Genomic DNA, 121,896 nt, shown 5'->3' on the forward strand with positions numbered 1-121,896 from the left:
TTCATCCTGCTTAGGCTTGCAGTTCACACTCACCACAGCACAACTCCTATGAGATGAGCTTTGCTTGTTTGTACTCAATACAATTAGAATTTAATTTCAAAAGTATTTCTGTGACTTCAAATACAGTATAACTTATGTATTGTGTCCAAGTGTAAATCATATGTAGTCTTTTCATATTCAAAGGGGTAATCCAGTCTTCGGTCTTGCAGAATTTCTGCTACAATTGATTTTTTCTAGCTCTTCTTTGCCTCTCCTCAGCTGTTGTTCACAGACTTTTGCAAAATTGTTTTACTTCTTACAAATATTATGGATTTGCCCAAAGGCTGCTTTGGTCTATATTTTATTTCAATCCTTTGTGCAATCTTCTATGTGACTTCTTGCAAATCTAGTCTGATTGTATTTCGTGGACTTCCCTATAGAGCCTTCAGTTTTGTTTTGCAATTGCATCTCTTTATGGATTTACAGTTTAATACATATAAAGCATCACACATCTCCTTTTTGATTTCTTAGAGGAAACTGATTCCTCTGCAGCTTTACCTTTCTGTAACTGAAGAATAGTCTTCATTTATTTGTGCTGTGTAACAGCTGTCTTGCTCTTTCTCATCTGCACATAGGCTATTTGTCTAATCTGGTGCATCTGAGCAGCAGCAATTTTTAGGCCACTTTTTAATCCTGTCAGGAATAGAAAAAAAATGTTGTTCTGCTTTGCTCAGTTCTCTAGGCTTTTTCTGAAAAGTTAGATGCATAATGCAGTTTTTACTGGTTTCTCTAAGATATCCTTTACTCACTATCTTTTCTTCTGCTTGTGTGTCTATTCCATTGCTGGTACTGCATTGTCTTCTGAGGGGACAGTGAAACAGAGCTCCAAATCAGGACTCAGAAGTACAATAAATCATTACCATAACTAAAGAGAAACTAATGCTGGGGAAAGATCCACGTGTTTTACTCCATCAGGTGCTCAGCACTGAGTGCAGCAAAAGCTAATTCAGACCAAAATTCTTCTTAAAGTGCCTTTTACTGTGAGTGTTGTTTAATGCTCAGAGTTGTTACGTACTTAAGACTGTCTCTGAAGTTAAATGAGGAAGGAATGAAATGGTATATTTATGCACCAAATTTAAAAGACCAAGGTTAAAAATTGGTTTGTAATGCCTTACTATTTAGAAGTTCTTACATCCAGTTAAGTTATTCAATATTGTTTTTTATGGAGATATTCCAGAAAACTGCTTTCAGTTCTGGAATGACTGATCTCTTTCTAATTGAGTGAAACTTGGCAAGCCTCAGATCTACAAGAAACATAAAGAATGCAGGTACAATACTTTTCTATAAAAAGATTTAATTAAATACTGTATTTCTAAAATCGTAATAGCTGAGAAACCACCATTTTGTTTCACTTACTGTGAAAAGGCAAAATGTAACCAGAAAACAGTAAGATCCAATTTGTTTATTCCTCAGCTACAAAATCTTCTTTCCAAAATAAATCTTTATGCTGCTTCTTTCTCCTTCTAACAAATGTTTTGGTGTCTTACTGGCAAAAATGAAAACAGAAAGAAAGACAATAGTTTGTGAAGAGCTTTTTCACTTGGGAAATACTACTTTATAGTAACTGTAGTATAATCTGTCATAATTCCAAATATAACAGACCAGTTATACTTAGTTATATTTAGTTATATAACAAAAAGAGAGCAACAATGGTAAGTGCCTCCCTGGGTGTTTCATGGTAGTTACAGCTCTCTGACTGAGAGAGCTGATGGCTAAAGGCAATTTAAATATTTAAACTGACCAGTCTGATTCCTTTCCTTTTAGGTTAAGATCACTCTATTAACAGGCATGTAGATTGATGGCATATCCAAGATTTTCAGGAGTGGGGTGCAGTTTCAGGAGACAGCCTTCAAAAATATGGGTAAAAGAGTCAAAGAATCAATGACACAATAACTGAGGCATATTTAAATGATAGCTAGGAGAGTATCATAGCCACCATTTTACAGCTTACTTTGACTGCCATTGTTATTTTGTATAGTCCTTAATATGGAGGAGATGGTGTGTCTGCACATGGTGTTGTCCTGTACATACTATTGCTAAATATTCCCTGAATACTGTTTTCCATAAGGCAAATATGTTTTTTAATGTAAATTAACAGGTTATTTTCTTCAATAGTGAGCCATGGAGCTACAACAGCAGTAGCTTTCTGATTGCAACAGTATTTAACATTTTCTTTAAAGACACACAGAAATTCCAGCTCAGGAGGGACCCATTGCTGCACTTGTGCCTCTTTCCAGATCACTTTTGTTTTCAATATTCCTGTACTTTAAAATTACTGCAGAGATGATGGGATTTTGGCACAGCAGGAAGTACTGTAGTTATGGAGGTACTTCATTTTGGTGAATTTTAGTCCTGTGCCCCGTGGGAACAGGAAAACCAGTGTGGAGAGTGGGGGCAGAGTTTGCTAGTGGGCCTGAACACGGCACACAGCTGTGGCAAGTTCACTTGCTTGTAATTGCAGAAAAGCCTAGGTTACATTTTTTAGTTACTCCTGGGAAACTAGAAAACAATCAGATATATACCCAAAGGGTAAGTAAAAATTATTCAAAATCAAAACAGAGATAAAAAAATCCCACAGTTAATCTTTTTAAACAGAAAACCTAATTATTTTTTACCTTTTGTGTTTCAATGTACTGCATTCTTCAATGTCAAGTTTCAGAAAAACACAAGGACAGATTTCTTCCTTTTCCTGCTGGGAGCTACAGCATCCAGAGGGCTCTTCATCGCCTCTGTCAGGTCTTCAGAGGGCAGATGGTCACAGATGCATCTCCTGCTCCACTGACATGTTCTGGCTTGTTTTCCAAGTTCAGAGTACTTGATCCATTCTCAGCTGGATCTGCTGACAGAATAGGCTGAGTTTGCCCCAAAGTCCTTTAAAGGAAAAGGTAACTTGTTAAAGGAAAGTTGGGTGGGAATGTATGAATTTTGGCTAGAACTTGTCCATTACAACTAGCTTTTGGAAAGTTACCTAATACTTGTTTCCAAGTTGCATGGTCTAAATCAGTTTTTTTCTCCTGCAAAAGTCAGCAGGAGCGGGTGTTGGCACATAACAGGAGGGAGCAAGAGGAGCCCCAGCTCTGGGTGTCGCTCTGCAGGTGTATGTGCCAACAGAGGACAGATATGCTCAGGTCCTTTCTCCATAGCTGAGGCTGAAGCTGGCATGGATGCTGGAGCAGAGGCTGGGGCAGCAGCTGGGGAACTCAGAGAGTCTGGGGTGAATGGGAGTGGGGTGGAGAGGAGGCTGTACAAAGCAGTGGGAAGCGGCTGCGTGGCTGCAGGGAGCTGCTGGTGGTCGCTAAGGTTGAAGGACAGGCAGAATGGCAATTCCTGTGCTCTCAGGAGCTCCCTGCAGACAAACCACACACTCCAGGGAAGGGCAAGTGCCATGCCTTTCCTTAACCAGGACTGACAGACATCCCTTGGAACACAGAGCATCCAGCATAAAAGTTCTGCATCTTCTATGATGGTCATGGACAATCAGCCCCAGCCCAGCAGCTCAGTTTACTCTTCACCTGCCATGTGTTTGATTCGCTGTGCCTGCGCCAGAGTGTGCACATGCACTGCCGTCAGCTGGGACCCTCCTGGCTTTACACCGACCATCTCCAGCCCTGGGTTTGAGAGGATTGCAGTTACCGATGGCTGGTGGCACATAAATGATCTGTCACTGACATGAGAGTTGTGGGAGGGCAGCCTGCAACCAGCAGGAGGTACTGAGGGGAGAATACCCTCTGCCCTTTCCTCTAACGTGCTGCAAGAATAAATCACCTACTCAGTTTAAGCGGTGCTTAAGTGATGTAATGGAGCCCTTGGCTGGCCTGTAGACAGAGGTAACAGCACTTTGATCTAGCACTGATTAAAATTCTGCTAGTCGGGTGTTTGTTTACTGTTTTAAAAAAATATTTAGCAACAAAAGCAAAGATGAAAAATACAATTTGGCTATAAAAGTAAATCTGGGATAAATGGAATAAGGACAAGTGGGCTGTTCTTTGACATTAATATTTGTATTCAAGGATATCCTAAAGGCACACAAGGGACATAAAATTCCTTTATATCTGCAGGATATAAGAGAGTTTTGAAGCTTGCATTATGGGTCAAAAAAGAAGAGTATTTGTTTGGCCTCTGCAACACAAGGGAAACAAATTCTTGGATCTGTAATTTGACTAACCGCTTCTATTAGCACAGCTATTAAGGATGGGTTCTTTTCCCAGTTTTCATAGACAGTTTTGATGTTGGGAGGGTTGCCATACTATTGACAAGCTACTAAATAGGTTTTTTTTTTGTCTTGTAACTTTTTGATACTTTGTGTTGAAGGTATGACTCATTAGTACTACTTACATAAAAGCGGATCCAGATAATCCCAATGTGTATGTTCCTACTCCGCGCTCTGCAAGCCACATCCTCAGCCTGCCAGTGACCAATAATATGTACCAGGAGCATCCACTAAGTGATTTCTTCCTGTACGTGCCACATGGGGGAGAAGTCAATATTTATACCTCTCACTTGATAGAATTCATTAAATATATTTTGTTAAATAACACTATATTACATATCCCTTGTCTAATATTTGCACACAGAAGAAGTATTTGTTATGTGAGTTGAATGCCTAGTTAAGAACTAAATGAGTACAACATATTTAATATTTATTTGGTAGCACAATACAGTAGATACAGGGGAGATGAGAGAGAATACAAATAGAGGAGGAAGAAAAAGTGATTAAAGAACATGAAATACTTCTATGTGACTGCAGTGATTCTGAAAAAAAGTAAGCAGCAAGAGAAGTTATGTAGGTTTTAGAATTTAAAAGCCAAAAGTTTAAAAAAAAATGTTTAAGGAGGTTGTAAATGACTATTAACAGCATTCATGCTTTGTCTAAAAATGCATTACTTCAAGCGAACTGCAGAAATGAGCCACTTCTCATAAGATCTGGACCATTTGGGTTCTCCATGGTTAGGGCACCTTTTATCTTCAATGACAGGTTCTTAGTATGAGAAATCTTTATTTTTAGTTTTCTATTGTTTTAGTCTATGATGTAGTGAGTAAAACCCATACCACAACAAAACCTAGTCACAACAACAACAAAATCCCCATGCTGTTGAGAGCTGTTAAAGCTCTGTTAAAGACTATTTACTAGAGAGATTGTATTCACTAATGGGATTTTGTGAGAAATTACATTGCAGAATTTTGGCAAAGAAAGTGCTTTGGACAGTAATCTGTTTTTCTGATAATAATGTTTTGCAATAAAACTAACATGTCCTGCTTTATTTTCTGAAATATATTCCTTGAGAGCAAATGGAAGTCACAACTGTGCAGGCAGAGGAAGGATTTTGGCCATTTACGTGATTTGAAGAGATCTCAAATATAATCCACCAGCAGCAAGATGCTGTGACATGTTTAACACTGAACTTTTAATTTAATAAAAGCAAGTAAATCAAGAAGTAAATATATCTCTACTTGACATGATAGAAATGTAAGAAAAGCTATATCAGACATTATAATGCTTATTTTAGCAGATATGTGTTTGCATTTGTAGATGTGGGTAAGATTTCAAAGTGCCTGTTGGTAAATATAACCTTGGAATAATCAAACCTCATTTCTTTATATTGGTTTCTACCTATGTACTTTTTCTGCTGTGTAGCTGTGATTATCCAGTCCAGACTGGTCTTCCTAGGAATTTCTTTTTCATATCTGTATAGACAGGAAATTTGTGGATGAGAATTCAATGGATTTTTTTTTTCCAGTCACAATTAAGTGCACTGTTAAATTTAAAATGGAATTTGTAGAATTTTTATAGGCTTTTCTCAGAAAGACACTTCCACACATACATCATATTAATGGTCTTCCTATATTTCTGTATTTAATTAGTTCTGCCTGGTTTTGCACTGTATAATCAGAGTATGACTACTTTGTTAATGCAATCCTGAAATGCGAAAACTAATTAACTTGAAATTTAACTGTATTTTATAAAGAAAATATTTTGAACATCCTGAGCAAATTTCAAAGTATTATCCTCAATTTTGAACAGGACAGCAATTTACCACCTAAAAAAAATCTGTGATACGAAAACAGCAGTGTTGAGTAAATAGCGTATTCTGTGTTCATCCATCATAGCTTTCAGTTTCCTCTCTGAATGGACTCAATCATTTTATTGAAAAGATATCCCACAAACGAAATGCTGTTCATGATTAATTCCTACATATGTTTGCTGTAACAGGCTCTTCTGTTATACTGTTGGCATGTTGTGCTGCTGGTTGCACAGTCTCTCTATGAATGGTCATACTTATATACACTAGTTTGTATTATGGTGATGTATTTTTGGTTTTGGATTTGTCTGATTCTTTTTCTTTTCTCCAATATTTTATGGTGCTAATTCCTTTCTCAGGAGGGTGCCTTAGCAAATGTCACTAACATACATACCTACCACATTAACAAATGGGAAATGAGTATTATGTCCTGACAAATGGAATTGTATGATCTTTATAGAAAATTCCCGGGTGATATTTAAAGGTTCTTTCCATTTGCAAAATAAAATTCTATTTTTAGTTATTCCTCCTAACATCAGCTCCTCTCTGGCAAAGCAACAAATAGAAGGAGGGACCAAGAAGAAACAAAACAGCACAGACAGCATTGAGCAAGGAATCAAAATCAGCTGAAAAAGAATGATTCTATGATTTGGTGATAAGTGTTATGATACTGGTTACAATACCGAGTTACTATTGTTACCCGGTTTAATGCCTAGATGGTTCTCATTTTTTTCTGCACAAGACACAGCACAGCATGTTCCTGACAGAGGCACAGAACAACCATGTGCACAGAGGACCAAAGCAGAGTTCATGTCACAGCCATCTTGTACCACCTCTTCTGGTCCTCCAGTTTGCTCTCTCTCCCAACAATTGTGTTAACTTTAGAGCAGTCAAAGTTGGCAAAAAAGGTAAAGATGTCTCTCTGATGTATTTTTAGGTCTACACACCTTTTGTTTTTAATCACATCTGCAATTACTGTGAAGTAGAAAAGGACCTTGGAAGTGTCATGCATCTATGCAACTGATATAAAATGTTCCCTCCGGAGAAATAGTTCTTTGCCCCCTGGTGGTGAATTAATTTTGAAAAATATTACAAAACACTTTAAGGAAAATTTACTTGAAATGAAAAAGAAATGCTAATTGCTTCATTGAATACAAGTAATAATAAACTGCTAAGCAACACTTAATGTGTCAAACATAATTAGGAAAAATCCTATTATGAGCAAGCTCCATCAATCTTCGATAGTCACTGCAGAATAGATTAAAAATAGTTTGAAAACTGCATGAAACCTTCAATATTTCAAAATCATGTTTCTTACTTTGTTTTTTTGGGAGGTTAACAGAAATGTCTTGAGAATGTAGTGTAGTCTTGAGAATCCCTGATTTCCAGCATTCTTACTGGAAATGAACTATGGAAATTATCATCTGAACAGCATCTTTAGATCTGCCCTTCTCTGTATGTTGTCCATACATTGAGAGCTCTCATTCTGGGCCCCTAGAATAACATTCCCTGGATGGAAATTTTAAAATAGCTGCACATATTTCTAAAAGTTTTCGAGAGGTTTTCAGCTTGCATATGCTGAGCATCTCCATATGTGAGAAGAAAAACAAAATTGACACTGGAAGTCACCCACTTGAAATTTTAGCCACAGATCATTTTGAAAGGTGTCAAGAATACATTGCTTAAAAATACGGCATTAGGCTTCTAATCTAATTTGTTTTGTCTTTTAATTATTGTGCCTCCAAAACTTCTTCCTGAGAGTGCTTCCCCATGTTGATGTTCTTCTTCAGAAAAATATATATTAAAATGTAATGACAAACTATTGTCGTATCATGCAGCAAAACATTACACATTTATGCTGGAAAAAGGCCATTTATAATGATCAGGGCTTTCAGATGTTGCCTTTATACTATCAGGATATGGCTGATATTCTGAAGATGATCTCCCTTTTCCTATTGCACGCTCTGAGCATATTACCATATCTTGTATGATGGTAATGTGGCTTCAGGTAGTTTTTGAGTTTGGAAAACAGCATCAAAGGTATGGCATGCTCAGCAGGCACTACTGGGTTTTGGCACTAATGATGTTACATGAAGAAAAAGGAAAAAAAAGAGCAGTGTAGCTAAAAGAGACAACTGAGCTGCCCAGACCAGGCACAAATGAGCTATTTCCTAAATAATACTCTTTCATGTCTGATGGACTGCAATAGCTTTCTGGCTTTAGCTCTGTTGCTTTTTCTTCTCTTTCCATTCCCACATTTCTTTCTCATTACTTTGACTTATGTCTGGCCTAAGGTAACAGCTGGTGTACACAAATGGCATATTCCTTACAAATCTTCCAGTGGGCAGGGTTGCTATAAAGTGGTCCTATCCGCCCTTCTTTTCCCACCGCCACACTGGATGTCACCTTCTCTCGGTCTCCACTCCACTCGCCCGTTCGCCTGGCTAAACGCTAAACTGCATTTGCAAAATGATCGGACTTTAGAAAAAAAACCCTTAAAAAGGCAATACCCGGGCCACTAGCCCATCGGGATGGAGCACTGCAGCACTCCTCGGAGCGGGGCTCCTGCTGCCTCGCCGCTTCGGCAGGAGACCCTTCTCTTCCGGTGCGAGTCCTCCAGCGCTCCTGCCAGCTGTGAGACAATTCCTGCCTCCGCTCTGCTCGGCCCCGCTGCTCGGGCAACAGCTGCCTCCAGCTCTCCGCCTCTAGTCATACAGCGGAGCTTTTTCCGGTGGGAAAGCCAGTTTAAGTCGGGCTGTTTCCTGCCTGCTCTGCCCTCTTGTTCTTGCTTCCTCATCGGGGCTCCTTGTCGCCGGGATTGTGCGAGTGCAGCTGTTTGCTTGTTGAGTTGTAGATCGGATCACTAAAACGTCTGAGTTTTTCTGTGCGTGTGTGCGTATGTGTGCGCGAGTAGCTGGTTTGGTTTTGTTTTTTGGGGTTTTTTTTGGTTTTGTTTTTGTTTTTGTTTTTGGTTTTTTTTTTTGGTTTTTTTTTTTTTTTTTTTGAAGCTGGATCATCTTAGTCATTTGATTTATAATGTGGCCCACAAAGAGTTGAATTAGCACAGCTGAGGAGGCAGCAAACAGTGGCGCAGAGGTGGGAACAAGCGCCTGGGCTGGGGGGAGGGCGCAGGAAACTCTTAAACCAGCTTTGTTGGCAGTGAGAAGTACACTGTGACTGTACAAAACCATGCCGAGCACCTACACTAACCAGCCAGAAGAGAGAACTGCAATAGACTGCAGAGCAGTCGGGCTCTTCAATTGCTGGAGATAAGGCTTTATCTTTAGGAAGAAAAGGGGTGGTTCCTTAATAAGCTCTTTCCCCTAGACGTCTGCTATTCACTTGAGGCACCGAAATCGCAGGCTGTTTAGCTATTCAGAATATGATCGTGTGAATCCTACTGGGTTTATGAAGCATGTTGGTCTTTCAGTGCTGTTAAAAACGCTAATAATAACTGGTTCATGCCTCGGGTCGTGGGTGCTACTGTCAATTAGTGTCAGAACAGAGATTTATTTAAACAAATTATTTCTGTATATAGTTCTTTCCCTTACACTTTGTAAAGTAGAGCTTCATGACCAAGTGGACCTGTTTCAGTGATGCCTGTCTGCGTATGCAGGCAAACTTGGGCACAGAAAGAAAATGCCATCCTTGCCTTCAGAGCTCTCTATATTCTTAAGTTAAAGGAGCTGCTCAGCTGCCGAGACTACATACAGGATTAAAATCCGTTCTCTGATCCTCTAGCAATTTAAATGTCACGGCTGAGTCACAGGAAAAAACACTAATACCTCCCAGCAGGAGTAATTTTAGACAATAATGAAAAAGCCATGTGTAATCCTCTACCTTCCCCTCTACCTTTGTGTCAGAGTTTGCAGGAGTGAGATTTAAGTTGTCATCACCAGCCTCCCAACTCACCAGCCCGTGATGTCTCACGTATAGTTGCAGGCTCATAGCGAGGCCAAGCATTGCTGAATTTGATTATATTTGTTTTATATTTTAAGTATTTCTCTGAAACCAAGAGAGAGAACTGACTTGTAATTTAACTGATTTATTTTATATTGGGGAAGCCTAACGTGACTTGGATTAATTGAAGTGCTGGAGAAGGGGGAAGTACTCTTCATGACTCAACCTCATGACTTTAAAGAAGAAAGCAGAAGAATGAGGAGCCATCATTATTGTAGAGGTGCTTATAGCATTTTAATAGCATTTTCAGCATTTTCTTCCCAAAATGTCAGTATTTATGCTTGGAGTACAGAACAATTTTAATGGAAACATTTAAACTAATCTCATAGTCTAGAATTTTTAAAAAATCCCTTTTGGAAATGTTCCATGCAGTATTAGGCCTTCTGTTCCAGTGGTTTAAGGAGCAGAGTAAAAATGGTTTCGAATTTCTCACATTGTTAAAACCAATTGGAATAATTTAACTATGCAGACTTAAGAGATCTCTTAAATATGTATTTTAGATAATCATAATCCCATTAACATTAGTGCATTTTTTTCTCCTATTATTCTTTCCAAATTCACATTCCTCTTGACTAAAGGAAGCCATAATTCATCTGAAGAATTCTGAGGCATTTCTTTCAAAATAGCTGTGTTCTCAGAAGGATTGGTGCCACAAGCCACCTGCAATTTGTGATCAGTGTTAGGACAGGTTTCCCTGGTCTCAGTAGACTGGAGTAAATGACCTGTTTTTATCAGGTTTTTTTGAAGCCTTTTTTAACAGATTCAGCAAGAGCAGCCAGAGGTGGGTTTTGAAAGGAGTAATTTTTCATAACAAATTCCAAATGGTGAAAAATAAGATCAAAATAACAAATGCTTCTCTTCAAGGTTGATCATTACACTAGATCAGCTTGACTAAGGAGGCTTAGAAGCTGATGAGGCAAGAGGAAGTAGATACAGAAAATGCAGAATGAGTCAGAAGGAGAGGAGAATTTGGAAGTATTTATTAAGGGGAATGAAAGATCACTAATCTCACATTTTAAAAAATCTTCCACCTGGTTTAAAAATAATGCTACCCTATTGAGCTCTTTATTTGAGCCTGGTTTCTGAGTATACTTTGCATCTTTAAACTTTGTTCTACAACCTTATGAGTAGGTAACATTTTGAATCCAAAGCTGGTATTTTTGTGTAAAAAAGCTTGAGACTTGAAAGGAAGGACAATGTAAATATACCAGGCAATAAATTTATACTATGGGTACTGGCAGGCAAAACAGAACAGATCAACAAAGTAAGGATGCGGGAAGAAACTGATCCATACCAGGTTCAGTTACTCCAGCCAAACAAAGCAGCTGATAAATTAACTAGCCCATGACTTTCTCTTTACTTTGTCATTCTCTAGAAAAGGATTTTTTTTTTTTGGCTTTGTGATCAAGTGGGAGAAAGCTTTTTTAAGATGATCAGAATGAACAGTTAAGTGTACCTTTTTGTGAAGGGTAAATTAAAAGGGTCTACATAAGACACTGTTGGCTAAATTATAATTTCCTGGCAAATGGGTTTAGGAGTCTTTTCAGAAAGCAGAGCCGGAGGCAGAATTGTGATCCTAAAAGCCCAGTGGGCATGCATATGGGATATGGAAACATGAGTTTAAATATCAATCTAATTAATATTTAAATAGTTTATACAAAAGGGAACAGTTTCAATAGTAGAGAATACCTAAGACTACTCTATACTTTATGAGTTGGAAAATTGATAATGGTTATGTTGGTTCAAGCCCTTACTCTGAATTAAGCAGAGTGTATTTTAAAGCCACATCTTGCTATTCCCGTGGAGTATCCAAGGAAGCACTCTACTGTACAGCGATTCTGTAAATGGTGCCTAGCTCCTCTTAGGTGAATTCAGGTGCAGATAAGATTGGCATTTGGGATTTTTTTTTTCTTAAATTGCAAACCCTATTATTAAAAATTTAGTTCATGGATATTTTTTGGATGAGTGAATCTGTCTTTTCTCAAAAAGATTCTCATAGTGAGTTATTAACCAGGCCTAGTTTCGAGAGACACGAAACAGATGGGGTGTGCAGAGGAGTCTGCCCGTGCCAGAGAAAAGTGATTTAATACTGATAATTTGTATTGTTCAGCCATTAAGTTTCCATCTAATTTCTCATCTAGCGTCCCACGTGAAACATTTCACATTTATTTAAGCAAGGAAAGAATGAAAGGTCCGGGGAAAACACCTTAAAAATCGGGTTGATACTGACAACAGGGTGGAATGATTTTAGGGGAAAGCGGGTTACAGGAATCAAACCCACCCTTAAGGAGTTAATAAAGACAGAAAATCAAAAGACGATTTAGCGGGCGGGGGCCCCGAGGGCACCGCTGGCCCCGCAGCCACCGGGCTCCACGGCCCCCGGGGAAGCCGCGAGGGAGCCGGAACCCTGTGTCCCTGTGTCCCTGCGTCCCTGTGTCCCTGCATCCCTGTGTCCCTGTGTCCCTGTGTCCCTGTGTCCCAGCGTCCCTGTGTCCCAGCGTCCCTGTGTCCCAGCGCCACGGCGGCGGCGCTCCCGGCGTTCCCGTCGGGAAGGGCGCGGGACGGGGGGAGGGGCGGGGCGGGGCGTCCGCGCGCACAGAGCTCGCGCCAAGAGCCGCTCGCGCCCTTCCCCCCCCCGGCCTCTGCACTGCGCGAGCGCCGGCGGTTGCCGGGGCGTGTGACGTCACGACCCGCGGAGGCGGCCATTGGCCGGGCGGGGAGCGCCCCCCCTCACCCCTCCCCCGCCGTGGGACCGCTGCTGCCGGGGCCGGGCCGGGCCTCGCGCGTCTCTCAGTGTGGAGCGGCCGCCGCGGCGAGCGCGGCCTCCGCGGAGCCTCCCCGGCGCGTTCCTTCTCCGCCACCGCTCCGGTGCCGCCAGCGCAGGCGGGGGTCATGGCCCGCCCGCGGCCCGCGCCGCGCCCTCGGCTGCTGCCGCTCCTGGCGCTGCTGGCGCTGCTTGCGCCCCGCACCCGCGCCTGGGACAGCGAAGACCTGGAGCTCTTCGACCTGGTGGAGGAGGTGCCGCGGAACTTCTACGACTTCCTGGGCGTGCAGCAGGTGAGCGAGGGACCGAGCCTGCCCTCCGCCGTCCCCTGCCCCGGCCCGTTCCCGCGGGCCCCGCCGGTCACCGCCGCCCTTGACCCCCAGCACACCTGCCCGGCTCCCCCCGCCGGCCCCTCGCCCGCTCGCCTGGCGCTGTCACCCTCCTCCTGCCCTGGCCCCCCGGGCCCCGGTTCCCGAGGCTCGGGGCAACGCGTCTGTCCCTTTCCAGCCTCTCGCCTCCCGCCGCGAGGCCTCTGCTCTGCTCCAGGTACTGCTCTGTTGCTTCTCCTTCCTGCCTCACCATAAATCCTTCTCCCACTGTACCTTTGTGTGTTCCTATTGCCTGTTGCTCTTCTGAATATATCTCATTTTCTCCAAATGCATCTACAGCCAGACAAAAGTAGCTTATGGGATTTTCACACTTCCTATTCGTATCGTCGGTATGGCAGTTTCTCACCTTTCCCTCATTCTGCATAGCTGCTGGTTCCTTATCTTCTTAAGACTGTGCATCGCCATGTGTTGCCGCTCCTGTTTTTTCTCACTCATGCCATGTGGTAGACTGTGACCCTTTGCTATGTAAATGGCTTGTAGATTGTTATATTTGTTTGCTTTCCATGCATCTTGGTTACTGTGCGTGGTTTTCACCTATCCTTGATAAGTAACACTTAAGATTATCTTAAAGAGTTTATTATGCACCTTCGGTTAGTTTTTCATGCCAGCGTAGTCAAGACGGGAACTCCTGTTAGGAACACTTTTATCCCGCGGTTCTTGTGTACATCTTAGAGGTGTCTGCTGGTTTTGCTGCCACTTGGCATCTTCAGCTTGTATCACTTGTCCGGGCTCCTGTGTGATGCCCTTCCTTATCTCTAGATGCTCTGCTCTATGTGTGACCTTGCTCAATGTCTCTTCATGCATCTTAACAGTCTTTTTGACTTTCTTCCAGTCGGTGTTCTTCTTCTCAATAATGAAATACACAGTTGCTTATAATCTGTTACTTCACCCAGAGCCCCCAAAAGACATTTTGCTCTTTGTCTGTCTCCTAGTACATTCCATATCCCTAGTACCTTGTCTCCAGTGGTATATTCTGGTGAGTGATCCTATTTAAATGGCTTCCCTGCCAACCTTGAAGTATATTCTGATGTAGTTCTTGTAGATTTTGAGAATAATGACTGTATTTTCAGGTGTATTTCATTAAGGCCGTGTCTAAAAAGAGAGGGAAGATGTCTGCAATATCTAAGGGTCCAGTTTTGGAAACTACTGGCTGTGATTGTTCTGACTCTGTTTCACCTCTTTCTTTCCTTCAGTCCTTCTTAAGCATCAAGTGTTAAATGTTATGGAATACCATCATCTACACAACACAGCAAGCACTGCTATTCATGTTTCATTTTCAAGACTCTAAAAATCTAGGTGTTAATTTTCAAAGACAATTTTAGTGTCAGATTATTTAGGAAGGTAAAACTTTGTTTCTGTTAGTGATGTTCAGGTCTGGTATGCAACTCTTTGTTAACATCTTCCACAATCCTTTTTTTCTAGGGCTGAATCTGTACCTTGCCCTATATGTTTAGCAAAATGTTAATTTTAGCAAGCAAATATTCTGCTAGTTCACATTTCTACTCCTAATCATAACAAAAACTTTCATCACTTGCAGTGTGGGAGCAGGGAAAAAGTTGGTGGAAGTGCAACACAAATGCAACCAAGTTTTTTTTTTGTTTAAAGTGTACTTTTGTTTAAAGTGGTTACTCATCATGTCATTATAGCCAAGATTGGAAGAGTCCACAGTGTTAGATACTTTACACATGCAGCAGAATAGACCTGTGAGTGCACTAATAGAGTATGCAGTGTTGGAAATTGAGCTTCAGTAGGAATTTGTAAGATTGGAAAATGCTGTATGGATTTACAGGGTCTTTCACTAGGGTTTCCTTCTCTGTGTTCAGGTGATTTTCTTGTCAACAAGAGTTGACAGTGTGTGTGACAATGGCTTTTTATGGCCACACCTTTGAACTGTTTAGTTATCTTTCATTCATCAAAGCTTGCTTTTCCCCCCACCCATTCCTATTTCATTGCCTTGTATCACGTCCTGATAATCCCTTCTTCCTTCATGTACTTCAGGGAGAGGGAGTACTTCTCCATTATGCAGGTTGTAACTTCTACATCTGAGACACGGAGGCTCAACTGTGTTTGTTAACAGTAGTGTATCAGGGCTGCCAGATTTCTTCTAAACATGTCATCTTGTGTTTTGAAAAAATGTAGGGAATGACTCCAATGCTTCCTTAAGGCATTAAAGCAGCTTAGGTTTTGATGGGAGAATTGTGGCACTGATGGTTGAACTCATACACGATGTCAGAAACTGATGTTGACCTCAACTGACAAGGTGCAGAAGGCATTGTGGGAAGTGCTGTAGCTCTCAAACATGCTTTGGTGAAGCCTCTGGCATGTGGATTTTTTCATTCAAGTTGGGTAGAAATGATTGGGGTTTTGTTTTGTTGCTTCTCTGTGCTTGCAGGAGTATGGATTTTTTGTTTTGTCATTTTGAGGGCCTTGTGGAAGCCTCCTGGCATTGTCAGATAACTCATCCAGCTCTGGTAAGGTGATAGGTTTGAGCTGCTGTGGTGTTTTCTAATATCAATGGCAGAGATTGAGGATGATCTAAGGGAAGTGATTTTTGTTGTGGTTTTGAATGTGGAATGACAGAGTAAGATTGTGACTGTCTTGGCTGTTAAATAACTGACCTTTGTTCCTGACTTCAAAGGGGGATTGGCTGAGCAATCTACAAATGCTCATGGAATGGTTGAGGTTGGAAGGTCCCTTCTTGTCCAACCCCCAAGTGTAAGGGTTGAGCACCTAGATTAAGAAGTATCTGACTTTTACACAAGGACACAATCTATCTAATTGTTTTTTTTATCAGATCTAATAGTAGCATCACATAAGAGGAAGTCTTGCATTGTTATGTTGTTACTGTTGCTGTTCTGACCATTGTGGGAATTGCTGTACTTTCCCTTTCTTTGGGGGTTCTTAAACTGATGATGTGATGAACTTAAATGGCTCATTTAAAGCATAGCTGTTCTCAAGAAGTTTGACCTAGCAGAATAGGGGCATAACCTTTAGCTTGAGAAGAGGTTGCATTTCCCTGTCCCCCAAGTGGTTACTGAAGAAAATAGAATCATAAACTCTTGACAGATCTGATATAATAATCATTTCAGTAATCACTTCAATACAGCCAGTTTCAAAGTGACGAGGGAATCAGGACCAAATAGTATTCATATAAAAGCTCAAATGAAGCAGCAGAATTAAACCAGAAGCTATGGAGACTCAGTAACATGACCTGTTATCTGAGAATGAGAACAGGGAAATGTGATGTTAACTTTCTGGAAAAATTCCAGGAAGATCTGAGGACCTACAAGCTTGTATGATGGACAAATGAATGGGTCAAGTTAATGTTACCATCTCTTACAGTTTTTAATAGTTGATACCTGCCTGAATTTGATACACTTTTAAAGAATCAAGTAGGCATCAGTTGAACCTGTGGATCTCCTTCCCAAAATATGCTTTTGATTGTAACTTGTTAATATGGCCTCAAGGGAATTATCTGTTCCTCCACTTTTTTTGGCTTGCATCCAGGAAGGCACTACAAGCCTCTGAGTGTCTTTTGAAACTTTGTGATATGGTTCTTGGATACAAAGGATCTGATCAACAAATTTTTAGGTAATGTTGTTTGTGAAGATGTGTTAGAATGCATGAGCTGTATTGCTGGAATTGAGCTGTGTGGAGCCATGTGTCATGTGTCACTTAGGACCATGGAAGGTCTGCATGAGGCTTTGGCTTCCACTGGTAATCAGATAAGGGAAAGGGTTGGTGTTGAAAGGTCTGCTAGGCCTGTGCAGTATAGGGAAACAAACACAGTTCTCTGAGCACTCTGAGAAGAGGAAGAGGCCCTGGGAGCTCAGGTTCCCTGAGGGAAAGTTAACACAAGTAGGACTTGCTGGCCAACATGGGGGATAAATATATAACCTGAAAAATGTTGAGAGGGATGTTTTCTTCAGTATTGGCTTATGCCTTTCTTATGGCACATGAGATTTATATTATTAGAACTAGGCTCTAATCTGTTGTGTGGCTTTACTGTGGAGAACTAAGAGCATTATATCTGTTGCAAGATGATGGGTTTGCTAGATGATGCTGCAGCATGAAGTCAGAACTGCATGTACAGAACCTGATTTTGGTCTGACAGCCTGTGAGACATTGGTATGTTAACAACTCCAAGAAAGTGCAAGACACAAAAACCAAGAAGGTGGCTTTCTATAGCTGTGGGAAACCACAACCTGTCCAGATGAGCTGGATATGTTGGGTTAATAGGCTTCTTTCAGAATGCTGGAACAGATGAGCTGTTGTGTCAAGTAGCAGGATCTGACAGGGTTATGTCTGTAGAATGCAATGTTTGGTGCTGTGGAATTATGTCCATACTGTTTGCATTTCAGGTTTGTTTTTTTTTTTTTCTTGTTGAGCTAATTCCAGGCTGGTTGCATGGACTCAATACTTGTTTGTGTTGAAACATGCTGTTTGCCCTCTTGGTTTCACATCTTAGGGTTCAATTCTCTCTAAAAGGAATCCTGTTCATCCACTCCAGGACTGCTTCAAGGTATGCAGTCAGTAGGTACAGTAAAGAAGCTTGCTTTACACACGCACTCCTGGTCTGCACTAAAAATATGAGGTAGCTGCACCTTTAAGACTATGGTATCTAGTAAATGACTGATACTGAATTTTACCTCTTGGCATTGCTCTGTAAGAGCAGGAATGAATACCACAACAAACTGTGTGGCTTTTATGGTATTATCAAGTGTTACTAGAGACGGAAGAAAATTCTCAGTAAGATGTTTCTACATGGTCTGTTTTATTCAAGTGCATTGACTTGATGGCATGCAATGCACACATCTCCACAGTTCAAAAATTATGAATTTGTATGTTATATAAGTAAAGTTCTTGGACGTAGATTTAGTAACCTATTTTTCAGAAATAATGGCAATCTTGGAAGTTGTCAGTGTTGTTTTGTCCAGCACTGCCGTAGTTCTGGCTTTGAATGGGTTATTGTCCAGAAAAAAATCTAGATGAAACTGTTTTTTATATAGGACTTCTGGGGAACTTTGAGTACATAGATTGGTCCCCTCAAGTTGGAATAAACAGCTCTCCTTCATGTGTATCTGTCCAAGGAATTCTCTTAAGTCCTCATCAAGGACAGCCTACCGATACCCATGCAGTTCTGTCTTTCCTGGCAGGCAAGGTGCACATAACTAAAGCAAGGAAGGTGGGAAATAAGAAGGGGTAGCTCAGAAACTCAGCAGTTAGTTTGTTCTTCCCAACGACAAGCTGGATTGCACTCTGTAGGCATATTTTGGTTGCTCTTCTGACACTTCAGACTGTTCTCCCTGATGCTTTTTAAGGTTAATATATGTGGGTGCAGTGTTGCTAAAATCATGGAGCGTGCATCATCTGCAAAAGTTTTAGTGAAAATCTAGGATGGTGATAGTGCTTCAGTCTTCCAAGCTTTGGAAGTGTTTGATCAAGTGAGACAAAACTTCACTCGCATGCAATTATAACATGACTTTTTCAGATGATTGTGTCAAAACTGCGAGCTGTAAGCTATTCTTGCTTTGTTTTGTAAGATTATTTTGTCTTGCGTGACAAATAAGATATTTGCTATGACCTTCAAAGGTGGTGTGCTGTGAAATGACATGGAGCCATGTAGCACCTTGGTGTCCACTCATTTCTGACAAAGCAAAGTTGTTCAGCTAGTGATTAAACTTCATGTCTAATGGTCTCAGCCTGTTTTGAGATTGCTTTCTACTTCTTGTTCAAAGTATATGTTATGGAGATTTAAATTGAAGGCATTAGATTTCAGTGCACTGTCAATTGCAACATCAGGGTTCTCAGTCAGAAAGATGAAATTTTTCAATTTTTTTGCTCCAAGCTTTCAAAAATAATTAACTTTCATAATACAGAACTGGGTGATAGTAGTAGCACACCTTTTTTGGACACTGAGGGATTTTAGTAACTCCTGAAACAGTATTTTTTTTAAGCCCATGAATATGCTGTCAGCATTGAGGCAGTAATAGTCCATTACGCAGGTTCAAACAAAAATAGCATTAGAAAATCTAGTTTTGTTTCTGGTGGCTTTAGCTGTAATGTCAGTTCATTCCATAAAAGTAATGGTGTGTTTTTTCTCAGTATGTTACTGTGACACAATTGTGCATCCCTTCATGATTTAAAACTTCCTCTCTAAATCTGTTTCTTTTAAGTTATACATGGAACTGAGATTTTCAGCAGTTCTGGAAACTGTGCTTTTCCCAAAAGATGTAAATTATTAAGGTTGTGTGAAGTCATCGTTGACACTATCCACTTGGATCCTACAGAACAAAGTTGTTCAATTTTGAGTAGTTTGATTGCTTGTATGAGTCACCACAGGGAAGTGCTAATGATAACTGCAGCATTTGTAACTGGGGATGGTGCAGGGTATAGGTTTCTGTGTGTTTTGGGATTTTTAAAAAATTGCTGAACTTACAGGTGAACTGCTGATAGATAACATATTCTATTCTGTAAGTGTCTTGTCCATAACTTTTTGTTCACTATTGTTGCATATGAAAATGATTGAGACATCTAGACATATAAAGCTTGTATTTTCCATAAAAATGGGTTTTCTGTATTGTTGCCTATTAAATTTCTGCTTGGATGTAGTCCAAGATTTTTTTTTCTTTCATTTTTGTCTCCTTTTTTCAAGACACAAAAGTGCTTTGGAATCTACCAATTTAAGTAGTTATAAAGACACTTACTCTTAACTTTCCCTGACAATTCATTCATATAGTAGTTTCCTGATTTCTTTCAGGTTATCTTTTTCTTCTTTCTCACTGTGTAGAAGGACATACAGCAATAAGAAACTACTATGTTTGGGAACCCAAGGGAGCTAACAGTATGCAAAGTGCAGTAAAAAGGATGAAACAAGCAGTCTTGAATTGGTTTGGTTTTGGTTTTTTTTTCTGTCTGCAGCAGCAATAATGTTTCAGCTCTTTCTCTCTATACTTCTTGCTTCACTAATCCTTTAAGGATTTATCCATAATAGCTTGATCTTCAAATTGCAGAAATAAAAAATGGGCTATTTTTTTTCCCCAAGTAGTTCTGTGTTTGACCTGTAATTCATTGAAGGGGTTCACCAATTTCTTAGTGAAGAAGGGTAGGTAACCTGTGCTGGTGGCCTTTGGTGCTCACAAAAGGCTCTATGTTTTATGCTTGTTGAAAATTCATCTCCTTTGCTGAAGTTCTAAGTATGTACCTGTGTTGGTATCTGAAGCAACTATGTAATTGATCTAACATGGAATTTTGTAAACAACTTCCCAACTTCCCATTTACTACTTGACTGCTGTGGATTGTAGTCATCATTTTTGTCTGTAAAGCTGTGTAGAAAAAAAGTAATCTTAGAGGCAGCCTTTATTTCATTCTGTGGAATGATAAAGCTTTTATGCTCCATCTAGAGTCATTTTATGATTAAGATTAATGTGGTTTTCAAAACAGATCTAGAGAAAACTGTAGCTTTAAGGGAGGTATTTGGAGGTATCTATGGTGCTATTTTAATTTTAAGTATGTGGTAAAATTTAAAAAATAAAATGAAAATTCAGCATATAAGATGTTCCTTAATTGGTTTGGCGCTTCTTGTGCTCTCAGCAGAGCTGGTAACAAAGAGTTTGTGGTGCTGTTGTGCAGCTGAGCCGGTAAGAATGAGAGTGTAAGTGATAACAAAGGGGGTTTTTTGTCTCTAAGAATGGGTCTGATATCCATTAATTTCCTCTTTTTATTCATGTTAATATCTGAAATGTTTTGGTTTTCCACAGAATCCTAGTGGGCTAACAAAATCCATGCAGCATATGAAATCCTTCAGTTTTGCTTTTGATTTGCTTCTTAGTCTTTGTGCTTTTGCTTAGCTAGATGCTGTGCAGGTTAAAAGTTTGCTTCTCTTCCCACCCCCCATGCCCCCCCCTTACAGTGTAAGATTGTTGGGTTTCCCTAAACTACTAAATTATGAGGAGATTTGGGGTTTCTGGATTTCTTTTGCTTATTGTTTGTATGTCAGTCTTGTTTGGTTGTTACTAGCTCTGTATAAAAGTGATTTGTAAACAGGTTCACGTATGTGGCAATGTGTTGTACACATGGTGTATGTTACAGTTAAGCAAACAGTAACAGTTTAAAGCAGGATTGTGTATTCCTGGGCTCTCATCTGAGGGTTTGCTTAAGTGCAGATTTCTTAAATGACCTGGTTTCAGGCCTTGCAAACTGTTCTTACTGGTGTCAAATGACAAGTGGGATGAGAAGTGAAGAAAGTTCTTATGCAATCTCTCTGATAGATCTGAAATTCATCCTTATCAGTGTTAATCTGGAAAATTTGTGGAGGAAACCAGATGATGCATAGGAGCTGTTGAAATAAAATCACACTGCAATCCTTTTATGACTGAAGAGAGAAAGAACTAGAGGGGTCTTGCCACATGGGCTGTAATTATGAAATGCTGCTGTCTCCAACACTGTAAAGTACTTTCATTTGTTGAAGGAAGCATTTAGTGCTGATGAGGACATGAGACAGCTGTGAAATAGCCTTATTGTACTGATTTGGGGTGAATAGCTTCTCCTTTAAGGGACAGTGATTGTTTTTACCTACCCCTAAAAATATTGCAAATGATTTTTTAGTGTGATCAATGCTTTATTAAATGTTATTTATTTTTTTAGCCTAAATTGGTTTTATCAAATTGATCAGTTTTAATTCAGTTTTATCAAACTGATTTAGGCTGGCTTTCATATTTAGTAATCACCATTTCATACTCAGTGATTTCTCTAGTGTTCTTCTATGGGATATAAATGCTGGGATGGGAGACTAAAAGAGTTTGTATGCCATTTAACTTTGTGACAGTCTAAGTCATATTTTGAATTGCTTTACTGGATGTTGTGTCTAACTGTGGCTGCTAAAATGTTACAGTACAAAAAAGTCTGTAAAATTTAATCCTATAGGGAAGCCTCTTCCCATTTCCTATTAAAATTTATTAAACATCTTACTCAATTCATGAATGTCTTTCAGTTGATTAAAAACTTGAAATAAATGTGTTTTCTAGCCTGAGTCTACCTATTTATTGAATAAAAAGTATTTTTTCTGTATTGTTGTAACCTGTGTGGCTTATAGCTTCTGTTCTACTTCAGAATTTTCTATTTCTACTTCGGTACCTTTTCCACACTCCAAGCTAAGCCAGCAACATTCAAAACAAAGCAATTAATTTGAACGTTGGAGTGTGTCTGGTGAGAACAGAGTTTCCATATTTGAAATACAGATTGAGGGTATCAGCCAGTCAGTTGTTTTTTGCAGCTTACAATGATGAAAGAATAAACCTCTTCTGCACATAAGTTGTGTGCTGTATTTGAAAATTAATTGTAGCTGACTTACATTCATTCTCACTTACACAGTACAGAGTTCCCATGCTGGAGTGCACCAGTACTCCATTTAGTAAATATTTTTGGTCTTTGTTTCCTGGTTGAGTAATACTAAGTGCTTAATTAGAAAGCAGTTGTGTGGGTTTTTTGTTTTGTTTTAAAGGAAATAAAAATGAAACTAATTGTCTACTGGAGAGATAGGTTAAGTCTCTGTCAATGAGTTACTGACTTAAGAATTTCATCAATCATGATGAGTTTGGCCTTCCATACACTTATACTTACTTTTCTTACCTAAAACCAGATACGATTTGTAGACACCTTAATTTTCTGAAGGCGGTGCAGACCTCTGTTTAGTGAACTCAGATTTTAGGACAATAGCTGTTGTATCAGTTAAAAAATAATGTGATTTTTAATGGTATTTGCATATGAGAGTACTAAACATGCTTGCCTTGTCTGGGTTGCAGATGTTTAATAATAGACTGGTATTGTCTTGAGCAATGCATCCTGATGTCTGTGAGGGCCTGTTTCCATTCTGTAGTCTTCCTGGTCTCCAGTTAGGGCACCCCTCCATGTCATCCATAAGCTCCTTGGATATCTTCAAGGAATGCTGAATGCTGTCAATGTGCTCTGTCTGGTTTCTACTTGTTTCTTATTATTTATGCACTTCTGTATTATCCTTGCACTTCTTTCTTTAATAAAAGCAATAAAGCCAGTGGCAATAGATGGTGTCACTGGGGAGCACATGTGAACCTAACCGTGTTTTGCAGTCTATTTGCCCCCTGTACCTTTCAGCTGCCACAGTTTTTGATTAACAATGTTCAAAGGTACATTCCTGATGGTACCTTTCAGTCTGGTGCTGTACAGTGGATTTGTAGAACTGTCAGTGGTGTGTCTTGGATCACTTAGTGATTTATAATTGCCAGCTGCAAGCTCTGCTCTGTGTAGGAAAGGCACAGTTTAAAGCAACAGTCTTATCTACACTGAATCCTATTTCTCACTTTTTTTGCTAGGTCACTTGATTTAGTATTCCCTTGCTTGTGTCTGGTAGCTACCCAGAACATTTAGTGCCACTGCATGCTTGGCTCTTCAGGTTGTCTTTAAAAATGCTGAATGAATCCAGTCCCAGCACCAATCCCTCAGCAGGAGACCTTTCAGCTGCTTCTTCTCTACCCTGAAAACTGGCCATTAGACTTTGCTTTTTGTATCCTGTCCATTAATTTTCTATTCATAAGACTTTTTCCTGCCATCCTGTGTTGTTAGTCTCTTTAATAGCCTTTGGTATGGAGCCTTGTCAAGAGCTTTTTTAAAATTGCCAGGTCCCTGGTGGCATTTTCTTTGCAGTGCTGGCTTACCTTCCTCACCTGCAGGTGTGCAGCTTTGTATATAAATCTTGTTCAGCAGTTTGGGGTGAAAGCCATGGTCCTGACTTCTTAGCATCTAGTTTGTCTGTTTGGGATAATATGTCTAATATATATTTCAAGTTGAATTAGCTTCTCTTGACCTGCAAAGAACATGTTGGTGTGGGAATCTCTTGAACATCTCCAACAGGGAAGATTCATTAAGTGAATTGTTAAATTACTTGGCCGTAGCTTTGTTCCTGAATGAAACTTTTCATAGTTTTGTCATCAAGCAGTCTCTAGCATCCTGATTTTGATTACATCTGAAGAAGTAAAAGGGTTTTGAAAGTCAAATAAGTTGCCACTCTAGTTTTCTTGGACAAATACAAAAGTCCTTGATAACATGCTGGAAAGAAGTAGGCAACACATTTTTTTAGCTATGCATTCCATGAATTCTAATGGAACTGGCACAAAAATCCACCATGTTGCTATTGTGGTTATTTATCATTAGGAGGAAGAATAGCTGTTGTTACATGGTTTTTCCTGTTCGATTAATTGCTACGCGTGAATGATTAAGCACATTTTCATAGGAACCCAAGCTTTTAACTGAGCAATCCCTAGGGAGTTCAGGAATATATCACCTGCTTCTGGTCACTTTGCTTTAGTTACTGGCCTCAACTCTGTAACATCTCAGTCATGGACAGTAGTTCTCTTTTCAGGCTGTAAGATGGAGGGCTTGGGCTTGTTACTACTCAAGCTGGGACTTAAGCAGAGTTGGTTTGTGTCCTGTCATCCCTCTCCCTCCCTCCTTTTTGACTTACGGTTCCTTTATACCATAGTAAATCTGTGGATTTATTAATTCTGCAGCAGAGTTCTTACTGTGATGTACTTAAATGTATAGTTCTGGAGACAATAAGATTATTTTAATCCAGTTATTGTAATTTTGACAGTAGCACTTACTTGCTATGTCTTGGCTTATCCCTACTGGTTCAGGCAAGATTTTGGTATTGTGTTGTTTGTGGTATAAATCACAGTGAAAACTTTAATTTTTATTTTTTTATTGGTTGTTGACATTGTGAGGAGAAGCATGGAGGGTTTTATGAAATACCCTCACTTCTAGAAGTTTTTAAAAGGTAGAGACTTGCTGAGATAAATTTTGCAGCAGGGAACTTGTTTGGAATGGAGGAGCTTTAATTGGACATACTAAAGCTGAAAGTTGTATCAGATAAAAGGTATTGAATTCCAAGGTTTTAGTACAGTTCTTTATTGTATAATCAATTTTCTTCTTCTTTTAAATAAAGTTGATCTGTTTATTGTTCAGGGGCATAATAAAGTCATAGTTCTAGGTCCTATTTAAGGTAATTAAACCCTGTCTCTAATCCTATGCATTGCTTCCATGCTGTGCATGCACTTTGACTATCATCAAGAGATGAGAATTTAGGGTAGACTGTGCTCTTTGCTAGCATCCAAGTATCTGATGTGATACATTGAGAAGTCAAGTTTGAGAACACAAAGAAACACCATCTAGAAAAAAGTGCGGGGTAATGAAAGATGAAATCAGACTGTTTTCTGGGAACAGTAGTCTTGTAGGTACAGTGTTCTGGCTGCAGAGTTCAGATGGAGAGTTTTGTAGCAGAGGTGTTGGTAGTAAATACTTCTTGGTTTGAATTTCATTAACAGTTGGACCTGTGATCGTTCCTTAAAGGCTGCAGTTTGTCTCAGTGTGACAGCAAATTGCAATAGATAGTTAGCTTTATCTTGATTTTTAGGTAAAACTGTAATATTTAATTCTCTCAATCTCTGAAGATGTATGTTTGAGTGGACTGTATTTAAATCCAAAAATTTTAGGTAATACTACATTTGCCAATAAAAAGGGATTGAGCTGGAGAAAAATGTATGTAAATTAAAAATCATACCCTAATGATAGCAATAAAGAACTCTGATCTTGATATTATACTTCCCATTTTAAATCATGCTGTTTTAAAATTTTCAGTACAAAACATTTGTTGGCATTCGTTTTGTAATATCTGAAGGCTAAAAAGTAAATTTGGACACCTTCTGTTTAAAAAGCGTTCTTGCACAGGTTGCCATTTTGCATTGCAGAATGTTCACTTCCCTTGTAAATGTATTTGTGAAAATAAACACTGCTTAACAGTGAATATGGATATCCATGTTTTCTTTATAAGAAACATTCTTTCATTTGTCTTCTGTGTGTTTGACTTCCTCAAAGTTCAGATTTTTAACAGAAAAAATACTTTTTTTGTGAAAGAAAAGTTTGGACAACTGTTAACAGGGACATATCTTTTAAAATTTCTGACCTAAAGGAAACAGAAGGCTGTAAAATGTGAGTTTCTTCACTTCTGGAATATGTAAGATGCATTCCTGTAGCTTCTGGGGTCTTTTCTAACAGATTAACTCAAAGACACTGTCATTGAATTAATGGTATCCCATTATTATCAGGGTATTGGTAATCCTGTCTGCTGTCATGAGATATGAGAGCCTTACATGGCAGCTAGTTAGATGTGATTGGATTTATACTATGGCCAGGAAAGACAGTACAGGACTAGGTTGCTTTCTAAAATTGATTTCTCAGTCAAGATAGAATTGTGTCTTGATCAAGTATTCAATATTTTGCAATTCAGCTAAGACAAATATACAAACTATTTCCCATTCCAGCTGCAAGTATAGAACTTGCTGTTATCGTACAACCAAACACCTGCCCTGCCCTCAGCTTACACCAGGTTTGCTTGTGGAGTCTGAGTGTTTGGCTGCAAGCCTGAAAGGAGTACATATATTGTAGTCATTGCAGTCATACTTCACCTGAGTATGAGATTCACAGGATAATTTAGTAAGATGATTATCTTGACTGTTCTTAAGGGGTAGCTTGCTCAACTAGAGGTTCCTCTTGGACTCTCCACTGGCAAGGGGTGGATGGATGAAAAGATTCACACACAAAAAAACTATCAGTGTTCCCTCCTCCCCCGCTCCCAATCTATTAATGGCTTTAGGCATGAAGATAAGAATGCCTAGAAAGATGGAATCTTGTATAAGTTGGCAAAGGTGGAAAATAACAAACTGTCATGATAAAAATTTGGTCTTTTGTCCAGTTATATAGTGAAACCAGTATTGCCAGTTAAAGATGAGATGGTATGTATCCTAAAGTAGTCGTAAAAAGAAAAATTAAGTCTCCATGAAGGACACTGATCTCTCAGATACTCTAAAACATGAAAAAATCCCGTGTGTGTTGAGAAATATGAGAATTAACAGATCTTTCCCCTGCACTCCCTGCTTAGCTATTGGGTTGGTGGTTTTTTGTTTTTTGTTTTTTTGGTTTTTTTTGTGTGACTGAACTGGTACACAAGGTATTAATTCCTGTGCTAGGCTATGGTAAGTGTATTTGAGATAATTTTTCAGTCTAGAAAATGCTGTTCTGACTCAGCCCAGTGCTTGTGCTCTGTGATCTATTGAATTTTGGTAGTAACAGATTCATACACTGGCAGTATGCGCCTTGAGAACAGGATTCGTTTACACAAGGGTCTGTCTTGCAATGACTTGGTTAAGGAAAAACATCATTGCAAGAGGTGAAAAAATACTCTAGATGGGCTATACTAGTGTAAAATCTATCACTTAGTTAAGCTGATGCACAGTGTAGGATAGCTCTTTGCTGAGGCCCAACACACTGACAAGAGGAAGGAGAGCAGAAGAGCAGAGTGAGCCAGCGTGTGCTTGGAATAGCAAGTTACTCCAGGGAAGTTTCTTATGGTCACTCTTGCTGCTTGATTGCCTAACAGGATTGAGGTCTTCTGGTATAAATTTTTAAGATAATGACTTGGTGATTTTAGCAAGAATTATTGCATGTGCTCTGGTATATTTGTTCTAAAATTGTGTTTCTTTTCAAGCATCAGGAAAAGTGCTGCAGTTTCTAATATAGCCCAAGGAAAAGAGCTAATCTTCAAGAGATTCATTGCTGATCTTTTGATGACATTTCAAAGTTGCATCTTGTGTATTATGCTGTCCTTTGGTTTCTCTTTAAGTTGGACCTTGGTGGTTTTATTTGGATAAAGTATGAATGCCTACCCCATTTTCTGACAGAGCCGGGTTCAGACAGTGTTTTGGGTGAGTTGATCTTCAATTTGTAGGCCACAGCCTTTCTTCCAGAGGCCCAGTGGTAGTCCCATCTTGAAAGAAAAGAGCAAAGACAGGTTTCCTTCTAGTTACCACTAGGATAACACCTGTGGCCCCAAAAAGGAGGATGTTGCTTCCTTGTAGACTTCCTCCATGTTTTTAAGTTGAGCTTTGTTATGTTCTTTACCCAGAAAAGATGCAAACAAAACCTCAAAATTACCTATACTGATAATTTTTTTTTCTTCAGTGCTGTTTGGACCTGCCTATCAGGACTTCATTTTCTAGATTAATATTTGGCAACAGGCCTACATTTTTTGCTGCCATTAGCTGGACTTCCTGGTGGTTTGGTTTTTCTTTTTTTTCTTTTTTTTCTTTTTTTTTTTTTTTTTTTTTCTTTTTGCATTCTTTTGCCCCCAAATGAAATCCCTTTCTTCAAACTGTCAATCCTGGAATAATGATGGAGTACGAGACAGTTAAGTAAATGGTTTCTTGTTCTTTGCTGTGCCTAAAGCCTTGTTTTTCACCCAGCCAGTACGGAGTGTTTCTTTAATGAGGGCGGTGTCCGAGGTCCCTTGTGGCCACTGCTGAGAACTGCTGTACTGGTTGTGATGCTCGAGTAGTGTTACAGCTTTCTAAGTACATCCTAGGAACCTTCTGCAATGCAGTTCTGGAGCTAATAATTATTCTCTCTTCTTGGTTGACATTTTCCATGGCTTCTGTGCTAGTTCTTCTTTGGGATTTTTCCTGCTCTAATTTTTAGAGGCTGAAAGAATGAACAGTCTGAGAGTCCTCTCTGTTCTGCTTGAGTTATACTGTAACTTTCCTCCTGAGTCCCTTTCCCTTTTTTTTTATTTGACCTCTCATTAAGAACTAGAGTTATCAATCAGGGATATTTTACAGGGATATCTGTAACTTTTAAAGCACCTTTTCTCTGATTACTTTTTCTTATCAATGTATTCGATTCTTCTGAGAGATCTGCAATCAGCTCAAACTAAATGTAATCATGTTTGGGAGGAAAAACTAAGAAGTTTTTTATTTCTTTTTAATCTCCAGTGTCTTCTGTTTGTCACTCCTAATCTTTGAGGTCATCTTTTCTCTTTATTGTGTGGTTGGTTGGTTTGTTTTTAAATGTATTCCTGCTGCCATCAGATTTTACTGTGGCTTTCACTGCTCATCATAAATTCAGTCCACCCTTTCAGCTCGGGAGCTAAAGTGGTTGCATGCACCCTGGTCAACATACATTTCAATTACTTCAGGAACACCCTCTTTGTCTAATCCCTGTGCTTTCTGTAACTAGAATGACTGTCTAAAATTGGTTTTGGCTTTCCAGTTGGACCTGAAGATGAATTGCCAAGCAACAGGCACTTAGTGTTGCTTTGATATTAAAGCTGCATGTGGCTTTAGGCTGCATGTTACAGTTGCCCCATTTTTTTAATCCTGCCATTTTTAAAAAAATCCTCACGTACTTTGACGTTGTTGGTGGTGATTTTTTACTAATTTGGTTTTCGTCTTTGCTAGTTCACTGATTTCTGTTCAGTTTTTAGTCTCTTCTTATTCATGTAATTTCTGAAGATCCATTTTTATTCCTGCCTGCCAGTATCAGTTCTATCCCTCCTTTCCCAACATTGTGGAAGAAATAGTTGTCCTAAGTTTCCCAATATATACTTTTATTATTTGTGGCTTTTTAAAGTCATTCTCAAATAAATACTTGATGTGGTCTAAATTTCAATATGTAGGTGTTGTATCAATTATTATTTTAAAGGAGGATTTTTTACAACTGTGTTTGAGAATTGCTGGTCTAGAAACAAAGTGTCTTTGGATGAGCAGGCTGGGTTCCAGGGACAAGCAAACACAGAAGTCAGATCTTTCAGACTGACCTCTTCCAGCTGGTAAGTTTGGCTGTCTGGAGGTTGCTTTTTTCAATGGCGAAGTTTTAGCAGACTGCTTTGTGTGAGCCTTCTTTCCAGCAGAGCTCACTCTGCTCGGTTAGAAGTAGGTAAGTAGCCACCCAGTACTTACACAGATTGGATTCAGTCTGTGGACTGGTGGACGGAGGATTTGATAGAAATAGATCAATAGTTCTTTCTTTACCAATGAAGAAATTATAAGGTATATAACATCTTTGCTATCAAAACTGGGGTTTTTTTTTTCCTTTTCATTTTAATTTGATAACTGTTCCTTTTTCTGTTTTTAATTTTCTGTAACAGAAGTTGAATTCCTAAGCTCCACTGCATGTGCTGGTCACTATTCTGTGTTAACAGGACAACACCAAGAAGTCTTTGTACTTTATCTTCTGCTATGGGCAAAATGGAATAACAGCTGAGAAGAAAGTATGGTGAAACAAGACTGTGTGCATGCAGGAGCACATAGAAGCTCTTAGTGCAGTGACACTGGATGTGTGCTAGGAGGTTTAGTTTGGTGGTATTCCTGGTCATGGTAGAGACCTTGTGGGATTTCTGTAACTCAGAGGGCTCTATGTGTGAGTGGTGGGCAACTGTGGGAGTAGTTGTACCATAAGTCACTGAGGGGTTGAAATTGAAATAATCAAGGTCTTGCAGCCTGGCTCCATTCTGCTGTTACTTTGTTAGTTCTTTTTCCTATTTATTTGATGTAGACAAACCCTCCCGATTTTTTAGTGTGTTGTGTGCTTGTTTCCCAGTAGGTCACTTGTGATTGTAGAGCATTAAGGCTTCTCCTGACATAACAAATGTCGACAGTTGATTACAGCTGTGGAGCACAAAGAGACTGACATAGCTGCATACTTGCTGCATTAGACACTGCTGGAGAGATGAGCTGCTGTTTTGCCCTTTCTTTTGAGATACTGCCAATAGGCAACACAAAGTCTGAGGAGACGTTTGTGCTATTCCTTCTAATTATGTTAAGAAATTCCTCCTAATAGCCAAATGAAATATTTTTAAAGTGTTAAGCATTACGTATATTATTCCTTAAAATCCTTTATTGGGATACCTTTCTTTTTCTAAATCTAGCATTGGGGAATATAGATGAAGATTTTTATTCTGTGCAATTAGAAGTAAAAATAAAGCCTACAAAAAGAGATTTGAAACCAATGTTGAATTTGTTGTGTGAGGCACTGTAGTGCTCTGGAGTAGATATATCAGAATTTCATTGAAAAGAACCATAAAGATTTTCAGTATTGCGTAATTATAGTTATCTCTCTACCATACTGATCGTTTAATCTGATGATTGAGATTTTACATTTTTAAGTTCAGTTTGGGTTTCTTACCACTTGATGGCAGTGAAGGAGCTAGTGTTGCTGGGCAAAGGTTCAGGGCAAGAACCCATTATGCATAACAAAAGAGGAGGTACAAAGGAAGCCTCTGACATTTAATATTGTTCACATTTCTAGGTGATATTACATATACCACAAATGACAGTAGATGGAGAAAAGCCTCTAGATGGAGCTTCAGTACTTTCAATAGGGGAGAGATTTTTATACTCAAGTGGTTTCTTCCTATTTATAATAATTATTTCTAACAATAACTTTCCCATTTAGACCTGGAATGATACCAGACATTATCAATAAATAATATCAGTGCTTCTACTATTATAATCATAATACTTGAAGTACATGCAATTCTGACATTTTTCTCACACCTTCTGTTCAAATCCTACAACCTCTCAACATTCTTAGGAATTCTCAGGTATTGTTAGAAATTTGTGATGTAGATTAAGGATCTACATAATTATTCAAGCTTTTGTGGAAAAAAGATAGTTGGATTTCACTGGTGGCCAAAAAGAGAAACTTGAAAAATACCATTCAGACTGGAAACTGCCCTGCGATATTTACTGTTGTGCGTGGTCTAGTCCCATTGAAGAAGTGTTTGTTGTAACATTAAATATTACAGTGCACGGATGTGTTTGAAGTGCTTTTTGTAGTGAAGGTTCTTTTGCACTTCCTACACCCATGTACACCTCTTGCCAAGCTGGTATGGGGAAATGAACCATATAATGGCCCTGCCGTAGTAATTGGCTCCACATGGGTGGACTCTAGTGCACAGACAAAACCTTATTTGAAGTAATTGGTGCTTTGTGTAGGTACAAGGGTCTGTACATGCAGATTTATTTTGGATCCAGGGTCAAACCTTGGCATTAGTAAAGGTTTCAGTTTCATGCAGTGTCTTTGACTTGTAAGTGATTTTGAATGAGTATCAAAAACATCCATGCAGATGCAACGTGACTGAACTTTTTTGTTAAAATACACATAGCTAATATTTTGCAGTTATATTTTTGGTTGCACACTAAATAAAGAACTTGGTTTGTTAAGTTTTCTGTGTGTGCAGCCTGTTACCAATTTAGGAGAATGTCAAAAAGCAAACTCTAAATTTGCATAATTATTGAATATTTTAATCATTATTAGCATTATTCTAGTTCTATAATAGTACTATATGAACTCACAGTTGAAATTAAGTGAAAATTGCCACAGCTATCAAACATTTATTTTGGTTTCAGATGCCATTCTTATTTTTAAAAAGCATTTAAGCATATTATTTCTTGTAATTAGCATTATTCCTCGTATTAGTGTAAGCAACTCGAATTGATGGATGGCTTTGCTGGTTTAATGTAATGGCAGCCAGAGCATACTTCCTGGGTGAAATTCAGGTTTATCTTATCAAATAAATATCAAATACAAATTCTGTCAAGTGGTAGAAAGAAAAGGTTAGAAGATAGAGTCAAAGATAGTGCAGTATTTAGAATGATGGTTTTAGTCAGTGGAGACTCATTTGCTGGAAATGCCCTTGTGAGACCATAGCATTTCATCTATGGCATAGTTCATTGTGTGGCATTTCATGGTATTGAAATGGGTTTCTTGTCAATGCTGTTTTCAGTAAGATTTGTTAGAAAACAATGTAATTTTACTTTATTACATGGTATGGCTGCATTTATTTAATGTCATTGGAAGATCTTAGCTACTGTAGCGCAATACAATTTTATGATAAGGTGGTGCAAGCTTTTCCAGCTGCTGCTGTTCAATTTAGGGGAATCTGAAATTTGAAAGATACAAGAAAATTATGACAGCATTTGGAACATGAAATCTGTTTTAAGAAGTTAGCGTTAATCTTTCTGTGTTTTGCTTGCCAGAATGAACAGCATAAGTGCCAAAAATCAGATATGGGAAGAATACATGTATTTGTGCAAAATAAATACTATTTTTCTAGGTGATTGTTAAGAATTTTAGCAAGTGTAACTTTTAAAAAAATCTGGTTTGTTTGGGTTTTTTTCATCCTAGAGATAAACTTATCTAGCTAATGGGCAACGTATTCATTCAGGGTTGCATGTTATATGACTGCATACAATTGTTAAATATCGTGTGCAAGAAATCACATTTTATAAAAGGGGGGAAAAAAGGCTGTGAGTATAATGCAACACTCATGCTTCCTGGAGGATAACTAGTTTGTGCTAAATAGTTTCTATATTAATCAGTGCAGTGGTAGCAATTCCCCAGAAGCAATGTGTTACTTTTATTTCTCCTTATCTGGTAAAGAGTTGCAGATAATAGTAAAGGTCTCAATTTCTAGGTTTTATCTCTGTGGAACTCAGCAAATTCATATTGATCTTCTAAAAATCCTCTGGCCTTTTTCTTTTACTGTGCTAACACTTGGGATAATTTTTGCCCTGAAACTGTCTTAGTTATATCTTAACTTTATCATTAAAACTTTGAGGTTTGTTGATGGCATTTTTATTTATGCTTGACTGCTGAGCAAATCCCAAATGGTTATTTCCTGTGTGGGCAGAAGGAACAAGTCAGTTCTTGGAAAAGGCATAAAATTGAACAAATTACCAACCAATATATGGAGTTAATTTCCTTGAATATTCCTGTGTTTACTCTGATGTGTATTTTGAACAAAGAATTAATTCCCTTTATGTAGGTAATACTTTACTTCGTAATTTATAAATAAAAATGGCTTGCCAGAACTGAAGACTATTGTGGAGACATTTTTCACATTTGCTTGCTTTTAAATAGTGATAGAGGAGATTCACTGTTTAAAACTACTGAATTACTGAAAACAATCAAAAGTTTCCCTTCAATGAAGAGACCTTCTAAACAATTCTATTTTACTTTGTTACATTGTAGAATAATAGAAAAAAACTGATAAAACTGATCATAGAAAACTGTGTAATAATTAGCATTTCTTGTTGGAGTGTTTAGTGAGAACAGAATAAATATGAATAATTTAAAATTGGTCATAGAATTAACTCTTCATGTTTTTGGTTTTTTTTGCCATAAGAGAGCCTTTCAGAATTTGAACTTCTGTTGCAACTTATTCATGCAGTGAACAGCAAGTTTTTTTGTGTGCCCTTATTTGATAGTCACTTATATTTCAGAGCCAGCTAAAGATTTCTGCAGACTCATTTGGTAAAGAAAGCAAAATTTTTCATTTTATAGATATGAGTCTGACTGGAGATCTGTAAATATTGTCACTGAATAAAAGTTTAGCATGCCTGTCAGTTTGAGAGCATAATTCCATCAGTATTTAGGCAGCAGTCATATTTGACTCCCATGTAAGTACTTGCATGAGTTCTAGGATTCCTGGAAACTTGTGTAGTTGGAATCTCAGACTTTAAAACAATGTTGGTTTAGTTGCTTGCAAACTGTGATTGTCCCATGTGGGAATAGTATGGTTCTATATTTTAAGTTATTCTTTTATGTAGTGCAAGAAAACGACATCAAATGTAAAATACATGAAATATTGTTTCAAAAATATTGCTACAATACTTAGGGTCTTGTTTTTTTTTTTTTTTTTTAAGAAAGGCTTGGATTAGTCTTGTTTATTCAGCTTGATGGAATTTTTCTTCCAGGGTATATAAAGCTTTTGAACTCTTAGTCAAATGTTTCACATTTAATGTGATAAATTAAGATAGAAGCGATATAAAGTATTGCAAGTATGTCTTGTATTGATAAATGCTAACAATGCCATTCACATTAGTAAAACAGTTCTGGATTATTTATAACTTCTGTAAATGTGCCTTGCAAATTATATTTCAATAAGATTCCAAGTAATTTGGTTAAAAAATTGTTGCAGTTATTTGTGTTGTAAAAGTAGAGATCTCCATTTGTTTTTCTGGACTACCCTCTCATGTAGGGAGCTTCTGTTGAATTATTAAGGAAGAACTTTGTTGTACCATAAGAGAATTAGTAATTAAAACACTTTACCAGTTTCTCATGTGGCTCCCATTATTTTTAGAATCTCATTACTTTCATTATACTTGAGAGATTTTGCAAGGTTCTGGGTCTTGGGCTACTTTGTCATAGGTGATAAAAATACATAATCCTTGCAGAAAGTGCTTGGTAAATACTTCTGGGTCTTTTGAGACAAAAAGTACACTTTCCTGTTAGAGAATCGTCAGTTGCCTGGACGCTGTGTGTTTCAGACCTGTCCGTCTACACCCAGGCGCATCTGCTTCAAATACATGCAGTCTCCTTTCCTTTCCTAATTGATGCACTTGCTTTACTGATTTCTCCAAGCCCTTCTACAATGATATAGCATATTCTGGTTTTTAGTTCTGTGCAGACACCAGTACTACTGCACATCTCACAGAAACGTTACACTTTTAAGGAAATATCCATTTTATGTTCTATTAGTGTTAAGCTCTGTAATTTGAAAAAAGCAAGTTATTAACTAGCAGGATCATTCTGCAATTTGGTGGAGCCTGTTAGAATCAAAATGATGCTTCAGAGAGCTGGGGTTTACTTAAAGGGAGGGGTAAAAACACTGCTTGTGAGTTAGTATTATAAAGCAGGTCTGCATTGGTTATGCAAATTTTTTTTTCCTTTCTGAATCTGCTTGTTTCTGTTTTTTGTATAGCAGCCGTGTACCTTAAAAGACTAGTAACAAATTTCTGGTACTGCATACTCTAAAATTAGGGAATGTCAGTTTTCAGAATGTCTCAAATCTTAATTTGGTTTCTTTGTGCTTGTTCATTGTGATGATTTTTAATTCACTACATTATATTCTACAGGGTCTTTACTTATTCAGGCTCAGGGAGAGATCTGGCCCCAGTGCAGCTTCAGGCTTATGTATTGAAAGAGACTGTTGTCTGTAAAAACTGTTTAACCTGTAGATGTTGAGGGTATGTAGAGAGTGGGGGAGAAGATTGCGGGGGGGAAATGGTTTCATGGGTAAGCTAGTCAGACGAAAAGTGCCCTTGAGGATTGAATTCTGTTCCTCTCTCTGCCACAGAATTCCTGTGTGATGCTCGGCAAGTCGTTTAAACGAAACTTTTCCCAAGTGGTGACTAATTGATTTGAGTGCTCTGCAATTCTGGTTGCATAATTTGAGATACTAGGGGCTTATATGCAGAAATGCTGAGGGTTTGCAGCTGCAGCTGAAGTCGATTAAAGTCTGTGCCCTGAATGTATGAAATGTTGTTTGGTACTGAGCACTTGGAAAAATCGTATCTGAGATAAAATTAGCACCTGAGATTACTGAGGATTTTAATCTTAATCTGTGCCTCATTTTACGATATACTAAAAAAGGCAAGTAACGTCTGCTTGTCTCTTAAGATACTACAATGGTGAATAATATTGATGAACTCTGATGCCATCGAGATGGGCTTCAAAACAAATAACCACAGCTTCCAAACACGTTTGAACAGCATGCAGCTACGAGCAGATGAGGCCACACATGAATAAATGCGTGGAGAAAAATCCTGAATAGCTGCTCACTGGGTAAGCAGTCATCTTCTGTGTGTTGCATAAAGACAGAGTGTCAGGAGTAACAACGACAGATTGTAGTTCCTTTTCAGGGAATCACTGAGTTCTTCCTAAATCCCCTTTACCTGTTCAGAAATTCATTATTATTTGTAGCATGTATTATCTTTATCATATTTCTGTCATCTCCTAAGTTTTAAACTGTACGTTTACAATTTAGATGGAATTAAATTCAAATTGAACTCTCTTCTTTTGGCAATCTCATTTTTTAACCATACTTTCTCTTGCTACTTAAAAAGTTGCACCCTTTCTCTTAATTCAAAGAAGAAAAATAGAACTCGGGCAAATATTTTTATCCTTTAGGTCTGTTTGTTCTTTGTTGACATTGCCACAGGGTATACAGCTTCCACTGCTGGCATCTGCTTAAAGCTGGCTCAGGGTTTGTGTGGTACTAATTGAAAGAGGGGAGCTAGAGAAGGAAACATTAATTTTAGTCCTTTCTTCCTGCTTCCTAGTTTCTTCACCCTGAAGTAAATATTTCCGTTATGTTGTCCAGTGGCACTTACTGTGACTGATTTTTTTCAGAACTAGTTTTGCAGTATTTCTGTGTTCCACCACTGTTTTGTGTTTAGGTTTTCTTCCTTCCAAAAAAGTCCCATTATGAGAAGATGATACTGCATCTAATAGCAAAAAACTCTCCGTGGATTAGATTCCGTGGCTGGGATTATGACACAGAGGGAAATGCAATTTTGGCGTATTATTGCTACTTGCAGGGTTGTCAGTAACAGAATGCTTATTTCCATGTAGTAGTTTGTGGACTTGCAGTCTCAGTCCTTTTCTCTCCACCTCTGTGAAAAGTTACCTTCTAATTATGTTTTTGCTTGTGTGTTGATTTTTCTTTAGTCTTGACTTCATGATTTGAAAACTTGGATGAGAACCCATGTTAGGATTAATCCTTGCTTCATTTAAATCTTATACATTTGAAATATCCTACATTTGCCAGTGTTTCTACTTGAGGCAGCAGGACCACAGTTTTATCTCCCAATTTGCACTGTTATCTTTGATAGTGATAATCCTGTAATCCCATGTTGAGAGGCAAGTAATGAATTGGTAGTAGCCACTATCTTCTGCAGTCAGTTGGCTGAAACAGATTTCTGGTAGCACAGTTAATGGAATATAACCTGTGCCAAGTTTTTATTGCCACTCACTCAACTGCTGATTCTTCTTTTCCACAGGCATAGAAAGAATCACAATTCTCTTCATTTTGGTTTGGTGTTTTGCCTTTTGCAGTGTTTGTCTTGCTCCTGTCTCTGCTCACCCAACTGTGTAGTTCTTGCAGTTGGCTATTGCTCTCTTTTCTGCTCTGTAATCCGTCCAGACTGAGGAGGCATCCTTAAAATACAGGTGTCAGAAGAAAATTCCTCTTATCTGTTACTTCTGCTTGTGATGGTGGAGAAATGGAGATGGAAGAAGCAAGAGATTTTGTTAGTAGTTCAGTTTCAACTCTGCTTTTATGACTTGAGGACAGGTCTCTCTGGCTGGGCGACGCATGATGGGAGGCAAATACAATCCACACAACTGCTGCCTTTTAATATCAGTGGTTGAAAAACTGACCTTACATTTGCCTCTTTACTTGTTTTTCTCTCAGGAGCAGGGAGCATTTCCCAATCTGTTTCAGTCATGACATCAGGGGGAGTATTGGGTAAGGGCTATGACTGTGCCTTTCTCGGTGCTCTGAGGGTGGTGATGGGCTATCTAGCTTATCAGCACAAAAGGCTTGTTTTTGCTGAATTATTTCTACGTATAAGGAGAGGAGCAGGCACATACATGTGGTTGATACCCACTGCCTTTTGTAGCGGTAACGCTGTTGGGTGTTGCACTCAGCTAACTGAAGACCGCTTGAGGTAGATCAGCTGTGTTTCCTTCACTCTCCTCTGCTTCTCTTCCTTGTGCAGATCTGTGCTCTGTCTCCTCTAGACTTGTCTGTGTTTCAGAGTGTCTGGCTCAGCTCCAGCCTTCCTGTGGATACTGCTGGGAGAGTAGAAGCTCGCCACATCCCGTGCCTATCAGCTGCTCCCTAGTAGCAGAATGCCCTGTTGGGAGGGTCTCCCAGTTTGGGTAGAGTCTGTCTTCTGCTCTTTTAGCTCTTGCAAGCCAACAGAGGAGGCAGTTTATGGATCAGCATGAATTCCCCCCTCCTTCCCTAATGCAAAAGATGCCTCCAAGGTACTGGAAGAGAAGAGCAGTAACTGCTTGCAGGGAGTGGCTTTATGAAAAGCAGGGGAGTGATCTTTCTGCCCCTTGCTTGGGCCTGTGTGGTTCAGTTAAAACATTTTGATTTGAAAAACACAGAGGACAATTCAGGGAACAGCATGCCACTGTGTGTAACAGTATCTGCCCACAGCTGCCATAAATCTTGAGAGGTAATTATCTTCCTTAAGGATTATTTGGCTCATTCTCACTAGAAATAATGTCAGATAAGCGTTTTTAGAGACCATAATACCAGTTTTCCATACAAAATTGCTACTGAATGGGAAAGGCTGTCTTCAAGTCCATTCTTTCGTAAGTTGTTGCATATATGTGGCTTTTAAAATATGTCCACAATTTTTCAATTTTAACATTATTTAGGCTTCAGTTGCTTATAAATTAATTTTCTGTGTAATTTTAATTGATGGTTTCTAATGCTAAACTTGATTTCTTTATCCATGTACCTTTGGACATCAGCTGCCTAATTTATGATTCATACAGATTCTGGCAGATTTTGCCAATAGCCTTTTGGGATGATAGTGTCCCCTGCCTCCTGCCCTGGCCCTTGATCAGATTTGCAATATTTTATGCCATCAAACTGTGAGCCGAAGTGATCAGACAATGCTCATGCTTTCAGCTCATTTTGCTAGGAGTATGCTAACATTTAGCAGTGTGGTGGGCTATAGTAATAGTATTCTGTTAATCTTACTGGAATTTAACTGAGATGCTTTTTAAGTTTTAGGATGGGATTTGTCTTACATGCAGAAATTTTGCTGATGCTGCCATCTGAACTAAAGAGAATGATGGAGGGCATTCCTATATTCTTTCAAGGAGGCTATGTACTAACTCAGCAGTGAATTACTATATAGGTAGTGGCATGTTACAACCTCCCTGAGGTCTTCTGAGTCCCGAGGTAGTAATAGCTCATTAAAATGGTAGTTAATGAGTATAAAGGGATCATTATACGACACTCCTACATGACGGGTAGGGCTAAATCCTAACTAGTTCAGTAGAAAGTATTCTAAATAAAGAGGGAAAGAATTTGACAAATGCTGCTGGTAGGTCTTTATAAACCTAGCTATTTAAAGCAATGCTTTTGAGAAAAATACTCATAGCAGCACATTTTGAATAAATAAATACTGGATTTTAAATGTATTTTAGGGTAGAAGTATTAGTATCCTGTATAGTCTTCAAAATATGCAGCGTTTTGCCACTTCAGATCAGTTGGGTTTGAAGTTAAAAAAAAAGAGAAAAATTATTTTACCTCATAACTGCTTACACTGGATGGTTTTTAAGATCACAGAATATTCTGAACTGGAAGGGACCCTCAAGGATTGTCAAGTCCTACTCTTAAATGAATAGCCCATAGCTCAGGATTTGTAGACATTTTCTGTTTTATATGCCAAAAATAAGCAGTGGAACAATTTTGCCTTGTGGTAGGAGGAGCGTGGCATTCCCCTAATACAGTTTTGTTAATGGAAAATATAACCACATTTTTTATTTTTTCATTTAACTATGGTTATTTTCTGGAAAAAGGTGTTAAGAATTTATCCAAACTGAACAATGTGGGTTTTGTAGCAGTGAGATGAAAAACTTCTTGATCTCAGTAAATGCTTCATATCTTCTTTCAGGCTCTAGAAGGATAAACAAGCAAATGAAAGACTAGACTCAGGTGCACCTGGATCTCACAGCTCAAGTTCAGTGGGCAGAGCTATTTCTTAGGTCCTTAACCTAAGAAAAATAACATTGCTTCTACAAAATGAGCCCTTCAGTAACGTTATAGGAAGAGAAGGGCAGATGCAAATATGAAATATATTAAATGAAAAAAATATAAATATATTGTAAACATATATAATATGTTTAAGATTTGGAGGGAGGTGCTCCTGCTTTCTGTCTTAAATAAAGAAATTATGCCTACTGTGCATGGATGTGGTTTGCTACAACAGCTCTACCCTATCCTAATTTATGTGGTTTTGTTGCAGGATTTAAGGATATATTTATAATAAACCAAATACAGAATATTTTTAAAGAAACAGTTTGATTTTTTTTTAAAAAAGTTTTACTTGTATTTGTAGAAATTTCTGCTTGTTTTTTTTGTTCAGTTTAGTCCTTATTCTCATCTGACATTGTCAAGGAACCTTGCTTATCATATCTGTTCTGTATTACCATCTTTCAAGGTTAAAAATGGTAATGGATGGAGAGGTATTCTAAACTCAGATTATATGGATGCCTTACTTGTGATCATCTACTGCAGGATGACTTTCTTAGTTCGGAGCAGCTGCTGTGTAATAGGAAAAATAAGCCTAGTGGTGCAAGTCATGGAGTGGGATCCCATGGGTTTTCATAGCAAAGAAGTGTTTCCTGCTTTCCACCCCTTTTTATTTGCCACTCCTTTCGAAGCCCTTTTAGGTTTTGTGAAAATCTCATGGACTCTTCAGGCATGAACATCTGTCATCTTCAGTGTGACAAGAATACTGTCTTTCAGCTAGGACTGTTTAAACTACATAAACAGATGCAGTAAATCCAGTTGGAATATTTTCAGAGTAATTATTAAATTGATCATCAAAAGGATATTTAAATTCTAAAATATAAGGCTGTTAGTGACCTACTGTACCCTGCTGTGACAGAGCTGGTTAAATCTAAGTCCCGCTTGGTAAATGTATGCAAGACTTGCTTGTAAAGGAGACTTCAGCAGTCTGTTCCAGTGATATGCTAGTGATGCTTATGGGATGTTTTCCTGGTACCTAACTTGAATCTTCCTATGCTGCCAGCTGACTGATAGTGCTCAGCTGCAGGTAGATCAGACACAGCAATAATTAAAGTTTTCCTTTAAAGCTACCTTTTGCATATTTAAAAATGTTATTTCCTTGTGTCAGCTGCCTTTTCTGTAGGCTTAAGTTACTCTTGTTCTTTTGGTTTCTCTGAACAAGTCACTGTTCTATTCTTCTAGACCTCTTATTAGTAAGATTTTTTTGTTTATCATCTGAACGTGTTCCTGGCTGTCTTTAATTGTATTCTTTGTACTGGATGCAGCAATCTGCTGAGGTCTTACAATTGATGCGTGACATGGCATGGCTGCTTGTTGCCATACTGCTCATGTCACAGTGCTATGCTGCACAGAAAGGCAGCATCATGCCTCTGACTCATGCTCAGCTTGTGATTTACTGATCATTTCTGCCTAACTGCTTTTTTCTATCCTATGTTTTTGTAGTTGATGAATTCTGTCCAGATGTAGACCATTAGTCTTTCACTTAGGAAATGTCATCTTTTTTTACAGCAATTCTCCATTTTGTCCAGATCTTTTAATATTCTAGTTCTCTTTGACTGCATCATGTAGGTTTTTCAGGTTGGTGTTAACTACCTGATTAATCATGATTCTGTAATTCTAGTTAGTTAAAATACTGAGTGTGGACTTGGGACAGAGTTCATAAAATCCTGTTTGATACATCTTTTGATTTTTGACTTCTAGAGCCTTTAACTATTCAAGGTATGATTTATTTTCTTTCCATTTTGTTTTGCACTTGCAAGAGAAACTTTATGATATCCATGCTTTTGTCATTTGTTTTAAAAAAAGGTTGTACTTTAAAAGCATTACTAAAGTCAGTATACAAGAATGGTCACAGTATTCTTTCTGAGCTTATGTAACTGTGTTCTCAAAACATTAAGTTGAGCAACAATTACAAATATAAATTAAAGCATTGTATAAACATTAAGGTTGTTGGGGAGGTAAGGTTGTTTACACCTGTTTTGAAACTAGTGTGTATATATATGAAAATATATATGATGGATGTATCTGGGTGTGTGGGCATATAAGTCAGTGTCCTTCACTGCTGATAGGGCTGAGGAATAATAAATAATAAATAAATAAATAATAATAAATAAATACTTACTGTTTATTCTGGAAATTAATGCCTGTGGGGATTATTCACCTTGTAAATGTTGTTGATGCATAGGATAATGGATAGGTTTTTGAAAACTTCTGTGTTGAAGGTAGTTGTGGTCTGTTGGCTTCTTGTATGGCTTTATAATGTTTTCAGTCATACCTCCTATATCCTGTCTCTCAAATGCCCTTTCTTCATTTTTTGGCCACCAGAAGGAAGGTAATAAACACCTTTCAAAAATATGAAAAGTCTTAGCAATTAAAGTTGTAGTCACAGAAGTGACAGTAACTGTTTAGATGCCACAGAAATACAGTAATTAGAAGCTCAAGCAATTTTAGGGGGATTATTAATTTATATTTTACTTTTTAGCATAAGTATTTAGTTTTCGTTAAGACCTAAGTCTGTAGTTGTTAGAAATATCCCTCCAAAAAATTACACTTGAACTGGGATCAGGGAAGCAGTTTTTTAGAAAGATGTCTAGGTCTGTCAGAGTGTATGGGTCATTAAAGTCAGTTGTGGTGGAAGGGTGTAATGAGAACAGGAAGAGCAAAAGGAGGGAGATGTAAAGGTCTGGTATGGATGTAGCCTTGCTGATTTTCTAATTTTCTTTTAATTCCTTACCCTAAGAAAAGAAGTTGGAAACATACTGAAGCAGAAATGTAGCAAGAAAACTATATAAACAATCAAATAGCAGCATATTTTTGGCATTACGTCATGAGAAGGGCTGGAGCTTGTCAGATGCAACACCCCAAAACCTCTGCTGCCTTATACTCATGCTCCACAGTGGTGAATGTGGACTGCATGCAGCTGTCCTTGAGTATAGTGTCACCTCTTGTCAATCAAGGGGCTGTGCTGTCTTGAGACCAAAGGTATTGAGCAAGAATGCACTGCAGGAGACACCACATTTTACTTTCCCTGCCAACCTGGGCTGCAAAAGCAGTAATCTTTCTTTGTAGCAAATTAGTTCCTCTGAAAATGTTGCAGGATTAGGAATTAGGCTGGAAATCTCAGATGTAATAGACAGGTTTTTAAGAGAACTCACGAGAAACAACTTTCTTTGGCCTATAAGGTATATGCACGCACATATATATATATACACAACTATCTATATTATAAAAATCTGTAACACATGTAATTATGTAAACAATAAATGTAATATATCAAATAGAATAAAAACAAATACGCAATAGTGTTCCTGGAGAAACATGTGAAGTAAGTAAAGAATATCTACTAATTCCTTCCTTTTGAACTATCAGAACAGAAAACTAAATGGAAATAAAATACAGCAGTAGGCAAAATTTTTAATTAGTCAATATTGTTCTTGAGTAATATCCTCAGTTGTTGTTTGGTAGCTTCTATCCATTGTGAATTTGAAGAGTAATTCTAAAAACGTTGAGAGTTGCTGAGTGTTGTCTGCATCTCAGAGACAAAGTTTGTGTTAAGATATAAACTTATGGTTCTACATGACACAGTTCTCTTGGACAATCTAATTTTTCACAAGTAATCAGTTTTTGAAAAAATGCAGAAGGTAAAATAGTTGAAAGGAAGAAAAAAAAATTACATATAAATGCTGTTGTTCAAATTGGTCAAGAAAACCTAAGCCTATATAATTGTGCACATATGCTGAGGAGAATACTTTTTTTGGTTTCTCAAGCATGAGGCAGCAGAATTGTCGTTCATTTGGCATGCTAGGCTGAAAACAGAGTCTTCTTTCATTTGACACACTCCCCTGGAAACAAACATGCCAGTGAAGGGATTGTGCCAGTTATCAGAAGCTTACAGGAATACATTGTGCTGGTTTGTATTCATTTTCATTTCATGAATTGCTTTAAAACTTAGCAGCATAAAAAAGCATTAAAACACCTTTTTAGCATTATTTTTAGTTCCTATGTATTTCCCTGCTGTGCTGTCATTCAGTTTAAATCAATGGAATGTTGTGAGACACATGGCTGGGTTTGCAGCAGAGCAGATCTCTCCTCTTGCCTGCGTGTGCTTGGAGCATTCATCTGTAGACAACCAACAAATTTGAGTTTAACTCATTTTACATCCTTGGAAAAGATGAGTGTCTTAGAAAGAAGTTCAGTAAAAATAAAGGGTAATTGAACAAAGGTTATGCAGCGAGAAATTTAAGCCAAAATTCAGCTGGTATCTATTAACGATGAAAGTTCACAGATAATGCTTGGTCTTCTGGGAGACACTTGTTTCCTTTCCTAGAGTTATATTCTTCAGGATTGCCAGCAGGTCCTCCCCACCTCTGGAATTTTCTACAAGATTCTATTTCCCTCATAAATGTTTTTCCACACGCAGACTTGGCAAATTCAGGTGTACTTCTTGGAACTAATCTGGTCACAGGAGCTTAAATTATGACCAGGTTGCAGTATGTGTGAAGTACATCTGGGAGTGGTATTGAGGGAGTCTATGTCAGCCTGTGCTAAACCAATGAGGGGGTAAAGAACTGGAAGAAGGGTCACAGCTATATGGTTTCCATCCCAAGAGTTACCTAGAGAGGGGTTGTGGAGTCACAGCTGTCACTGTTCGGTCTCCATATGATAATGAGACACTAAGGAGGCGATCACCCTGACTTCCTTGATGCTGCTTAAGGAATGAGGACAGTGGATATTTAATTGTTGACCTACAGTCACGCTTGTTTGTTCTCTGACACTTAGATATTAGTTTTCTGTGGACTTCACATGAAGACAAACAAGTAGAAAGTATCGGTGTTGACGCAACGTTTAATAGATGATTGTAGCTTCTGTCCAGTTATCTGCACCTGCTTGTTTATGAATTTTGTAGAACAGGCTGTACATCCTGCAGTTTCAAATCGCAGTAAAAAACCAAGTGATTGTGAATTTACAAAGCTTACTTTGTTTCTTTTTCTGTACCATTCTGCTTCAGCTTGTATGCCTGATGCTCACCAGAAGGAAAGTAGTGACTTATACCCCCTCTTCTACACAGAAGTGCTAACTGAAATATTTTTATCAAAGAAACCCTATATATTTGAATTGCTCTAGAATTTAAAAGAAAAAAAATCCAAACGCAGGAGTTTCATAAGTTTGATTTATAGTTTGGGAAGGCTAAAAAAGGCCTCATGAAGTCTTGCCTGCACTGAGGTTACTTACAAGTTCAGACTTGAAATACAGTCATCTGGTGCTCTATACAATTGTCACTTTTTGCCATATAGCTTCAGTAACATGGCAGTGGAAAATTCTACAGTCATTCAGCAGCACTGCAATGAAATAGATATATTGATGTCATTTGCCTTTCACCCATTAACTAGTGATTGGACAAACTGCAAGTGAATAGAAATGTGATTTCTATCTGCATAGTTGGTTCCTGGACCATGTGCCTTCCCATTGCTAATAAAGATACTGCCACCTATTTGAAGATATTGGCAGGCATATTTAAAACCCAAGATGAATTGAGCACATTTACTGTGTTAGAAGCAGTTGCTAAATTGTAAGTAACTAAGTCTTGTTGTATAACTGCATTGCACTCAAGGGAACAATTTAGGTTTTGAATTGTGTATGTTGGTAAGTGAAAACTATGTAGACATTGATTATTTTTTTCCCCTTGACCTAATCACTGTTTGCCTATGGCAATATCTGATATGTTATGTGTTCACCAAGAATTGTCTTGGGACCACAATGAGGGGGTTTTTTTTAGCTTCATTAGTAATCATGGTTACATTAGGAATAGAAGGCAATGGAGTAATATACTTGTACTATGTACTACACCAGTTGTTCAATTTATTGTAAAGGTGGACGTGAACTCTGTGGTAGTCTGAATTTCTAGAGGCAGAGGAGGTGACCAGATTTAAAACTTTGTGCATCTCGAGCAGGAATTTAATTTTAAAAGAATGGAAGGCAAAAGTGTATTTATTTTATTTTTTTTTGTTGTTGTTGTTGTGAAAAATTCCTTTCTGTGTTCCTACTTAAGTATTTGTAGTATGAGAGAACTTTCTTTGGTAATACTGGAGAATACAGAAATGATGCTGAGTAAAATAAAATTTAGTAATGTGTTTTTCATTGTCAGAATTCAACAAGCTGCCAGAAGTACGTCATTAAATAGGGAGAAGAATGTTTCCTCTTCTATCCCACTCTTTAACTCTGACATGTATTGCTCTTTAGATAAAAATATGAGAGTCCTACAGAGAACCTTAAAAAATGTGCTTAACTTTTGACATTCTGTTGATTCCTTCAAATGGTAATTTTGTTTCTATGCTAAAATACTTACTTGAAATATAAGAGATTATTAAAAAAATGTACAAGATTGAACTTCTAGCTTCTGCCTAGAGGTCATGTAACTAGACACATGGACTCTCTGATTGTTTGATGAAGTGTTAGGAACTAAAAAAAGAATATTTGCGTATTTCCGTGCATAAGAAGCTAGACTGTGGCCTGCCTAAGTGTAGACGTGCGGTTTTGTATTTCTGAGAACTAATTCTTGCACAATACAAAGAGATGTTCAACCTTGGAAGTATGATGGGACAGTATTGCTTTGGAAGGATAGTTATCAGGAAATAGGGTGATACTCATGATGTTTGTATCCACATGAGGGTGACAGTGTGACAAGCTTATTTGCCATAATTGGTGGCAAAACTTGCCAACCTGAAGCAGTACTGGAGAAATCAGTGAATGGACTTGCTGTCTAACATTACCAGCTCCTTCTGCTGTTAACTGAGATGCCTATACAGGTTTTATTTTTCCCTCCTTAGGTGTAATTGAGATGAAGATTTCTAAACTGTAAACAAAGCAATCCAACATGTTGTTTCTTTAAAACAAACAAAGCCTTAGTGTGTTCATGGCTTACTCTAGGCCCTGCTGTTATGTAAAGTAATGTCTTAGTCTACAGAAAACACTGATTCTTAACTCTGTGTTTAAAAGCCTTAACTTTTATGGAAATGTTACCGAAGGTGGCCAGAAGTCAGGTCTCTTAGAACAGCTGACATCGGTGTGGGAGGTATTTCTTTATTGGTTGGAAAATAATCATTCTTTATAGTTTATTTGGAGTCATATACTGGTAGAAAGTTCTCTAGAGATGAGAGTCTTTTCTCAAAAACCAACAGCTTTTGTTCAGGGCAGTCCTAGAGGATCTGGAACGTTGCCTGAAGATGCCTAACACTACCCCTAGGTAGCATTAATTGGCAGAATGTTTGGAATATACCATGTTCCCTGTGTTTTGTTTGGTGGTATTGTGGAGAATGGGTTAGCAGGCAGACTTACTGCTTTATAAATTGATATGTGCCAATTGTAATGAAATAATTGACAGTAATATCCCATTAATTAATTATTTGTTGATATTATAATACCCTCTTCAACCTTTTAGAGGCTATAGTAGTATTTAAATAATTATATTTTTTTTATATATATTTGCCTGTGTTGTTTATGAAGTGGCTGACTGGGTTGGTAGATGAGGGGAAACAAAACAATCTCTGCATTATTTCTGGTAACTAAGATGAACAATCTGGTTTTATAAATTTATACATTTTTATTTCAACTTCTCGAGGTGAAACAACATATATATTTAAGCAACTTTATTATTTCAGAGTGATCTAGGGATTTTTTGCTGTGCTTAAGCATTGAACAGATAAACTGCCTTTTATCCTAATCTCTTACACAAATAATCCTGCTGCTCCCCAAGAAAACTAAAGTTTCAATTCTTCAGATACAACTGAAAACACTGTAACTTTTTTTTTGCTTGTTTGTTGTTTGAAGTAGTTGGAAGAACACTCTAGAACAGCTCTTTAATACGCTTTTATCATGTTTTTAACTATTAACCATGAGTGCTCCAAAAATAATACCAAGCAAATCTAAATGTATGGTGGAGAAGGAATAAGTTGTAGTTTAGCCAAAATACAAATCTGGAGTTACTCATTTGTCAAGGTTGTCATGATCTCAATCCCTAATTTTAAAGAGATATTTTTACGTCTCATTTTCACATGTATTTCATATAATTCTATTAAGTCTGTCTCAATGATTTAATGTTTCTTTGAGCTTCGAATAGATATTTAGTCATTGTCTTTTCCTTTCCCTTAGCTGAGAGTTAAAAATAACCTATAAAACAATGGCAGTACGAAACAACTCATTGGCAGTAATCAAGCTGGAAGCAAGCTGCTGTTTAAGCAGAGGAATTCTGCTTTGGCATGCACATGCCTTAGAAGTAGCTGTTGAAAATGGAAAAATTAAAAAATTTGTATGTGGTCTTTTCAGGAGAAATCTTTCAGTAATAGAAACATCTTCCTTTGGCAGATAAGAGACTATGGAAATTTTGGTCTTGTATTAGGGGAAAATAACCAACTTCCTTAAAATAAAGTTTCAGTGCTGAATTTTCTCAAATTCTGCATTTTCGCCTGCTTTTCTCCTTCCCCTCATTCAGTCTTTCTCTATTATTCATTCTAGGCTCAAACTTGTATGCAGCATTTTAATAGCCTTATGTTATAAAACGGAAAATTTTAAAATTAAAATAATTATTTGTAATAAAAGGCCTGACAGACTAATTACAGTATTGCATTAATTATTATCTTGTTTCACTCTGTTCCAGGCTAATTCAGGTCTGGGTTTTTAATCCCTATTTTCACTGTAATTTTGAGAGAGAGCGTATACTTAGGAACAATATATATAAAATCAAGAAATAAAAATAGTCAGATAAACAGTTGATTTCTAAAATGTTGCCTTGGACATCTTAGCAATAAAATACAAGTAGTTCTGTTTAAATGTTATACTTTGTGGATCTTCTGGTGAGGATAACACCTATGTGACATAGAATACAACTCTTGATATCTTCATTTCTGGATATCTTTACAGCATGTACTAAATATAGCAGTCATTAATTCAGAAATTTGCATTTGTGCAGCTTAGTTGGTACATCGTTTTGTGTTTTGAGTTTTATTTTTTCTCCCAAAATGTGTGCAATTCTTATAATGGTTAAGGTATAGATTGATGTCAGTACTACACTATATAGCTCCAAGACTGCAATTTGAAGCTACTTTAGAAAATACAATTCTTCAGGCATGGTGAAGCTGAAGTTGAATGGAAGTCCTATTAGGAGTGAATTGCGTGTAAATATTAATAAGGGAAGAGTTCCTATCAAGTCCTGAATTTGGGAAATTGAGCATGATAATTTGCTGAAATTGTGTCTGTCTTAAAGATATGCAGATGCAATAATTTTCAGTTTTCAGTTGAACTTTGAAATGGTGCAGAAGGTGCCCACGTTAGGTTTTAAGCAAGAAAGTGTTTGGAAGTATTGGCAAATGTCGTTGTAATGGATGTATGGTAATGAAAGGAATTAAGATAAAAGATGATTTGGACTGAATGGCTGCTCAGTCATTTAGGCTGGGCTGGTTTCAGATTTGGTTGTTCGATGTCTCAGATTATGTTGCCTTAGTTCCTACACTTGGTTGGCTGTCTTCAAATCTTAGAAAAGTTCAGGGAATGGGTTTCTCACAGCTTGCTTTGTTTTCCTTTTTTTCAGGATGCTTCATCTGCAGACATTCGGAAAGCATATCGAAGGCTTTCTCTAATTTTACACCCAGACAAGAATAAAGACGAAAATGCAGAAACACAGTTTAGGCAAGTAAGTGCAATATATGGCAATAAAAGTTTTAGGGGAAACTGGAATTTTTATGTGGATGTTTTTTTAGTAAGAACAGTGGTACACCTTTGAAATTAGTAAGTTAAACATTGAATTACATTTTTGCTGATGTAGCTATACTAAAACCAAGTCCACTTTTTTGGAATTAATTTGTTGAATAACTTGTATTTAGTATTTACCTGTATATTAGAAATAATTTGAACATAATACTTAGGAGGAAAAATTGTTTTGTACTTTCAAAAGCAGTGGGGAAAATTTCTGATCAGTTCTCAACACAAGTCCTAGGTAGGCATAATTTAATGAAAAGAATTAATTTTAGTTATTTTTGTATATTTATGGAGTGAAATAACATGACTTTGTAATGAACTCTACCTTTAAAAATGTACTTTGGGCTAAATACAGCCTACTTAATTTTAGTAAGATCTTCAGGATGAAACAAGGGATACCTACTCTTAAGGTGTGAGACAAGACTCAGTTTGATGGATCTGAGGATGGGAAGAAGGTCTTGTGTAAGAGTTGCTTGTTTGTGTCTGATGACACTTTGTCAATGAATATATTACTGTTTCATTTGCACTCTGGGTTTGCTACTTGGTGGTGTAGGGAAAGTGAAAACTAGCGAAGGTCATTTGTTGGCAAATGTAAACATTATACTACTGTTCAAAATTTATAAATTCAATCATAAAGTAAAATCTTTCTATGTTCTCTTTTTTGGTTTTTTGTTTGTTTTAGTTGGTGGCCATCTATGAGGTTTTAAAGGATGAAGAAAGGAGGCAGAGGTGAGTTAAATTGCACAGGTTTTTAAATAAAGCGTTCATACCTGTGCTATATTCAAGCCCTATTTGACATAGTTGTAACACTTTAGGTTTTTTCATCATCTAAGTTAGTATATCCTATGTAATTGTTTAATTAAAGATTGTATGTGGCTTAAAGGGCAAGGTGGTATTTTTGCATGACATACTGTTTTTTCTCCTTTAAAACTAGTACTTGAAAGAACTTTGAAAGCTAGCTGTTATTTCAAGCAATTTTTAAAAATACTTAATAATTATATAAGCTTTTTTGCTCAGTTGTCAATTTTAAAAACTGCTAAAAAAACATTGTCCACTTATTCAAATGTCAGTCATACCTCCCTGTATCAGTAAAAGGCTTGTTACATGATATTTAGGGATTATTTCCACTGTATGTTGTCTTCAACATTGTGTTCTGTTGCTTAGTTCGTAGGGGTTCTTTTTCTTTAAAATGTATTATCTCTAATAGTGCAAACTTTGATATACAGAGTATATATTTTTAATAAGTGCTAGTTGTCCTTGCTGCTTCAGGATTAGTTCCAGCAGTACCTGAAGGGGTAGCATAAAGAACTGGAAACCTGGGGCTAATCTGCTTTCTGGACGATTATTTTGAACTCTTTTTTCTTTTTTTAAACAAAGGAATTTCAACCAATGATTATCAGAAAAACTGAGACACTGAAAGACTTTTGCTTTTGAGTTGGTGTTTTAGTAGATCATCTTTCAGCTTACAAGTCTTTAAACGGGGTTTTATGAGACATTTCTTGAAGGGATTTTGGTTTTGTAGATGTCTTGGCAGGAGTTCAGCGTTTATAGTACAGATAATCTACTTTTTTGATAATCCCCTCTTCAAGTGTCATGAAAATGTACTTCATAGAAGCACTTTTGGAAACTTGTGGGGTTTTTTATTTCATCCGTCTAAGGAGAATTTCATTGTGAAGTTACACTTAACAAAAGTTTAAAAAAATGTTAGCTAAATTATTTCAGGCCACTTAAAGTGAGTTATCCCCCAGATGTTCCCAACTTTTGTTTGCAGTATTGTTTGCATACACTTCAGGGTGTTGCCTTTCTGGAACTTAGTTCTATCATGGAACTTGTAGGGATTTCCTTGCAGCTGAAACAGAAGCTTTTTGCATGAAACCGTGATGCAGTAGCTTGCAAAAATTATGGTTTAAGCTTTGCATACATTTCAAATGTGACTAACTTAATCAAAGACTGTTAATTAGTGCATCAGTGATTACAGATGAGAAGTTAAAGCAGCAGTAGATTGTTCTATCTTAGATTGATTTAATCGTCACTAACTTATTTTGTACATAGACAATGTCACATTTTTCTTGCACAATGTACATGTATGGTTGATACTGATTTTATAGTTGAATAAATAGAACTGTAGTGGATTAAACAGTGTTTACTCTCAGAGAATTTTCTGGAAATAATATGCAGAGTTTAGAAGTAACCTGTAGAGCAGAGCTATATGGTCTCATTGCTTTGAGAAGCCCTGTATTGATCAGGTTTATTACACAGTCTAATGATAATATCTCGGTAAATGGAGGGTGGCCTGTTGTGTCTCCTGTAAGGTGTTGTTGTAGCATGTCTCTAATACAAGTCCTTAGTAAGTGTGATAGGAGCTGCTCCCCCTGTTCTTCTGTTGTAAGGTAAGTCGAGGCTTACTTGCAACTGTACAGCAAAGGAAAAGGTGGGAGTTACTACTTTGTGGAATCTTTCTACTTTAAATGTTGGTATTTGGCTTTGAATTGTGTGAGGTGATGAACATAGTGGAATAGGCTCAAAGCCTACTGTCATGCCCCTGCAGTGGGCAGAAACTCTGCTGAAGCCTTATACTGGCAGTTGAGCTGGGAATCCCTTCACAATTGGACACCTAAATGGTTTGGGGCAAGGGTTCACACTGCTAAGAGAAGAGCGAGCTGCAGGCGTCTGCTTCAGTGCAGTCAGTGAAGTCAGCTGCCTCTTACTGTTTGTCTCAAAAGTGATGTAATCGTGCATCATTCCAGGTGTGTGTACAGAGAGTGGAGCCAGCAAAGGCAGGAATAAGGCCCTGCACTGTACAAGAGAGTGATGAACTCATTTTGAAATAGTAAAACCCCTTCTTCATGAATGCCATTCTTGGTGAATGTCAGAGGTGTTGTTTGTTTGTGTGAGTACAGAAACAGTGTTTTAAAAAGGCAGATCTGTTGGCCAGCTATATGTAATTAATTTTGTAAAACCTTTGTGTTTTCTTATTTATCAGTGAATTTTTACTTCATCTGATGGCAAAAGCCTTTCTTAAAATATTATGGTTCCTCTACTGACAATGATAGTACTGGGCTTTAAAATGTGGTTTGCTTTTTTAGAAAGTTATATAGTTGCTTGTGAAGTATATGGGTATCATTAATAGTATTACATAATATAGTAATATTACCATGTTAGTACTTCTCTCTTACACACTTTTGAGTGATACATGATCAAAACATTCAGATATTCTGACAATAAACATACATGCAGCATCATTTAATGTAGCACTGTTTAACATTAAATTAAACAATTAAAATATTGCAGCAGAACGCAATATTACATGTTTTGTGTACACACTCCAGTGTGAAATTCTACAGAAAATGTTATCTTTAGGGTATGTCAAGATAGGTACGTTTCTTGAAATACACTTCACCTTTAGGGCATTTATTGGTAAATCAATTCGATGGTGATAAATTTTATTAGCCTTTGATTATCTTAGTTTATGAAAAAATAGTTTTATGCACTTCTGTTAATTGTAATTAGACAAAAAAAATCTTAGATCTTAATTTCATTGTTTGTTACCTTTTTAAGGAGCTTTTTTAACCTACCAGGCCTATCCTCTGTAACAATGTTGGCTTGATTACAGGAAACATTTGCAAAGGCATCAAAATACACTTGTGTAGAGTAAGAAAGATGTCTATCTTAGTTCTCATTAATAATTAAATGTTTGTATTCTGAGGCATAAATTGTTCTGGCTGGTGTTGTGTTGGATGTCTTTGACAGCTTGAGGAAAATAGGCTTCCCAGAATAAAAACCACCAGTGCAATCTTTCCATAGTTCAGAATAGTCTTTATTAATTCCAGGTTATAGTATATAAACTATATCAGATCTCTGAAATTATTTGAAATATGAAATGCAGTGGCTCCCTTAAAGGGAAAAGTAAATCATAATTATATTAAGATTGATGATACTGTAATTAGTTACTACAGTTAATGGATTTTTTACTTGCAATGTAATTGATTCACAGAGAACTCTAAAAACTATTTTATGAAACTTTACAGAAAAAAAAGAAATGGTAATAATCTTGCAATTTGTTACTTCTGGTACAGGACTACCAAGTCCTTTATAGACTGCTGAGTTTTAAAATAAATATTCAACATAATTTTAAATGGGGAATGTTTTTGGCTTTCTGTTTCTGTACTGTACAAGAGAGGGGTTTTGCAGCTTGTTGACTGCTACATTTCAGAGATGACTGGTAGGCATACTCATATGTGAAAAATTTGCTGTATTCTGTGTGCATATGTTCGTGGAAAAAACCCTGCAGATGTATCTTTTCTTTTCAGCTTGGTTTTTTTTCTTACATAGAGTTACAATTAATACAGGTTGCCGAAAGAATGCTTTGTAATTAAATTTCAAATGTAGTGCTGGATGCACACGGATTAGCTGTCTTTCATAGTTAATATAAGTGTCTATACAGGAATTCTTTAATGAGAAACTTGCTTTTAATTAAATCGCATTCTAAATTTGAAAATCAAGATTTAAAAATTATGGAAGCTTCTGAGTTTCCTGTGGGATCATTTTCCAGTTGAAAACGTAAAAATCATTGATATCTTTATTTTTTAAATACAGAGCTTAATTACTATTGAAAGCAGTGATTTATCTTTTAACAGTATATATTCTAAAAAGTGCCTTATAATAGAAGCTATCTTCCCATAAAATGGCCAGTCGTGTGAGCCATAATGCTCATTGATAGTAAAATCAATAGAGCATTGATTCTGAGACTTAATCCGTGGAGACTGTTGTTCAGAACAGCGGACACAGCCTAGTAAATACCGAGTGCTGTTTAAAGCACTTAATGCAAGAGGCTCTGCTGTCTTAACTTATTTTTTCTTAACGGATTATTTATAATAGAACACAGTTGCCAAATGTGAGTTTGAAATCTTGGTTTACATATTTCTATATTGTTACCATCAGCATATATGGAGTTTGTTTAATCAGTAGCCACTTTTTCAGGACATCATTTAACAACCCTTAGTATATAAGAAGGCAACTACTTAATAAATGTATATTAGTATTAATTTAGATTCTACATGTATTTCTCTGAAGATTTCAAAGGAAGAACATCTCACATAAAAGTAAAACCTTGTTATCAACCGAATTTATTTTAAAACTCGCTCTGTTTCTAAAATACTCTCTTCTATTATCACTAAAATCTTATAAATATCTTCTTATTTTTAAAGTCTAAAACTCTACTTATTTCTTAAACAAAAGTTAAGTAGAAGTTTTAATTTTAAAATAGCATCTTAAGTGATTTTTTCTGAACAGAGTTTGTATTAAAGTACCAGAAATTAATTTGTTCTGACTTACTGGGAAAGGAAAAAAGTTACTAGTTCAAATTTTACAATAATAGATGTTAACCTTAGTGTTCTCGTAGCTGTAATAGAAGATAGAATTTTGCAATATGAATTTTACTTCTGGTATCATTCAGAACACAGCAGAATCCTGGCATGTTAAATCTTTTATGCAGAAATAATGGTGTCAACTTTAACAAATGTTTTATCAGAAGTCAGCTTTTCAGATATGCATTATATTAAGGTATATTTTTTAATTGAAAACCACTGCTCCTTTTTCTGCTTAAAATGAATTTGCTTGTGGAAATTTTTTTTTTTAGTACATCTCCAAGGTATCAATTTAATAACTATCAAAGTAGCTAGTGCAGTTGTTGCATTTAAATTGATTTACATGTCAAGACTGGCAGTTTAGCAGCTGCGCTATTATTCCTGGATTGGTCAATTTACTTGAGAAAAACCTACTACTGAGTTCTACTGACCTGCATGACAATATAGGCCCTATTTCTATTCCTGTAATTAGGCCTGCGACTAACTCAGAATATTTTTAATTAAAATATTTTGGTCAATGTGTTGCACCAAATTAGGCCTTTCAGTGCAGATTTAATTCTGGAAATGGTGTGATTAGAATATGTAATGAGTTGTGTTCAATTTAAGATTAACAGGTTGTGCATCTTGAATGTACAGGTTTTTGAGTTTACTGTAGAGATTTTTGTTTGAAACTTTGAAAAGTTAATTTTAAAATATCTGGTTTGCATGTCTGTGGTTTATTTTTAAATTGATCAAATACTTAAATAGAATACCTCAGACATACTAAGATATTTCAAGATATTTGTGTGAAGGAAAAGGGATTGTCTTAAAGTAGTTTCTGTACAATTAGTACTGTTAGTAATGAAACAGTTTTAAAATAGATTGATTTTGAAGACAGTGTTTCAAATAGAAAATCAAAAACTGGTGAACTTCGTTTTCAGACATCAATTTCAAGCCTCTAACTTAAACTCTTATCTTAAAAAGAAGAGATGATAAGTCTGGCATGTTTTTACCTAATGGATTTTGTGGTACTAAAGGACAAAAACAAAAAGCAGAGATACCTCTTCCCTTCCCCCAGGACTTGTTCTTTAAATTTGTAAAAGAGAAAAGGGTTTCTAGTGTTGGAGATGTTTGTTCTTGCTACCTCTTTAGTTGTTAGTGGGTTATTTACTTTGATCATGGAGACCTGCCCACTGATTACTGAGCGCTTAGAACACATCGACATTTCTGGAAGTCTTTTACTTTAAAAGTGAATGAACTTGGAGGGGGAGGGGGGTGAGTGTTGCAGGAACAATTTAATTTTTTTTTTCCCCCCAATGCCCCAGCGTTGGTTCTGGAGTCTGTTTCCACAAGCAAGCCTTATCTGCTGACAAAACAAGGCATTTCTCTCTAAAAAAAAAAATTACTAAGTGATCTTTCATGTGTGTATTATTCAAGCACTCTGTGGATTATCTTTTGTTTTATAATTGTGTGGTTTGGCTTATTTCATTTTTAGCTCTCCATGAAAGCCTGTTATATTTGCTACTGTAGGTATGATGATATTCTGATCAATGGACTACCAGATTGGCGACAGCCTGTGTTCTACTACAGGCGGGTGAGAAAAATGAGCAATGCTGAGCTGGCATTACTCTTGTTCATTATACTCACAGTGGGTCATTATGCTGTGGTTTGGTCAATCTACCTGGAAAAACAGCTGGTAAGTATTGGTAATAAATCAAACTTGCTTCAATTATTAGTACTGAATTTCCTGCAGAAGTTTGCATATTACAGAGAACTCTACCACTTCCCCTGGTTTGAATTTGGATTTTTCATATTTTAAAATGATTATATTTAAAATGATGATAATTACAGAATGAGATACTTAGCATCTCAGAACTAGTAATCAAAAACTATTTAATTTTTCTAGAATTGGTGATAAATTCCAAAGCTGGTCCTAGGTTTTTAGCTGGAAGGAAGAAAAGAAATAAAAAATCTTCTATCATTTGTTGATGAAGAATCATATGCTACTGTAGTCATATCTATGGTTTAAAAATAGTCAGGTTTTATTTGTTTGAAAGTCATACTTGCTTCACCTTTTTTCTAAGCTAAATGCTTTTTTGTATTGGGCTTCCCTTAACAGGGTGGGAATTGGTAAGCAGTATAAATCACATTATCTTTTGATAATTTTATTTTTTGTCATATAAGTCTATTGCAGTTAGACTAAGAAAAAAACTAAGCATAACTTGAAAAATATTCATGCATTAGCATCTATTTACTTTTTTTTTATTTTCCACTGCATTATTGAAGTTGATGAATGAGAAAGGAGGCACGTTGAATGCTTTCTCCTCTTAGAAAACTTTGATTGCTATGGAGATACACATGAGTGACAGAACTGGACTTCATGTGTGTTTAAAGACTGGATACCATGGCAACAGTTATTGTTAAGATAGATCATTTTACTTAATCATGTAGGACCCCAGATACATTTGCATAAATGCTACTCTACTGTTTACCCTTCACAGAAGAGTCCCAGTAACATTTGTGGTTTACATGCTAATGATAACCTGTAACCGTAGTTCTTTCTACATCAAGGATGAACTGCTTAGCAGAAAAAAGAGGGAGAAGAAGAAAAAAACAGGCGGCAGGAGTACAGATGAAGCCAAACTTGCTGCTCTAGACAAAAATGAAAGGTGGGAAAGAACTTTCTTGTTTTCCACATTTTAAAACATTCTGTCAGCTACTGATTTAGTTCTCTCATTTTCTTTCTCATCTTTGAAATACTCTATGAGAAAAATAACTGTATTTGTAGTAACAGCCGTTGCTGATACAAAGTGTATATGTGTTTTCAGGTTTGGATTTGTAAATAAACACGTGGTGTTTATTCAGTAGATCAGTGATCGTTGAAAGATTAGGACTGAATTAAAGGCATCTGTCTTATAAAAGCATATTATTTCTACAAGTTGATTTAGAAGATTTTAGAACTTTTTCAGTCTTTAAGGGTTTTGGCCGTTGATTAGAGTTAACAAATTTCAATTTATTTGAGCTTTAATTTATTACTATACCAAGCAAGGAGTTTTTATGGGGTTTTAATGCTTGTATGATTAAATGCTTTTTATCTGATTAACTTAAAAATGAGCGTGTTGGTAAAGGCTTCTAACACATTGTTTGTCAAGGAACACATAGGGAAATAGTGACTTTCAGGACACTCCGAAAGATACCACTATTTCTTCTATTGATTCATAGAAAGAAATAAAGGGTTTAAATAGTTCACACAACAGGGGCATGAACTGGATCAATGAGGGATGGAGATCAGAGACCATTCTGCCTGTCGTCTTTCCTGATGACATCAGTGAGTAATGCCCTAGTGAACTGCAAATGACATTAATTTTTATGTATTGTTTTGTTTATGCTACAGTCTTCATATCTGGTTGTCAGCACTTGTGAACACTTGGTTGAGGCTTGAGTGGTTTTTTGTTTTGTTTTTTTTTATTTAAACTGAAGTGATTATGTGGCTTATGAATTTATTTTCTTGAGGGAAAGTCCTTTTAGGAGATCAAAATACAGCAGTGATTAGAAGTTAGCTGTTACGTATTTTGAATTAAATGTTTAAAATGTATCTTTATTGTTATGTAGTTAGACATTTTTATGGGAGTTGACAAGTGCTAATCATCTTAAAGGATAATGGGAAAGTTCTGGCTTTGAAATTGTGTGGCAATAATGAAAAACCTACAATTTTATTTGACTGCAGAGTACTGGACAAACCACAGTGGCATGACTTACTTCCATGCAAGCTGGGAATATGGTTCTGTCTCACAGTGAAAGCTTTACCTCAGTTATTCCAGGTAACAGTAGTGATGTTAAAATGTGTTACTTCATTTTTCTTGATGGTGTTATTATGCATAATCAGATGTGTAGCACTTGTTCTTAATTAATTTTTTGGCTCAAACACAGCATGTATATGTATATATAAATAAAAATTACTCTTCGGAGGCAAATTTGATATCATAACTTCATGGAAATATGAATGTATTTTAAGTGCATATTAATCTTATGGTGCTAGGGAAGCAGTTTCTGTTAGGCAAAACTACAAGAATAAATGATGGGAGGGGGATGATATATATTCATCTGATTAGGAATAGCAATGTTTTCTAAGTGACGTTAACAAAAGTACTTTGGTCTCAAATCAGCAAATCCTGAACTTCCATAGCAAATTTTAATATGCCATTTAAATTTGGGGTAACAGTGAAATTACCTTTTATGATGGAGTTTCTTTCTTTAATTCACTGGATAATGATTAATTTGATTGATACCTGAAATTGCTACGGTAAAATAACAAAGGTATGGTTGTAGTTTATAAACCAATGCCACATCAATGTGGCAGACTTGCTCATAGTTATGTTTTAATCTAATACTATAAACTGTAAAAATTTAGTTGGTATTCAACCAATGGAAGTATTGTCAGATCAGTTCCAGAATTTTTTTAATATCACCTGCTCTTTCTTTTCATTTTTCTTGGAACACACTGTATTGTTTTTAATACCTTTGTCACTGGTAATAAGGATCAGGGAATGGAAAGTGAATTTTACTTTGGTTTACAGAAATATTGAGCATTAATTTTAAAGTATAAGTAGTAGAAATGGCATCAATGTTTGGGTTTTGCCTGTGTTCAGGCTAGAAGAAAACTATAGTTATAATTCCTACTCTCTTAGCAAAACCCTTGTAAAAGTTATAAATGCAATAATGTCTTGTTTTTCAGCATCCATTTTTATAGCCTTTAACTTTTCCTAAAAACAGATGCAAAAGTTAGTATCTCTTTCTCTTTTAAAAATTCCATCAGAACTTTGGGGCTGTTTTATTAAAAAAACCTTTCTTTTTGCAAATTTGTAAAGCAAGTTGATTGTGATTAATCAACTGTTGTGTCCAAATTAAGCTTTAATATTCATTCCTCATCAAGGTGAGTGAGACAGAAAATAATTAAGGTCAGCAAACTCTGTTGCTGCATTTTTGAAACTTTATTCTTAATAATAGTACTTTCCTTTTTGCTTTAAGTGTAAAATTTAAAAAACCACACAATATAGTAAGATTACTGAATAATTTAAAATTAGAACTTCTTATGGGCTTCGTATAATTTTTATGATATTAAGGTAGTGTTATGTGAGTATAACAGGTTTCAGGTTTGCTGTTCAAAAAGCAGCTCCTATGCCCGTCAGAATTGGCAGAAAAAACGTACAACAAAAGTGATGTTTTGTGCTCTGTAGAACTTAGCCCTGGTTTGGATTCCTATTCCTTTAAGTTAATAGTACTGGAAAAAAAGCTGCCCAGTAACTCCTGGAGAACTGGAGACCATCAAACAGGGCTTTGGTGGCAGGGGAAGCATGTTGTAGAGGAATTCAGAGCAGGAAAGCTTTGAAGCAAAGAGGAAGGAAAGAGATAGGGTTTCTAGAGTAAATTGGCCCATATGTAAATGACACTACTGCTTAACTGCGGGGTTTGTTTTGTTGTTTGACACGACCCGCTAGTTATGTGAGTTAAAATGCAATAAAGCATAAATAATCTTCAACGTTAAAACTATTCAGGATTCCAGGTAACTAAAATAAATTATTGTAGCTTATTATTATTTATTAGTTAACAATACTTAAAGAAGTATCACCTCTTCTGAAGAGCATAAGAGCAGCAGTGACCTCATGTTGGAGCTGTGTTCTGAAATGACAGTTGAAAAGATACCTGGTATGTTGTAGCTACCTGGACAGAGAGACCTCTGGGCTCTTTTTGATTTTGATGTATATTTAACACCTTGGCAAGATCTGCCTTAATGAGCAACACAGAGCAAAAAGTTATCTGTACTTGTAATACAGATTATACCCTGGTACAGAGATCCTGTTTTAAATCTAAGTGCTTTTCTCTTCAATAATGCACGGGCTTAAGACTTCAGGGTACTTAAAGCTTTTAATATAAGTGAAATCACTAAGGCATAAGAAAAAGGATCCTACAGCTACTGAGTGGTGTTACTTGTGGTATTGCAAGTAGTTGACATCAGGATGCATGCTACAGATTTTAGTTGTTTATTGTTTTAATCTAAATGATTTCTCCAGTCATTTAAGAGCCAACAAATTGTTTTGAAAATCTGTCATTCAGCTGCAACTTATCCAATTGTAGATGAACTTCTAAAAATGCATCCTTATTTAAATGAACAATGTTTGGGACAGGAATGGGGAAGAGTTAGCAATACTTTTAACTGACTGTTGCTCTGCCATTGAGTTTTTCAAAGCCCTGCCAGTAGAACAGCTGAACTGTTTCCTCAAACTAATGAAACAGAAGCACCTGCCTGCAACAGATGCAGGTTCTTCCTCAGAGGAGACTTCATTAAAAAGCCCCAAAACATATCAAATATAACAGCAAAACAACAGCTACAAATGAAACTTCTTATCCATTCTTGTATTGAGTTCTTTTTAACTAGCATCCATCTCTATCCCTGTTAGTGTGAGTATTCTACTTGCAGCAGCTGTGTCTGAGGATTCAGGTTGCTGAGCTTCTGCTCATGCCTGGCTCTCATTTATCCAATTGAGTGTCTTTCTCCTACTTCCCTTCTTCCTTCAAAATGTCAGATTTCAGAAGGAGGCACTTAAAATAATTAAGGTGGGCCTTCACTGAAGAAAAATGCTTTGTTTGCATGCCCTTGTGATGGCCTATGCCATTTTATTGTAGCCTGCATTTTATGTCAAGAAACTGGAAGAAAAATGTGTGAGAGGAGGATGAGAGAAACTAAGAAAATGAGCAGGTTTTTTAAACTGCTTACAGTTGTATTTTGAGAGAAACTACATGGGTTTTTATATCCACACATTGAGTTTAGTTAAATTTAGGGATGAAAACAGCATTTTTAAGTTTGTTTGAAGAAGCAAAGGGAGAAAAATACATAAAATGTATATCATAAATCAAATATCAGTGCTGTGAAAGAAATGTTAAGTGGAGTGTAAATTACATTGGCTATTACCAAGTTTAATTCTTGTAATGTAGGCTAAGAAAAAAATAGAAAAAGAATGAAAAGTGTTTCTAAGATCATTTTAGTTAATGCTTTCATGAGAATGACCTGGAAAAAGGCAACATATTAAAAAAAAAAAGGGGGGGGAGAAAACCCCCCGAAAACTCAATTAAAATTAAAATCCAAATTATTAGATCTGAAATTTCTTCTTAGAATAAAATAAACTAACTATGTGTAGTGTGCAAGAATTTCAGTTCAAACTGTAAATGCAGTACGGAACAGACAGTTGTGTTAAGTGTACTTATGTTTTGTGGGAGAACTGCCATAAGTAAATTGCAGTTTATTCCAAAACCAGCTGACTAGAGGGTTGTTGTTTTTTTTTTTTTTGATGTCCGGACATATAACTTAAGAAAAGTGGTCTTTTAAAAAAATGGTTTTAATTATTCTTTTCAAAATATTTCCTTCAGAAAACAGAAGATAGGTGTGTTTCTTAGTGGTCCTGTCAACTTTCCCTCCACACTGATGTGGTGAAGTTTAGCAGTGAATGTCTTTATTTTTACACTGCCTGAATTAAGAGCCTGCTGTTGTCCTGAGGGTAGTAGAGCAGAAAGCAGTTCTGTTTGTTTTGGACAGAAATGGTTTCTTGTTAAGAAAATAAAGTTTCCTTCTTGTATCTGTAATCTTGTAGGTGTAGTGCACGCACCCTCGCAGTGAGCTGTTGGGAGACTGGTGGCTCACCAGTAATGAGAAGGCAGTTCAAGCTCAATACATACTTGCACTGGGTATAACTTAGTGAGATTACCAACAAAGCTTTCAATTACAATTGAAACTTGTGTTTATAAAGACCTTTGTGCAGCACAAAGTGAATTAAAACAAAAAAGCCAGTAATTTATTTTTATGTAGACTACCAGATGGTAATTACTGTAGCTGATTTAGTAGTCTGGAATAGATTCAAACTAGTGACCCAGAGGTGTTTAATTTCTTGGCAGTTTTTCCTCAGGTTTTCTTTTAATCCATGATCACAATTCAACACCTGTTTAGAGATGGTTCAGCTTTGGCCTTAAACGGATTGGCAGTGTGTCATTAAACTCAAGAGGCTTTGCCAGCAGGGCATCTCCTTTGGCAAGTTAGCTTCTAAGCAACGTTTGATTAGGTCAGCGAATGTATTTGTGAGTTGTTTCTGTCTTCACATGTGACTTTATATAAAATTGTGTGAGATTAAAACAAAATTTATTGCATTTAATCACATATGCCTTAAAAAAGATTTTTTTTTTTAAAGGGATTTATTCATGTCAGTAGGGTTAAATATCTCTGTATTTCTCAGCTTTACAGGGTTTTGACATGTTCCAATTTACTGTACAGCACCAATGTTGGTATAATTTGTGGGGAGCAGGCAATTGTAGGACGTGTGGCACGAGTGATTGCCCATTTGCTCTGTTTCTTGCTATTTCGCAGCTGTTGGGAGAACCAAAGTAAGGATGAAGCTCTTGACCCTGAGGTCAATTAGAAGCTTAGAAGCAGGTCAGAGGAGAGCGGATGGTAAAACAAGTACTCTGAGTGTATGCAAGTGAGCAAAAATAACTTGTGTCTAACAGGCTCTGAAGGAAAAATGTGCTGAAAAAATACTAAAAGTTTTAAGTAAATGTAAGACAGTAAAGAAATTTGCTTTTAATTGCCTGCTGTGCTGTGGCAGTTTCTTTCTATCACTTCCTGTAAGTCTACATGTCCTACCACACAAGTGCGAGTAGCTTGTTTGTACGAGGCAATACTGGCTCTCAACTAATGCTACTGGTCTGCTGTGGTATGGGGTGTGAAATAGGTCCCAGAGAGGCCTTGCAGCACTGACCTCTGTTTCCCCTTCTGGCTGCCTTTGTCTCACCACTGGGCACATGGAATTCCCAGCAGAGACTGCAGTGGCACAGCCAGCTGCTGGTCACATGGTGCAGGGAGGCTTGGGAACCACACCATAACTGCCCACAGGCTGTACACAGCTGAAGAACCTTCCCACACCTGGGATTATTCTACAGGCAAAGCATGATTTTCTGATTATAAAGGAGGAAGTAATGTAATTCCTATTTATTTACTAGATTGCCTTCAGGCAAAGAGGTAAAAATGCCAAAGAGAAGTATAAATCATAATGTTCAACTCTTTTTAAACATTATTTCCTACTATAATATATTGATATCACTAGGTCAGAAACCCATCCAAAGAGTATTTTTGCTGTGGTGTAATGGCTGGAATTTTTACTGCATAGAAATTGCAAATTGAAGGTTGGTTGGTGGAGTAAATTTAATTTAACTCTTTTTTTCTCTCTTTTTAATATAAATTATATACAGTAATACTGTGCTCAAAAAGATAAAAAATTGGTTCAATAGCTCCATACAAGTATTTATTTTTTGATGTAATAAAAATTAGTCCAAAGAAAATTATTTAAATCTACTGATATTAAGTATGCCTTTGAGAAAGTTTTCAGTTAACTGTGAATTTTGTTTGTACCAGTCCCGTGCCCAAAGAACTAAAATGTGAAGCTGTTTCTATCACAAAATCTGAAAGGAAGATTCTCATACAACAAGTTGTTTCAAGTCGTTTGCTTTCTTTCTCCTGATCTCCATTTTTTTTGAGGTAGACCAGAAAGCCAGGAGGATTTAATATTTATTGAAGGGGAAAATACCCAAACAATGAAAACCCCAAAACCACAAAGCAAACAAACCAGCAAAGCCTCGTCACCGTCCCCTAAAGTCAAGGAGAAGCCAAAATGACTGAGTCTTACTGAGAATGGAAGTTTTTTCTTCTAGAATTAGTGCAGTTTGAATAAATGCTGTATCTCTTGATTTAAAAGCAACAGACAAAAAACCACCTAAAACCCCAACCAAGATCCCAAACACCAAAACAAACAAAGGAAAAAAAACCTTGAAAGTTCAGTAACAGGATTTTCTGTCTTTCTGCATAACTCAGGCTCAGCTTTGTCTTGGCAATCTCAATTTATTGAGACGATACTGATATAAAGAAAGAAACTATATTTTCAAGAAGTGTTCAGTATTTGTCATTCTTATTTGTGATTAAATATGAGGGTAGTCACAGGATCTTCCCATATGTGGCTGTTTAAATATAATTTAGAAATACTAATAGCAGAATTTCGCATTTCCAAGACATTCTTCTTTCATTCTGTTCCTTTTTGGAAAGTATATATTTGAATTTATAGCATAATAAACCAGCATATATCAGCCCTCTTCTTTATGCTTAACTAATTACATGTTATACTGCTTTGATGGTGAGAAGAAATAATGTATTTGTGCTCATGTTCTTTTTGAAAACATCTTAAACTCCTGCAAATGAGAACATAATATTTCTGATTCGGTAAGGTGGAGTTTTAGTTAGAACCATTCCAAACTTTGTATTTTTGTCTCTTTTCTCTGTATCTTTCCACCCCAGACGTACAAAGATATTGCTTTTTCTTATGTTTATTATCTCTTGAAGGTGAAGTGTACATTAAGTATAAAATGTTGATGTTTTGAGCTATAAAATCATTGCTGAATCTTGGAGAAGGAGCATTAGATTGAAAGAGACTGTATCTATATTGTCAGTGTCTTTAGGGCACTAAAATACTTGTATTAAGACAAAATGGCTGCTTAAATTTATCACTTTGGAAAAGTAAAAAATCTGAACATAAATCTATTTTGAAATACTTAAACTACCAAAACTGAATATTCTTGAAAACAGATACTCCTATTTAGACTGATTGAAAGCTAATGAAGAATAAATTTAAAGAGGCTTATTTACATTAAGGCAGAAGTTTTCTTCAAAGAACTTCCTATGTTAAATGGTTTTCCAGTGTTTTTTCATTTTGACCTGTAAGGTCTAATACCCATAAAATTTGTGTCTCTGATTTAAGTCTTTACTGAGGTATGCCTTTTTATTTTTCTTTACAACCTGTAGAGCCATTCTTATGCTTTTGTGGGAAGGATTTGATTTTCAAATCTTCAAAATCCATTTTGAATGGAGCTTTTTGTTGGTTTTTTCCTTTGCTTTTCTTTATACGTATACATTTGTGTGTGCTTCAAAATGTGCAGTCTCCCCTTTTTTTGTTATTATGGTACTAGCCATAATAATCTTACTGATAAGATAAAAGACTGATGTTGCTTTTGTTACCTGCATATTACTCCATTTGTAGTGATAATCCATTCTATATCTATAAAGCAACAATACTACCAAATTTCATTTACGTGCTTCTGACTAGTTTTCTTTGTTGTTCAGCTATTGTGTCTCATTTTCATCTGAGCCACATTTCCAATTGTTCTGTGATTGACGTGCTGGAGAGATTGACAGTTACCCCCTAGTGCCTGCTGTCTGGAGATCCCACAAGCAATAATGGATTTTACACCAGAATTTAGCATCATATATTGGCTTTCAGTGTCAAATGGGTTAAATTTAAATGCCAGTTAATTGTAGGCATTTTGGAATCATAGCCTTAAACAAAAGTGTTTTTTGGATATCCCTAAGTCTGAGTCCTGTGTATGCCACACAACCCAAATGTCTCAAACTCACAGCAGAAATGTACTATTGCATTTATGGTGGTGTCTGTTTCTTAATTTTGCAAGTAGGCCAAACCTCAAGAGTATAAGGAAAGTTTCCAGTGTGGTAGGGAATTCTTATTTCAGGTAAACCAAAAAGTGAACCAGTGCTAATCCTAATTTTGTCATTCAAATATGTCTTCTTAAGGTGTACATATCTGCTGTTAATGCTAGTCCTCCTGTAACTACACTTTTTTTTTAGCCACAACTCTACTAAAAAAATCCCCTTTTCCCCAATCCTAATGCTGTTAGCATGTAAGATGCTCTCTTCTGTTATGTTCCAGAAGCAAAAAGTTATGTAAACCTTTAAAATTACTTTTCTGTGCAGAGATTTCCTACATAAAACTGGCAAAAATTATAACTTTCCATTTCCTGTACCGAGTGTAAAAAAAACATAAATAGAGAGTAAGAAGAGGTGTTTTGGAAGGAGGTAGAACTTTACTGATCTTTTATGGGATTTTGTCAGAGTTGTTCTTCAAGTGTGGTGACTTGTATCTATGAGATGGCTCCAACCCATTACAAAGCTCTGCTCAGAGCTTGGTCACAATTCCTGTCATGTGTTTTGCTACCTCCCTCAAGTATCTTTGAAAGGGTAGATGCAGGTGTAACATGAAGAACAACTGTTGTATCTTTGCAGGAAGAATGGGATGATTTCTACCATTAGAGGCAGTGATAATGACTTCTTAGTGCAGATTTTTCTTTTCAAGATTTCTCAAGGTGTCTTATTTCATATTGATGATACCAGGTTTTGTTCAAATATAGTTGAAATTATAAAAAATATTTACTAGCATTTTACAATACATTCTACATTCAAATTTAAATCAACCTTTATCTGTAAAAAGTGGAACTGTTAGTGTAATCACACCAAAAAGTATTTTTGGGTAAAAAGAACTGAGATTAGGTCTATCTAATACTGTAACTAATTTTTATATAGTACAATAGACATTCTGCATGCTTGATAAAGATAAATAACAGTTTCTCTATTTCAGCATTTCTATTATAGATTCCTTGTTTTTGAATGAGTATAGAAATCTCTTAAACTGGTGAGAGTAAGAAAACTCTCCATAGTTCTTACTTCAGCAGTCTGGTTGTTCGTATTGGAAAGCTTTCAACAGAAATCTGTAATTACTCATTCATCAGATTTTGGAAAGGTGTGGCATATGTGTGACAGGACTTCTAGTTTCATGTGTACATTTGCTTTATAGACTTCAAATTAAAATCTAATCCTTGGAAAAAAAAGAACTATATTATTTTCAACACTTTTAATAGCAGTGTAGAAGTTGGTTAAAAAAAAAAGGGGGGGAACACTTTGGAAAATACAGTTAGTGTTACGTTAATGGGTTCATATTAAGGTGATTGCTGCCTAGCAATTGCCTTTGTTTGTCCCTGCACACACTACACTAATTGAAAACTTTTCTCTCCTGAACTTCCAGATTGCTGATTTCAGCAAAGTGGTACATGGTCTCTGCAAAGCTGTAGGTGCTTTCTCTAACCATTTCGCTTTTCAGGCTGTCAATGAGCATCGCAGTCTATAATATCAACGGTATGACATTTGAACCTTTATTACACAAATTCTGTGTTTTAGACTGAAAATTGCTGTAACTCCAGGAAACGAATACATCTTAATTTTTTTTTTGGTGAGGTTAAGTGAGAACTTAAATCAGAGCCATTGCAATTACTTGTTTGTATAAGGATGCTAATGCCATTGCAACATTTTCTTAAAGGATGCCAGACAATTATATGTAGAATATAAAGAAACAAAAATGAAGGCGAAAGAAGATGCCCTGGCTAAGGCTGAACTTGAAACACTTCAGAGTGAGTTTTTACCACTGTCTTAATAAACAAAGATGTAATATGATATACCTTCTACACTGGATGTATATGAGCAAACATTTTTATAATCTTCTAAAATACATGCTTTATATATTTCTCTACTGCTGTTAAATTTAAGTAAGATTTTAATTTTGTGGCTAATTTTGCAGTAGGCTGCTGGTTTGTTCCTATAGAAACATAGAACTCAGGTGGTCAGTTATGTTGTAGCAAGAAGAACATACTTTGCTAGAAATGTTGCCTTACGGGAGGGGAAGATCTCAAATATACTATACATTTTCAGAAGTGTCCTCTTGGGTTTTTGAGCATTTTTGTATTCTTGGTGTTTGTAAATATTTTTCTAAATAATGTGTTTAATAATTCTTTTGTGCATATTGAGTTGATTTTTGTGATAGCAAGTGACAATAATTTGAATTTCCAAAAGCATGGATGCAGACTTCACAGATGGATTCATGCTATTGTTGAAATAAATGCTTTAAAGTCTTTATATTCTTAAAAAAGACCAGAGAAGGCAATTAATATTTCCTCTAATAAAGTATTCAGAATAATTATAGGTGACTTTTCCTTTTCTTCTTTCAGTTATTTGCTTTTGACAATGATTAAACCTACCCTCTTCTGGAGACAGTTTTAACAATTTTTTGTCCATGTTTGTATGTGCATGCTTGCTTTATTTACTGTACTTAAGTGCATGCTTTTAAGTTCCTTTATTCTGACAAGTGCATTGAGTGCTTTGTGATAATTTACTAGCTTGGAATATGCATAAGCCTTTAGGTATTTATAATACAGCTGCATTATTTATATTTACAAAATAGCTTAATTTTGTAAAATCTGTGAAGAGATACAGTTCCAGCAATAATTCCCAACTTATCTGTAACTGAATCTATTTTAGGAAAATGGATAACATTCAGCACCTCAGTGAGCATCATGGACCCAGGCCAAATCTAGCAAAATAGTGCATTTAATGCTTGTTAGGAAGGCCTGCCATTATGTTTGAGATACCTACCACAAAATGGGCCCTTGAAAAGGGTCTTGACTTGGGTTATTAAAAACTTGTTAAATTGTCAGATAGTAATGTATTGCTATTTTTCAAAATAGCTGGCATGCATTCCTCATTGAAATCTGTGAACTACTGTTTTAGAAGGACTAGTTTTTGAAAACTGAAGTGCAAATGAAAGTATAAAGTCATGAAAATCATAGTGTGCACGTTCCTGTGTGTCATTGAAAGGCCACGTGTAAACTTTTCAGTATTTCCCTGCTGCCAGGTGTGTTGTGAGAGTCACTTTTTTTTTTTTTTTTTTGTTACCTCCATTAGTAGTGCCCACCCCTGAGAGGCACAAGTTTGGCGAGTTTGGCCTTCCAGGTCACCCCTGACCTCCCAGAGAAGCACCACCATATTCCCTGTCATGCTGCTGGGTGCACCACGGCATGACTCCCATGTCTGCCAGGTGACCCAGTGTCACTTGTGTGAGCAGGGGCCAGTCCTCACCAGTCTCCTGCCCTCCCCTTGTAGGCTTGCTGGCAGGGAGCAAGGAGGATTGAGAATCAACACCTGTAATTAGCAGAGTGATATTTGGCATGGAATTATTTGGTCAGCCATAGCAGTGCTGTAGCTGGGCAGCAGAATGAGCTGTCAGTTACCTTTTTTTTAATAAATAAGACGCCCAAGAGAGGAACAAGAGATGCATCCATGTTACTGTAGGCAAAAAAATTTGTATCATTTTTTCCTGAAGCTTGCATGCAAAGCATCTGCTAAATTTGCTTATTTCATTATGTTGCTCTGTGTTGTCACTTCACAATTAGCGTAGAAAGGTTGTAAATCACCAAATGTGCATTTTGTTTGCCCCCATTCTTCTTAATTTTAGACACCATCCCTGGGATGCAAGGTCTTAATAAAGGTTCCATCTATTTAATTGAGTAAACATATCTCATGCTGATTAGCAATAGCTGTTTTACAGTGCTTGTTTTTTCATGCCCTAATTGCTAGTTTGCCCCCTTGTCTGTGTGCTCTCCTGCTGAAACTGTGCAGTATTTTGTAGGCAGCTTGAACTAAAACAGGAGTAGGGTACTGGAGGAGGAAAATATAATTTGCTAAATAGGAAAGAGAGGACAGTATTGAGATGTCATTAAAGTTCTATTTTTGGGAAGGAGTGTGAAAAAATTATTTCTTGGTAAGTCAATATTATACAGTTTTGATTTATTTTTCTGGCACTTTTGCAGTGTTTCTTATCACTTCTCAATCCATTCAAAACTGTGATTACTACCTTAATAAAATATAGCGACTTTACCTACAAAAATAGAACAACTTACAATACAGTCTTACGTTTCTAGGAAATACAGTTTTGTATGGAATTACAGACAGCTGTGTATTTTAGGGACAAAAGTAGAAATGGTTTTGCATTACATCTTCTGATGCATTTTCCACATTTAGATGTCAGAACACAAAATTTTATTTTTAAATGGAAGTGCTTTAATTAATAAACTTTATTCCAACTTCACCTTCTGTTGTGTCACGTGTGTGATCCCTGCATCAGGGAATGGTTCTTTCACAATGGATAGCCCTGTTCTTTGTAGTCACGAGATGGAAAGTACAGTAGGTATTAGCTGCACTGAATAAGCATTATTAAACTAAGATGACATAGGCATACAATCAGGACAGATGACTCAGTTTTTAAATTTAAATATCAAGGTTTGAGTAGTTATCAGGACAAATTCCAGCACTTCTCAAGCTCTTTTTGGCATAGAGTACTTCTTTCAGTGATGTCCATTTTGGGGGGAAACACATCTGTTTTTCTTTCTTTATACTTAACCTTGGCAGTTCTTACTTTCCATTCTTCTTAGCTTGTTTTCCCTGACATTCAGTATGAAGACTTAAATTCATTTTTAAAATATGCCTTTTTTAAAAAATGGTGCCTGCTAAGTATTGCAGGTGAGCTCTTTACTGGCATCCCAGTTACAAAATATATTTGCATTGTAAATTCAGAATTCTTGCCATGATGCACAAGGCATGTGGAACAATCTATGGCAAGAAACTGTTTTGTTTCTAGTTATAAACCATGTTGAATAGTATGTGGGTTTTTCTGCTTTTTCTTTACCCCCATCATTCAGGCTTTAACTGAGGTATGAAGTTATGAGCCCTATGGCTGCTTGATGAGCTGCCTTTCTGTGTTGGACTTTTATGATGTGGTATTTATGTCTCTCTATAGGATCTTTTAGCACTCTTACCCAAGTATCTGCCACCAAATATCCAGAGCTTTAGTGAAACCTTTAATACGTTTGATCAGGTTTGGTTAGGCTTGGTTGGTCACCCTTTCCTGACAACTTGGAACACAGCATGCTGCTTGGGTAGCTTTTTATATTGTTTCGTGAAACCTAGGGATAGGAGACATCATTAGGTCATTTAGTGTAATGGGTTTATTTCAGACTCTTACAGGTGAAAATTGGTGAAAAATACTGATTCTCCTGACTTGTCTTGTTTGACTTGTACCAGTGGTACACTTCAGCTTTGCGCTTCCTTGTTACTCAAGATACATTACTGACATTGATCAGTAAACCTTGAGATGCCTTCTGTTCTTCATGGTTTGTTCTGATAATTAATTTTACTCTTATATAGTTATATCCTAATTTCAGTATGGATTTCCCCAGGTGTAGCTTTCAGTTGTTCATTATTAGCATGTCTGTGCCTAAAAAAAATTTTATTTATCTTCAGGTTTTCTTAATATAAAGCCTTTCTTGAGCCCTTAATTTCTGTGGATCTTCTGTATTCGATTTAGTTTTGCAGTGTAGCTAGAAGTATTGTGCCCTGGGTTTGTGTATAGAGTTCTAAAGTTTGTCATCTTTTGATTATAAAATCATGTTTCTTCTGTGGTTATTACAGAATCACATTAGTTCCCATTGCTCTGATGGCTCGTTTCAGATTGCTTGTCCACCATAACTACAAGCCCTGATATCAAAGGTTCCTTGCCCAAAGTCCCTCCTAAGTGCAGATATGGTATAAGGCCTTTAACTGTGTAATTTTCAAAAATGCTTTTGATTTGATTTGATACCAGCCACTCCATGTTCCTACTTCTTCCTGTGCTTTCCTCTTCACTGTGAGCCATTTGGGCCAAATTGATGGAATCTAGCACTATACTGAAGGTGACTTTCCTTTTACTTCCAAATAATTGATAAATATATTGAGTAATTTTGTTTAGTATTAATCCCTGCCAAAATGCAGTGTTGACATGGCTGCTCAGTAATGATTTGCTGACAGGCAGGTTCAGAGAAAATTAATTTATGCAATGCATGCTTTTTTGGTTGGTGTGGGTGTGAATGTTCTGATCACTTAATTGTTACCTCTGAAGCCTAATTATGGCAAACTATGTATCATCCATTTCACTGATTGTTTTGGCAGGCCTGCTGAAAGGATTTTGAACTTTCAAGCTTGTGTATTTTTCCCAGTTGTTTCAACTAGGCTTGTATGATACCTCTTCCCACAAAACTTGCTTCAGACTTTATGGAAAATATTCCGCAAACATACAGTGCATGAGGCTCTTTTGAGAGAGGCGTGCATGCTTCATTATATGTTTGTTGGAAGGCAAATTAGCTCTCAAATATTGGAGCCTTGTTTCTAACCCTTTTGTATTTTGGGGGAATTGGAAGTTTTGGGAAGGGTAGATACTCAGAAAAAAAGATGAAAGTCATAAAAAGCTACAGCTTGTGAGAAATTTTTTGTAGCTGAGGATGCATTCGTCCCTGGGCATGTCTTTAGTCAGTTTGCTCAAAAATAAACTAGCTTGTACGTCCCAGTATATATCTGGTCTCTAATTCTTGATGTAGTCATATAATCCCATTGACTTTATTTTGAGTATAGATATGTGCACTTTTTTAAAGCATGTGTGTGTTTGCCCCATATTTGCATTGATATTGAGCATAATTTGCTCCATTTTTTCAATAGACTGTCAAAACCTTAGTACAATTTTTTTTTTCTGGAATTCTGGGTTCTTTGTGCTCTGTCTGACTGTGTTACTGTATGTGTAAGTGAATTTTTCTTTTGTCATGTTTTCAACAAATTTGAATGCTGTAAATGCTTTGGTTGTCTTTCATAGTTACATAGGTAAGTGAAATGTGTTGAAAAAAGAGACCTCAGTGCAGTATCTTACTAATTTGCCAAAAAGATGTTTGCTGTCTACCTTTTTGTGTGGTTGTATTTCTTGCTTACTAATGCATGAGATATGAGGCAGTTTGTCCCTTTGATTTTCAAGATATCACTGTCTTTTTATGACTGTATTTTCTGTTAATTCTTGTTCATGCGTAAAGCTTAGAAGCCTTTGCAGAGAGAGGTAGCTATGACTTGATGTGTTGTAATTTCTTTGCAGAAGTTCAGTGCTTAGTTTTGGTTTTATTTCTTCCTCTATGAAGCAGTTGCTTTTTTCTGTGTAAAAATACTCTGAGTTCTTTATGTTTACATCAGCTAACATGTAAAATCAATATAATTTTTTCTGAAAACTTTAAAATACAGGACCACTGATACTTTTTACGGAAAAAGCATCACTGTTTTATTACATGGCACTTGATCCAAAAAGTCTAGCTGATTCCTTATCTGACAGCTGATGTATCTTAAAGGAAATAGCTACTAGCCAGATACTATTAATTCTGCTGCTGATAAAATTAATGTGGTAGCAAGGTGGAAGAACTAACGAGGAAGATCAAAGTATCTGATTATGTGCAAGTAATTAATCAGACTTCAAAACCCAGATCATGGCACCATAAACTAGTAAAATGTATAGCCAGTAGAAGAATAGGATTGGAGGCCTTTAGAAACATGAAATTCTGTACTTTAGGAGAGTTAGCTAATTGTTACCTGTTAAAGTCTGGGCATCCCAGTGATAGGTGTTTATATGCTGTTCATACATAGGGGACATAGCTGCATATCTCTGTTTTTAACTGTTGTTAAATACACAGTTCATTTTATTCTTTTGGTGAAGAACTTGTTAGTTCTAAAGGTGGAAAATACTCATAGAAAATTAGCATTTTTGCAGTATGAATTGAGCAAATGATAAAACAAAATTCCTTCTGCTAAAAAGGACTAGAACTCTCTAAAAGTTACGAATCTTGTAAAACACTGATCAGTTTATGTTGGAATGGCAGATACCAAACAATTTCCATTGTGCTTATGATCTTGGATTCCATTTACTTGCTGCTGTTGCCTATTTTTAAAATTCTAGTTAATAAACTAAAAACGTTACTGCACTATAATTTGGCAATTAAAGTACATAATGTTCCCAGAAAATAGTAATGAGAGTAAGCTTTTCATTTACCCTGTTGAAGTCAGGCTCTGTTTTTACCAAGATTGTTTTCTCTCCCTTGTGTTTAGTTGTACAAGTGCCAGTAACTCTGATTATAGTGAATATATATATATTGGTGCCCACACAGGGCACAGTGGTCTGGCTGGGTCTCTGGCGGACACTGAGCATGCTATCACAGAACTGAGAGGAACCTAGGAAATCTTTTCTATCTAAAATTTTTTATGTTTTTCCTGCATTTTAGTTAGGTTTGTGTGTAACAATACTAAAACAATATTTGAGACTGGAGGAGAAAAATGTCTTTTAAAAGCCTGTTCTGTTACAGTGGATGGCCTAAAACCAGCACCTTTAGAAAATGACACTGAATATTAAGGGAACACTTGTATTTCAGAACTCTGAATCACGGCTGCAGTTGTCACTACTGTCAGCACGATCAAACACATCCTTACTTTAGGTCATGGTGGTGGGTAGCTGCACCAACTTCCTGGCTGTCTGTCAAGCCTTAGCAGATACAAGATTCAGCTGTCTAGGCATCATCTACTATTTGGAAAACCTGATCCGTATTCTCTTCAGGGCAAAGTGCCCAGTGAGGTTGGAAGTGTCTTTTAGGCTGCCAATTGAATTGCTGATAGTGAAAAGATAACACAAAAGAGGGAGATTTTCTTCCTGAGTGTGTCCTGTGGACTTCTACTTTTTGGGCGAAATAGTTCCAGTAATCTGTTTTGCTTTTTCCATATTCACCTGAAAGAGCACCAGTGCTTGGCTGCCTTAAGTTGAGGCTTCATACTGCTAAACATAACTTCTTAACTTCCTCTGTCTAAAATCCTTAAAGATGTTACCATTAAACTGCTTTTATGTGCTTTCTTGTTCTAAAAAGTGGCTTTGAAAATTCTGAGATGAAACTGTTCTTGATGGGTTATTGGGAGCCCTATGTCAAAGGTGCTGTGACTTCAATTCTATTTATTTTTTTTTAATTCAATATGACAGCCATTGTATTAAGTAAGGTATTAAGAGATATGCTGAACTCCTTCATCTTTTTGTATATGCACGGGAGACAGTAGAGATAAGGTTTTTTTAATTCTGGTTGAGTGCTTGTTTGAGGTTGTACAGCCATCTTCTCTAGGTGGGATTTCTTGTTCCTTTGATAGTCAGCAAACAGCAAGGTGTCTTATCTATGTTAGGTCTTCCTCTGTCACTTAACTGCCTGAAGAAAGCCTAGATACTGTCTTTGATACCTCATTTTAAAGTGGAGCACAGTGTCCTCTGGAAATAGTTACAGAATTACATCCAAAACTTCAGTGAGAGCCTGGATGACCTATTTCAGGCTATGCTCTTCATTTTTAAATGTTGGTTAGAAGTATTCAGGCTTTAACTATTTGCATATTTTGAGAGGGAAAATTAGTAAGCAGTAGCTGATAGGGTGCAAGATACAGGAAAAGCCACCTGTCTTGGGGTGTCTCCACTGTGAGTAATTCCATGTGAACAAGTGTGCTTGATTATTTTGAGGGATTGAAATGCAGTGGTGAAAATTGTCATTGAAGTTAACTTCCTAGAATATTTTTGCCAGTACACGTTTGTGGTAAAGAGCTGGTAAAGCCATTGTTACTTATCCGTACAAATCTTAAATGATTCCAGAAGCTGTTATATATGGCAGTTTTGGAGTAAAATGAGATAATACTTGATATATGTGATTTGATTATAAAATTTACCTTTTGAAATAGGCAAAAAAAATTTGTACCTGTGTTGTCTTTACTAACATCTGCACAGTGAGACAAATGCTGGTATTAACACTTTTGGATTTTCATTTAATTTTGAGGAGTATCTGTCATTTCATTATATTTTCTACACATCCCTATAGAAGAATGCTAAAAAATTCCAAATAAAGATTTAACTTAATATTTCATTTATTAAAATTTGACAGGTAAAGTTAAAGATTCTTTACAAAAACAGGTCTCTGAACAATGTACAGTGAAACTCTGAACAGTGGAAAGTTTAGAAGATCATTAGTCTTTCTGTTAACTTTCAAGATTTGTATGAATTTTCTGTTCATTTTGAAACAGTTCTCTCTCCCTTTATTGTTTTCTTAAAATATTCAGTTCCTAGGAGTTTGTCAAATCTGCAGAGCTTTTTCACTGTGCTGTTTCTGCACATATACTTTTAGGGAAAGAAATCCTGTGTGAGAGTCTGTAGGGAACAGTCCTCTGTCCTCTTTAGTAATTTTTTTAAAGGTTTCCATGAAAAACAGATTTTTCTCCTCTGAAGTATTAGGGCATGGTTGCAAAGGCAGATAAGCTGATCAGACAAGCATGGTTCTTCTTTTCCTTGCCCACTACCTTTAAATGACTTGGATTGTTTCCTATTTGTTTGGGTATGAAGAGTAATTTTCTACTAACTTAGTAAATTGAAGTAATTTGCTGAGTGATTGGATGATTGTAGAAACACAATAGAAGAGAGAGGAGCCCAAAGACATGCAGTGGAGAATGGAAAGGTGGAGTCAAGAGTAGAACTTCCCTCTTGGTTGCAGTGGATGTTAGATCACCTCTTTCACTTTAGCAGCTTTTGTTTACTGTGAATACAGCATATTTTGAAAACAAGAGGAAAAAACAGAAGAGTACTACTGGGCACACATGAGGTTTCTGGATGCTTTCTGAGCGTTCAAGCTTCTTTCTGTTGCTCATCTTCGTGTCTTTCCTAAAGTTCTGTCAACTGTCCGTTTTAAATCTTACTTTAGAGATTATCTTATATAGTGGATGCATTTTTACGTACTGGGGTTTAGTTTTTTGTGGTCATTCCTTCCTCTCCCATGAGTTTGCTGCTCCCATTTAATATCATTTGAAGGGCAGAGAGAGTAGAAAACAGTGATCAGTGTGAGAAATGAGATCCAACATCTAAATCTTCCTAAATGTGTAAGTGCTAGAAAAGAGCTATTTGTGGTTGGAGAAATGTGGGAATAGAGAAGCCATCTGTTGACTCAGAAGCTTCTACTTAGCATAGCTGACCATACAGTAATACAGAATTGTCTAAAATTCACCTTTCTACCTTTGCCAATTTCTCTGAAGCTGGCCGGACTTTCAAAATCTTTTAACAGCTCCTGTGCTTTCACCTGCACTAATCTTCTTTGCCAAGTGGCGTAGCAGTAACTAGACCTAACTCCTCTGGCCCTTTCAGGCGTAGTTCAGATGGAAGATGTGCTAAGTGGGTGCATTACTATTTACTTTTAATAAAAATAAAATTATTATGCAAAGCTCTGGTTCTCTCTTTAACAAAGAAATTGAAGCTACTTCCTCAGTGGAAATTTTAAAATAGGGTTGAGAGCTAAGGAGCTAAACCAGCTTCTGAATTACACATCCCTGCAGTACTAGTAACATTACTTTTTCTTCTTTTTTACTTTTGTATAGAAGAGAAGAAGCCTAAAGTCAAGAAACCAAAATCAGAATTCCCTGTATACACAGCTCTGGAGTCAAGTGTGTATATACCATCTTATGATCATGGAGCTTCAATTGAAGAGATTGAGGAGCAGATGGATGATTGGTTGGGAGGCAGGAACAGAACCCAGAAAAAGAAGGTAGGTTCAAAATCTTTCATGTTGTTGTTTATTTTAAATGTTGATTCATTTACTTACCTCTCAGGAAAAGAGAATATTGTGTGTATACCACCACAATATTCATATACCATTAAAGTGTAGAGAAGTATTGTCTGGCAGAGACATAAGAGAAAAAGTATCAGTTGTATCAGTGTTCAGTGTAATTTGTGTAATGATACTAGAAATGTTGTTATAATAGGATGTCATTGATTAAGCTATATGAAAGCTCTCTAGGGTTTCTAATATAGATACTATTCCTGTTCACTAGAAATTAGTAGAATGTAATGCTGTCAAGTTGTATGAGGCTTGGTTCTTTCTCTTAATTGCGGTTAATAACATTTTGCTTGCAAGAATAGATTCTTCTCTATTAAAAGAAAAGCAAAGGAAAAAGAAGAAACCTTCGCTTCCTAATATGCAGATGTATTATCTTTTGATTATAGAACTGGTTACGTACTTCGTGCATTTTATCTGATGCATGGGAAGGTTCTAACAATTCAGTTTAGGCCTATTGTTAAGGTTCTTTCTACTCAGAGATGAGGGTTCTTAGTGGCGGTTAGTATAATTGTTTTCTGGTAAATTTTATTAATTCATACTAGCTTGAAAATGTTTATTTTTCATGTTGGAACTGAGAATAAATGTTGTAAATTAATCAGCTGTCCTGAAAATCTGCCTTCCTTGGAAGACAGATGAGAAGGGTGTGTTTGAAGTGAAGTTGGGTTGGCTGCATGCTTAATCATCTGGATCCACAAACTCATCTTCCCCTCTGACAGAAATTGAGTCTGTCTTTGAATTTCCATGAAAACGCAGAACTTGAATAAGACTGGGCCTATTCCATATATAAATTTACACCTCCTCACAGAATATATAGAAGTTGTGTCTTCAGAGACACTGCTAGGAGAACTAGTTGTAGGTCCATCCTTTCAGATGTCCTCAAAAAAACTAACTTGGTTTTCTACACTTCTGTCTGGATGTTCAGTATTGCAACTCATTGCTTTGATAAATTAGTGTATTTTTTAAATTATATTCTGTTACAAAAGGGGTTAACCTTTTAGGGACAATCAGGCAGTTTGTAGGTATACTGTATACTGTCCGGGTAAAGTGTTTGACCTGAACAAACTGTGATGAGTTGTGCTTCCTTTGCTTGACAGCTAATATGTTATCATGGTGCAACATCGACATTTAATACAATAGTGGAGGGAAACAGATTCATAAACTGCACAAAGAAATAGAGAGTGTATGTCACTGGCTCTAGTAGCCTGTAGGAACCATTTGTATGTAATAGGAGAAAGTCTGTGTCATATGATTTGTAATAAGCTCACTGGGAAAATGGTTGTACCACAAGTGAATTGTTCCTCACTGTCATTTGACACATTTTCCATTTTAAGAATACATATATTTTTCTTCACTTCGCATCATAGATGTGAACTGGGTCAGCATCCCTCTTCTGCCTCTTGCACGGACGTGAAACCAAGTGGTGTGTAACGTTCACCTCTCAGTTCTGCTTGCTTTAGGAAAAAGTTAGTCTTTCATAAGTCATTTTGCCATCAGACCTTTTCTTGGGATTGTCATTCTTCACTCATAAGGAAATCTGTTAGCTTTTCTTTTTCCTTGTCTTCTGTGGCAGGGATGCGGACTGTGCCAGCCAACCAGTTACCTGTGTGGTAGAATCAAAGTAGCTTAATAAAACAATAGTTATTTTGTCATCCTTCCAGGAGTAAGAACTGGAGTTGCTTCCCCTGCTATTGGTATCCCAAATGTAGATGATTACAATAATTTACTATTGTTCATCAACTGCTCTGCACTGTTGATATTTGTACTGTAGAGGTGCCTATAATCCATGAACTAATGTTTTTGAAGTGCTGCACTGTGCAAAGTGCCTAATTTGATAGAAAGTTTAGATTATGTTCAGTTTTTAGGTTGATTTATTCTTAATTCTTTGAGTTCTTTTTTTCTTTGTGATTTATTCTTTTTGATTACTGCTTCCATAGGATTTATGTATTGAAGTAGATAAAGAACAGGCTGTAGAGAACAAAACAGATTCCTTCTTAGGCATTGTAAAATCATCTATGAAGGGAAGGAGAAAGAGGAATGTTTCTTCTTTCTTTTTATAAGGTTACATGGATGAAAACATGCTTATAGCAAAGTTTTTTTTCTGCCCAAGTTTGAGAATGCACTGAGCTTATGTCCATAAGGAGCTAGTCTTGCCATATTTTTACTCTTTACATAGAACTGAATATTAAATGAAGTAATAAAAGAAAGCGAGCTATGGGGAGATAGATAATATCAGTATTGCAGAACTGAGAGGTAATTTTTCTGTATTTCTGTGTAGCAGTGATCCATCCACCTTTAGAACCTTTTTAGTATAGTTTTGATCATTGTGCTTTTCAAAAAAAACCCAAAAAACTTAAGAGAAAGACTAGGTCAACAGTAAAAATAAATTTAGAAAATCATATTTATGCAGGAAGGTTAAATAGTTGGAGTTTTAGACCACAAAAAAAAAAAAGGGAGGCTATGGGGAAATAACAGGATACAGTGTTCTTCCAGTGCATTCCAGTTTTGTTTTAGGTAAAATTTCAATATTTTATTATGACTTATTACCTTTCATAAATTCAGAGAGAAAGAAATACTCAATTTGTTTTGCAGCCAGGGTGCTTAAATTCATATTTGGGAACACATGTGGGGAGAAGCACATACCGAGAGCATGTTACCTGGATCACTTATGAAACCTTTCCATCTATCCTGTTCTTGAACTCAATCTGTTGGAAATAGTGTGAGCTGACTCAGATGTATTTGAGAGCATGGAAATGAAGTAATGGGACTCTAGAGAGGTTTTTATATATATAGAAAATCATATACTTACCTAGGACTAAATTGTATATTCATATAGTGCTGGTTATACGATTCATGCAAACTGCATATGACTATGAACTTGGGAGGAATGGCTAAAAGCTCCTTCTCATGCTGATCAACAAAACTCTTCAAAGCAAGCAAAGAAAAAGTTTATTTCAAAGATTGTTTTTGTTTTGTCACTGAATATTTGTTCTCTGTTTCTGAAAAGGGAGAAGATCCGCAAGATCTTCTTTCAGGTTATTGAGATCTTAATTTACTTAGCTTGAATTTCTGTGGGTTTTTTTTTTTTCTTTATCTGTCACTAAAAGGTGACTGAAAAACTTGTTCTGTGTAGGCTTGTTAGTAATTAAGGGAAATTTAGAGGGAATGAACTTCCTTTGAGATACATTATTTTGTGACTTGAATATGTTGTTAAGCCACAATTGCATTAGTTAGTAGCCATTTAACCCTTTACTTCCCTGTTGCACAGCCTATTATGTGGAGCTGGAAGAAAGGAAAGGAACCTATGTTTTGTTACATCTGATCTTGTTCAGTCATTTCTGCAAATAGTCATGCAGGAATATATGTATTCACTGGTTTTGGAATCATGCTATTGATGAATCATTTCTCTCAGTGGGATTTCTCTCATACTCTTTGTTCTGATTTGATTTTATGTGATTTGTAACACATGTTGTTTTCATGAGAGTTTATTGCTTATATGAAGAATATTGTTGTTGCATGAAAGTCTTGGCCCTTAAGTAATCATTGGGAGATTTATCATTGTCTTCAGTGGGACCAGGATTATAATTCCTTTTGGTTTACAGATTCCTCATCGTCTCCACTGGAATCTCCTTTTCATATCATTATTTGACTCATTCATCTCTGAAGATAGAGTTCCAAGTTCTGTCTCAATGACTGGTGAATACTTTTGACCTTTTGATATTTGCTTGCTCTGTAAAGAGGAGATAAAGGTGGAGAAAGACAGTGCCTGATCCCTTCCAGCTGGACCAGATGTATGGACAGAAAATGATGTTTCTCATTATTTTTGTTTTTCATGTTATCCTACGGCACTTCTTGGCATTTGGGTGGTTTTGATATTGCAGGAGCACCTGGCTTGATTTTACTAAAGCAGGAGTAGTAAAAACTATTTTTGTGCACAGAGCATGGGAAACTTAGCATACATCTCTTGCATTTGCTTTACTTTTTACCTTTAAATTAGGATTAATAAAAATACTGTGAAATAAAAGTATACATAAGTATTGTTTTCACACAGTTCATTGTAGATGCTGAAAGTAGTTACCATTTTTTCTTAGTTATTGAACTGTAGACTGATCATTCTGGTGCTGAACTCTTCTCTGGTTAAAATGCAGCTTGTGGTTTTATTTTTCTCAGCCTGGGCCATCAAAGCACTGTGTTTTAGATATAGGATATTGATAACTGAGTGAGCTTTTTAATCATAAAGGTTTCTTTTGAAAGTTGGCTGTGGAACAGCAATATAAAATAACTTTAAATGTACAGAAGAGATATCTCTGCTTTCTAACATTAAAAGGCAAAATGCCATGCAAATGCTGAATTACTATTTTGTTAGCTTAAAATGTATAGATTTGACAATTAAGTCTCAGTAATTTTATAACCTTGTACGTTTTGTAATTGCCAGCTAGCCTGCCACCTGCTCTCTTCTGCCTTGGATCTTCCCACATCTGTGCTGCTTTGAAATCTGAGTATGCTTTTTCTTTAGTAGCAAATAATGTGGTGCTTGTTCTAATCCTCAGGGTTCCAGCAAGATGTCATATGACAGATTACCTGAATACAGTTTCCAGGCTTTTAAAAAATGTTAATTTCTTAAGCAAGCAGTTTGTATCTTAGCAGGATTAAGGTGCTGTGTAAACCAGATGTTTTAATAAATTGGTCTTTGAAGGGAAGGGTTATTCTCTTCTGGTGTGCAGCCTGAGGTCATTTAGTTTTGAAATAATTTATTTTCTCTTTCTAAGCAATGAAGCAAATATGCCATTTGAAAAGTGTGTCTGGATTCTAATGCTCTTCTGTTCTTGGGACAGGTACAAGTAAGCAGCTAGCAGTCTGAGTTTCCTCATAGTGTCTAGCTAGTGGGCCTTAATCCTGACTCAGAAGGATTACTGTAGGTCTAGAAAGTAAATCTCTCTGTGTTCCCAGTGAATTTAAGGCTCTGTATTGAGACTGCCAGCAACCATACATGTTAGTGTCAGTTATGAAGCTATTCATTGGAGCTAGTCTAAGTTCATAATACATTTTAACCTGAGCTCCAAATTCTCATCAAATGGTGATGACTTTGAGTTGCTATTGATCTGGGCTATATTGAATTTAGTAACCCTGAGGTGAAAATCTCAGTATTCTATTACCAAACTCTTAAAAATGTAGTGTTACTGAAAAGATGCTTCATTTAAAAAAAAAAAAAATCAAATCTTCATTAGAGTGTTACTGAAAGTGTTAAGAGTTCAGACTTTCCTGTGGATTTTTATGCTTAGTCTCACTGCAAATATCGCAGACTCAGCCTAAGCAGAATATTGGGGTTTGCATTATTGAAAAAACTCTACAGTTTGTCACATAGGCTACTCCTACAGTTGGCATATTTACATTACAGTTATTACTATGAATGAAAAATTATACACGTGCTTTTAAAAATAAGTGTTTAAATCTACCTATTTTCTTTGGCTCCTGTCCGAGGTCGGTGGACAGGTATGGAACAACGTATGTATTTTTCTTCTGTGCAACAGAATTCTAGTGATAAAATATTGATAACAGTTAAAATGATGGAATCATTTAGGTTTGAAAAGACCCCTCTAGATCATCAAGTCCAACTGTTAACTAAGCACCACCATGTTCACCGCTAAGCCACGTCTAAGTGCCATGTCTGTGTGCCTTCTGAACAGTTTCAAGAACAGTGATTCCACTGCTTCCCGGTACAGCCTGTTCCAAACTTGACCACTCTTTTAGTAAAGAAATTTTTCCTAGTATCCAATCTAAAACTCCTCTGGTGCAACATGAGGCCATTTTCTCTTGTCCTATTGCTTGTTACCTGGGAAAAGAGACTGACCCCCACCTCACTACAACCTCCTTTTGGGTAATTGTAGAGGGTGATAAGATCTACCCTGAGCCTCCTTTTCTCCAAGCTAAACACCCCCAGCTCCCTCAGCTGTTCCTCATCAGACTTCTGCTCCAGACCTTTCACCAGCTCCATTGCCCTTCTCTGGACTCTTTCCAGCACCTCAGTGTTCTTCCCGAATTGAGGGGCCCAGAACTGGACCCAGGATTTGAGGTGGGGCCTCACCAGTGCCAAGTACAGGGGAACGATCACTGCCCTGGTCCTGCTGGCCACGCTGTTGCTGATCCAGGCCAGGATGACATTGGCCTCTTGGCCACCTGGGCACTCGCTGGCTCATGTTCAGCTGCTGTTGACCAGCACCCCCAGGTCCTTTTCCAGCTTGCATCTTTCCATCCACTCTGTCCCCAGCCTGTAGCACTGCAGGGGTTGTTGTGACCCAAGGGCAGGCACAGGCACTTGGCCTTGTTGAACCTCAGAGCTCTGGCCTCTCCCCATCAATCCAGCCTGTCCAGATCCCCGTGCAGAGCCTTCCTGCCCTCCAGCAGATGAACACTCCCACCCAGCTCAGTGTGTCTGCAAACTGACTGAGGGTGCCCTTGATCCCCCCATCTGGATCATTGATGAAGATATTAAACAGAACTGGTCCCAGCACCAAGCCCTGGGGAACAGCACTGGTGACCAGGCACCAGCTGGATCTAACTCCATCGCTCTCTGGGCTTGGCCTTCCATCCAGGTGTTTGTCTAGCAAAGTGCACAACCAGCCAAGCCATGAACAGCCAGTTTCTGCATGAGATGCTGTGGCAAATGGTATTAAGGACTTCACTGAAGTCCCGGAGGACACATCCAGAGCCTTTCTTTCATCCACTAAGCAGGTCATCTCATCATAGAAAAGGAGATCAGGTCAGTCAAGCAGGACCTGCCTTTCACAAACCTCTGCTGGCTGGGCCTGATTCCCTGGTTGTCCCACACTGTGATGGCTCCCAGGATTATCTGCTCCATGACCTTCCATGGCACCCTAGGAGAGTGATGAAAAGGCATTCTTTTGTTACATGTTATGTTGGTGATGTAGGGAACAGGCCTTGGTATACCAACAAAATAGCTGGGCACCTTGGTTATTCTAAAATGTTTATGTAATTACATATTAGTGATTCTATTCATCTTTCTTTTGCTTTTTGCTGGCCACTGAGTCAGTCAGCCTAATGAACAAAAGAAAACCAGAAAGACCTTTTCAATTTTTCAAGTGTTGTAACTGACAGCCAATGTTTTTGTTGGTTTTATGGCTAATTTGTTTGTTTCTTTATGTGACTGTTGAACCAGAGCAGTCTATTTATAGGAAATTAGTGTATTTAGCTTATTTCTGTCCATTTGGTATACTTTTTATTTTGTTTAGAAACAATAAATTTGTTTACTTCTAGGTACTCTTTAGTTATCTTTCCTTAAACACACACAATAACCTTCTTTTCAAGCTTCTGTCTTGAGTATTTAAGCCTCTAAGTACTTTACTTTGGACTTGAATAGCTTTAAGGAGAGAATAAATGTGATTCTAAAAAAACATTATTTTTAATTATTAAGTTTTCCTTGGAGAGGATGACCCACATATTTAAATCTAGAATAAGGCTTGTCTGCTTTTGAGCAGTGAATATCAAATCATTAGGGTCAGGAATCTAATTTAATCTGCAGTATTAAACATGCAAGACTTTTTAGTCCTCAGGTATTCTTAAGGAAGAATAAAATTATAGGATGATGGTGATATATTCTTTAACTAGCATCTCAAGTTGGTGATTTCAATGTTATGGCAAATATGCATCAAAGAACAAATTGTATTTGTAAATACATAATGAAAAAATTAATTTCTCCTAGCATCAGATTCAGAGAAAATAGTTTTTTATGACTGAGACAAATGCCACAAGTAGTAAGCATTAAACCAACAGTTACAGAGTTTTGCCTGAAATAGGTCATGAATATGTAAAGACTGTGAATAAACACTAACTGAATAACTGCTATGTAAGTATGTGTAATTTATGTATTTCCTTTTTTGCCTCTCTCTCTTTGACCTTTAGTTAGGTTAGATTGATTAACAAAGCATACGAAACTTTATTTCTTTATTTATTCTTGTATTTATAGAAAGTAATGGTGTGTTTTTAGAATATATAGTTCAATAATATCCTGCTTTCAAATATACTATGCTCAGGCCAGCTAGAACTGCAAGGAGGAAAGTCATGCTATAAACATTTAAAGGTAATATTAAAACTTACCTAATGATACAGAGAAATTATTTGATATGACAGCCAGAAAAAAAAGGGGGTTGGAAACGGTATGTTTCACAGCACAACCAAAATTCAGTCTAGATTGCAAAGGAAACAAAGAACCAAAATATATATTTCCCTAAGGACATTTCCTAAAGATAGTAACAATATGTTATATAAACACTTATGCACTACTTAAAAACATAAATCAGCCATGCATATATGTTGAATTAAGGCAATACAGTTGACATATGCCTGATATTTCCTAATTTTGATTGAGTTTTTAAACTTCCCTTCTAATTAAATATAGTAGCATGGGTTTTTGTCTTGTACAGACAAGAAGAGTAATACACTGATTTCAACACCATGCTATAGATGTTGTGGTGTCAAATTTTAGCTTTCAGTAGTTTTCCAACTGAATCTGTGTTCCAGAAGAAGTGATTGATGTGACTTGCTGCCATAATTCAATCTTACTATTTTCACACATGTACTTTCAGTATGTAGTCCTCAGGTTTTTTGGGTCTGTCAGTTGAAAACTACCAAAGAGCTCCGGTTAATTGTGTAAAGTATTAACCTGTGGGGACAAACACACAGGGTTTTTAAAATGCAGCTCTGCTTCTGTACTGGGCAGTACTATAATCTCAGTTGAGGCACCTGCCTGGGTCCAAATTAGGGCTGTATAGCTTTTTACATTAACTTTTATAACTCTGGTTGGACTTGTTAATTTATTTCAGATCTCAAGTCCTGCTGCATTTCTGAGATTGACATGGTAGTTGTCTATCACAGAAAAACTTGGTAGTTGACATAAACAAGAGAAACCTCATTCCTGTGAGGAGAAACTGGAAGTTGATCTTTCCCAGTCAATCCTTGAAGATCTAACTTTTGTCGTTAATGGTGTCTCTTCTGTCCTGGAGGTCATATCCATTTTACATACATTTGCAAGAAATTGTGCAGTGGTTTTGTAATTAATAGTTTTTGTTGCACTGGTTTTGTTTTCCTCTCAGCCTGGGAGAGATGTAGCAAAACATCTGATGGGATTGCTCTGATTTAGCCCAGTTGGAGTCAGGGGGTGGTGGAAATCCTGGTTTTCCTAGGTGGAGTTCCCTCACTCACTTCCCAAAACAAAGTCACTCCTATCTCAACTACAGAAGGAAGAGTAAAGAAGCAGAAGGGAGTAGTTGCACAAACCAGGGGTAGGAGCTGGAAGAAGATGTGAAAGGTGGTTAATCACTGTGACCTTGCTCCACTTGCCTGTCCATCCAAGAGAAGGGAGAGAGAGCAATTCATCAATCCCTGTATCCTCACAATTCTGGCAACAAATGAGAGGCAAGGATGTTAAATATCCCTGAAATGGGATTTTCACAGTATCCACAACTTAGGGATCAGAAAGAATTTGCAGTTTATAGCACTGACTTCTGTAGTTCAATTCACTGCTGCTCTTTTTGGCTTTTTAACATGAATTTGAAAAGTGCAAACTGTTGCAAAATAGTTACTTACTTTTCTTGGTATGATTTTAGCTATCTTTAAGTTGGAGAATGAAGTTAGCTTCTAATAAATCCAGTTTTAATTTATAAGTGTAAATACATAGTGATGTTTCTATATCATATTTTCCAGACAAACCAATTAAAATCTGGTTAGATTCAGCATCTTACCTTCTTTCACAGTGCATGGTGCTGCTGCTTTCCTTTCTTTTTCTTCCTGGGCCCATGGACTATAGTGATGTTTGGTCAAGTTTATTTATAGAAATTACCTAGGAACTGTAATCTGTGGTAAACTCCAATTACTAAAAATAAACTGAACCATGTGAGACATGTTTGGCTTTTGTTTATAGTAAATATGTAGTCTTGCCTTGCCTAGGAACCATTTAATACTACTGACATAAGCATTTTGTCACTTCAGAATTTTCAGAGAATCTCAATCTAGTTAATCAGCTATTTTCTATATTGGTTTTGTCAGGCAGAATGCAGTTTTGAAAAGATCACCTTTAGTCTTCAGACTCTCAGTTCAGCACACTTGAGCATGCAATTGCATTGCATTTAAAGGAATGGGAGTTGTGTCCATAACCATTTTTATAAAATGCTACGGGATAATATATTACTTAGCCAAACCTGCGAAAGAGGAGAGCACTCTTAAAGTAGGCACAGTATGAGAAATGGTACATTGTAGTGAAGTTTATCATATTGGTGATGGCACTTTCTATAATCTCCAAAATGCAGAATTTTTTTAATACAGTGGCTATCCTTGAGATGCAAATTGTGAAGGAGTGGATGTTCTTGCATCATTGCAATTGAGTACTATGGAAAGCTTGTGTTTTGTTGCAGCCCCCAGACTTTCACAAAGTATGCATTTACAGCATGCATTTACTTGATGTGTTGTATAGCATCAGATATTTACACAGACCTCTTTAGGGAACATCAGCATTCTGACCATCCAAAATCCTCCTAGTGGTGTTACTTTTAATCATAAAGTAAACTGTGTGCCTGGGTTTGTTTTTTTAAAAAAACTTGCAATCATGAACATGGAAAACATAATACTTCAATTTTTACTATTTACTAGGTGGTATTTGTAATTCACATTGGAAATCTGGATTGGAATAGGTCTAGAAAGAAAATACATCAATGGAGGTTCTAGGTTTGTAACTAGGGGACCTAAGTTTGTAACTTCTAGTGTTATGTGTGTGTTTCGGGGGTTTTTTAACTATACTGGTCTTGATGACTGAAAATTTACCAGTAACTGCAATCTGTCACTGCTTTGGGCGTTTGGAGAACTTGCCTGGTAATGAGAAATTGAGCACAGGAAGAATGAGACTGGCATTAATGGTGCATTTTCAAATGGCAACAAATTATGGGAAGGAAAATCTGTGTGAATGAAAAAAGGCTACCTTTGATTTTTGCTTAGCCCAAACATTGTGGTTATACTTGGGAATTTGACAGGCAGGTTCAATGTTTATATGTTTACCTAGTTTTACTACTGTTGTCCTTATTTTCAATTACATGCATACTATTTCTTGATAATTAACAATTTTGAAATATGGGAGTTTTTTGGCAGTGCTCTGCTTGAGGTTGTCATCACAGATCTGTGTTTTATGAATACATGATAACTTCTCAGATTCTCTCTCCCCCCCCTCATTACTACTTGACAACTTAGACTGTTGGAAAACAGAACTGAAGTTGAGTTTAGTATGGGCCATGTTCATGACATTTTCCAGGTAGCCCATTTAGGGTCCTAAATGCATATATTGTTTCTGATTCTTTCAGGCGTATTCTGCTGGGACAGTAGATTTTTTTTTTCCTTTCCTTTTTTTTTTTTTCTCTTTCATAGCCAAAATTCACACTTGCCTTGAGCCATGTCAGAGCATCTGTTAGGTTGTCAGCTAGATACCAATCTCTATTTTTGTTCTTTACCAAAGTGAACTTATATGTTGAAAGCAAATCTCTACATTTTGGTATTCTTCATAGCAGAATGTTATCATCTTTGGACATCTTGTCCATTTGGAGAAGGGTGCTGAATTTTTCCTTTGGATTTTAGTATACTGATAGTCCTGAGTCATACTTATATAGTACTGCATTCCACAGTATGTCTATACACTTTGGGGATGCAAAGTACCTCCTGCATTTCAGTTAAAAATTAAGAGATCAAAATATCCAGGCTGGTTTAGGTCATTAGAGCAAGTTAGTATTGCTAATAAAAGAATTTAGTTGCATTTGATGTGACAGAAAGAACATTATTTTAGACATTATCTGCGGTGGTAAAATGCTTCAGAGACAATTAAAACTATATTTGAAGGAAATCAAAGGACACAAAAAGCTCCCTGATTTTGGATAAGCTGTTTAAGATGGATGAAGGTAGGAGAAACATGTTGCCTCCAACAGACCAATGTAAAAAAACCAGAAAACCAAACAAACCCAAAAGTTATTGAGGTAAGTTCTCTATTTTATGATAAATTGTGCCAGGAAGCCTGACACAAAAGCTGGACAAAGGACGGAAGACGAAGGAGAGGACAGCGCTGAAGAGCAGTCAGCAGGATTAGCTGTGTAATAGTATCTTGTTCATTATGACACCATCAAAGGATGGTTTAGTCTATTGAATGGTACTTAAATACCATATGTCAATGTTTTCAGAATACCCATAATATGGCATATTGTACTGAAGTTGATAAAAGAGAGTATACAGCCTGATGTTGTTAAATATTTGACATTTTCATGAGTCAAATAATAACCTTGCAAGGAAAAACACTCTTTTTTAGTAAGGACTAATCATATGCTTTAATGTATCTGCATGCCCTTGGGCTCGTCTTCTCCAGTAAATTTAGCATGGCTAAAGATTTTTAATGTGTCAACTAATTATGAAATAAGTTGCCACATGCAATCTGTTGAGACTTAATACCCTATGCACTTATTTTTTGAAGTTTATGAAATTTACAGAATTCTTCTCTTGAAGAATTCATTGACCTATGTACTGTAGAAGATTTTTAATTTTGTGTTCTCTATCAAATGGAAATACTTTTTAAATTGCATTTCAGAATCCAAATAGAGTGGTGTTGGAGAGAGAATGAAATGAAAAACATGCATTCCCTTTCTTTGGGAATTTGTCTCCACGTTAATGTATCACAGGCCAAACCTAATTACCTATTCAACCTATATTTTATTTGATCTACATGCCTGAGTGTCCTATAATCAAATTTACTGAAGAGCTTCTCACTTTTTTCTGCATTAAAACAATTGCCTTGAAGCAGCTAACAATTAAAAAATAAATGAGTTAACACTTTCTGCTAAGTGCTACCATTTAAGTTGTAATATGCAATTAAAAACTACATTTTAATTTCTGTTCAATTACATTGACTTAAATAGTAATTTTAATGTTATACTTATGAACCATTTAATTGTGACATTTTTCCCCTGGCATGCGTGATGCAAAAGAAGATTTGATTTTGAGAATGTGTCAAAAAGTAACCTTTTCCCCCTGATGGTTTGCTGTAATGACAAAAAGACAGAATTACCTGGGCATTGTGTAAATATGATCAAACAATTTAATTTCAAAAGCCATAAAAATATGTTGGCATTCAAATTATTTTTCATGTTTTTAAAAACTACATACTTCATAGGAGGAATACTCAGATTGCTTTATGGTAATGTAGATGGATATTTGAAACATCCAAGCACGTACTCGGTCATGTTAGCAACAATAGGTTAAAGAAAGCTTTGTGTTAAGTATAGACCCAAAGCCTGGTAGAACCTGAAGTGTGAAAATATGTATTGTAGAGCAGTGGCCTTTTTCAGGTGTGTATTGTTAAAGACAGATGCTTTAACACTTCGGCTTTAGCGCCTTCTTTTAAAAAGAAAATGGTGTATGAGTTGATGCATTGTGAACAGCTAGTTAACATATTTTTATGTTAAAACATAATAATATGTTAAGAGAGAACTTGCTATGGAACAAGGTCCTTATTAGAATGGATTAAGATTTTCTTTTCCCCCCTGAACCCTCCAGGTCCTTTTAGCATGCTGAAAATCACATTGAAGCATTTTCTAATGTCCAGAATACACTTGGGGTAAATAATGCTCATGTCCCTCTTCTGTGATGCGTTTCTCTTTTCTGTTCAGGTTACTGGCTGTAGGGGTGTGAACAGAATCAGAAAACTGTGATTAAGCAAAACAAAACTTGGCCTAAAAGGTTTTTTTTAATGTTTTCTCAAGTGAGATTCTGTGTCTCTGGAAGGACCTTATTTCATCCATTTGGTAGTACCTTTTGTGGTTTTGATCTCTGAAAAATACTGGAAGTTTAGTCACCCTTCTACCAGTAAACCTGGTTCTGTACCACTTCCAGTGATACAGATTGATGAGTTTCCAGCTTATGTATAAATTGAAAGTATCATGCACTTTGTTTAATGCCATCCCAATTATATTATCAGATTCATAAAGTTCTTAAGGTATGCTGATCTTTGCAAAGAACCAGAATTTTGAAGTATCTGTTTTTCTGATGTTCAGTCCTGTTTCATGAAAAATTGTATCTTAGGGCTGGAATGAGCTTTAAAACATCTAGTTGTGTTTCCTTCTGTTACACAAGTTCAGGTATTGCTGTGAACTCAGATGCTGTGGTGAAGACACAGCATCTTTACTACCAAGAAGGGTTCTTAGTATCATTTAATGAGACTGTTGATGGAGAGGACATTACGGAACAGTGGTTTTGGAGTGCTATTTCCCAATTTAGGGTTCTCACTGAAACACTCCAAACCATGCACTGCTCGACCACTCCCCCTCTCCCTGTGATGGGCTGCAGAGGAGAATTGGAGGCACAAAAGTTAAAGATCATGGGCTGAGATAGGAACAATTTACTGGAAATAGCAACGAGATAAGAAAATGAACAGCAACAGCAGCAATAGTAATGACAGAGTTTACAGGAAAAGGCGAACGAATCACATGTGATTGATTGCTCAGCTCCCACAGAAACCCCCTGACCATACCCAACCTCTGCTCTCTAAGGGAGCCCATCCCCAGAAGATTACATGAGGTGGTATAGAATAACCTCTGGGTCCTAAGCATGCTTCCTTCTGGCTACTGCAAAAATTAACCCTGTTCTGGCCAGAACCAGAACAGTCTTTCAGTTCCAGTCCTAACCTCATAACTCAGTGTCTTCATACAGCAGTGTCAGCATGATTGGTGCATCTGCTTAAGGAAGGAGGAAGAGTACAATGTAAGAAAAAAATACTTGTTCTGGGATTATCAAAGTTTGATGTGGGTGCACTTGCAGGAGAAGGAAGGCAATAAATGGTATGATGAGTATGTACTGAGAGATGAATGAGAACTGTAGCTGCTGAAATGTTATCCCTCATACCATAGGAATGATGACCTTTGCAAAAACCCCTCAGATTTATGAGAAGTGCAGCAGTGGATTATAGGAGGCTGTGTCTCTGTGTGTATTTTGTTACTTCATTAAGGAGTTGTAGGATTTTGGATGCATTTCTACACCGAGCTTGATAGATACCATTTTTCCCATCAAACTGCATAGAATTTTAGGAAGTATAACTTCAAAAAACATTTTATCTTTCTTAACAATTTGCTAATCAATAAATGACTTGCACCTTCACCCAAATTTAACTGTTCTAACAGGGTTTGTGGCTCAGCATACAAGAATGATTGCAAATGTGAGTGTCTCTCTGAACATCAGGACATCCTCCCTTTATTGTGAGAGTGACAGACCAGTGGCACAGGTAGTGTAGAGAGGTTGTGGAGTCTCCTTCATTGGAGACAGATATTCAAAAACTATCTGGTCATGATCCTTTGCAGCTGGCTCTAGTGGACCTGCTTGATCCAAGCGTTGGACCAGATGACCTCCGGAGGTGCCTTCCAATCCCAGCCACTCTGCAGTTCTGTACTGCATTTATTCATTGACTTTAATCCTAGTCTCAAACAATTCCCGGGTGATGTCATTTTTAATTGACTGTAAGAACGTATTCTGAGAGAAACATCTTAATCATCAGATATAAGCTATGTCTTGTATCTTCTTGATCAAGTAAAACTGAAATAGAAGTGGTTCTTCCAAACACCTCTAGTTAAAGAAAACTGGGGGTAGAAAGTTCATTAGTTAATTTAGGCTTCTGATACTATTTGAGGACTGTGTAGGGAATAATTGTTCTCTAACTTTAAATGAGGACATCTATGGTCTAACAACCTCTTTTATGATTGTGTATCTTTTTAATACGTGCTCATTTTATCTGTGTTTTATAGAATTGTAATTTTTGTCTGTAATCTCTTTGAACCTTTGTGATCATGAAAGGGCTTCAGCATTTAAGTGAAGTCAACCAGTATGTTCTGCCATTTAAAAGAGGTGATAATAACATTTTTAGGAAGTAGACATCTGTGGAAGATTTTCCTTTTTTATAAGGTAGTCAAAAAAAAAAGTGAATAATTTTTTTTTCAGAAGCACCCAAATCACTGAGGGAGTAATTTTTTATTAAAATTATCATCAGTTGGTGTAGGAAATTCAACCAGTTTGTTAGGTCATACCAATAAGGGATACATTTTTAATATTTATTTGTTGTGGAGGTAGATCTGCAGGCTACTTTATTGCTAGAAGAGTTTTACTTAAAATCTGGTATTTGCACTGTTGCAACCAGCAGCAGCAATTGTAGATGCTGGGTGATCTCCTGTAGTTTTAAGGGGATATCACCAGAAATTGTTCCCCAGAACTTCTCCTAGATACAAACCATTTATTTTGGTATTTCATAATTGTTCAGTGGGTGTACTGAGCCTGGCCGCCAGGTCTCTACCCAGCCACTCTTTCACTCCTTATTCTCAACATAACTGAGAATATTATAAAAATAAGATGAAAAAGCTCATGGGTTGAGGTAAAGATATGGAGATAAGTAATCCATTGCTGGCACAGACAAAATAGACTTGACTTGAGAAAAATTTAATTTATTGCCAGGTAAAATAAAGTTGGATTGTGAGCAATAAAGACAAAACCTGGAACACCTTCCTCCCACTCCCCTTGAAGTTGAAGGCTCAACTTCACTCCTCTCCCAGTTCCTCTCCCCCTTCCCTGCTCCCAGTGGCACTGAGGGTTGGGGTAGCAGGCATTTGGTCAGTCTGTAACAGTTCCTCACTGCCACTCCCTTCCTTCTCACACTTTCCTGCTCCAGTGTGGGTCCTCCACCAGCTGCAGTGTGGATCTATGCTCCAGCATGGTCTGTTCCACAGGCTGCCAGGGAGTCTCTGCTGTGGTGCCAGGAGCACCTCTTTCCTCTCCTTCTCTGACCTTGGTGCCTGCAGGGCTGTTTCTCACATTTCCCCTCAGACTGCTGCACAGCACTCTGCCCATTCCTAAATACAGTGCCACCAGAGGTTCCCAGAGGTGCCACCAGCTTGGCTGACAGCTCAGCTGTGTTCTGTAGTGGGTCTGCTGGAGCCAGCTGTGTCCAGCACAGGGCAGCCCCTCACCTCCTTTTAGAGAGGCTATCTTGGCTACCAAAATTCTGCTTGCAGTCAGCTGATAAAAAATTCTCACTTTCCCAGTCATATTTCTAAAGATTTTTGTAATGAAATACTGAAGTGTTTTCATTCTTTTTACATCCCCTGTTTTTCCAAGGTGATGTAGCTTTAACCAGATTACTTCATATCAATGACTAGGCATTAACAAGTCACTATTTTTGAGCACTTTTAGCTCTATTGACAAGAAAATACTTTTATTAAAGTAATATAAAGTTGTTTTTCAAGATGTTCTTGTTCTGCAAAACCTAAGAATTACTGCTTTGCTGTGCCTTCTACAGATTATTTGGTGAAGAACTGGAGCATTTTTAAAGTCAGTATTAAAAACTCTTGGTTCTGAACTCTTGAAGTAGGAATAAATAATGAATAGGAAAGGAGAAGGAAAATCAGCTCTGCGTGGCTGTTTGTCATTTAGAGATTTACATGAAAGAAAGGTTAAAAAAAAAGGGAAAATAGTTATAAAGAAAATCTGTAGAAATTACTGAAGGGTTTGAAATGGTGTCTACTGATACTTGGAGAGTGACCTTTATGGGAGAAAATACTTGTTATTAAAGGTTTGCTTGGTCTGGGAGGAAGACAGAGAAAGGCCAGTGGCTATAAGCGAAAGGCAGAGATGTTGGAATGAATGTAGAGTAATAGCACTCATCTTGTGAGTATACAGCACATCTTGTGCTTCATTTTCAAGTATCTCTGTTTGCCACCTTTTCTGTAAGATGACTGATTAATACTGTTTTTCGAGTATCTGCAACTTTCTGAATATAGTCATAAATTTTAAAAATTGTCTTACTGCTTCATGTAGCTGGTTCTTAACCTGATTTATATTTAATTCTTCTCCTCCTCCCCTGATTTTTGTCCGTCTTTTTGAACACGGATTTTTCAGTCTTAAGTTATGGCTTATTCTAAGTCTAGAGATACCCTGGCAGCACCAAATAATACTGCTGAAGATGGTGGTGAATCTCTTATTCATTAAGGCTTCCTGGTGAGGTTAAGTAAGATACCTATACATACATACATACATACATTTATATTTATATTTAGGCACATCTTAGGAATGAGAGAGCTGAATAATAATTAGGTTTTGACCTGCATTAGCTGTGAAGTGTACTTGTAAACAAATATTTTAGTTATTGTTTCTGAATAGATGGAAACTGGTTTTGTTTTCCCAAAAACATATGGGATCTGTTGTGTTGGCATTATATGTTTATGGACATATTTGCATTTTGGTTTGTAATATGTTTAAACTCTCAGAGTTGAATTTTGGTTTTGGTTTTTTGGGCGGAGGGATTGGTTTTCTGGTTTTGTTTGTTCCAATGTTTACAGATTATCTGTTGATATGCAGTTAGGATGGGTTAACATATAGCTTGAAGGTAAAACAAAATTGTCAAAATTATGAATAATCAATATGGTAGCCAGCAGAGGAACCACAAATATAACCATTTTACTTGAATTAAGTTATTCTTGTCTCAGACTAAAAAGTGAAGATAACTGCTTTGGGGGGTGAGTGTGTTGAGGAGCTTCAGAAAGGGAAAGGCTTATGCAAATCCAAAATAAAGTAAGCCCAAGAAAAAAAAATTACTACCTTTTTTTTTTTTCCCCCAGGAAGTAGAGAAAGGAACACTATCAAGGATTTTGATGAAATACTGGATGATCAAAATATAAAGCAGTTTCAGGGAGATGCTAGGGCCAGAAGTCCTTTTCACCCATGTTTACTACAAGGAAGTTTAGAGATTTTTGACATCATGTATTGAAGACAAGTGAGAAGGGAACGTTTTAGGTTGAAGTGTTCATCTGAGGATGATAAATAACAAATTGCTTGGAACAGTGGTCTTCACCATTCATTGACCTGAAAAGAACTCTAACATCCAATCCATTTAATACTGCTGTTAATATTTTAGCAATTACTTAAATGAGCCTTGAAATGAAAGATAGAAATAGGATACCAATTTTTGAGCTTGCTTGAGGATTCTGGGAAGTACAGACTGATTAGCATGAGTTCCATACTGGGTAATTTTTTGAAGTTATGAAATGAATGGTACTACTAGGAGTGCCAATTTAAAAATAATAGTAAGAAGTCAGTGTGAATTTAAAGAAAAGTTATGCCTTACTATCTATTAGAGCTTTACAATGCACTTGGATTTTATAAAGGTTTTGACAGGTTCTGTCAGCAAGACTTCTTAGAGAGACAAAGTAATGTTAAGATGGAAAGGAAAATCTTTAGAGTAATGCTTATCAAGAACAGGAAACATACATTTTTGTTATTGCAAAATGTCACTAGAGGGGTTTCATATCTGCAAGGATATGTTCAGTACTGGAAATTGTCTATAGTGCAGTGAATTGCAAGGGGTAACAGAATTATTCAGGGCAGCACTAATTGAAATGTCTGCGAAATCCTCATTCTCAAACAGGCAAGGTTTAGAAAAATCTCTCCAAGGAGTACTATCTTTTCCTATGGACTCTCCTCAGCTATGTGTTTAGAAGGTAAAGAAATCACATGGCTTCCAGGTAGTGGGGTTTTTGGTAGGTTTTATTTTTTAATTTTTTTTTTCCCTTCTCCCTCCTATATTATATCTGAAGCTGTAGAGCACATCAGAAATATATGGGACAGAGAAATGAAAAGGCAGCAGGGTATGGTAAGAAGTGAGAAACTGAATGTGTAGAAAGCCAGCTTATGATGTTGATTTAGAGCAAAAATGGTATGAGGAGAGTGGACAGCTTTGTAACCGAAATGGATTCAACTTCATGCTTAGGAAGTCCCTAAACCATGTTGAGGGTAGCTGTGAGGAAGGAAAGAATATTTGTCCTAAAGCATGCTGCTGCATGTCGTAGAAGACCTGATAATGAGGAAGATGAAACTTCGTGGTTTTGTTCTTAGGTTCTCACTATTCTCTAAGAGCTGTTGTCTACTTACGTATATTGTTTAATATTTTAATGCTTTTAATGCCAAAGGCATTCCTGTCTGAGGAATAGTATAAACAAAAAATGGTTATGGTTAGGTTATTATTTTGACAGCTTTGTAAGAGAAGACAATTACTTACATCTTCATGTTTACATGTAGTTGCTTTGAAAAATTCTAAAATTAATGTTATTTTAAACCTCTGTAATATATTGTTGAAGATGAAATTATTTAAGTTACTGGGACCAGAGGATATGCAACACAGAGTTCAAAGAAAATTTAAGGATTAAATAATTCAAGTAACTGTTTATATTCATGGGTGCCTAGGGACTGAAATGGCAAATGTGTCTTTCTGTATATTTATTAAGTCGTCAGTGGAATTCAGGGACCTTTACAGGCCTGTACTTTCAACAACACTTTAAAGAAAACTAACAAAAAACTGATACAAAGAGAAGAATTCATGAGCATCAGGTAAATATGACCTGCAGGGACTCCTGAACATTGCTTCTATAATAGAAGGTCCTGCCTTAAACCCTTTGGACTTCATAGAAAGATTAACAAATATGCAGGGAGAAGGTGATCTGATTGATAAAGTCAGCTTGATTTTCCAGAAGGGTTTAACAAGGCTTGTAGGCTTTTAAGGAAAGAAAACAGTCATGGGATAAGAGGAAGGCTATTTCCCAGACAAATGGAAATGGAGGGTAGAAATAAATCTGTCTTTCAATAGACCAAGGTTAGCAGTGCAGTTTGGCTGAATTTCTGCTAGGAATCATGCTGTTCAATGTAGTGAAGATGATAATATGGTAAAAAGATAATTATTGAGGTGAAAATGTTTATCAATCATAGTATTGTGTGGAACAGTGAACATGAGAGCAGACACTGAAGAACTGCAGAGTGATCTTAGGAGTTTGACTGCTTGGGCAATAAAATAGCAGAAAAATGTCCCAGTATATAAATACAAAGTGATGCCAAGGTTGATACAGTGGATGACTGTCCGAACTTCATGAACAAGATAATGAGCTCTGAGCTGACCTTGATCCTTGACATATGGGAGAATTCCTTGAGGAGTTATCAGTGAAAACATCAGCTTCATTGAAAACATCAGCTCAGGATCATTCCAAAAACCAATGCAAATGTTAGAAATTGTTAAGGAAAGAATAGAGAGAAAAAGAGGAGAATCCTTATTCCACATGATTAATCCTGCTCTGTGCAGTTTGGTACCTCATTTCAAAGATGCTGGTTACAATGGAATTGCAGGTGGTTCAGAAAAAGGCATCATGGGAAGTACTATGTGTAACATGGCTTTACAGCTGAGTAGAGCAGAACTCTAGCCAGGAAGACAACTTACAGAGGAATACCTTTGAGGGGTATTTTGAACAAATTTGTAAGTGATGTGGAATTCAGTAGATGGAGACTATTTGGAGGTGACTCTCTGAAAGCCAAGAGCCAGGTGTCATCAAAGCTAGTGGGAGCCAGGTTCAAAACACAAAATAAGCTGAATTCTTGTATAATGAGTAGTAGGTATGTGCAGCTCCTCATGAATGTGATGTTGCAAATCCAGAAAGTTTACATAGTTTCACAGAAAACTGGAAAAAACAGAAAAACAGATTCATTGAGGTAAATAAATCTAAACAGATAAAATATATCAGGCTAGAGAAATTGCTTGAGATGAAAATAATTGGAGTCGGGAGAATATATGGGGAAGCAGAGGTAACCTATATGCTTGCCTTCATGTAACTCTTGTATGTGCATTTGGTCCCTGTTTTTTCAGAGCAGGGTGGGACTGAAAAGAATGAATGATAAACATAATTTCTTGTTATCACAAAGTTTTCTGCCGCTGCACTCCCTGAGCACAAATGATGAGCTTACTGACCTGCTTTGACCGTTGCTCTGAAACAGCATAGCTGTCTTTGTTTTTGTCAGCTCACTTAATAAAAACAATACTAGAGAAAGTTGGATTTGAGTAAGAGCTTTGAATGACCAAAGGGTTATATATAAACACATGGCTTTGAATATGTGTTCAGATCATTAATACCCTTTAGCTGATCTTGAGAGCTTCACAACAGATCTTTAGAACTGGAGCAATATCCGTCATGTTCAGCAACAGCTGGATCACAATGACAAATGTGTATTAGACTAGATAAAACAAGACTGACTTCAGACTTCTTGTAGGTAAAGCAAGAAATCATAACAATATGGAATAATATTGTAATAAAAATAAGACATTATGAGCAAAAAATTAAATCAGGAAAACTTTCACATTCTGTTCCTTAGTTACTGGACCAAAACACCAGCATCTTGTAGGTTAAATGTTTCCTGATTTGCAAAATTGTCTATGATTTTACTAGGACCCTTGGTCTAAAGATATTTGCACAGGTATTTTTAAATAGATGCTTCCTCATGCTTTATTTGCAAGATATTGGTGACAGGAAGAAATGATCTAAAGCTAAAATTTAATTTTAAAAAATCAAATTATTTCAATGTCAAGGCACTGTACATGACTAAAAGTTTCCTTAAAAACTCTCAAGTACCAGCCACTTTCCCATTTTATCAATAAAAGCATATATAGTGTTATACTTATTAACAGGATTAAAATGAGTCATACTTATCTTGACAAGAAATGCTTTGTTGTCTGAAAACTTGCTTTTTCTGTAATTGAAAATAGTGTTGCTCATATTTAAAAAAATCCTAATAGTGTAAAACTGTCATGCTGAAAGAGGTGGGATGGAATTGCCAAGGGCAGGTGCACATATAAGAGTGATGCTGAACAATAAACCACATTCATATTTCTTTTCTATAGAAGGTGCATGGCGGTTTGGGTGAACTAATCCTTCAATATTGCCAGCCATGTATGATAAATCATGCTAAAGGATTATTATGGATGAGAATGCTATTTTTTTTTTTTTATATCTACACTTGTAGCTTATTTTCATTTTAAAGACTTTATACCATAACTCTGCACTTTTAATTTTGTATTCAGTATGGGGAGTTAATCCCAGAATGGGGCTTTTTGGATGCAAAATCTGAATGCTTGTGTAGTAACAACAGCTGTCCCCTCACCATGTGGTGTCTTCCATTGCTTTACTGTAGAGATGAATTTTGGCCCAGTGTTTCAGTAATATTGGACACACATGGTTTTAGGTGACAAAGCAGTATGTTTATGCATTCATTTGACTCTCGCAGTTACAGTTGGCTACAGATTAGAACAGGGAGAATACATTCACACCATGACCACCCTCGTAGCTGCTTGTAGCACTTGGATCACAGTAGGCGCTGTTGCATCTAAAGACACAATTAACTGTTGCTGAGGAATTGCAAATTCACAAAAGCTCTTTTACAGCTTTTGCTGCTGCGAGTGGATTTTCTAAAAGCTTTTCCAGAGATTTTCCAAATGTATAAGTGTTTTAGATCGTCACATTCTAAAATTATTGTCAGCTTGAAATAAGATTAAGAAGTTGATATTTTAATGTAGCTAAGGAATTCTTGTGCCCTGAATTAGCTGTGTAATTAAGTACAGATCTACAGAATGATTGTAGTTTTGTCCATTATTTAGGAAGATAGAGTTCTGTAATATTTACAAATGGTTTGTAAAACTGTGAGCACAAAGTTTACCAAAAAAGTCTGAAAATAAAACTTAGCAGAAAGCTTCCAACATCTGTATATCACTGGAAAGATCATCTTGATTTCCGTGTGTAATTGCTTAGATATGCTTTGGATATGGTAAGAGAGAAAAGCTGTGAATGTAGCTGTTGATTCTATTTTAAAAATCCCCACAAACAAATAAACTCCCTCCACCCCCAAGTTTTAGTATGAATTAAATGGAAAATTACAGTAAACTACATATTAAGGCTAATTTTGAAGTGCAAAATTTGATTGATTTTTAAACAAAAGGCTTTTAACCAGAACTCTTTAGAAGAATTCATTATTTAAATTACAGTGATAAAAATTTTTATATGTAGAACATTAAGCACTGGAAATCTTTCTTTATGAAAATCCCAGAGAAATATCTTCATATAAAATAGCTATATGGTGTATAATATAATAAAGGTATAGAGTATATTAACTTGTTTAAACCAGTAAAAGTAATAAGGTTATTGTGCAATGTGGAGATTTTTCTATGTATTTGTCATTTCTTCTGTAGGCCAGGGTGTAATTCTATAATGCATGCAATGTATGTGTGAGATCTCTCACATACACACATTACTTAAGTGTCTTGTGTTTGAATCATCAGAGATAATTCATTTTATTCTTGTATTAAAAACAATGAATGTTTGAGGCTTTCAGCATTGAATAAAGGACTACATGGATCCAGACCAGGACGATTGATAAAATCCTTGCTACTATTGGCTATTATTTACTGTCTTTTAAGTGGCAGGTTGTATTTATGCCAATTTATCTGCTTCAGGGAACACTCTTGATAGCAGAACAAAGTGAATAAAAGTAGTTTGCTTTGCAAATGAATGCAAATGGTGAAGCCTTTTGGGAAGCCCTTTAACAGGAGCAATGCACTTTGATTATGAGTGAAGCTGCCATTTGGACATGGTGAAAAGAGCACGCTTGAACCATTGATTGGGGGAGACAGTAAAAAGTCAGGAAGGGCCCCGTTAAGCTTGCAGTGCAGCGGGCGGATGTCAGTGTGGTTAGAGCACAGTGGGAGAATGACAGGCAGGATTAGTGTCAGGGAGAAGCTTTGCTGTAGTTGTGGAGATCGTCCCTGGGGTCACTCACCTCTGACTGTTGTTCTGTGCTGATGGCTCTGTAATGCAAACCGCTTGATATGTGCCTGTTCATTATCAGAAATGGTGATTAGAAGAGGTATGTCATAAAGAATTCCTTAAAAATAAATAAAATGGCAAACTACTGATGGTAACAAAGATTTGGCTCTGCAGTCGTTGCCAAAGGTGCTGCAAATGTCAAAGACGGTCACTGCATTTTGCCTTCTGAGGCAACCGTGATTCCATGCCTTAAACTGCTCTAATTGTGTGTTCCTTGCTTTGTTCACTTTTATTCAGCCGTTATGAAGACAGTCATTGTTAACAGCTTGGCATGTAGTTAGAGTAAAACATTTTTATATCTTTTGGTTATTGGGTAGTAGAAGCATCCGGACTGGTTTTGTGGTATAAATGCATTTTAGGGAGGGGGGAGGGGTGTTGTTTAACTGTCTTGATGGAATATTAGAGTCAACAGATTTCATTCCTGGATCATGCCAGAGTGCTAAAACACAGGATGGTGACAGTGACAAAAAGCTAAGATGACTGGTCTGTTTCATTAAGAAGCTTTTTTAATATGTCAAAATGGAGATATTTTCTCTGTATTTGCTGGGAAAATATTACAAAGGCAATTAAGTAAATGTTTGAAACTTTGTGTCTTAAAATGTGATTTAATCATGGAATCATTTTGGTTGGAAAAGGATTTTAAGATCATTGACTCTAACCATTAATCCAGCACAACGAAGCCCACTACTAAGTGTCACATCCACATCTTTTAAATACCTCCAGGGATGGTGATTCCACCACTTCCCTGGGCAGCCTGTTAACAACTTGAGGCCCTTTCCTCTTGTCCTAGATCTTACTACTACTTCATTACTATCTCTTTACCTGGGAAAAGAGGCCAATCCCCACCTCACCACAACCTCCTACCATAGGTAGTTGTAGAGAGCAATAAGGTCTCCTGTGAGCCTCCTTTTCTCCAGGCTAAACACATCCAGCTTCTTCAGCCACTCATCAGACTTCTGCTCCAGACCTTTCACCAGCTCCATTGCCCTTCTTTGGACTCTTTCCAGCACCTCAGTGTTCTTCCCGAATTGGGGGGCCCAAAACTGGACCCAGGATTTGAGGTGGGGCCTCACCAGTGCCAAGTACAGGGGAACGATCACTGCCCTGGTCCTGCTGGCCACACTGTTGCTGATCCAGGCCAGGATGACATTGGCCTCTTGGCCACCTGGGCACTCGCTGGCTCATGTTCAGCTGCTGTTGACCAGCACCCCCAGGTCCTTTTCCAGCTTGCATCTTTCCATCCACTCTGTCCCCAGCCTGTAGCACTGCAGGGGTTGTTGTGACCCAAGGGCAGGCACAGGCACTTGGCCTTGTTGAACCTCAGAGCTCTGGCCTCTCCCCATCAATCCAGCCTGTCCAGATCCCCGTGCAGAGCCTTCCTGCCCTCCAGCAGATGAACACTCCCACCCAGCTCAGTGTGTCTGCAAACTGACTGAGGGTGCCCTTGATCCCCCCATCTGGATCACTGATGAAGATATTAAACAGAACTGGTCCCAGCACCAAGCCCTGGGGAACAGCACTGGTGACCAGGCACCAGCTGGATCTAACTCCATTCACCAACACCCTCTGGGCCTGGCTTCCTGACAGTTTTGTACCCATCCAGCCAAGCCTTGAGCTGGAGATGCTGTGGGAATTGATGTCAGAGGGTTTCCTGAAGTCCAGGTAGGCACATCCACAGCCTAAGAAGGTCACCCTGTCTCAGAAGATCAGGTCAGTCAAGCAGGACCTACCTTTCACAAACCTCTGCTGACTGGGCCTCATCCCCTGGTTGTCCTGCACGTGCCATGTGATGCCACTCGAGGATCTGCTCCATGACCTTCCCTGGCACCGAGGTCAGACTGACAGGCCTGTAGTTCCCTGAATAGTCCTTCTAGCCCTTCTTGCAGATGGGTATTGCATCTGGAAACCTCCTGTGAACTGGGACCTCGCCAGTCAGCTGGGTGTGCTGGTAAATGTTTGAAAGGAGCTGAGTGAGCACTTCTGCCAGCTCCCTCACTTTCCTTGGGTGGATCCCGTCTGGCCCCATGGTCTTGTGTGTATCAGGTCACTGACCATTTTTGCTTGGATAATGGGGGCTTCATTGTGCTCTGTCTTCCAGGTCAGGGACTGGGTACATGGAGACCAACGGATCTTCCCATTAAAGACTGAGGCAAAGGGGAGGTATGAAGTACCTCAGCCTTTTCCTCATCCTGTGTCATTGTGTTTCTGCCTGCATCTAGTAAAGGAGGGAGATTATCCTTGGCCCTCCTTTTGTTGCTCATGGATTTGCAGAAACATTTTTTTGTTGTCTTTTACAGCAGTAGTCAGATGAAGTTCTTGTTGGACTTTGGCCCATCTAATTTTTGCATAACCCCATAATCTAATAAAAGAATTGTTGATTATTATCTTTACTGCATTTTATAATGTTGTGCTATGTATGTTGTATTAAAGTTAATAGAAATAAAATGTGTTAGTCTACGTAATACACAAAATGCAATTTTTGAGTGTCCAGGATTTTTAGTATCTTACTGTTGGTCTGTTGTTTTTATCCATTTTCAGCAGCAACACAGAGAGAAGATACCAAGGTTTTTTTGTTTGTTTGTTTGTTTTACATTATTAGATTAATTTGTTTAAAAAAATTTTTTTCAGTATATTACGTTGCAAATAAATGTCCAATACTCCAGTGTAATGAATGTTTTACAAATGTTTTACAGGCACCTGAATGGACAGAGGAGGACCTGAGCCAGCTGACAAGAAGTATGGTTAAGTTCCCAGGGGGGACCCCCGGTCGATGGGAAAAGATTGCTCACGAATTGGGTCGATCAGTGGCAGATGTGAGTTCACTCAGATTTGCATTGTGTAGAGGATGACAAACCAGAACAAGACAGGCAGTGTAGAAGGCAGACGTATATGGGGGCCGACATTGTCTTTTGAGAGAAGCTACAATCCTTTTAGGACCTGGAAGTGAACCATTAACTAACTATGCAAGAAGCAGATGTCAGCCAGTCTCTCCCTCCACAATTAACAGCTGTAACTGATCAGCTGGATGGGGCATTCTGGTTCTTACAGACTTCAGCTACTGTAACCCAGTAACAGAAAAACAATACACTGTAGGTTTTGTAGCAACCTCCTTTCACTGCAAGTGAATGTTTGTGTGACTTGGTTAAAGATTACATTTCTGTTTCAAGCCTTAAAAATGCATATGTGCTAATGGTGTTTAGACAGGTGGTTTCCATTAATTAAGCAGAAATACCTTTACAAATTTTAAAACAACTAATGTGTATGATACTATTCCAGTGCCTTTTCCAGGATTATAGCATGCTTAAAAATTATATTACGTAAAATAATTAATGTCCTTGTTAATTCATATTTTATAGTATTGTACCAGATATCAAAGCAAGCTTGTACTTACGGTTTTTAAGTGTTATGATCTTAAAACCCTTAGGGGCTAGGCTGTAAAAGACTTCTCCTTTTCAAGCAATAGATCACCAGAACATGATGTAGTGTCTGCTGAGGACCATTTGAAAGCCCTTTCAGCTGACCCTATTTTATAGGCTCAGTAGGGGTTAATGAGAATAATGTTTAAATCTGTTCATGTACATTTTGTGATTAGATGTTCTTTATTTATTATATTTCAGGAATTATCTTAAATAATGGGAAACAAAGCCACTGACTAGAGTGAAATATTACAGCCTTCTGGGAAATTTGTGTACTTCTTAAGTTTTTTTTCATTGTTGCTATAATCACAAAAAGATATTTTTAGAACTTACTTTTAACGTTTTAATGCCCCTGTACCATTCTGATACATATACTTAAAAATAAGTCTTTTGCACTATGCTAATTTTAGAACAATACATTATTTGCAAAATAGTGTATGTAAGCAAGAAGTTACTAACCTGCTAATCAAATGAAATTAAGGTTTTTAAGGTTTATTGTGTTCAGTATTGTTTTTTGTATTTCTTGAAGTATTCATACGACTGGAGTGATTTTATTAGAAAAGATGCTACATTTTACTGATACTAACAGCAATAATATTGCACATGTGTTGGTAGTATACAGTGTTCATGGGAAAGGGCTTTTGAGATTTCTTTGGAAAACCTGATTATCTTGATACAGATAATACAGACATGTGGAATGGTTCTACATACATCCATCACAAAACTTAACACTATCTTCAGAGTGCTTTTTCCACCCACTGACTGCTTTATTCCTTGACTTGGGTATAAAAAACATTCTTTATTGAGAATCCTTTGCATAATATATTTGGCTATCTTACCTGCACACATCCAGTACTGGAAAGAAAAAAACAAAGCTCACTTGTTTCTTCCATTAGATGAGAGGTCCTCAGCAACTTGCTGTTTTGTTTTAGGGAGTAGGAAGGAGAAATGAAAGAAATGTGATTGTTCTAAGAGCTGCCATTTTCTTGTATGAAAAAAGGAATTTCCAAGATTTTTATGTGTGGAGAAAGGTCTGAGTATAATCCTTTTTACTTCCAGTAACCTCCAAACTATATGATTAAAGTAAGTGTTCTCCACACAAGTTTTTACTTCTCTAAAAATTTCCAACTGCTGCTAACACTAGGTCAGCTTTCCTGACAGAAACTAATTATTAGAGTTTCTGCTGCTTTTATCATTGCATTACAAAGAATTGCAGCAAGTAGATATTATGAGGAAACAAAAATGAATGTTTTACAAAATGAATGTTTAAAACTTTAAAATGGGAACTTCTTTGGGTCTCAGACTGTTACTGCATCAGTACTAGAAATGGCGAAACTGGAAACTACTTCAGATATATCCATTCAGTAAGATTTCAGTATTCAATAAGATGTACAACTTATCCTGTATATTTTCTGAAGATAACATAGAATCTCAATTTACAGCAAGGATTCTTATTTTGTTTGGGCATCACCATAACTGGGTAAGAAATGTTACAGTAAAGGAGCAGGAGAAACTTCTGGGTTGTTAACCTTCGTGCGCAGTAAGAATGGTGTTTGCGTGTGCAGGCAGCATTTGCTGCCTAAACAGCTGTTCCATGTTTCTACTGGGAGCAGTGCAAGGAGGTAAGTTTTGGTGTACAAGGTGCTGCTTTGAAACAGCTTGCATAGCAGAGTTTGGGAATGCCTTGCTTACAGCTGATTTAACAGGAGTCAAGCCAGAGAGGGTTTGAAGTATGTATTATCTAGCAAATGCACTAGATCTTGAAAAAGAAAAAAATTCAAAGGCAAATTTGAAAGTTTTTTTCTAACATTTTCTAGTATGGGTGGTGCTTCTTAAAACTTGAGATCGGTGTCTGCTTCTTTCTTCTCCTGCAAAGCATCAAGAGCAGTAAGGCTTGGTTTTCCTTTCACAGCTAGAGAATTATGATAGAAAGGATTGATAAGGTATGGTGTGCTTGTTTCCAAGTGATTTTATGCATTCAAACCTTATTTAATAATAGATTAGCTAAATAGGTATTAATAAAAATAGCTCAGAGTTATCCAGTCCAAAATGATACCTCCATTGTTGCTTCTGTCTCAAAGCTTTCTTCCTCAGGAAAAAAAAAAAAAAGTTAGAAAAAAGTCTCAAAACTTTTTAAAGAATAAACTGAAATCATTCATATATGTCAGAAGAGCACCAGTGAAATTCACTCCTTCTAACCACCCCAAAGAAATTCTATTTTGTCTTAAATTTCTTCTATTTTTAAAGAAATAAAGTCCTACTATATCCAACTATGTTTCCACCTGCAATTTTTAAGCAGTGTGAAGCAGCAACTTGAGGAGAGTGTTCTTGACTTTTTTGAACTTTTCATCTTCATGGTGTTGTTTTAACTTACTACATCCTTAGTTTGTGTCAAGTTTTCAGTATTGCTCATAAATATGTGGTTTGATAGAAAGAGTCCAGATGAGAATAGTAGGTTCCTAAAATGTTATCTACAAGGGAAGATTGTGAAGGAATTTATGTTGTTGGACTAAAAAAAAATGAACTGAGGAGCTAAGTATTCCACTATTTTAAAAGAAAACCATAATGAGGAAGGGTCTTGTGCACTTTGTTAGTTTTACAGGGCAAGAAGTTATTACCTCAAATTTAATCAGAGGCTGCAGAGTTAGACACTGAAGGACAAATAATTACAGTGGAGATGATAAAGCAGTGGAGTCTCCGTATTTGTGGGCCTTTAAGAACAGGTTACACAAACATCTGCAAGAGACAACATCAGTGTAGTGGTTCTGCCTGAGGTTAGGTTCTTCTCTTCATATGGTCTGTGATTACACTAGCAAGTGCAAGCTATCTGGGAGGAAAAGGGGAGGAAACAAAACCTTCCTTACAATTGGAAGCATGTGTGAATTCACTTTTAAAAATGTGGAATTAAAGCCAGATAGTCACCATAGTTGGTCAGTAATCACTGCATATACCTCAGCTTGACTTCTTAAATTCAGTAATTCCTAATAAAGTGTTCCTTCAGCTTTTTTCTTGTCTACTACTATTCAAGCTGGTATTTTGTAGACATTTAAGTTTGTTATTCCCCAAAATACAGCCCAAATAATGGTTCCTGTGAGGCCCATTATATGGATATGTCTACCAGATTCCCTGTCCAAAGTAGTACATCCACCCAGTGTGATGCAGGCTGCTGGAAAAGTGCCAGCCAAAATCCAGCAACAAACAGCTACGTCCATGCTGTAGTGCCCCTGAGCTCCTTCAGCTCTACTGTTTCTATTTATGCTGCCTCATGTGATACCAGCATAAATATCTTTGCAGCATACTCCTGTGCTTTTCAGCTCAGAGCAGCTGTGGTACAGTCATACTGTGAGAAGGGTTACTACTTTAACTTCTCTCATGGTAAATGTAGGACACGTTTATCTTGTCTCTCTTTGGGAAGACATCTTTTAACAGCCAATGAATAATCAACCCAAAATAGATGAGGTTAAGTTGTGCTTACTTTATCAGTATGTTTAATTATTTAAATTGCCAATTGTCACTTTAATATGTGCGTATAGGGAATTTAGCAATCTTTTCCTATAAAGGTGGTTTTCAGCTGGCTTAGTATAATGAAATCTTATTGCTTTCACAACTGAAAGCTTCTGCAGCTTTTTAAGTCATTTTTATTACAATTGGCTGGTGTTGTAAATTAGGTTTTCAAGTATTTTGATTATGAAAGGGAAATGGAGTTAACTCTAATCAGGATTCCTGCCTGCTGACCTGGTTACCTGTACCACTGATCTCTGTCATCCTCCAAACATCTGTTCTTTGACCCATTTTCCTTGCTGAATTTGTTGCTCCAGGGTTAGTTCTCATTCCTGTCCGCCAATACTTAAGGAAATAATTGACCTTTTAAAACAAAATAAAAAAGTTATGTTGGAATTTCCTAAGTACTGTGAACACTCTGCAACATAGTATAAATAATCTATGGAGTGGAGTTGCAATACTACTATTTCTGCAAAAATTAGATTGTTTGATTTGACAAATGCTAACCCTTATGAAGATTTATAATAATGATTGTCAGCTTTTGCTGAATTCAGAAATTGAGAAAAAGCACTTAGATGTGAAATTACAGAAGTATATTGTAATTGACAATACCAACCTTCATAGATAAAAAGTTTAAAAAAAAATATTTGCTGAAAGGCATAAATTAATTTCAGTAACTACAAAGGACGTTCAAATTGTAAAAATAACAGAGGAAGTAAAAGCTGTCTGGCATGCCAAACAGACTTTAATGTGATTATTAGGTACAGGTTTTTTAAATTAAAGGCAAAGAGATCTCAGATTTCATACTTGTGAAGTAATATCATTCACTTGTCTTACAGGATTTAAACTGATTCTGTTTGCTCCTGCAGTCACTAATCTCATGCATTTGTGTTGCAAAAACAGACTGATTGGGATTTGCTGCTTGTATAGAAGAACACTAAGGTAGACAGCAAAACAATAGCCAGGTGGCAGACATTCTGAATTACCATGAAACCTGAAAGCATAAGGTTTGGGGGGGCGGGGGGGGGTGCTTATTTTTGATGTCTTTTGTATGTCCCAAGCAACAGTTTCAGCCTGTAAGTCTGACTGTGTGACTTCATACTCATTATAAAATAGATTTTTTACTCATTGTAAAATAGATCTCTTATTTTTGACAATGCAAGCTTATTACTTTGCCAACAAGAAAACATCTATATGAGAAATGGTCCATATGTAAAAGCTCATGAATTTATGAGGTCTTTTGCTTCTGGAGATTAACTGTTTTCCTAAGACTGTTTTACATTTCGTGTACTGTGTCTGTATTAACTCAGTTACAGTCTAATTGAGTTACGGCTAGTCTGAAACATTCACCCATAGCAGTTTGCATATGTTTATGTAATCAATAGTTCTCCCAGTTGCTTACTGAAGTATAAAGACCTAGATCGAAGTCCAAGAGAGGTTATGAATATCTAGGATGGGGTTTATATCGTATGTAGGTCATGTAGATCCCTCAGCCTGAGAGTGAAGTCTTCAAATCACCTGTTTAATGCCACAGACTCACCAGAATGACTTCGTTGATACTTGGAGGGAGGAAAAGGTGGTTGCTGTTCACAATACTCTCACTGTACAGTTCTATTCTGTGCACTCCTACACTTGCCCCTGCCATTTTTACAGGATTGGGCAGTACAATGCCCCTTACAAACACAATGGATTTTCATCTCATAAAGCATGACCAGAGCATTCTTCTCACTTAAAGGAAAAGTTTTTTTACCGAAGGCAGTGGGACAGCAATTTTTCATCCAAATAGATGCCTTGTGAAGGGGTTAAGCCAGTGATGCTGCAACTTTTTATCAAGTGCCTTAAATTAGTGTAATGTCTCACAAAGCTCCCAGTGAACTGGGTTTGAATTTCATTGCAGAGTTCAAATTTCTGACTGTCAAGAAAGGCAATGCATTTTGCATCATCAGTAACAAACTAAGATGTCCAAATAGTTGTTGCAGTGGGCATTTGAGCCAAACTCCTCTCCTGCATGAGTGCCCATAGGATAGAGCTAAAGACTCTCTCACGGATTTTGACTAAAAAAAAAACCAACAAGCACAGTGTGAAGTCTCCAGCATTATCACAAGTCGAATAGTAAAGTTCTTCCACTTGTGTCCTGAAAAATGGAGCAATTCTTTTGCTGCTTTAAATTAACTGCTTGGGGACTTAAACTGGAGAAAGTTCTACATGTGGTGATTTAGGCCAAATTTGCCTTTTTTGCAGGCATCTTAAACTGCCTCATAATTAAACTCATGGTTGTTTGGGGGATTTCTGTTGCTGTGGCAAGTTCAGAATCACACATGGGTTTGAAGTCCATAAGCATGAGAAAACTGTGTTGTTGCTGGCTGCAACTGGTGGTTCTAAGCCTATTCACTTAAATTCATAGCATATTTTGTAGTTCTTTCAAGAATGTTGTCCTCAAAATACTCATTTGCTGTGTTAATATCAAGTTCAACATACACAATGGCTAAAGATTAGTTACTTTACCAACTTTTGGGAAAGTTTGTAACACTCTACTAAACAAACTGTTACAAGTAGTGCCAAAACAAAGATACATCTGATTTAAAATACTAATTTCAAGCGGTCTTGAAAGTTGCAAATTAGGATGCGTGGAAAAATGATCTGCGTGGAGAATGATTTGGCTCAATGCCTCAGTATTTGAAGTTTGCCCAGTCTGGTAAAACTGAAAGACAATTTTAGAAGCTCTTTTAGTGTCTAAAAGGGAAGACAGTGTATAAAGCAACAAATTTTGAGTCACATGGAAATAAAAGAATAGGTCATTATTGTTGTCTGACTTGTGTCAAACAGTGCTTGATACAGTTGTGGCTGACGTGAAAAAAGCTGTTTAGATCTAGACTGGAAGAAAATTCAGTGCAGCAGGTAGTATTTTGGTTATAAGGGGAGAACTTTAAATTTGGCAAGTTATTCTCTGTGGTTCTGGAAGGTTAGATCTGTAAAAACCTCACAAAGCCAGGAAGGCATTAAAATCCTTCTGTATCTGGCTTTCTCCTGTGAGAAAAAAATGTGATTACAACTCAAATTAGCCTCAAAGATTCAAGAAATTCCTCATAGCTTCATAGTAACCTCAGCTACTCAAAGGCTGTCTTCACGTTATTTTTTTCCATAATTCCACAGTTTTTGGCGCTTTTTTTTTCATGACATAACTAGATGGGGAGCATGCAGGAAGATAACAACTGGGTGAGCAGAAGATTGCTACTGGGACAGCAAATTTCTGATAGTTAATGCTGAGAAACCATGACATCTTTAGTAAATACTTAGAGAACTTCTGCTCAGGAAGATGCTGAGAGTAATAAAAAATAAAAAATGTTACCAGACCCTCCAGTGTTCAGTAGCATCGTAACATGTCATCCTTCTTCGCAAGAAGTTTATATACATTTGGAAAGCCAAGTGATGTAGGTTTTCTTCCTCTACAAATCCTACGTTATTTTCTCAAAATATCATTAGAACCCAAGAAGTTTGTACTTCTGTGATTATCTGCTGCAATCCTAATCAAAATATTATCCTAGAGAAGGAAGGTAGGTTGTTGCCCACAGAAGATTCCCAGGAGACAGTGAAGGGTGAAGGCTTCAATGGCATGCTGGCCCTGTGGAGCTGGGCTGGGGATGGTGCTGGAGGGCTCAGCTGAACTACTGAGCCAGTGGCTGCTGCTGTGAGAATGGGGAATTGCTCTTCATCTTCTGCAAAAGGGCTCTGTTGCTCTGTTTAGCATCAATAGGATCACTGTACCTGACTTTAGAGGGTTTTCCCTCTAGGTCTGTCACAATTCTGTGCTTTTTTTATGTCTGCCTTCCCTGCAGGGTGAAAAGTACCCTCTCATTCATGTGATAGCAAAATTTGCTTTTGCCTGTGCATCTGAGAGTTTTTTAAGCTGATTCTGAATATTTTTTTTCTGTATATCGCTGAAGTATCAATTGTCCCATCTGAAAGAGGTGGCAGGTGTCCAGGATAGTAAGAGTTTTAACATCTGGATGGTCACGATGAGGAATGTTTTTACTGCTAGGTGTGTTGTTAAGTAGCAACTAGTCTTTGTGATCTGGACTAATTGTTAGCAGTACAGGAGGAAACCAGCTCTGTCTGGCTTTCATCACATAAAATCATCCCACTAATCCCACTTGCTTTCGATAGAATCTTTTTATAGCTGAAGAGCTATTGAAACTGAGTTCAGAAGGGAGTTCTCAGAAGCAAATTGTTCCTGTGGTTTCTTTCTGTAGGTCCCATAGTAAGATAGTTTGATTTCTACTCCAGCAATTTGATTGCTTGTATCCAGGGGTTTTTTGTCATCTTTATCTGTCTAAGGAAATCTGTTTCACTGTGCATGATATTACCTGACTTTATTTGTGACTTCTGTTATCCCTGGTGGACTACAACATTTAAAGTTGATTCCTATAAAATAATGCAGTGTGTCTGTTCAGCAGTACAAATACTTGCAGGAATATGAGATCTTCTGTCTTCTGTTTTAAATCAATTTCACAGTCTTGATCCTTATTATTTAAGGTGTCCCCAGACCCAGGATTTCTTAAGGGGGTTGGCTAATGCCCTGGTGAAAGCTGTTGTCAGTAACAGCAGGCTTTTAGCACAACTTCTCACAGTCAGGATAAAACTCATAATTTAATATACATGAAAACTGTAATTTTAAAGAATTACGCAGGAACAAATAGCAGTAATAACTACAAGAGAGTATTCTACAACTGCTTCATACTTTGAATAAGTTTTTCCAAGTATGTTATCTGTTAACTAATGAAAAAGTAATAATATCATATAAGCAAGCTATGATAAGTAATTGAGTAGAGAAAGCAATGGAGCAACTTATGTTGCATAACTTACTGAATTTTTTATGAATCAGTTAGGAACTAGCTAGTAAATAACACTATTCACCCCTGGAGTGGAAATTTAAATTGATATTAAGAATGTCAAAAAGCATGGAGCAACAGGTAGGAGAAGAGTCTGCAGATTTGAGTGGCAAGAACACTGATTAAACTCAAACAGATCAAATTGAAATACAATTTCATATGTGCCATAGGCTGAATTCCTAATAATCCTCAGCAGTTTAATACTGACATGTTAACAATTCTTGCCCTGTGTCAGCATCTGGAATGACAATGACAGTTGAGGCTGATAGACACATAAATCTGAAGCCTAAATAAGTGATACCTGAACTCTCAGTGAAAAGAGCTGGGGTAAACATGAACTGTACATAGCACCTGGAAAAGGACTTGCAAACATCTGTATGAAGAAAAAAGCTGACAAAAATAATAATAGACAAATAATCTTCCCCTGTAACCTGTGAATGATGATTGTAAACCTGTGGGAAGCTTGATGAGTTGTCAGACTTATGTCAACTGAAGGTGCTGGTTCAATGTTTGAAACAGTAAATTTTCAGTATCTAAACCATACACAGAGTTGTTATTTCCAGCTTACCTGGTGAATGTTCAAATTGGAAGTCCATCAAAATAGGAACAGATACCATAAAGCCTTCAAAAGATAGTCTTGGAAATACTAGATGTGATGAATGGAGTAACTTACTGCAAATGTTACATCCGGGTTCACCAAGCTATAATGACTGAAGTTGGCCAACATAAGATAACCTATGGAAAGACTGCTACTCCTGAATTTTTTGCACGTAAGGGGAAATACAAAATGCAGTCAGGATCTGGGAATAAGCCAAAATCCTTCACTGTTCAAATGGAGAGGGATGGTTTAGATTCTAGTCCAATTAGATGTAATATGCAGCAAAATTTATATCTGTTATGGAGTACCTACACTAACCTGGTTTGGAAACACCTGTCTTGTAAAGGAAGCTGAAATCCAGGTGATTTGCACCACTTCCAAAGCAAAGCTTGTGTTGCACGTGTAGTCTCAGCTTGAAAGATAAAATGATAATTGCTGACCTCTGAAAACATCAGAGGTTCAACTGAGAGAAAACTGAACTCAGTTGGCACTGAGGAAGCAGCTCATGGTACCTGTCTTTGCTGGCAATTTATTCTGTTCTATTTTATTCAGGGAATCTTTTCTGCTCTCTTTTTCTTGCCTTCGTGTCCTTATGCGCAGGCTGTAAATCTCTGGAAGACTTACTTAAAAGATAGCAAAATGGTTTAGAGACAGTTTACTGGAATACACAAAGATAGATAGGGCCTTGTCATATTTATAATTAATCCACTGTGTCATTGCAGAAAGCTCTAAAAGCTACTTGTTTGCATGGCAAATTCTTCTTCCTCTTTTGAAAATAATCTATTGTAATCCATTTTATATAACATAATTTCAGTTTAAGAGATGCATAGCAGGACACCACTGAGGATCCATTCTGTTCAGCAGTCAAGAATGGTTTCCATCCCTCTCAGCCTTTTAAATCATTGGTACATAGAGACACTGCTGAAGATGGAACACAAGCATTTTAATTTTGATTATTTTAGAATATAAATTTTTTAAGGAAGGCAATTTCTATTAATGGATCATGTGTTTCAAGGAGGATCCATTCTGTTGTTTCAGAATTGGGATCATGCAGATCCCAGAACTGTTGGTGCCACTTAAAATTATCTGTTCATAGTATAGTATTCTGAGATTTTTCTTCAAACAATTAAAACTTTATCATATTGCAACAGTAGAAACTGGAGTTTTCTGTGCCAGATGTCTACCTCTGGATAAAGGTTTTGGTTAATTAGGATTGGGATTTCATTGTTCACAGAGTTTTCATTTGAACTTAATCATCCCAGAAAATGAGGCTTAATTTGTAGGGAAAATAGACCACTTTGCCTTGTTAAGTCTTGCTGTCATTTCCTTAAGGAGATCCAGCACCAGCCTATTTTTACAGCAAACTGCTGCAATTTCATGGGCAGAAAGGTGGGTGGGAGGAATCAAACAGACCAGACTAGAAGCAGGTGGTACCAAGGTATTTTAACTATTGAGGTACTCACTTATGAATCTTCATAGAACAAAAATCCTGAATCTTAATATTTAATTCTTCTCACAGCAAGTGGCTTTACAACCCTCTGGCAGGTTTGCTCTCTAGTGCTGCTCTGAGTAGGGAATAATTGTTATTGTTAACATTAAGTAGCTAAAACAGCAGAAGTCTGTGCTGTGCCTCAGGAGGCCTAAATGGCTCCTGTTGTGGGTAAATCTCACACAGAGGAATTCCTGACTTAGTAAGGGATGTATTTTTTATTTTTGCTCTGGGCAGCATACTACCACACACCTTTCACTAAATGAATATTAACATCTGAGGTCCCAGGTTCAGAGAGCAGGGAACACAGGGAGTCCATTCCAACAAACTGAATCAAGTTTGATTCAGTGTGTTGCCTGTTCACCTTTTAAGTTTGATTTGGGTGGTTCAGACTACTTGATTTCAATTCCTAGCTTTTTTACAAAGTTCTTACATTCAAAAAGAAATTGATATTTAGTATTCATAAAACATTTTCAGTAATTAAAAAGATTGTATAATTCTTTGAATACTACATTTTAAGATGCCTTTTTTGTGGTACCTGCATTTGGGACTGTAGGCCACTACCTAAAAGGAACTAGAAGAGAGCTGGAGAGGGACTTTCTACAAGTGCCTGTAGTGATAGGATAAGGGGCAATGGCTTTAAACTGACAGTAAGTAGGTTTAGATGAGATATTAGGAAGAAATTTTTTACTGTGAGGGTGGAAGGGCACTGAGAAGGTTGCCCAGAGAAATCATGGATGCCTGATCTCTCAGTGTTCCACTGGTTGGTCCAGTGGAAGGTGTGTCCATGCCAGGAGGGTTGGAACCAGATGATCCTTAAAGTCCCTTTCAAGCCAAGCCATTCTATAATTCTGTGGTCATTTTATATAACAAAGATGCTAAGTAATTAAAGAATCTTAATTTTAAGTGAAGCCTGTCTTATCTGTAGTGAGGTCTAGAAATTTGGGATGAGGAAGCCCCTTTTTCTGGGTGGGGAGAAAGCCTGCTTGTTTGCTTACAAACAGAACAAATTTTGAAACAATCACTTCGTACTTTAAAAAAAACCCAAAAATGCTAAATATAGTGCTACTTTTCTCCCAGGACAGAGATTTCAGTATACATGGAGCAGTTGAATCAAGCAGCTCTCTATCCTTTGGACTATCAGTAATAACTTTTTTTGCTGCAGTACCAGGACTTAGGAGGTGTCTTTGCTGATGTTTGGCAGTAAAACTGTTACATTTCATTTGGGGGACCGAATGCCTGTCCACTCATGTGCTTCATCATCTGGACCTATGTGGGTTATTTTGTTCTTTTGTTCAGTATTGAGAAACTAACATATAGAAGACAACTCATTTGCTTCTATTTTTAGGTTGGAAAATTAGGGTTTAACAAGGAAAGAAAATAAAATTTGAGTATCAACTGTGGTGTATTATGGTGATAGTAATAGAAATATGTAGCATCACTTAAATTATTTTAATAAGCCAGGAATCATTTAGAAAGAAAAAAATCTAGAAGGTTACTTTAAGCTAGTTTGGGCTCCGTATGTGAGCAAAGGCAGCCAAAGAACAACAGCCTCACCATATTTAATGTTTCTTCAGTGTAGGTGTTTTGTGGTAAGCTAATCATGAATTCTTCAATAGCCCCAATGATATCATTTTTTAATAGTCCTTTATATTTGTTGTTTTCATGCAGGTTACTCTGAAAGCCAAACAGGTGAAGGATTCTGTTACATATACACCAGGTGTGTGCTTATGAAAATCACTGGGTTTGGGTGATAGCTGTGCCTTTCAGAGTCTGCTCTGCAGAGAGATTTTTGCAACCTCGACTTACTTTGAGAAAAGAGAAGAACTGCGGGGTGTTCTGAGGGAACATTTCCCTTGAGCTATATCTTCCTGGGATTTCTTACTCCATTTATTGTGGGGTTTGTTCATTTGTTCAGGCTCCTCTCCTCATTTATATGAGTGTGGGAATTTAGCAGCACTTCCCATAGATCAGATAAGCTCCTAATTGGCAAAGTTCAACACCGTGAATAGCTTGATTTCTCAATTTTTTATTTCTTAAGCAGTCAGTCCAGAAGAGCTTTTTGTCCACTCAGCTGCTCCCAGAACCTTTAATTTGTGGGCAGTTCCCTGCTTGCTTGTGGGGTGTTTTACTTTTTCAGAAGTGTAACAGCAGTGCTTCTAACAGGTATCATTAGGCTCTCTGAGCTTAAAACGCTGGCCCACAATTCTAAAAATTTCAAAGTCAACATGAATCTGCCGGATCACATAATCACCCAGAGAGAAAGGGAGGAGGAAGTGGAGGAGGAGGGGAACTACAATCTTACACCAGAGCAGACGGATGTCCAAACAGATCCAAAGGAGACCAGTGCAAGTGAAACTAGACACCGCAGACGAAAAATTGTCAAAGCACCTGAAATGCCTCTGCTAGCAACAAAAGAGGCACCAGAAGAGAAGGGCAGAGGGAGACGTCAGAAAGATTTTGATAACACTGAGCAAGAGGAAGAGAGTGATGATGAGAGCAGAAGGGAGAAAAGCCGTGCACCAGAAGAACTGTGGACTCAAAATCAACAGAAACTTCTTGAAATGGCCTTGCAGCAGCATCCAAAGGGAACATCGGATCGCTGGGATAAAATAGCAAAATGTGTTCCTGGAAAAAGCAAGGTATGACTTGTTTTGACTGAACTATAGTATAAATTGAGGGGAAACATACTTGCTACTGATTTGTGATTACCTTAAGAATGAGGGTCCAGGCAGAAAGGTGAGGCCTTTACTTGGCCTCTCAGTCTAGACTCAGGTGACCTAAAGAGCATTACTGTCATGTTTGTTGTTTTATTTAAAACACCTTTTCATTCATTTCAGTTTGTTTGATCTAATACAGAAAATGTTGAAATAACTCCTGTTTCATTTAAAATACCTACCTCTCCTCTGCCTTTCAGATCTTCAATTGCAGGACAAATTAGATTTTAAAACAAATTTTGATTCAAAGTTAGTAACCAAATGTTGGTGAGCTGCTTTACTTAACACTTTCACAATACCTTTCTCAACCCATCTCAATGAACAGACAAAATAAGTAATCCATCTGCAAGTGTTAAATGCTCAATAATCTATCTAATGTTCTTTTTGTAAGTATAATCTTTTTAAAACGGCATTCATTGTCATTGATATAGATGGTCTGTGCTAGATCTCTTAAAAAGTTGTGATAGATTAGTTTGCTTGCTTCAGCCACTGTAGCTGTAGAAAAGCCCTGTAGTATTTGTGCCACACACAGTGTGAGGGGGCAGGAAGTGCAGTAGGGAAGGATTTGGGTGTTTCTCTAGCTCTGAAGCTGTTCTGCAGTCTCTGGTGTCAGCAGGTGCTGCATCAGTGACCTTGAAGGCTTGGCTTAACCTGCCTGCAGTGGGGCTCACACCAGAGTAACTGTTTTAAACAGATACTGCAATACAGCTGTTCAATAATTGCTCTTGCAGTCATTGTCAAGAAGTACTGGGCAACTGTTTCTTGGGTTTGTGTACTCTTCGAAGAGATAAATAAGCCACTAAGAAATGTAAACTGCAAGTTCATTTTTCTAATCCCCTCTTCCCTAGATGTAGATTCCCCTTCTCAAATTTAGTGTGCAACTTTAAAGCGACAAGAACCAACCAACCAAGAAAAAACCCAAACAAACAAAAAAACCCCACTCAAAAAAAACCCCTACACAACCCCCAGAACCCAACTCTTCTTCTAGAATAAGGTAGCATGTATAGAGTTAAAGCAATACTAAAATTTCAACCTTTGAATAACACTTTTGTGTTTCCTTTCAGGAGGAGTGTATAGCAAGATACAAGTTGCTTGTTGAACTGGTACAAAAGAAAAAAATGGCTAAAAGCTGAATGTTGTGAGCAAGAAGAGATGTAGCTCATCTTTGTCAAAATGGGGTTTTAAATCTCATGTGCAGGAAACTGCATTTTTGTACCTCAATATTTCTATACATCATGTGCCTTAGTAAAAGAAAGTATTAATAAATCTTATACTATCTTACCTGGTTTGCGTGTTGAAGAATGAAGGTGTGTTTGTATTGAAGAGCTGCTTATGCAGATGTGTGATAATAATGTCTAAAAGTGAGCAGACCTTCAGGAAAACCCCCTCTGATAATCACATACTGAATCTGGTAGGTTTGCAGCCAATGGATGTACAGTGTACAAGTAACTTAGATTTGTTTTGAAAGAGAGAATTGACCTGAAATTGTTAAGCAAGCAC

The 121,896-nt window shown here is 37.1% G+C and overlaps 1 protein-coding gene across 1 annotated transcript; it reads left to right on the top strand.

Annotated features, from left to right (window-relative positions):
* Nucleotides 1-12,779: 12,779 nt before the first annotated feature.
* DNAJC1 (DnaJ heat shock protein family (Hsp40) member C1) lies at nt 12,780-121,682 on the top strand. The gene is made up of 12 exons (XM_082298944.1): nt 12,780-13,076; nt 50,243-50,344; nt 51,092-51,138; nt 57,285-57,450; nt 58,326-58,423; nt 59,482-59,575; nt 69,008-69,098; nt 78,793-78,959; nt 106,480-106,599; nt 119,351-119,399; nt 119,846-120,321; nt 121,461-121,682. The coding sequence occupies exons 1-12, from the start codon at nt 12,912-12,914 to the stop codon at nt 121,527-121,529; spliced, it is 1,644 nt and encodes a 547-aa protein (XP_082155070.1). The 5' UTR covers nt 12,780-12,911; the 3' UTR covers nt 121,530-121,682.
* Nucleotides 121,683-121,896: the final 214 nt, after the last annotated feature.

This window comes from Coloeus monedula (genome assembly GCF_965178545.1).
Source record: "Coloeus monedula genome assembly, chromosome: 1".
In the NCBI taxonomy this organism is placed as follows: Eukaryota; Metazoa; Chordata; class Aves; order Passeriformes; family Corvidae; genus Coloeus; species Coloeus monedula.

Coding starts and splice junctions, on each gene's coding strand:
- DNAJC1 (XM_082298944.1), top strand. CDS start 12,912: ATGGCCCGCCCGCGGCCCGCGCCGCGCCCTCGGCTGCTGCCGCTCCTG. Junction 50,345..51,091: donor CAGAAACACAGTTTAGGCAA/GTAAGTGCAATA, acceptor TGTTTGTTTTAG/TTGGTGGCCATCTATGAGGT. Junction 51,139..57,284: donor GATGAAGAAAGGAGGCAGAG/GTGAGTTAAATT, acceptor TTGCTACTGTAG/GTATGATGATATTCTGATCA.